Genomic DNA, 116,904 nt, shown 5'->3' with positions numbered 1-116,904 from the left:
AAAATGTAGTATTAAATATAAAAATAAATATAGTTTTTTTTTATAGTGTTTATCTTACTATTTAAAATATAATTTTATATAATATCAGACAGAGCGTAAATTAGAGTTTTTATTTTTGGAAGCTCCAAGAGAAAGCTCCATTATTGTAATTCAAAAGTGTAAAACTCATCACATGTGTGAGAAGAATCAAAAATTAACAACTCAAAGCGCGTCGAGCCAACGAAACCCCCACAAAACATAAAAATTAAAACGAAACCAAAAACCAATAAATAAATAAGTAAAATAATATTCCGCAGATTAAGATATTTTTCCAAGGTAAAATCCGAATATTCGATAAATACACCCCACCTTTTCTCACGTCCACCCCTCTCTCCCCTCTACCTAACCCCCCGCATGATCGCATCTCGCTCGTGGGTCGCGGCTCGCACCACGCACCAGCGTGGTAATAACAAAATGAGGAGTCGATGTATCTCACGTTTCTATTTGGTGGGATATTATTAAAAAAAAGATTAATTTCGGACAAATCCCTACAAACATAATGAATAACGAATACATTCCTACAGAGTTCAACTTTTATAAATTATTTTTACAGAAAGTTCTAATATTTTCAAATATATCTTTTTAATTTGTTACCATTAAAAAACTATTTATATTTTCAATTTTGTCTTTACAAATATATCCCTCTAAAAATTATAATAATATAATATAAGGTGAATAAAAATGTCAAAAACTAATTCGGATAAAATATTTAACCTATAGTTAACTAAAATTTTCTAACGAATTCTAATGTAAGGGACATATTTAAAATATCAAAATTTTTATATAAACAATATATAGAAGTTGAATTGTGTAGAAATATATTTGTTATTTACTGTGTGTAGTGTCCCGTATGAAATTAATCCTAAAAAGATAGATTTTTTATTTTTACAAATTTTTTAATGTAAAAAAAAGGAGTCGAAAGCGATGGACAAAGTTGGTGTCACGATTTAGGCGGCGACTACAATTCTCCTCACATCTCTTTCGATCCATTTGCTTCTCCTTAAAGCTCTTTCTAGGGCTTTAAAACCTAAATTTACCTCGATTTTCAGCTATTTTTCGAGGAATTTAGCTTCATTTTTGGTGTAATCTTCGAGGAATCTCGCAAAACCCCATCTGGGTTTTGATCTACAACGTCTAAATCGGTGGAAAAGAGTCGCCCTTATCGGATTGGGAGCTCTAAATCGAGAATCTCCACTCGGGTATTGTTTGATTCCCCTTTTTACTGCATAAAGTTGTCTCCTTTACTATTATTATTATTATTATATCTTGCTTACAGTAGGGTTCTTTTCTAGGGTTTGTGTCTGTGAATTCTAAGTTGGATTCAGGATATATATATATTTGATACAAGATTTTTAGGTGTTATTTGTCATAATTTGCAGTTTTAGATAGTTCTTGGGTTCTTCATCCTTGTTGCTGTTGTTGAGAAATGGGGCAGTGTTGTGGTAGAGCTTCTAAGGATTCAGATCTAGGAGGAGGGGCCAATGGCTACTATCAAAGGTCAGTACCCCCCCCTCAACAACACCCCAAGCCCTACCCCCCCTCCCCCTCCTACCAACACCCTCAGCGCCCCCGCGGAGACCCGCTACGCGCCCCTTCCCCTAAAAAACTTCCCTCCGACCCCCGCCCCGCCGCCCGCCGGCCCCCATCCCGACCCCACCAAAACCTGTCCACGCCCCCGACACCATCCTCGGAAAGCCTTACGAGGATGTTCGCCACTTCTACACCCTCGGAAAAGAGCTCGGCCGCGGCCAATTCGGCGTGACCTATCTGTGCACCGAGAATTCCACCGGCCAGCAGTACGCGTGCAAGTCGATCTCGAAACGCAAGCTCGTGAACAAGACTGATCGCGACGATATCCGGCGCGAGATCCAGATCATGCAGCACCTGACCGGCCAGCCGAATATCGTCGAATTCAAAGGGGCGTATGAGGATAAGAGTTCGGTGCACCTCGTCATGGAGTTGTGCGCGGGAGGGGAGTTGTTCGATAGGATTATTGCAAAGGGGCATTACTCGGAGCGGGCGGCCGCGGCCATTTGTAGGGCGATTGTGAAGGTGGTGAATATCTGCCATTTCATGGGGGTGATGCATCGCGATCTTAAGCCGGAGAATTTCTTGCTCGCAACCAAGAATGAAGGAGCTATGCTCAAGGCCACTGATTTTGGGTTATCCGTTTTCATCGAGGAAGGTGATAATTCTCTCCTTGTTTATGCATAGATGTACTCAATTTAGTAATGATTTCAGAAACATATTTCTTTCTTTATATAGTAATCTCTATGGATTGTTTGATATTATGATGCATTATAGGAGTTCAGCTAGGATACTATTAATAATACATACTATCCAATTTTTTCACCCTTGGATCATTAGTATTACACTAACCACCCACTCAACTCTAGGCATCCAATGGTCACAAAGTGGATAGTATCATACTATTAATATTTAATAGTATTCCAGCACAACTCTGCATTAAAGTATGTAGATTAGTAGATGAGTAATACTTCATGTACCGTAGAAGGTTTCTTAGAATACTGCCGATGAGTCAATGTTCTAAATGCGGCAGCTAGTAATTGGTTTAATTAGTTGTATCTTAGACATGGCAAGATGTCAACTCTAAAAGGCTAAACCAATTAGTAACTTCCATTTGTATAATGTTGACTTGTTAGCAATATTTTGAGGGACCTGCTAGGGTATATGAAGCATAGCTGTTAGTTGGTATGCACACCTTCATAGCTGGTTTGCAAGAAGACAATCCTAACATTTTGTTGTATCTAGTTTATTAGGAATTAGGAAAGCATTTTCTCATCATGCAATATCACTTGTTTTTGTGGACCCTAATTTCACGTATGTAGGGAGCACTCTATTTAGTATTTTTAAGCCTGATAGCTTTATTCTCAGCAATCTGTTTTGTATTACTCCAGGAAAAGTGTACAGGGATATAGTTGGAAGCGCTTATTATGTTGCTCCTGAAGTACTACGGCGTAGTTATGGTAAAGAAATTGACGTGTGGAGTGCCGGTGTGATCTTATACATTCTTCTAAGTGGTGTTCCTCCATTCTGGGCTGGTATGGATAACTCTTATTTCATTCATATCCCAAGGACTTGCTTTGCTTTCCTGTTTTTGTCTTCAATATATACACGCGTACATATAAAATAATTTAGGGGGAATTAAAAATTAATTTCTAGAGGTTTGATCTTACTAGCATCTTCAACATTGATTTTGGCAATTTAGTCCTTGAGATTTGTTCAAGGTGGCAATTAAGTCCTTCTTGTCGATTGTGTAATTTTTTTTAAAAAAAATGAAAATCTTACATAACATAAAACAATAAACAGACTATCTCATACAAGGATATAAAATATTAAAGTTTAGTTCAGTCAAAATGATTTTTAATCTGACAAAACAATTATCTTGAGTATTGTCAATCATGAAACTGTGATGTAAGTACAAACAAAGTTTCTTCTGCATGCACAAGTGAGAAAATTGAATTGGATCAAAGTAAGGAAGAATGATTACAACCCAAATTAGACCAAAACAGCCGCCCCATACTCGTGCTACTATCCCTCCTGGACGTGTATCGGGCGATTATCCAAAAATGTGTTTCTACAAATGCGGCAGCTAAAATGAAGTATCTGTGGTATTAAAATTTCATTGTCTTTGTTAAAATAGTAAAATCTGAAATAAATGCTGTTCCAGTGAAATCCAAAATTCTAATTACCCAAAGGTCTGTCTTTTTTGTTTGCTTGTTTGTTTATGGATTGCGTTTGTTTGTAGAAACGGAGAGAGGAATATTCGATGCTGTCTTGCAAGGAGATATCGACTTTGAGAGTGAACCATGGCCATCTATATCATATGGTGCTAAAGATTTAGTCAGAAAGATGCTGATACAGGATCCAAAGAAGAGAATCACTGCAGCCCAAGTTCTTGGTTCGTATCTCAACAAATTTCTGACTGATCTTTACCTCTATACACCATTTAATGCTTGTGGCTTCTGCATCGAACTAAGAATTAAATTTTCATCTATTTCTTGCTTTATTCAGAACATCCATGGCTAAGAGAAGGTGGAGAGGCTTCTGATAAGCCAATTGACAGTGCGGTTCTCTCGAGGATGAAGCAATTCAGAGCGATGAACAAGCTAAAGAAGATGGCTCTCAAGGTTGGCTTTTCAGAAAAGCACCGTATTGGGTATCAGTAAATTTATTTCTTTGCTGAGATTTCTGAACATTTTGGTTTCCAGGTTATTGCTGAAAATCTAAACGAGGAAGAAATCAAAGGGCTGAAACAAATGTTCATCAATATAGACACGGATAATAGTGGAACAATCACGTATGAAGAACTAAAAACGGGCTTAGCCCGGCTTGGTTCGAAGCTCTCGGAAGCTGAAGTGAAGCAGCTGATGGATGCTGTAAGTTGAACAATTAAATAATTCACTTTTGAGCAAGTGGCACTTTTTGGCATTTTTTTTCAGTTTGGTCTCCAGCTTTTCTATTATTAGAATTGGGTCCCTAACCTCTGCACTACTATCATCACTCAGTACCCTTTATTTTGGATTCGTTTATCAAACTGGGAAAAAGTATCATCTAACTGCCATGTAAGCAACTTTGTGGCTACTCATGAAGCAATTAAATGGGCATTTTCCATCCGATATAACTGGGTAACTGAAAATGGTGACATGTCAAATGAAGCAAAGGTCAGGGATCCATAGAATCAATTGAAAGGTTGGGGATGCTGTTGCAAGCTCGCTTAATTACTTTCAAAGTTTACTTTGTATGCTCATCTTCTTCATCATGACTCTGTTCATTGCAGGCTGATGTGGATGGAAATGGAAGCATCGACTACATCGAGTTCATCACAGCCACCATGCACCGGCATAAGCTAGAGAGAGATGAGCACTTGTACAAGGCTTTCCAATACTTTGATAAAGATAACAGCGGGTATGAGCTTTTAGTCGGGGGAAAAGGAAAAAAAAAAAAGAAAAAAGATGTGTACTTTAATCAGCCATTACAATCATAGCATGGTTAAGCATATTAAGAGGAATTAACATCTTAATTTCTTGGATTTTACAGTTTTATCACTAGAGATGAATTGGAATCAGCCCTAACGGAACATGGAATGGGTGATGCAGCAACCATCAAGGATATAATATCAGAAGTTGATGCAGATAATGTAAGTAGTTACTCTATTTTCAAGTAAAAGAATATTAATCTCATGTCCTTCACTATGAAATTTTGCTTAAATTCAGGATGGAAGGATAAATTACGAGGAATTCTGCGCGATGATGAAGGGTGGAGTTCAGCAGCCAGCTAAACTGATGTAGCTTTCCTGTCCTAAGCACTTCTGGCTAATCCTAAGATGAAATGCTGAAGCCATTAAGAGAGGAATTCAACAATTCTCGAGGCCTCGGGAGTTATGAAATGGATAGCACAAGTGTTAGATTGTATTTAATTTGTATTATTGTTATTTTTCCTATTCGGTTGGAGTCACAAGTATAACTTGAATTATGTATGATTCTACTAGGATTGGGGTATTTAGTTTGCTTCTGCTCAGAACACCAGGAAGTGGAGATTGTCCTTTTAAAGTTGTTATTTTTCATTTTTGTATGTTTCATCCAGTTACTGAAGAGTGCTCTGTACCTGGACTTCATTTTGCATGGAGAATATAAATAAGCTGTGAGGTTGGAATGTGGTACAATGGAAAGTAGTAGAATTCTATTTTATAAAAATTGCATGTTAATGACTGTCCTTAGAGCAAGTGACAAAGAGTTTAGTGGTTGGTACCTGAGATTTCAAGTTCGAATCCTAGTTAATTCATATTTCTAGCTAAGTTTATTTCTAAATGAAGTAAACGAAGCGGATAACGTGCTACTTATCTCTCAAAAAGAAAAAAAAAAAAATTGCATGTTTAGAACGCCTGTATGTATAGAATTAAGTATTCTTCTTTAGATCATATGATAATACAAAAATTCGGCAAAATCAACAAAGTAGTTTGAAACATCAACACAGTGCTGCAACTTTTTTTTTCTTCTTATTTTGCAGCTTTTTACAGGAGCAAGATGACAGTAGTAGTATTACTAGATCAAGTTTTTCGCAGCACCCTAAATATACACCTCAAGCGCAAAACAAAAAAAGGAAAAGGAAAAGAGAAATTTCTTTCCATTATTGTGCTAATATTATCATAAGCATAAGAAGGCAACACTATGAGAGATTAAAGTGTTCATGAAATTCTACTTCTGGGACTTGATCAGATTCCTTACAACATAGTGGAGAATACCACCATGGTCATAATAAGCCAGCTCCACCTGTAACAATACCAATTATAAAGTCATCACATGTAAAGAAAAAAAGTTTCAAGTATTAGATCATGCAAATATCCGACACATCGGACATTTCAGAAACATTAAACACTAAAAAGCTGCAATTTTAGCATTCTCATGACTAAATAAAAGGAAAACATTCAGTGGCTCATGCAATCTCAAATAGTAAAAAGGTTTCGCAAAAGCATGGTAGCTACAATGAGAAAGAGCTATTTATTGGATAGTTGGCAGGTCGATTTAGGAAAACACAATAATATATAGTGAGAAAACATAAATAGTAGGCAAACAGATCATGGTTGTGTATAGTTATTACTCTGCCGCTCTTCTAGTCATACATTTCTGAGAAACACCAATCCTTTTGAACAAAATCAACATTTTCATGAGTAACTCTCTTCTTCTTTTTTTTTTTTTTGAGATCGTATATTTGTAAAGGAGTGTTCTCATGCAACAGAAAAGAGTGGAAATTTACCTCTGTGTCAAAGCGAGCCGTGCATGTAAACGATTTTCCGGTATCTGTTGTCACTGTTATCTCCTGTCCCGGCCGTATCTCAGTAATGTTGGTCGGTAGGGGAATTGTGTAGCGCTCATTACCCGTCAGGCCTAGAGTCTCGGCATCCTCGCCTGGTTTGAAGCACAACGGTATAATCCCCATTCCAACTAAATTGCTGCGATGGATTCTCTCGAAACTCTTGGCTATCACTGCTTTGACTCCCTGTTATGGCAAAGAAATTCGACAAGCAATCCAGAAGAACTTAGATTTCCCGGTTGTGCAAAAACCAAAGGCAGTGTTGGAAATCGCGTGCGTACCCCTCAATACCTTGTTTACATCTATGCAAGAAAGTTTATCGCATAAACTCCTGGCAGGTGCATCAATGCAAGTATGTGATTTCAGGCGGTACGCATGCAGATAACAACTTTGTAGAGGTACATACGCTATGTCGCATATTTGTGTGGGTATAAATGCAAAAAAATCTCATAGCGATCGTAGAGAGGAAACATACCAACAACCTTGGACCCTTGGCTGCCCAATCCCTAGAGCTTCCACTTCCGTATTCTTCGCCAGCCAAAACTATGGTATCATGGCCAGCAGCCTTGTACCTCTGAGAACCAAAAAATGTAACTCGACTTAAAAAACATACAACATGAATATCATTCAAGAATATGGTGTTTTGATAGTTAGTAAATCCTAACTAGTACAAAATTATTCCTTATAATCCGAATTTACCAATCAGTCTAGGAATTAATTATACAGCAAATTTTTTTAAAAAAAATTCAAAAAACATTATATGGCAATCTTAATTAGTTTTACTGATAGTTAGCAAGAAAGAGAGTACAAAACAAAGAAATTCTTTGTGAAAAGAAGTAAAAGGATCAGAAATTCAAAAACTCACCATTGCAGCATCGAAAACATAGAGCTTCTCTCCACTTGGAATGTGAATCGTCTTCGGCCCAACTTCGCCATTCAAGAGCTTATTCACAATTCGAATATTGGCAAAGGTTCCCCTCATCATTACTTCGTCATTTCCACGACGGCTACCATAAGAGTTGAAGTCCTTTCGGGACACTCCGCGCTCAAGTAAATACTTAGCAGCCGGGCTGTCCTTGTGAATGCTCCCGGCAGGCGAAATGTGGTCCGTAGTGATGCTATCGCCTAGTTTTAGCAAGCAATATGCGTTCCGTACGCTCTGAGGCCCAGGTGGAGTCATGGTCATGTCCTTGAAGTATGGGGGGTCATGAATGTAGGTGGATTTCGGATCCCACGGATAAAGGCTTGTGGCTGGAACAGAAAGCTGGTTCCACATAGAGTTGCCCTTTGCGATTGCCTCATAAGTGTTTTTGAACATATCGGGAAGCACATTGGATTGCATAATCTGAGTAGTAACAAATTTGCAGTTTAGAAATTGTTGTAAAAGTTCAAGGGTAAAAAAAAAGGAAAGCTGAAGCTTAGAAATAAGATCTTTTGGTTGCATCATTCTTTGAAAGGTACTGAGAGAATGTGAGAGTATTACAGTGTCGTCTTTAACATAGCCAAATCTCTTCCGACATATCTTTTATGATCTTCTTCTTAGATTTCTTGATATTTTCTAGTGTTCCTGGAACCTTATAATGATAAATTTCTTACGACTAGGAGCTCACCTCCGTGATTTCTTCATTAGATGGCCATATGTCCTTGAAGTAGACACTCTTCCCATCCTTCCCTGTTCCGATTGGTTCCTTCTCAAAATCAATGTCAACCTGTAAAATGGTTAATCGACAAAGTTAATATGCAAAACATGGCATTTATTTTACAAGTTATGTGCGCAATCAGAAGAGATTCTTGTTATACATCGAGTATTTCAGACAATTACCATTCATCAGAAAACTAGTCCAGACAATTAGAAAGCAACAGGTTCAATAAGGTTTAGACTGATTCCAGTTAATCTTATCTTGCTTCGGCCAAAGATTCTAATTGTAAGATGAAAGACAATCAAGAATATTGTTGCTTACAGTGCCAGCAAGAGCATATGCGACAACCAGTGGAGGAGAACCAAGATAATTAGCTCGAGTCAAGGGATGGACTCGCCCCTCGAAATTCCGATTTCCCGAAAGCACAGCAGCAACAACAAGGTCTATACACACACCCCAATCAAAAAAAAATAAAAATAAAAAAAAGAACCAACCCTAAACCTCATGATGCCACATATACAGCACAGAATAAATAAATAAATAGCTGAAACAAAAATTAATTTACATATTAGTACTTTTGGAGTATAATTTTTCATGTACTACTCAAAAACTTAATTCCTTAAATATGTATCTTGTACTTTAAAAAAAGTGATCAGTAGCCCAGCATATCAGATGACTCCCCACATTACGATATGAAAAATTTTGTAAGCATTTGTAGTAGGATCGACACGAAAAATTCAGATTTTATAGGGGAACATATGTGTAGATTCCAACTGGAAAAACAGCACAGTTATGCATGCAGAAGTTTTGAACAAACAGAAGAGAACAATAGATCCAAGTGAAATACAGAAGTACCATTTTCGGTAATTGCTGCAGCAACGGATTCGTCAAGCTCCCCAGAGTTTCCAATACAAGTAGTGCATCCATATCCAACAGTCTGAAAACCTTGTTTGTTTAAGTACTCCTGCAAGCCACTGGGATATAAACAATACAAATCAGAGAATTATTTCTATGAACTAAGTAATATGATAAACAAGAACGCTTATGAGACGGCAACAAAAATAACGAGCAACAAATTATCATGTTAATGCTCTAGAAGTCGAATTACCTCTTGAGTAGGTATTTTGTGACAACTCCAGATCCTGGTGCAAGACTTGTTTTAATCCATGACTTAACCTGCAAAAATTAACTGTCTTAGCTTTTACAGAATTACCTCTCTTTAGAAAACAATTCACAATACAGAACCAATTTTCTTCTCATGAATTGAATGATTCGTCAACCAATGATAAGGCTAGTGCTGTAAAAGGCGACTCTTTTGAAGGATATATTTGAGAATTCAGATTTTATAAGGTATATGTAAGTAGATGATTCAACAAGGCATATATGTAAAAGCCGCTAATAGATGTTTGAAATGTAACTGATACTAACCTCTAGACCTAACTCACAAGCCTTCTTTGCAACAAGGCCGGCGCCGAGCATGACACTAGGGTTCGAAGTGTTGGTGCAACTTGTTATAGCAGCTATGACAACACTGCCATGTCTGAGCTCTGCAGGTTGTCCATGGAAAGAGAACTTCACAACTTTGTCCTGTGATTCCTTCGGTACACCGAAACCCTGCAACAATCAATTCATATACATAGTTAATATCTAAAGAAGTGAATCAAAAGTAATATACCTTGGGCTTCAACACTTGTATGCTAAAGGATCCAACTTCAAAGAAGAACAAATAGCATTTTAATTAAACTCCTATGACTTCTTGCTGCAGCAGGAGCATTGGCTTCAAATTGACACTTCTGATTCTAGAGTCCAAAATAGCTACCACCCTCAGCAAGAGCTTTAGGCGATGTGTTAGTCATCAACACCTGGTTTTTGGAAGCTTTTGGTTTCTGAAGTGGATAAGAGCTCAGATTGACCGACCAATATCAGTATGATTTCACATGAAGACTTGCGAATAGCATTGAAATAAACCAACCAAGAATAGAAGCGATAAAAATTAAAAAAAGAAAAGGAAACTTCTGCCATATCTGATGATTCACTAATCTCTCCCTACTATGTTAATGTCGAAAGATAACACATCATACATACAGCACTCCATGTCTCTCACCTTGAAACCGATTTTGTTATTAAGACAAGAATGCCAATCTGCTTTCATATCTTTCAAAGGAACTCGGTCATGAGGTCTGCCGTATAGGAAAAAGGAGAAGAAAGTTAGACAACACGAGAGGACTAAAGGCATTGAAAGAAGACGAACACAAAAAAATCACCTCTTTGGACCAGAAACACATGGTTCGACATCTGACAGATCCAACTCTAAGTATGATGAGTACACTCTCTCTACTTGCGGCTGAAGTTAATTATGAAAAAAATGTCTTAAGATAATTCGTCAACCATACATCTTAAGACAACTGAAATAATAGAACTACCTCATTGTAATCAACAAACATTTTATTTGCTCGCAAATATGCCTCTATCATTGCCACCTGTTAAATAGAATAAAGCCATTAATTATATCAGGTTTGCAAAAGTTGTGATTCATTAATTCATAATAATGAAGAAGATAGTGGTATTTCATCAGCGCTGGCGGAGCTGGCTCTCACTTAAAATAGATAGGAAACTTTCTTCACGTTCTTCGCCTTTTCTTTAACAACGTTATCATTGTAAGTTTGCAACACATAAAGAGTCAAACGCAAGCACAGCTTAAAAAGAAATTGAAGGTGCTTTCAAACTATCAAAACTAGCCAGAAAGCAGAAAGATAGGACAATCCGAACCATAATTTTTTGTAATACATATGTACTACAAGGAGCATTTAGATACTCACAGTATCGTCACTTCTTCCTGTAAGTTTTAAGTATTCGAGAGTCATGTGATCCACAGGAAAGAAACCCATTGTTGCTCCGTATTCAGGTGACATATTAGCAATCGTTGCCCTGTCAGCTACCGAGAGCTCACCCATACCCTCACCTGCATACAAAAAGGATTTCCAACTAAAGAAACAGTGTTTAAGCAGCTTTAAAAGCGGGGCTTTTCGCAAAAAACGTCTTGATTTCATTGCAATTTTGTAATTTTGTATCAACTTTTTCATTTTAGTAGTGTTGGACTAAATTCTCCTTTATGGACTGAAACATAATTGCGGGAATTCTGGTGCATGCAAAATTGGTTTAGTCAGAATTGCAACAATGAACAGGATGGTTAAAGTTGCGAATTCTAGGGGGGGGAAAAGTCGATCAACTGTGCAAAATGAAATTAAAAGTTCCGCATGTACTAACATACCATAGAACTCGACAAACTTGCCAACAACCCCATGCTTCCTCAACATTTGCGTCACGGTCAATACTAGGTCAGTGGCGGTGACACCGTCACGCAATTTTCCTCTCAACTTAAAGCCAACAACACCAGGCAATACCATGCTCATTGGCTACTCATCAAGGCAAATAATGTATTAGCCACAAATAAACTCGTATATGATACAAAGAATGCTTTTACCATAATAACTACCGAAGGAAACAAAGAAAAAACAGCACAAAAAACTAAAAGTGAATGAACAGTTCCTAGAAATACAGAATCAGCTTAAATCGTGTATGACATCTTTCGAAGCAGAAACAAGTTACGCAGTATTCAATTCCTGAAGGAATAAGAAATAGAAAAAGAAATTACAACAGAAAATTTCGTAATATTACCTGACCAAGCATTGTTGCCTCTGCTTCAATACCTCCAACTCCCCAGCCCGAGACCCCCATTCCATCAATCATAGTAGTGTGAGAATCAGTTCCTACCAAACTATCCGGATATAGGACGCCATCACTGTTGAAAACAACTCTAGCAAGATACTCCAGATTTACCTGAAATTATGCCAATTTATGTCCTCATTATGTTAGAGAGAAATAATGAATTACCATCGTATAAATTTTCAGAACTTACAGTTGATTAAGCTAAAAGAAAGGACCTCCAGGAAAACAATGAAACATGGAAAGAAAAGCAGGGCCTGTTTAAAACAGTAGATTTATCTAAAACTATGATTACGATTTTGTTCTGCAGTGGAAGGGCAGTTTGAATCCTAAAAGTTTAAAGTGCTCAGAGTTACAAGATGAGAAAAGAATCCTGATTTTCTTTAGCAAATTCACCCAACAAAAGAAGGTAGACTAACTAGCAAAATTTTCAGAAAGCAGTCACTTTTACCTGATGAACAATACCGGAACCTGGCGGAACAATAAGCATATTATGAAAAGCAGTGGATCCCCATCTAAGGAAAGCGAAGCGCTCTCTGTTTCTGTGGAACTCCAGTTCCATATTCGCCTGAATTGCATTTTCTGATCTTGCCACGTCGACTTGCACTGAGTGATCAATCACGAGATCTACCGGAACCTGCATACGAGAAAGAACATTACTTCAGGCTAAGCAGGCGACAGAATCAAGTGTAAATTTTACGATAAGAAAGAAGAGAGCTTAAAAGCATTAAAAACATACGGAGTGAAAAACGAAAAAAAAATTTAATGGAAACATCGATGTGAGCACACACCAATGGATTGATCTTATTAGGATCGCTATCCAATTTGGCCATAGCATCACGCATGCTAGCGAGGTCGACAATAGCTGGAACACCAGTGAAATCCTATGAACAAGAGAAACAGTTAAATAAGTTACTAGTACCTTTAACTATGAAAAAGTCTAGAATGAAAAAGGATATCACCTGCAGAAGAACACGAGCCGGCTTAAATGGTATTTCAACTGATTGTGGGGAGGTGTTCTCCCAATCGATAATTTTTTCGACATCATTTTTGTTAATCTGGAAGCCGTCGCAGTTGCGGATTGCCGACTCAAGAAGAATCCGGATTGAATACGGTAATTTATCTGTGATATACACAAGAACGAAGCATCCATCATGTCAACAACAGAACTTGTTCTTATTACTTCCTGATATGAAACAAGAGATAAAGTTCACTTTAAAAGCATTGAAAACCCTCCAAACTCCACATGGATTTTATCATTGATTCATATTGGAACACCAAATGCAAAAATTACTTATAAAACTAGCCCCTAAAAACAAAAGTACATAACATGAGGATGCGCTTTGATACAACCAATACCAAGATGGTCAAAAAAACTACAAGAAGCGTCGCATTAGGCGAACGACTCTAATCAATGGAACTCTTTATAAACAAATTGTTATAGCATCTATCAAATTAGGAGAGAATATGCATTACCTATTCTTGGATCATTAAGAGCAGGTAAACTGTAATACTTCCCATATTCCCCTCCTCCGGGCTTCGGCAGGCTCGTCAAAATGTGCTCGAAACAATTCCCAGCAGCTGCCCCACAAGGAAGCAGCAGATCAATAGTCACAAACTAATCAGAATCACTCTATAATTACTCCAAATCATTCATCATAAAAATTTAGCATTACCAACATAATTAGACTTTTAGTTAACGAGTATTGTTAAATATAAATATCACCATTCTCTACCGGTTTAAGCTTTTAGAGTATAACGATTGTTTATGTATAAGGACTAAAGTAACACACATTGTTTAAGTTTTGTTTAAGATCGTATCAGCGTAGGAGATTCTGAATTGAATTTACCCATAGTTGAGAACTCCCTCTCCGACGGCTCAATTGCGACACCGGAGCTCACTATCTGATCCCGGAGACTACCCAGAGACCTCCAATCGGATCTCGACGGCCGAAAAGGCGACGACCCAACGACCGGTCGAGGGAAAGTGCAACGAGGCCGCGAGAAGAAGCCGATCGATCTCGACGCACAACGTGAAAAAGCCGGAGCTTTTGAGAGAGGAGAAGAGATCCCAGAAGCCAATTTCCTAAAAGCAGCAGCTTTGCTCATGTACATCACAGCACAAGATAGATAGATAGAGAGGAGAGAGAGAGAGAGAGAGGAGAGGAGAGTTGGGGTTTTGAAGAGTTCGTTTTTTTTTTTTTTTTTTTTTTTTTAATGCAGTCTCTGGAGAGGGAGAGGAGTTAATTACGTGCGTGTTTTGGAGGGTACGAGAAAGGGCGCCAAAGCAGAAGGAAACACGTGTGTCTGGAAGTTTCAAGAAGAGAGGTGGCGTGGATCAGCTGTTGCTTCTTCAACAGTAAACATGGGTTTTTTTATTTTTTTTCTGCTTTGTCTTTTGTAGTTCTTTTTTGCAACACTAGATAGTAGTGCAACTCAAGCAGATGATAGAGATTGAAGTTTGAGACGATGCACTTGATGTTATATAGATGCGCTAAGTACTATCGATGATAATTTTACAAGAAATTTCGACGTTTTAGGCATGTCTCATTATGGCGAGCGCACTATAAAATTTAGGACACGTTTGTTTACGAGGAGCTGTAAGTCATTGAGAATTTGCACGAGTTTACACGATTATATATGGCACCAGATGAAAAGTCACAAGCTCTCGCCAATCATCCCTTGGCACTCTGCCTCACAATCCCTAAACACAAGAACCAAAACTCAGAACAGCTGCCAAAAACTCGGGAAGAATTTCTATGATGCTTTAAATTTTTTGGCTTCAATGCATTCACAAATAAAGCATGTCCGAACCCCACAGGGAAGTTCTCAGTCCCACTATTGTGTATTGTACCTTTGTCAGAAATGTCAGAAACCATTGTTTTGTCACGGGGAGCCACGTACTCCAACAGACCAACACTTCAACTTTAGTGTTTTTAAGATTATTGTACTTACGTTCAGCCGAGAGAGCTGGGTGACGATGTACATATTGTCCGAAAAAGGTGAAGGGGAAGGGATGGTGGACAAAGTAGAAGGGATGGTCTATCTGAATTGGCCGCATGTTGGTAGATCATTTGGAAGGCGAGGAACAACCTTATCTTTCGTGACATCCAGTTTGACCCCATATTAGCGATGCGTAGGCTCAAGTTTTTGATTGATTCTTGGAAAGACAACCTATGATTTTTTTTTTCTCTCTATTTGGGGCCATGGTTGCCTCACCTCTGTAGTCTAATTCACTTATTCAATGAATGAAGCAAGTAGCGTGCTACCGATTCTCAAAAAAAAAAGATTATTGAACTTACAACATATGATAGTTGATTTAGTTACCAATGCCATCTTAAGATTAATACAGGCCAAAACCTCAACTATCGCAGACAAAGTTTGATAAAACTTTCCAACAACTCCCACGGCCAAAAATTTGTACTCTATTCAGATTATGTGCTGGCAGGTAAGTTGTGGTACACTTGGTAATTGGACTTAACACCTACACAGCTAACACATCATTACTCGTAGAAAGGTGGAATCCAAAAAAATCACTCTTTGCCACAGTTGACAACACCACTAAACACCACCTCCCCAAAAAGGCTTTAAAATCAATACTTTTTAATAGTTTGATATATATCGTTTACAAGTTTAATGATGTAAACGTATTCAAATCTAATGAAATTTTAATAAAAAATTTTTTGTACTATTTACTGAAAGATCAATATCTATTATTGAAAATTTTAGTGCTATATCACTATGTTTTGTGATTTTTTATTTTCAGCTGTTGATTTTGGACACTTTCGATCGCTATATAAATAATATCAAAAAATTAAAAAAATTATTTTTTAGATACTTCAAATACGCTAGATCAAGTCTAACGGAGTCTATTATCAATTCGAAAGTTCCATCATCAAAAACAGCTTAGAAGCACGAAGACCTTCATGATCTTTTTTTTTTTTTTGAGAAAGAGATTAGGTAGCACGCTACCCGCTTCGTTTACTTTATTTAGAAATAAAGTTATGAATCAATCAGAATTTCAAACTTGCAACCTCAGGTACCAACCACCGAATCCTTTACCTACGGTCGGTGACCTTCGTGATCCTAATTACACACGGGACCTACTCTTCCATAATCCATATTCCACAACACAAACTCTTCCAACACCACAAAACCACATCCTCAGTCCCAACGGTCAAAATCCGCCCCCTTATCCCCAACCCAATCCAAATCCTCCCTCCCAAATTCCCCCCCTCTCCCCCCCTCCCTTCTCCCTCCACCTCTCGTTCCCTCCACCCAATCATCTCAATCCCTCAATCTCCAGAAGCCCTAACTCTTCTCTTCTCTTCTCTTCTCCATTGAAGAGGCAAAAGAGAGAGTAAAAAACAGAGAGAGAGAGAGAGAGAGAGTGAATCACTTACTCACCCACACCATGTCCTCCTCTTCCTCCTCTGCTGGCGCTGCCGCCGCCGCAGCGATGTTGGCGTCCTCGGCGGACTCGCTGTCGTCGCGGTCGCTGCTCCTCCCCTCCCGCCTGCCGTTTCAGCAGCAGCAGCAGCAGCAGCAGCATTCCCCGGGCCTCCTCGTCCGGCGCGGCGCGGGGTCGGCGGCGGTGCGGTGCGGGCTCCGGGAGCTCCGGGAGCGCATCGACTCGGTGAAGAACACGCAGAAGATAACGGAGGCGATGAAGCTGGTGGCGGCGGCGAAGGTGCGGCGGGCGCAGGAGGCGGTGGTGAGCGGGCGGCCCTTCTCGGAGACGCTGGTGGAGGTGCTGTACAACATCAACGAGCAGCTGCAGAGCGAGGACGTGGACGTGCCGCTGACGCGCGTGCGGCCGGTGCGGAAGGTGGCGCTGGTGGTGGTGACGGGGGACCGGGGGCTGTGCGGGGGGTTCAACAACTACATCATCAAGAAGGCGGAGTCGCGCATGGGGGAGCTGTCGGCGCTGGGCATCGCGTACACGCTGATCTCGGTGGGGAAGAAGGGCAACTCCTACTTCCAGCGGCGGCCCTACATCCCCGTGGACCGGTTCCTGGAGGTGGGCAGCCTGCCGACGGCGCGGGACGACGTGTTCGCGCTGTTCGTGAGCGAGGAGGTGGACAAGGTGGAGCTGCTGTACACCAAGTTCGTGTCGCTGGTGAAGGCGGACCCGGTGATCCACACGCTGCTGCCGCTGTCGCCCAAGGGGGAGATCTGCGACATCAACGGGGTGTGCGTCGACGCGGCCGAGGACGAGCTCTTCCGCCTCACCACCAGGGAGGGCAGGCTCACGGTCGAGCGCGAGACGGTGCGGACGCCCACGCCCGCCTTCTCGCCCATCCTGCAGTTCGAGCAGGACCCCGTGCAGATCCTCGACGCCCTGCTGCCGCTCTACCTCAACAGCCAGATCCTGCGCGCCCTGCAGGAGTCGCTCGCCAGCGAGCTCGCCGCGCGCATGAGCGCCATGAGCAACGCCAGCGACAACGCCGTCGAGCTCCGCCGCAGCCTCTCCATCGTCTACAACCGCGAGCGCCAGGCCAAGATCACCGGCGAGATCCTCGAGATCGTCGCCGGCGCCAACGCCCTCACCTAAAATCAATCAATACCTCTTCTCTTTTCCTTCCTTGCTGCCGCCGCTACCGCCGCTGCGGCGCCATTTTCAACTTCTCTTCTTCTTGTAAGTGCTACTTATTTAATTTCCAAAATTTTCTCCCCAAGAAAAGGAAAAAAAATATGATATGCTCTATGTATGCTGTTGTAAGGATGGTTATAATTGTATTACTGATCTATGGTCATGAGAAAGCCAAATGTGGATTCTGAAACGGAATATGTATGTATTATTAAGCCTTTTTCTTTATTGTCCAACTATTATTTTTAGCAGCACTTTTTTTCCCTGTAATTTTACTGAAAAAAATAATGACTATAGAACCAGCATGAACAGAACAAAAGGCGATTGAATAAAATAAAATGTTCATGCATCCACGTGCGTTTTCAAAATGCAACCACTCCGAATGATATAGAGCCGAAAAATGTCCACAAATGCTTTGGATCTTCGAATCTTCAACCTCCAATAGAAGCATCTGAGGACTGAGAAAAGCATTACTTTGATGGACTTTTGGCTGCGCTCAATGGAATAGTCATTGAACTACATCAGACCAACTGATATAAAGAACTAGGTTAAGAACAACTCCGCTTATCCTGAAAAAAAAATCAGGCACTCGGGATTAAAACTTCAACGCAAATGAAACCAAAGTGATGCCAAACACAGCACTTAGATATAATTTCGTGCAGTGCTGATTATAATGAAGTTAATAAAAATGACATTCTATGATTGCCTCTATTGCAATTCCCAGTTCGCGGAAGAACATTCAACCTACTCGACAGCTGCAGACAAATAACACAAATACGATCATACAGATGATGCTACAACAACCCAAAGGAAAGTTATAATACCATAGCATTGTAAACGAATAATAGTACATCGGATAAATAATACTCGATGTATGTGTTACAACATAAATAAATCCAGAACGAGCAAGAAGATGTACCCTTGCGGATAACATGGGCAACCAAAACAAAAGGTTGTACGCAACCTGACGACTCAGCAACCTGAAATTAAATACCAAAGATAAGAATATATACTCCGCAACCGCCAAAGCCGGGGGAAAAAAAAAAAAAAAACAGCATTGAGTTAGCTGCCGAATTAGTAGTAAGCTTCATGTTTGTGTGCGGATGGTTGACGGCTTGACACATTAAAAACGCACTCAAATTCACAGTATGCTTTGTGTTCCTATGTGGACAGATATTTAAATCTTATGCGCCTTATCAAACCGACTTCGACAAAATTATCAAAGGTAATTCTAATCCACCTTCATCTTAGGTAGTATTTTATTTTTTTCACTTAAACAATCAAGAGAAACAGAAAGAAAGCGTAGCATCTCAATCATCCAGATAAGTATTGTAAATGAACGAGACAAAATATATAAATCAACCCAACTTTTATAACCAGGAGAAAACATGCTAGGAATCAAGTGAAAAAGAACTTCCAAAGAACTTCCACTTATATAATGTCCTCTGGATGCGGTAAAATTTTGTATGCAGAAATTCTAGAGCAATAAATGATGAACATACCTAGCTGCTAGAAATTTAAGGAGCTTTCTTTGCTGGATTATAAACACTGTACTCACCAAAATCCCGTCGCCCACTGCAAAAACGTGCGGACATGATTAAATAATTTGTTCAGCGATTTGGTAAGATAACAACAAGATAAGGTAAAAGAAAAAGACCATCATTTTGTCCGAAAAAACTTGAAAAATCATTCGAAACTCCAAAACAAGAGACGGGACAGTTCACCTGTGCTTTATATTCCAACCAGATGGTAAGAACCGAGGATGAATGGCTTCGACAAAGACTTGTCGCCATCTCTGGCAAAATTCGCGAATACCCTCTTCTCCGTAATTGTTAAGTAAATGTTCTACAACTTGCTTCCCATGCGGCCCGTGACCTAACAGTGATAGCTTCTTGTCACTTTCAGAGGTAATCCCATCCCCATTGCCATAGTCTAAAGTGCAATTGTTTCCCTTCTCAGGAGGTTGTCTTCTATCAACATCTTCATTAGTGGTAGATAAATCCCCCTGACCACCATCACTAACATCAAATTTACCAGTTATTAGTTCTTGGTTTGTGGAATGATCCATCTCTGAATCTTTCTTTGCAGCCTCTACAGCAGTGCATGTGCTACCTTTGCTTATGGTACGCTTTTCAGGGTTTAGAAAAGACAACCCTTTTTTCTTTTCAAACCTCCTCCTCTCATGGGGACTCATACCAACAAATAATGCCATTTCCAGATCTTCTGGAGTCACTTCCCTTCCTCCATAGTATGCCTTTACAATCTGCAAGGGAGTGAAATATGACGCACTAAAAAACAGAAACAATTTCAGCAAAGCTCCTCAAAGTGCATATATAAAAAGGCAACCAGAACATTTCTCGGTTTATATAGCATGAAATTCAACACGAAAATGATCACAAATGACAATTCTAGAATTTGCTTTTCAGAAAGGATTTGTTTCAAGAGAACATTTGATTGGTCACTTCCACGAAAAACTTCAAAGGACAAAATGTATATAAGAGTAGAAAGATCACCTGCATAAGCTCCGCCTGTCTCTCTAAAGGCATACTGGACCCATGGCGTAAAAGAGCCATAGCAGCAGTCCTCAACTGCAAAGGAGACACACCGGTATCATCATCCTTCCCGTCAATACTCGATGAAACTGTTATAATAGGTTTATCCCCTGAACCAACTATCCTTTGCACAAACAGAGGGATCCCAAATTCTCCTGCAATCTGCTTCTTATACTTCTCAGCAGCAGCATGAGCTGCTTCATGGCAATCCACACACAACAGGACAATATCATGCGAGCGGTGGCTTTTCAAGTGCTCTGGGAAATGCATTCTATAGCATGATGGTATTATTCTGTAACGTATATAGTGACTCTTTTCCCCACATCCAACGCATATGTTTTTCTTACTGTGAATGTAGAAGTCATTGTCTTCATCCTCTGGTCGCCCCTTCGGTTCAAAAAGCAGCATGATTGCCGGAGGGTCCTCTTCTACCATCTTTGCCAAATTGCGTTGAAGATACCTGCATTACAATATCAAGCAATATATACGACGTAACATTTACTTTCAAAAGTGGATTTATTACAAATTGTGTCCTTTTAAGTTTGATCCTGATTTCAATTGCATCTGCACAGTATTAATTAAAGCAATTTAGTCCCTGAAGTTGTCCTGAATGACAATTTAAGTCCTTCCCTCAGTCCAATATGTCTATAAGCCACCATGCAAGTTGTTGAGATTGGCCTTGCCCTGACAGTGAATGGCATTGACGTGGTCTTTTTTTTCAAAGGTAGAACAATGGCAGGAGCGAAATTGTTATATGGAAACATACGTCAAGGACTTAATTGTCAAAATGAAAACTCAGAGGATGTATTCAAAGTTGGGATCAAACTTCAAGGACCAGTTTTTCATTAACCATTTCTAATAATAAAACTCATATGGTTCAAGGAAACTAACCATTCTAGTTTTCTTCGATCACAATAGCAAAGCAATCTCCCATCAGTAGCGTAGATCCTGCAGTTATGGTAAACTGGGGATTTGCAAGAGAACTTTTGAATGAAGAGTTCACGGGAGGCCTTCTTATTATTTGTTGGCGTCAACTTTTCCCCACCATGCTTCAAGGAAAACATACTGGTTTTCTTCAAATTGAATTCGGATACTAGTGCATAGTTATAAACTGATAGAGGACAACATCCGGTTTGGCCTAGATTCTTGTCTAGCAAAAGCTTAAAAACATTATCTATGTTGGTGGTCGAATCCTGAAGTAAACAGCATAGTTCTTCAACGTGAGTAACCACAACAGGAGATGGTGATGGTTGGGAAGGATATGCTGAACCATTACTAAGGTCAGCTTCTACTATGACATTATATACTTCTGTTGAGCTTTTTGGAATTGTTACAGCGAGAGCAGCTATAGCTTGATCCGAGAGGACAAATCGTAAGCTTTCATCATGAACTCGAGCCTGGAAGAGAGGCACAATGAGGTTATGAGATACTTGCATGGAAGCACACTTCATTTAACAGGCAGATACATAAAACAAATAGTAAATTGTCAGAAATATTAAAAGTTCATAAAAACTGACCATTAAGTCCCTCCATGCACATAATTTCCAAATAAGATCCTACAAAGGATAAAATGTTTAGAAATAATATCCGGATATAAAAAAAGAATAATAAGGTAAAACAGCAAAATACTGCTTCTAAGATATACCTTTGATTCACCCAGTTTCAAGGATTCAAACCCTTGAACATTCATATAGCGTGAAAAAATAGATGCTGCAGCAGAAGCTCCCGGAGTAGATTCATTGTCTTTCACATAAAGTTGCATGCAAACCATATTTGCACGACGACTGGCCTCGAAGAAAAAATTGAATTTGTCATCGGGACAATCTGAAGTATCTGATTAGATTGTAATATTAATTAAAAAACTTCAACTAAGGAGAAACACCGCGCCAATAATTGTGTTTTAACATTAGACGGACATTAGACTCTGCATCTTTCCCAACTCGAGGTTTCTCAAAGCAATTGATTAAGCAATAAAATAGTAAGAAACTTGAAGATGAAAATTTGTTTTGTTTAACATATATGCCATTCAAAACTTCCAACTTTTTACTGCTATCAATATCCATATACGCCATTAAGATAAATTTCCAAACAAAGATTAATTTTTAAATAGTAGAATATAGTCAAGTACCTAAGTTAATTTTAGATCCTTCCAGCCCAGCCCCTACATTTTTCTCTCACAATGCCATGGATGTTCATACAATTGTTAAGATGATTGAGATGACTTCTGTATTATTTGTAGCTTTGTTTATTTTTCGGTTTTTCGGGGTGTGTGTGTTGGTCACCATGGGGGGATTGTTTGTTTGGTTTGTAATTATGATGGAGAAAAGACAAACAATCAACAGGATCATACCACAAATTCTCTTATGGAGTTCAGAGGCCAAACAGTCAGAGATATATAACAAATAGTGAGCATCACTACGAGCATATTCAATCATCTCTGTCGATAGTGGGCGTACTCTCCAATCCTCCCGCTGGAATTTCAAGTGAAAATTGATATTGCTGTTCAAATTCCCAGCTAAAAACTATAGTACCCAAAAAAAAAAAAAAAAAGCATGCCTTGAAAGGAATTATGAGGTTGTATGAACCTGGAAAGTTTTGTCGGTAGAAACTCCACAATATGTTTCAAGCAAATATGCTAATGATTTGTACGGCTTCGATAGAATTTCACATGCCTGCAAACAAAGTAGAATTAAAATTTTAAAAGAGCACGTGTTACCAAATTAGAACTTAAATAATCATTGTAACCTCAGTTAAGTGAAACCAATAGAATGACAGCAATTTGCACCTCTTGCAGAGACAAGTACATAATAAATTGAATAAATAAGAATACTAATGAAAATAACAAAATATCTATTCAACATCATAAGGCACAGTATTGCTGAATTTATCTTCTGGTAGTACCATCTCAGCTTTTGATAAAACTTCAACTAAAATACTCATTGGTAAAACCTCATTACCTTCGCAGTATCAAACATATTTACAACATATATATGAAAGTCTCTCTGAAGCCAAAGAACATCATTATCAGCTCCATGAAATACCTGCATCACAAATTATGTAACAGAGATGAACATAAATGTCCAGCAAATTTAGAATATTGCATTTAAAAATTATTTAAAAAAACTGTTGCAATCACAATTTTTCATAAATCAATTGCAATTAAGAAAATAATTATTTGAAGTTGCCAAAGAGGATCCTGCTCAACATGAAGTCCCTCGTTCCACTGCTAATTTGCATAAATGGTAAATTAGCATAGCGGACACATCAAATAAATTGGCTACGCATAAGGCCTATTTGTTTTTGAACTTCATGAAGATGAGACGTATTTATTTCTAGAATACCACTCCACTTGGCTCAGGGGGATATAGCATTTCCCGAATTGCCCAATCGTTCTTGATCCATTATTAGATTAAAGCCAGTCATTTAAGCAATACTAACAAGTGAAAGATAGATAAATAATTTATGCATTTACAGATAAATGTACAAACATTCGTACAGAACTGTATAAACAACTATAATTTGTATTGCATCCACTTTTTAACTAAATGTATGCACTCACTGAAAGACCTAGAGAGTTATGACTACTCGCATATGTTTGCTTAAACAATCTAGCATGGTTGTATATGAGGTGATCCTCGAAAAATGGCAGCACATGCGCAAGAGCAATGACATATCTTGAGTCTTTATAAAGGGAAAACTTCAAAAACCCCCCCTGTGGTTTCGTAGTTTCTCACTTTGCCCCCCTGTGGTTTAAAATGTATCAATTTGCCCCCCTGTGGTTTCTTTTCTCTTTTTCTTATCAATTTCATTATTTTTTTTTCTTAAATCAGTGATAAAATTAAAATTAAAGGGTACTAAAGTGAATATTTGATAAATCTAGATAGGTATCTGAAGTTTTTTGTATATAATTTAATGAAATATTAACGAAAAAGCTACCGAAAAGATAAAAACGAAACCACAGGGGGGCAATTTGATACATTTTAAACCACAGGGGGGCAAAGTGAGAAACTACGAAACCACAGGGGGGTTTTTTGAAGTTTTCCCCTTTATAAACCCTTAATACTTAATAAGGTGCAAAACTTAGAAAATTACAAGGATATATATAAAACAATGGAAATTTAAGGAAAACAGTGAATGCCATTTATTGAGAAAGAACGCCTTTTTATGGAACTTGATGCCAGAAAATAAAAAGCTATTTACAGAAGCACCTCTACCATGAAAGATCACAAGAATAAAAACTATGGATTAAGGAAAGAAAGAAGGTTTAGAAGACCACCTTACAAATGGAACGATCAGCAAAAACAGGGCGTAAGATCCCCATCACGTCATGTAAAGCAATTGTATCTATCAAAAAGTCTTCCTTCTGAGTAGAAATCTTCAACAGAATGATCATAAATTAGATCTTCACATAAGAGAAATATAAATTAGAAACATATACTGAAAATGTTGGATTCACCTGCATTAAAGCAGTATAACCTAGGAAGGATCGAAGACTATGCTGTTCCGTATCAACAGCAAAGACTCGTTCTCCACTAAGCAATTTTGTGAGGGACTCTAACTGAGCTTCTGTGTCAATCCAACTATACGAAGTACTCATGTCTGAATATTTATTGTTTGAACAAAAGTTCGATATAAGCGGAGGATCATCCAGCAAAGAATTAATCTCTTCTTCATATGGATGCATCTTCAAAGAGACACCTGATGTTGAACATTGAGAGATCAGCATATGAGATGTATACAGAAATATCAGCGCATTAAAATATGACACATGAAATCGTCTCCAAACCTGACGGCTTAGATTATCTCAGCAAACTACTTCTAGCATCAGTACAATGCAAAATCCCTCATCTTTGAACTCCAATTCTACTTTCTCAGCTCTTAACATCTTATAAAATGCAATCATGCTTAGATGAATGAATGAAAAACATCACATCATACAAAATTAGGTTCTTATTTCAAATCAAAACTTTTGAAGTTCAGATTCTTATTTCAAATCATCAGAAAAAATAGATAGCAAAATCCAAAACTTCTAAAATTCATGTATATACTTCACAATGTGTCCTAGCTCAATAAGAGGGTAAAAATGTATAAATTTTGAAATGGGTTGATTACCTGAAAAAAAAAATCTCAAATTTTGATAAAAATCTATCTGAATTTCACAGTTTTCATTAAGTAGCAGAATAATTCTAGTAGATTACAGAATATTCTACATAAAAAAGTCAAAAGTACTGTCAAATTCTGATTAGAACATACTAAATCAAGCAAAATTTATAAGATTAGATACTAAGCAGCCGTTTCAGAATGCGACCATCCATTTTTACCCAATTAAGAGTTTGCATCATCACAAGTCTACGAAAAAGAAGAGTTTTTGGACCTTTCTCTTTGCCCTCGCACTTCAAATGCTTGAATGGGGAGTAAGAGTTATCGGCGAGGACGCGCTTGAACCGGTTCTGGGGCTTCTCCTCCGGCTCGAAGCAGCGGCGGCGCCGCCTCCCTCCGCCGCCGCACGCCACCCCGCGCCGCCGCCGCCGCCGCAGCCGCCGCTGCCGGAGGAGGAGGAGCGCCGCCGAGGCCACGAGGGAGATCGCCGCCGCGGCGACAATCGCGACGCGGATCGTCCTCTCGCGACTCGCCATTCCCACGAGCTTCTCTCTCTCTCTCTCTCTCTCTCTCGATCACTCTCGATGGAGCGTGAGTTGCTGTTTTCGTGCCCTTTTTGGTGGCCGCCGCGGCGCCGCCTCTGTAAGAAACTACTCTCTCACGTAGCTAATATAAGTGTTTTTTCTTTTTTTCTCATAAAACCGAAGTTTATCTAAACTTTGTTTGGAATTTTTAAAATGTTAAAATTTACCATCTAAGCAATAATTTTTAGTTTAATCCGCCACACATTTTTTATATTAGGAAAAATTAATTCTCGCTCCCGAATTAATTAAAACACGAGAATTCGTAAAACTTTTTCTTAGATAAATCATAAATTTCAAACTGCCATTTTATCACTGGCTCAAATAATACCAAAACTTAGAAATAATTGCTGAATTCGAATACAGAACAGTAAGATAGTAAATTGATAAATAATATCAATTAATATAACTTCATGAATGCCTGTATTGAATAAATTATCAGTCAATAGATTGATTTTACTTCCATATTACACTATGAAATTAGGAAAAATATAAAAAAAAAAAAAGTTCAAAACCTTCATCAAGAGAAAATTAGCACTTATTATTGCCTTGCTAACCCATAAGCAAGAGTTACAACAAATGTAAAAAAATGTAGGGGGGAGAACTCAACTCTCCCTCTCCCTCTCTCTCTCTCTCTCTCTCTCTATATATATATATATATATTTCCCTCTCTCAGTTTTTTTCCTTACATTGCTAGGGATCTTTTTTCTACCAGAAAATGGAAAAGGATCCCTTATGAAAGAAACCCAGTATATAAAATCCTCTTCTAATATCAGCTACATTACATACATTCACATAGGTACAATTTGACCGGCTTTTTGCGCTCCTTATCGTATGTATTTCGAAGGACTCTGCTGGTTAGAATGTGGCGCTCCACAAGGCGTTCTCGCCTTCGCCGCAACGCTGATGAACCTCTCTGATCCTTTCTGCCGATTTGCAGATGCCGCTGCAGCTCCAGTCAAATGAAGCCACGCAGATGTTGCCCGCCTGCGCTTTCCACTCGCAATCTGCGGAGAAATTATCGCCATAACATTTAGTTTTGCTCAACTTGAAAACTTTCGCCAGGTTTTAGTAGATTTTTTACGAGTAATTAAAGGCAATTTTAAAGATTAACATGGTTAAGAAAGATTTGCGAAGAGATAGATTCATACCGGGTGGAGTACCGCAACAAAGCCTGCGATCATCAATATGCTCCACGTCTAATCCGATAAACCAAGCTCCCAATGATACGTCCTCGTTAGCATACCTGTGAAGAATGTGCCTGAAACGAAGGAAATAATGAGTATTTCCGTAAGAAGTCTATCTGAAATTACTAAGAAAGTACTTGTCGATGTCAAATCGATACAAAAGAAAAAAAAAAAAAAAAGATCCATATTAAATGTTGGCTTACTTGTTGATGGATATGTATGCGGCCAAATCTTTTGAAACGGCATATATCTGACCAGTAGCATGGCGGAAGTACTTGTTTCCTTGTTCTCCGAATTTCCAATATTCGGGTTCATGATACCTCACCCCCCTGGATCAAATAAAACGGCGTCTGTTTAAAACCATAATTGTGAAGCTACTTTCTTTGGAACTTTAGTAACATCTATCGAGAAATGCTTACTTTTGAGCTAGGACTGGGCCGGATTTCATGCACCCAACATAAACACGAGGCTTTGAACGGTGCCGAGCCAAGGTAGTTCCAAGTGTAGCTGCAATTATTGGAAGCATAGGTTTTAGAATGGTATATATGTATACCAAAACATTAGAACGGTATATATGTATGTAGATGACTTTTCAGAGGTGTTCCGTACACGCCCTGATATGAAAATTTCTAATTTCTAAGCTCTGGAAGTTGAATATTCATAAATAGATTTAACAGGGATCAATTATACCTTTTGTATAAAGCATATCAGATATATAAGGATAAATTACTAGCCCTGCATGATCTAATACTTTGAAATGAAGAAAAATAAACTAAAAATCCTATAATTTCTTGCGGTGTTCATTCAACAATCACATCCTGCTTAATGCGATCCTTATTTTTATACTAGATTACTCGTAAGCAGTCGCAAAAACGAGCGACAAACTTAACCACATTACATGTCAGTTAAATAGAATTTGAAGTAAGGATAAGATGCCGCACCGATATTAACATGTACATCATCGTCGACTTTGATGTAGAACTCAGCGTCCCACATAGACACAGCAGTCGCAAAATATATTTTGGTCTTGGCTGATAATTCAAGATATCCTTCAACATGATCCTGAGAAATTCAATAAACACACTAAAGATTCTAAATTTCCTGAGTTACAGAAGCAAGCTTTTTTTCTCTTTTTTTCCCGTCAAAAGAAAAAAAAAAGATTTCCTTACAAGAGATTTTCTAAAAATATTCAGGTAAAAAGAACCCAAAAGAAGGTAAATTTACCAGCCTCATGAAATCCCCATGTTTCCTATCTTCTGCTTCGATAGCCTTGTCCAATATTCCTCCTGACGTAGCACTAAATGCAGAGACCAATTTAAACCGTGAAAAAATAAAATCCATAGTGTGCTAAAAAAAAAACAACGATAACAAAATAAAGGGAGAAAATACATGGTACGCTCGAATAGGTTCGTGCTGTGATACTTTTATGCACACCAATATTTGTACTTCATTATACCAGAGTCTATATGTTTCTCAATATCGGTTCATTATCTTATCACACCAATATTTGTAGTTTGTTATACCAAAGTCTATATGTTTCTCAATATCGGTTCACAAATGAAAATTATGAGTCAACCATGAATGCATACACACCTGTGACCGATGACAAATCGAATAATGATACCCTTCTCTTCCTCAAGCTTCTTTCGCTTTTCACCTATTTTGGTTTTACACATCAGAATGGTCAGAAATGCAAGAAAGCAGCGACAAAGAATGTAAATGCAGGAAGGGTTTCTGAACCTTGCGGCAGCCAAGTAGCACGAACTGAATCTCTTCTCTTGCGACTACTAAACGCTGTATTTATTCCTACAACCATGAAATATTTTTGCCTTCCATTTGATTCGGTGTCCTTCAGGTCATCTGATAAGGGAGAACCGCTGAGTATTGATTCCTGTGTGGCCCTTGCAGCTGCTAATTCCATTTCTAAGTTTGATATTGTTTTATCCAGTGACCTGCAATTGAAAAGGTTATGTCATGGGCTAGTTCGAAATGATATCTTCGATTTTGAGATATTCTTTCTTCCAGTGTTCTGAACATGATGAATCGACGGAACTAAGAAAAAAGAAGCAAAACTTACTGTATAGCATGATGAGTTCTTGAAACTTCACCTAGAACATCACTAGGCTCTTGCTTTTCTCTAATCTGATAAAGAAAGAGCAGACGAACAAACAGAAAATATGGTCCATGAGCAGCTAAATTCATGCGTAGAATCATTCGGGAAGCACAAAGTTACAAACTGCCAAATTGGCATTCAAGTTTCCATACATCCATAACTTACACTATTCACTGGTAGTAATAAGACAAATTACGACCCGACACACTCACACTTTTCAAATTGCAATCGCCGGGAACCACGTTCATCTTCTCCCCTTCGATCGCACTTCTCCTAATAACCTCTTTTGGTTCGGGCATTGTCCACATCCTGTTAATAGAATTTAGTGCTAATAAGATGTACACTTTCTTTTTTTTCACATCTCAATATGCAGTAAACAAAATTTACAGGGGGCTTCTGATGTGGAAAAGAGGACAAAATGCCTTATAATTGCACCCATTTAATGCAGCAGTGAAATTTTTTGCTGAATAAAAGAAGTAAAACTGCAATTTTTACATTGTTTCGTACAAATTTAACTGCAATGAATCTAACTAACCATGTTAATATATAAAGGAAGAAGGGGAAAAAAAAAAGAAAGTTGCTTCAAATCCAACAAGCATAAACTTGTTGTCTGATTTTCAACTCAACAAGTAAAAAGTTCCGATCTTTTGCCAAAAAGAAGAAAAAAAAAACAACAAAAGAATCTCTCATTTGGTTTTACCCCATGAATCAATCTACTATAAAGAGAATTGATTGATCCAAGCACTTTGAGAACTGAGACAGCAATTAAAAGTACTAATCCATCAAAGAACCTAATTAATTTTTGGTTATATAACATAAATTAACAACTCCTCTATACCCAGAAAAGGAAGTTGCAGAACAACAATCTCACCCCAAATTACACCAATTGACTCCATTAATCACAACCCGGATGCAAAAACTTGATTAAAAAAAAAAAAAATCAGAAACAAGTAAGAAACAACAGATCCAAAAGCACAAAATAGAGGATTGGGAAAAAGAGAGCATTAAACTCTATACCTATTGGTGAAGAGAAGCCCTAAACAAAAGCTCCCGAGGCAAAGCAAGAAGGCCCATTTCCGCGAAACCGCACCTCGGCACGGAATCTCTCCGCCGCCACCGCCGCCGCCGCCGACAAATCCCTTGCTTTTGAGACTCATCACCCACCAATCCTTTTACTCCTTATTCCTCCTCTATTCCGAAATCAACAGGGGAGAGCAACAGGAGCTCTATGATCCCCACTACCCATATAGAGTTTTTTTTTGCTAAAAAGAGATTAATCTCTAGTTCAAGTGGAGATCATGGTATATAGAGAGAAAGAGAAAGAGAGAGAGAGAGAGAGAGAGAGAGAGAGAGATCACAAAAATGGTGAGTAGTGAGAGAAACACTGCTTGATTCTGAGATTGGGGAGATGGGTCATCGTCTTCTTCTTCTTTCGCAGTTGCTTCACGAGCTCAAAAGATGCAAAAACGTCTCCTTTACACACTATCTCTCTCTCTCTTTTGCTCTCTCTATTTATACGAGTGAAAATGTATGGATACTCCCTCAACTATAGCAATTTTTGGAATTGGTGCTCCAACTTTTTAAATTAAATTTAAATTTTTTCATTAACTACGATTCAACAGTTAAGGAAATTTGCCGTTTTATTGGCGGAACGAGCATAAGCATGTATTAAAATTTATTTAGAATTTAAAAGTTATAATTACGGAAGTTACCTAAACTGATGGATCATTTTAAATTCACGATCCTATCTTTTAAAATTTTAATTTTACTAATCTAATTTTTTAAATATATTTAATTTGAGTCAATTAATAATACTTTAACTTTAAATTTTGAATATATCATTTATATTTACAAATTTAACTAGTATACTTTATACAATTTTTAAAACTAAAAAATTATTAAAGTAAACAATTAGCTTAAATTTTGAAATCAAGCTGTAGTTGTCGTTGATCGGTTACAATCAAATAAATTGAAATATTAGAGAGCAAAATTAAAATTTTGAAGGATCAAGCAGTGGATTCAAAATGATTTATAGTTCTGGAAAGTTTTGCGCGTTTTTATTTCAGTATTTTCACAAAAAAAATATAATGAAATGATCAAATTGCCCTTGTGTGTGGTTTTGTATAATAATTAAATGATGGACCAATAGGGAGTTGGTCAATTCAAAATTTTGATGGGGAATGAAATAAAAGAAGAAAGATGAAGAAGAAACCCATGTGGACTTGGGAGGTAATACAGCTTGGAAAAGAAAAGGACTTTCTAGATCTTGGCAATGGCAATTGCTACAGTAGTCATTGGCCTTGTGGCTCAATCATTCTCTCCATGATTGCCTAATTTTTATTTTAATATTTTGTTGTTGTAGTTTTATAAGATGTGCTTGTGTTGATGTTTATGTAAAGCTTTGTATGACCTAATATGGTCTTGATGTGATCTTAGAGCTGTTCAATTCATAAAAATTTTTCCAAACTATATATATATTATTATTTATTGTAGTAGTAGCAAATGCGCAAACCAATCACAAGCACATAGTCAAAACTATAAAGCGATATAAAATTCTAGATGTGGCGGGTTTAGGGGATGTGAGATGAGATTCTAAAGGTAGTGTAGCATTTTGCCCCATATAGCACTCGACTATCATACTTTCGGTTGATATTCAGTACTGATATCAACTGTAATGATTCAATCCGCTGCCAATAATAATTCGTTAAACCCAAACTACTAGTTCAAAATACTTATATTCAGTTATTATTATTATTATTATTAGGATGTGCAGTTTCTTATGTTCCTAATCAAGTTTTTTTCATCTGATATAAGATTATTGGGGTGTTACGAGAAACTCCGAACCTTTGCAAATTTTTTGACACTCTACTAGATATGACTACGGCTAAGCGAGAATTTTTCACTTGATATCAATGGTTTGGCTTGGAGTTGGATAGAATTAGTAGTTCTTCAAAGCAAAAGCTAGCTCTTGCCAAGCTTACCAAGGGAACCTCAAAGCACTCTAGCAAAAAGTACTTGTTAAGTGAAGCTTCCTCTTTAGACACCTCTTTCACAAGCAAAAATTGATGTTTAGAAGTTAGAATAATAGAAAATGTATGAACCTCACAAGAGAGGGATACCACTACTCCTAGAAATATTGCATGTTTCACATGTAGATGTATATTATTAGTCCACATGATATTTGATGTTGACAAGGAGAATAAAGGAGTACAAGAAGAGGGAAGGTCTCCTTGAATTGGGGGTGAATCATCAACTTTGTTTTGATACTTAAGAGAATATATTCTATTATTAAGCAAGTAAATCAATTTCATGGCTTAGGGCATGTTTGACTCCGATAAGTGAGATACGATAGTATAGTCTTACTTTCAATTACGATAAAAATTGCCAAATACTCGCTTGCCATAAATTCTGTTCAATACAGGTACAGCCAAAAAGAAAATTTGAAGCTGAGCAACTTTGGTAAGCCTTATTTTATGATCAGAAACGCATGCGAGATTTTGAACTCCCTACTTCTTAGATAGTAATCTTGGTAATTAACAATCACTAGACTAGGCGGTAACCCTAATAATTAACAATCACTAGACTATGTAGTTGTTGTTTTGTTGATGCAATAATTTCATCAAGGTAAAAGCTCATGAATTAATGACTCTAGGCTAATGGCTTATTACCTTAAACATAGCTTATCATTAAGGTTATTATATTGTTAGATCAGCTAATTCCAAAGACAAAGATGCAACATACACCTTTTTATGCTTCCTATTTAAAGTGGATCCTGTAAGGTTAATTTCTTAATGTACCTAATGTTTGGTACTACATGTACAAACTATTAAAAATGATAATAATAATAATAATGGTATAGTAATAAAATAATAATGCAAGTCCATATAGAGTAAGTCAAGGATGAAAAGCTGTTGCTTCACATGACATCATCTTAATATTAATATAGGATGGCCAACTAATTAGGGGTGTAAGTGGATCCCAACAAACCCACAAATTCACCTCTAGTCCAAGCTAAATTATTGGGTTTGGATCCCAAAATCAGATCCATAATTTGCTTCCTAAATTGCCTTATCTTTTGTATAATTCAGTACGTAGAAATTTCTTCTATGGCAAATATTTCAAATTATCTTTATATATATGCGTTAGCTATCTAGAACACAGCAAAATATTATTTTACTGTTAAGACAAGGATGTCGGATCGTTAGCTAGCGCTAATCATTAATCCCAAAAGCTCGAGCTGTTAGAAATACGCAAACAATTTACTTAAAGCGTATAGATATAGTGTCAACGAATCTCGATTGTGACTCGATCCAACCAGCCTCACGCCACTTCAAACATGACTCGGCCCACCCAGCCTCACGCTATTTCGAACATGACTCTCGCTACAGGGCAGAATATTGATCCATTTAAGTCAACAAAGGGCACTTAGGGTAATTTCACTAAGCAAAACCTCCTTCAAATGCAGTGTATTAAGTGGTAGATCCCAAGGATTGCCAGGTTCAGAAGTTTATTTAAATTAAGCATTAGATTTGGAGCTCTTCCTCTTCTTTTTTAAAAGGATTTTTTTGGTACCTGAATCTCATTGAGTAAAGTTAAGTTTGTTTGCAGCAGTATTCTTGGCTTGAAGACCACTCACTGCCCTTTTCCCCACACAGCAAGTTTCCCAAAGCTGATAGAGAGAGAGAGAGAGAGAGAGAGAGAGAGAGAGAGGTGATACATCTCTGCAGAATCCCACATGCATGGGGAGTGGCATCACATGGGTTGTGGGTATTTATACCCCTTCTCTCTCTTTTTCTCTCTCTCTCTCTCTCTCTCTCTCTCTCTATTGTGTTTTGTGGGCATCTTCTCTTTACTTCCTGCCGGCTTTGGTTGAGGTAGTGGGTGGATCAATCCATGCCATCTGTCTGTTGCTGCCTCCTCATAGAATAGCTGATCCTTTTGGGGCATATGGAAATTTTTTTTTTTTTTTAAAAAAGAGTAGATTTAAAAAATATACTTTACACCATAAATTGATAGACTAGCTGCTAGGTATCACCGACCGTCCTTAGAGCAAGTGGCAAAGGACTTGGTGGTTGGTACCCGAGGTTCCAAGTTCGAATCCTAGTTGATTCACATTTCCAGCTAAGTTTATTTCTAAATGAAATAAACGAAGCGGGTAGCGCGCTACCTATCTCTCTCAAAAAAAAAAAAAAAAAAAGCTGCTAGGTATCACTGCAAGCGTGACTAAATAGATGTGCATTAGTACGTGTCTGGTGTTACAGAGTATTACCAGATAATTTTTTATAAAATTGGTGCATTGGTTACAAATAATATAGCAAACTTTTAGAAAAAGTGCAGTATAGTGTAGATATATATTGGTACTCCACGATTTCATTTATATCACTTGATGCTTGACAGTACAGTTGTATTTCTCGTAAGGTTCAGTGTATCTGTACCGAAATTTGATCCAAGTACGTTTCTAGGTTGTTACTGTTGATAAAAATTCGATCCAAAAGCAATATTCTAATGAGATTGAATAATTCTACGTACCCCAAATTTTGTGACTCAAATTCTAAAATATTTGAATTATGGAATCCACACACTATATATAAAAAATCAACATATTATATTGCAAAAGTTCCATTCAAAATTTTTTATTCTGTTTGAAAAAAAAAAATATTTATAATTGTCATCACTATACAAGTAAGTAATACAAAGCTTTCGCCGGGCCCGCGAATACCATCTCAAATAAACATATTAGCCCCACAACAAAAACATGAAAAATAAATAAATAAATAAATTATTTAAAAAATAATTTGCTTCCAATTTGGCATCTGGAGATAAATTGCTAAAGTCTATAGAGAGTAATAATTTGTTAATTTTTATTGTTGAATATTTGATACTAACCATAATTTCAAAAAATCGAACTACTAGGAAAAAAAAAAAGATAATAAATTTGTTTAAAAACGTACAGACACAATGCATGTAGTGTTGATTGCGATTTGACCCGTCCCAATTTCTGTCATATATGGAGAATGCTATCCTACCTGATAACAATTATAACTATACATGACATATATATGCTCTTCAATTAGCTAGGTGTCATTAAAAAAAATCTTTTTGTTTCAAATTCAAAAATTATATGCCTCTAAAATTTATAAAAAAAAATGAAATTTTTTTATGGTAATGAAGTGAAAAAAATTTAAGACATATAAGTCAAAATTTTAATTGAAAACTTAATTAGATTTAATATAATTTTATTGTCATTAACTTTTCCTACTTTTTTAACTTCAGTTCCATTTGTTCAAATAAAAATAATAATAATTTTGCCAAGCCCACATGGTGCCATGTGATTGGATGAAGCACAAGACTGCCCAATAAAACAACAATTTGTTTCTCTCAAATAAATAAGGGGCAATTGCTTATATACCCCTGAAAAGTTTCCGACTTTTCGATTTACCCCTCTTAGAAGGCTAATATTGAAAATATCCCTTCTACGTTCCAATCTATTTTTAATATACTCTTAGAGTTAAAATTTATTAATGAACACTATTATTTCTGTAAAATTACTGTTTTGCCCTTTTAAATATACCCTTCTACCATCACTAACTTTTTTTATTTGCCCTTAAAGTCAGAATATTGTGACTTTTGGTCTTTTCCAATATACCCCTCTACCGTCACCAATATTTTTTATTTGCCCTTAAGTTAAGGGCAAAATTGGTATTTTATTTTTTTTAACTGTGGTAGATATTTAACTCACGTTTAACCCAAATTAACTTAACAGGAGATAACTGCGGGGATATTTTGCAATAACAGTGGAACATATGAGATATATTTTAGAAAGAAAAAAAAATAGGAATAAATCGGATATTTTCAAACGTATGAGGAGTATATAGACAATTATCCCAATAAATAAATAAAGTACAATTTGTGCTCACATTTTGTGTTAGAGTTCCAAATAAATAAAAAAGCGACGTCCTCATAAAATGACAGAGGTTTAGAATTAGCTCTGATATCATGTTATACAAAAGATGGATTTATAAACCTAAATATTATAGACTATTCGAGAAGTGGGAACCTTATACATTCTATATTGTTAAATGCACGTACGAAAATTTAAACCCCATGCCTCTTGAATTGGATAATAGTCTGTGTAACAACCAACTGCTCTAACTAGGGGTTCTTATTTTGATTGGAAAACTTTGTTAGTGGGGTTGCCATAGTTATTCCATGTACTTATTCTGGCATTGGATGTGGGATAAAAGAGGAATAAAGTAGTATGTGCTGAAACCAATTAATTGTACTAGATAGATGCTTTAGATTGCATTGGAATTAATTATCTTTTGTTGGTGGGTGATCTTTGCCGTAAATTAATGCTTTAGTACTAATTAATTTGGCATCTTGTTTGTTCACATTTTATTTCTTATCACTCTTCGAATCGAGTTACAGGCCATGTTTTGGTTTTTACCTCAGAGTTAAGGTAATAATGCCGGAGTTTATTTCTAATCTAATTTATATAAGGGTTACATGCATTCGTCTCACTGTAAATATAGTGAATTGCAAATATATACCTACAGGCAGCGTTTGGTTAAGGGATAGGAATAGGAATAGGCTCTTATCCGACTTTTATATCCAAACGCTAATTTTTTACCCGAGAATAGTAGCTCTCGGTTAACCCCACCAACACCTTCATTTTCTATATAAAATTATCTAAAATTGTTCTTATCTCCGGAAACAACTCAATTTTCATCCAAACACTATTTTTCTTATCCTCTCCCTGTAATATCTAGTTCTTACTTATACCTAAACGAAACGGTACCACAAAGTTTAATTTTCATATATTGTCCCTATAAAAATTCTAATATTTCAAATATGTCATTCAAGTTTGTTACCGTTATAGAACTGTTTATATTTTAAATAAAATATCAATTTTGCCATCACAAATATATTCCTTCAAAAACAACAACAGTGTAATATAAAAAAGACAAAAATATCAAGTTATCTCATAAATTAATCAGATTTTAACATTTAATCCATGGTTGACTAAAATTTTCTAATAGATTCCAACGGCAGGGATATATTTGAAAACATTAAAATTTTTATAGAGACAATATATAAAAATTGAACTTTGTAGGAATTTATTTATAATTTACTATATTTGCAGAGATTTGTATAAGATTAACCCGTTATATAATATATAAAGTACTGTGATTTTTTGAGAGCGAGGAATCTCCCTACTAAAGTTGAAAGATCAATCTCCATATAAGTACGAGCGATAGAGTGATGTCGAAATAGATACTGACATTGACAATGACAATTTTCTTGAATTCTACTAAATTTGAAAGATCAATCTCCTTATAATTATGAGTGATAATTTGAGTGATCACATCACTCTTGATGTTGAAACAAATACAGATACTGACACGGACACCGACAACTTTCTCGTATTCATGACTTTTATCTCCTCGGTAGAGGATTGAAATCTCAATTTCCTCTTTTCTCTATAGAAAATTAAAATGACTATATATTGAAGTTCTCGCATCAACTCCAGAAAAGATGCTTGTATATGAATTTTGATATAGTGCTTCTTCTATGAGTCCCTGCCAAACATTGCTATAAGCTAGTTTGGTGCTATTGTCTTAAAATTATAATAATAAGAATGAGAAACCAAGGAGTGGATTAAAATCAAGCTCCAGTGTTACCATCAAAAAGGAGAAATTCTCACATGCACTTCATAAGGCATTCAAGTGGACCCAAAATGTTGCATATGGTGTGACCTGCTATCTCTAGTCTCTAGTTGGATGAAATTGGAATCTGATTTCCTGAGGAAAAAGGTGATGAAATAAAGAAAAAAAAAAGAAGAGAGGTGGAATATGAATCCTACCAGATTACTTAGCCATCATTATCGTAATCAACAACTATAAAAGCTAAAAAAATTCAAGATTATTGCATGGATATATATATATATATATATATAGTCAGGCTACTATGCTATCGGTAGCACGGGCCTCCCGTGCTACCAAGTTGTTTTCGATGATGCGGCTTCCAAATCGACGATCGGCTCTGTTAGACTTTATATATATATATATATATATATATATATATAGTCCAGCTGCTATNCAGCTGCTATACTATCGATAGCACGGGGCCTCCCGTGCTACCAAGTTGTTTTCAATTATGCGGCTTCCAAATTTACGATCGGCTCCGTTAGACTTGATCTACACTATTAAAAGTATTTGAAAACTAAATTTTATAATTTTTCGACATCATTTGACTAGTAATCAAAAGATCTCAAAATTGATGATTTTAATGGCCGATGTGCCGTGTTTATGAATTTAACGGTGTAAAACAATCCAAATATATATGCGCTAAAGTGTTAGGTTACTATATTCTTATGAGCACGATCACTTCATACTCATAACTCGTTTTCGATGATAGAACTTTCGAATCAGCGATCTATACCGTTAAATATAATTTAAAGCATTTGAAATTTTTAAAAATTGAATTTCGTAATTTTTCAACATTATTTATCTTACAATGAAAAGATCTCAAAATTAATAACTTTTAACAGTCGGTATAAAATACTTGCTAATTTAATGGTGTAAAAGAATCGAAATTAGTTAAATTTTTTATAAAAGTTTTATTCACTATTTAGATTAATAACTCTGATCTTAAATTGAAATTTCCGCCCATCTATTTTTAACATGTCGTTCAATTTTGACTGTTCATTTTAATATTAGCTTAATGAACTTTACTATAATTTTAAAAAATTAAAAAATTTATTTTTATAAATTTCAAATGCTTTAAATCATATTTAACTGATGTTCATCATCAATTCGAAAGCTCTACCATTAAAAATAACTTATACGTATAAAAAACTCTATACTCATAAGAATACATTAAGCCTACTCTTTATTAGAAGTGAAATAAGGTTATTCCGTGCATAAAATAAAATGTGGACTAAGCTTCAATTCTCCATTTGTCGATTTGGGTTTTCATACTTTCTTATAAATAAGATACTGTACATTCATTAAGCATGTTTACAATTTCTTTTAAATTCCACATTTATCCTCCCAACTTAGCGCCCTTTAAAAAATAAAAAAAAAAAAAAAAAAAAAAAAAAAAAAAAAAAAAAAAATCTCTTTTATTGAAGATACAAATATCAGAACTCAGTCAATATTTCAATTAATAGTCCCTTGGGCTGAGTCAAACAAAAAAAAAAAAGAGCCAAAGATGATGCTAAAACTTTTTACTTCCTCTCACACAATTACTAAAACTAAATAAAAAAAAATAAAAAAATAAAAAATGGTGCAGGAACTTTCGAATTCCTCGCAGATCTCCCTAGGAGAACTTACTAGCACCAAAGATTTTTATAAAGCTAAAAGAGATTAAGAGCAAGTTTCAGAGACTACTTCTGTGCCATTATACGCTGTCGAAAGCTTCGCTGATCCTGAAGAGATTGGCAGGAGAGAATGTCGCGCAGAAGCGCGGAGCTTATGGACATGGGGGAATTTTCCTTTGTTAAACAATCCGAAGATAAGACCATCAAATCTTCTCCAACTTTGGCCTCGGGATAGTGGTGTAACAACTCCAAGGAGGCCATTTACAAAGATGTGTCCATTGGATAGGAGCCGAGGACCCGCAGAAGTGTAGCAAATTCCTGCACATTTACGGTAATTTCATATTTACATAAAATAAAGTTCCAACATTAGCATGCTAACTGTCATCCTCCGAAGAGCAGTTTGAAAAGGAAATATATAAATATATATGTTAAGAACGCATGCATATACTCGAAGAAAAGACTCTGATAACATGGATGTAAGCAGCGATTTCACAACGTTCACTGAAACAAATGTTTTCTGGTTAACAGTTGAACCTAAAAGAGTTTTAGTAGAATTTACAGTGTACAATTAAGAGGGGTTTGAGTGAAAATTACAATATATATATATATATATATATATATATATTTAAGAGGGTTCTTAACTTTTAAGTTGCGAAATATACAAAAATATCTTCTTCTAATGTAATCATTCTTGGGTAGCTAGGGATAAGTTCCCGTGGTTTAGTCATGAACTACCGCCTCAATAAGCAGTCACTGTATTAAGTTTTCAAGAAGATGGAAATTCAAGCAAATCAGATTGCATCCAATATTAACTCCAATTATTTCTAAGCCCGCAATAAATAACTAACCAACCACAAAGAATGGAACTCTGACCTGTAAATGGGCCAACGCATTTTGGGCACGAGGTTCGGCCATAGATGCTTCAAAATCAATGTAGAAAAGATAATCAAAGTACCTAAAGCCAAGAGCTATAAATCAGACTACAGAAGAATTTGTTCAACAAAGTTAGAGAATCAGTGTTGCTTTTCTTCTTAAGAGTTAAATAGGTATTTAGCAATCACAACAAATTCAATCAAGAAAATGTATAATTGCTTACTTGGCGGTCCCATGGTTTGAGTCATCGACCAGCCTCAAGGGGCCATTTCTTCGTGGCCTGCTTTCGATCTTAACTCCAAAATGGAAATATCACTAAATCAGTTAAGAAACTAACTTGAGAAAAGCTAAAAATAAGTAATATCAAGTTCGACGGTAACACACCTTTGTCAAATTAATACTCCTAAGAGCAAAGACCGCCAAGGCTTTGAAAAGCACGCCAGGACCCTCTTCAAGAGTGAAAACAATGCTTGTCTGGAATTATCAGTGCATACTTTGCCTTCACCTTTATCTATAGAGCAAAATTGTATTTTGAGGAAAACAGATGCAAATATTAATTAATACCTTGAAGGGCCTATCCATTCTCGGAAGTATAGGCTCCCTAGCCAGTATAAGGAAGCGTGTGATATTACTCGACATATCCTGCCATTATTGTTATGCAATTCATAAATCATTATAGTAGCATATGAGCTGAAGAGAAATGCATGTAAATTGAAAATGCAGAGTAACTGGAAAAGAAAACTTAGTAATTTAATCTAGAACCCCTTTGACCATATACAGGAAGAAGAACCAGGATCCATTTTCATGACTAAAACACTAGGACATATGCTAATGAAACAGAAATATAAAAGCAAAAAGATATGATTTATTGCCTGCATTTTATTTTCAAGTATGTTAAGCCCATATAGCTCTGCGGCTCTGGCACTTGCAATTGCTCCGGCGTCTCTCAGACCTTTTGAGGCTACCAACTAGAAAAGAATTCTCATAACATGTAGTGATCAATATTTATAGAAGGAAATCAAATAAACTTGTAGAGTTTTCATGAGCTACCTCAGCAGCACCTGCAGTATCATCGTAACTTTCTCTAATGACTCGTAACTTGGTTATTGCATTTTCACATTGAGCAAATGCCTGTAAATAAGAATGGATTTGACAAAGAAAGAATAATCGCATATAGCCCTTTATCCCTGCAAACTTATTAATTTTACATGTATATACCTGTAATATCAGAATTTTCAAATATGCTACCAATCAAAACACCCATCCACGATTATAATTTTCCAAGTATATAACCAACTTCCCCTAGTGTATCAAATGACTACCCAACGCGAGTGTTTTTGGTAAAGCGAAAAAAAAAGGGTGCACTTTCGAGGCATATGTATGAAATTTCTACTTTTACATAGTTATACATGTAATAAATGATTGAAGGGATAGACATGTAAAAGCCCCTTCTAATTGTAAACTAAATGAAGATAACCTGTGGATGGCTTAAGACGCGCACTAGCTGCTCTCTCCTCACACCTGGTAGGGCCATAAGGCAGAGGTCAACAGCCAATTGTACCTCGCCAACAATGTGTAATTTATGGCAGAGGAGCAAGTCGTAATTCCTATGTATGCTTCCAATTATTGAATTCTCTATCGGGAGAACAGCTTTATCAACAAGCCAAAGTTCAACAGCCTACAAAAATAGAAAATATACTTCAAAAGATGGCAGTATTTGTCAACTAATAAATAATTACTCTACAGTGGTCAGAATTTTAAACCTTGAATGCGACTTCAAACTGTTCACACGGAACCGCTACACATTGCGGGTAAGCTTTAAGAGCTGCGGCCTCACTAAATGCTCCTGGTGAACCCTGCAATTTAAGGATTAAACCAGAAAACAAAACAATGGTAATGAATGAATTGATGTAAATAGAAAAAACTACGACAATCTATAGACAGAATGAAAAAAAAAAAACTGCATCGAATACCTGATATGCTACTCGGACATCAGATCCATGGCTGGAAACTGAAAGATCAGTTAAAGATAGTGGCTCTGCGCATAAAGAAAGTTTCACTGTCGCAACTATGAAAGGACATATGGCTATCATTGATATCTATTCTCGTAAGTAGCAATACTTTCACCATAAATTTCATGGATTTGCTATACGGATCAATAGAAAATGTAATAGAATGCTTGCACACACAGACATATATTAAATATAATCGGAGAAAGGAGGGATGTTTCGTTTGCAATTGGATTGGAAATTTGGAATCTTACTTAGAATGACTAACTCCATTAGTTTGGTTGGTTCCCAACAAGAATAGGAGGTGAAAATGATTACCATTTCACCTTCGAATTAGACGACTCCAACTCCGAGAGTCAAAATGTCGCAATTCGCATTCCAAGCCCAAAACTTTCCCAACTAAATATATCTTTACTGAAGAATCAGTTACTAATTAGCATCCTAATATTCATAAATGGCGAATTGATCCGCATTCTACGATAAGCAAACAAGTAAATTATGCGACAAACAAATAGTAAATTTAAGCATAAAATCACATCCACAGAGATGCCTCCTCCAAAATGCGGTAAACGAGATAAACTTACGAAATTACAACCAAATTAAATTGGGCGGAGGGAAAAACAAAGGGACTAACTTGGTAACGAGCTCAAATCCCTGCTCCCAACCCTGGGCTTGTCCACGGCGTCGCCGCCCCCGAGCCTTCGCTCCACCTCCACGGACGAAGAGGGCAACAGGTTCTCGTCCCCCACCGACTCCACCCACACCCCCGAACCAAAACCCTCCGCTCCGCCGCCGCCGCCGCCACCACCCCTCCTCCCCGCCGCCACGCACCTCCAATTCGGCGCCGCGCTCCGCCGCCGCTCCAAATCGCCGCGACCCACATGGCGGATCCCCCCGACCCAGCTCGCCACGGCCTTAAGAGCCATGGCCTTGTTCCCCCTGCTCAAACGGAGCCCGATTCCTCCATTAGGGTTTCGAGGGGTGGGGGAAGGAGGAGGAGGAGGTAGGTGAGGCGGGGGAGATCGTCGGGAGCACGTAGGTTTCGAGTGGGGGAGGTGAAATCCGTGGAAAAGGAAGATATAAAAATGGCGGCTTTGGACTACTTCCTTGGTTGGTAAAAACGAACGGAAAAGAGGGGGAGAGATTTGGAGAAGAGAGAGAGAGAGAGAGAGAGAGAGAGAAGCGGAGGACCCGAGATAGGAACACCGGAGCGAACACCCACTTTAATTTCGACAAGTAACTATTACGTGAACCCGGTGCGCCACGTAATCTGTAGACCGTCCACTACCTGGTTAAGAACTCGGCACTCGATCCGTTCAAGTAGCAGGTCCCTGCTTGACCTGGTGAACCGAGTCCACGCGATAACTTCACGTCAATCAGTTCAACTACCCACCTGGTTTGGATCTTTGGATTCAGTAGTATATCTGCAGGGGAGTTTTTTATAAAACGACACTTGGGTGGGTGGTGACTTTTGATTCTTCCCAAATCTTAACATTTTTTTTTTTTTTTTGGCTAAATTACATAAAATTCCCTTGTAATAATCCGTTTTTTCACTTTTCTTTCCTGACATTTAAAAATCTACACTTTGCCTCCTTGTAAAATAAAAAATGTGCACTTCACCCCCTACCGTTAGGGTTCCGTTAAAAAATATATTTTTATGCCGAAAATACCCCTCCGCCATCTCCCTGTTGCTTCGACTCCCTCCGGCTCGCCACCTCGCCGCCGCCTCGCCGCCTCGCCGCCTAGCCGCCTCGCCGTCCTCCACTGCCTCACCCTCACCCACATCCTCTTTGCCGTCCTCCGCCGCCTCGTCTTCGCCTTTTTTGCCCTTCTCCTACTGTCGCCTACCTCGATTTTCTCCTACTGTCGCCGAAATCGAGGGCGACGAGGGTGCAGGAGGAGAAGATGAGCAGGTGGAGAAGGAAATGGAGAGAAATCGCGGCCGATTGAGGTCGAAATCGCGGCCGAACGAAGGGGCGGCTGAGGAAGATGGGGAAGAAGACGACAATGGCGAGGGGCAAAATGGTCATTTTACACACCGTAACCCCCCTGTGAACATTTTTCATTTTACAGGGGGGCAAAGTGTAGGTTTTTAAATGTCAGGGGGGGAAAGTGAAAAAGCGGGTTATTACAGGGGGGTTTTCTGTAATTTAGCCTTTTTTTTTTGTTTTCAACTTTTTAATATAGCAAATTATAAATATATTTCTTAATTTTGTAGGAATATATTTATAATTTGATATATTTATAGGGCGCTGTATGTAATTAATCCTTAACTTTTTTCCCACATTTGGGATATAGAATATATTCTTAGTTAGCAATTTTTTTTTTCTCCTAGGCTGGAATTGGACTCGAATTTCACCAATTTTTTTCCGGACCGGACCGTAATTATAAAGCCCTGCCCGAAACTGGGATGTGCTCAACGTTTATGTCTGATAACAAAGTAGCTAGTGGATCTTAAATGCAGGTCCATGGTTCATCAAGTTAAGGCTAAATTACACTTTTATTTGTTATAATTATGATCTGAATTTTATAAATTATTATAGTTAAGTTCTATAATTAGTTGACTAAAATTTGACGTGTTGCTGATATGAAATAATATGACATTTTAATTATTATCGTGTATCAATCACAACATTGCTATTCCATTTTCATATTAGCCACTCGTCAATATTTAATTAACTAAATTAGCTTGTAAAACTTAAGCGCAATAATTCAGAAGGTTCGAGTCAGAAATTGAAANTCAGATTTTAAGAAGTAGGTTTTAACTGCGTTTGATTTTGGATCTCGAAAATTAAAAAAATTGATTTCAAAATTCAGAACCATATTTCGAAAATGAGATTGCTAAACGCTCTATTGAAGATAAAATCAGTTTTTGTCCGAAAATTGCTGCTCAAAATGTAGGCCAAACACCCACTACGTACGGATAGGATGATCTTATACCAAAATTATTTTTACCAATTTTATGTTGCTTCCAAAATTTTTATAGGTGAGTGGTCTTTGTGCATATTTTTACCTACCATATTTTTTTACTTTTCCTCACTCTATTAAAATTGATAAATTTTCCGTACAGTAAGTAGAGTGGATAATTACTTAGATTAGGGTCAATAAGATTCCTATCCGCTTTCTCAAGCAATTGAATTAATTTGCACGTTTTATACATAAATATATATATATATATATATATATATATATATATATATATATATATATATATATATATATATATATATTGCTGGTGATAAGGCAGTTTAAAATGAGATGGGAGAGAATAGTACATGGGGGAAGATGTTTATATGCATAATTGACCAAAAAAACAGGTGCTAAAAGGAAAGTAACAAAGAGTAGTGAAATTAGATGTTCATATGCATACACCTATGTGAAATCTAACAAAATATGTATCCTCTTCTTAACAGGAAAGTAAACTAATTCTTACTATTATAAACTTATACAAAGCACAGGATATTTCCCTCTTTCATTCTTTTTACTACCTCATCAATAAAAATTGCCAAATCTCCAAACCAATCATACTACGACATCTGCAATTTACTCGAATGACGACAAAAAAAAAAGAAAAGAAAAGAAAAGAAAGAAGATTGAAGCGGTCGTTGATTAGAGAAAGCCACATTATATTGCAGATAAGATCCGAGAAACTGAAGCCACGTAAAAAAAACACTATCCATTTGTGAATCTTTACACAAGTTTGTGTAATTAGGGATTGGTTGCACCCTATAAGCTTCTTCTTCTATAATAGCGGTCATCAACATCATCAAATATTACCGACCGTTCCTAGAACAAGTGGCAAAGGACTTGGTGGCTGGTACCCGAGACCCAAATTCGAATCCTAGTTTATTCACATTTTCAGCTAAGTTTATTTCTAAATAAAATAAACGAAGCGGGTAGCGTGCTACCTATCTCTCTCAAAAAAAAAAAAAAAAAAACATCATCAAATATTACAGCAATTGAAACTTGTCATGTTAGTGCAATTGTAAAAAAAGTCATAAAAAGTTTTTTACTTTTATTAAAACTTCTAATTCATTTGATTTGAATTATCCGACAACTATTTTGATAAAAGATTTTCGGGAACGTCGTTTATTTTATCTTATTGAATTAAATTAGAATATTTCATACGATATATTTATGTGACTATTATGTAGTGAAAACAAGTAAGGTATTTTAATTCGTAACAAAAACCTTATCATAAAATTAAAATCTAATGAAATAAAATGTTAGATGATAGAACTAAAACTTTTAAAGATTAGATGCTTACTTTAAAATGAGTTAATAGTTCAAATAATTTTTTGCGCAAAAAGAGGCGGGTAAAAGTGTGGGTACGCGTTACATTACAGTGCAGAGTTATGCGGCCAAATAATATGTATGGGGCTGCGCTTTTTGCGGCACCTATATACTCGGCAGACCCCAAATCTTTCCCAATAATATCTTTCACTTCTACTTAAATTTTTTATTTGAAATTTTATTGATATTCACACTCTTCTTTTAGACATCCCGAGTCTATGACCCTCTTCCCAGAACTGAAAGCCAAAGAGTGATTGCACAAAGTCGGGGTGAGCCAATCAAACTCCGGGGGAGGTGGGCCCCACTGTCTTGTGGTGTGTCCCACCATGTTTCCATTCCTACTGCATGGACCCGGTCTGCCATGTCAGCCAAAATTTCACTATTAATTTCAAGGCCTTTGCACGCTCTCTGTATAGAATTAAATCACTCGATCATTAACTTTTATGTCTTATTTTAGTTACTAGATTTTAAAAAAATTTAATATTAATTATTTAGTAATTAAGTAGTTCGGATATTTTAAATCGCGTTCAAAGATGTCGATAGTTAGAAAGTAAAAAATTTGATTTTATTTTCTAGAAATACTCTAATTTAATCCTATAATATTATATATATATATATATATATATATATATATATATATATATATANTTAGCTTGCTAGAACTCCATTTCTTCGGGCTCAAGCCAAGTCAAAGGCGAACGAACCCGTCTTCGGCGACGACGACGACGACGAGGAGCGAGGGGGAGGAAGGACGAAGAAGAGTCGGCGTTCACCCCCCGCCCCTTGTATCCTCATCTCTCTCTCTCTCTCTCTCGATAGTCGACACGACGCTTGTGGGATTCATAGGGATGATGGAGTCGCGGGAGGTGCCGCGTCCCAAAGTTCCCTCCTTGGACCAAACCGATATCAACTGGGACAAGTATGTCATTATCTCCTTTCTAGGGCTTCTTCTCGTTTTCCTCCTCTTCCTTCAATTTCATACCTCTCCCCCTCTCTCTCTCTCTCTCTCTCTCTCTCTCTCTCTCTACGCGTCTCTTTCATCTGCGTGTGCGCAGTTCTTCTCTTCATCATTTCCTTCGATTCTCTTTCCACTTTCTCTAATCATCATCTATCCTCGTACTGAAAACTTTTTCTTTTCTTTTTTTTTCCCTCCCTCTTTTGTGTTTTTTTTTTAACTTTTTGCACAAATCCCCAGGAAGATGATGCAGGGCGAGAGTCCCAAGGGGATGGCGGGTGCGGGTGCGGGTGCGGGGGAGTTGAAGAAGGGGCCGTGGACGGCGGCGGAGGACGAGATCCTGACGGAGTACGTGCGGCGGCACGGGGAGGGCAACTGGAACGCGGTGCGGCGGAACACGGGCCTGCTGCGCTGCGGCAAGAGCTGCCGCCTCCGGTGGATGAACCACCTCCGCCCCGACCTCAAGAAGGGCTCCTTCACCCCCCAGGAGGAGCTCGTCATCGCGCGCCTCCACGCCCAGCTCGGCAACAAGTGGGCCCTCATGGCCTCCCAGGTACGTACCCGATACACACTACATTTTATCTTATCCGATCGAATCGGATCATACCAATCTGCATTGTGCCAAATAGTTTTACATTTCGACTTTACGCGCGCGTATTTTTGTGCATGCAGCTCCCCGGGAGGACGGACAACGAGATCAAGAATTACTGGAACACGCGGGTGAAGCGCCACCGCCGCGCCGGGCTGCCGCTGTACCCTCCGGACATGCAATCGTTCTTCTTCTCCAGCCCGCCGCCGTCCCCGACCACGCCCCTGCAGTTGGGGAGGCAGCGGCGCACCGTTCCGCCGTCGCCGCTGATGGTGGAGCGGCCGCTGCTCTTCGCATTCTCCACGTCCGCCCCCGCCTCGCCGATCCTCACCAACAATGGCAACGGCGTCCCGCTCCTCGTTCCTCCGCTCAGCCAGTTCGCGTTTCCCCTCTCGACCCCCGCCTCGCCGTCGACGTCCACGGCCCCGCTCTTGCCTCTTTTACCGCCGCCGCTCCTCGCGGGGAATCACGAGCTCCCTTCAAACCAACTGGTAGTTCCCGGGGAAGCACTCACCGCGGCGGCGGCGGCGACGGCGGATGCTTTCATGGTCGACGCGATGGTGGAGGAGCTACGCGGAGACGGAGAGCTACTCGTAGCGGAGGCATGCAATGTAGATCAATGTAGCTACATTTCGCCTCATCAGCACGGCCACGCCTTCGACGGCTCCGCTGGTGAGTTTTATCGAACACCTTTCGTGCATTTTTTTTTTTCCTTTTGAGAAATTGATTCTTATTATCATCTCTCATAATTGAATTATGTTAATTCTAATGATATTTTAGTCCTAACTTTGATTTAGCTCAGATTTGGTTTATAGTTTCAGATTTTTATTTAATGGTCAAAGTTTTATATTTTGACGTGTAAAGATAAATTTCAGGGACAATTTTTACACTAATACTGAAACTTCAGACTTAAGTTTTTAACCAAAATTTCTACGAATTTTGATTTATTTTCGGCAGGGATCAACATGAAGAGTGAACCACAATGCGCGACCGAGAGCATCGACGCGAACCAAATTCTCAACACGATCCCCACGCCCTCAACGGTGACGACCGACAACGAACTCGGGCTCGCAATGCAGCTGGAGCAGTGTCCCTTGATCACTGAGGAGGATTGGAACATAGGAGCTTGCCCCTGGAACAATATGCCCGGAATGTCCTGAGGAAACAATTTTTTTTTTTTCTTGTGTTTGTATGTGTATAGAGTGAGAGAACAATGGAGAACTTATTTGTGTGTCTTAGCATTTATGACATTAAATGTTTTAATTAGTTCTCTACAATTAATATTCTGTTTAATAACTAGTTAAGAAGTAGTTATTTTAACATCCAAAAAAAAAAAAAATTGTTTCCATTTATGGTTGTGTTAATTACACACATTGTTTCTGGTGTTAATAATGTGTGTAATTAACACACATTGTTTCTTGTTAACTACTTCTTAACTAGTTATTAACACAATTTTTTCTTGTGTTAATTACACACATTCTTTCTTGTGTAAAACAAATTTTTTTTTTTTGGATGTTAAAATTAATTTGTTTCCATTTATGGTTGTGTTAATTACACACATTGTTTCTTGTTGAAGCTATTATATATGTTCCACAAGTTGATACCCTTGTTTTTTAACTTTTATTTAGTAATTGTTTGGTGATCAGATTTGTTTTTTATCCACTAGAAGGAAAAATAAAATGTTAGAAGCTGTTTTTGTTGGATACAAAAAGGGTTTATTTAATATTTATTCCTACAATAGTTTAATGAACCAATAATATTCTTTAGTAGTAATTAACATGGTCAAAAGTTTTATAACTTAGTAGATCGCTTCTACTTTAGTTTAATGACTATTGTATTATTTCTATCAAAATGATTATAGTTAAGGACATGATTTGGATTATCTTATCCTTCTTAGTTAGAAGTGGTTCTTAATTATTATAATATAGAAGTGGTAATATCACATCAAATAATGTTATAAATATGGATGTATTTTTGCCTCCTAATTAATCATGGCAATCTATAAATATATACATAAATAAATGAGAAATATATGTCATTATATGTCCTGATGCTTTTCTATTCATATTGATACTATAATATGTGAGAAAGGATTATTAGATGAAAGATGAAATTAAAGTTTTTTTTTTTTTAATAAGAACCCTAGTTTTAAGAAAGCTTTATAACTTTCATTCCGGATACTAAGTAGAGAAATTACTTCAAATGTTGTGCAGAACTAGAGTATTCACTTCTTAAGAATTAATCAATGTTACGTATGTGACTATTTTACTTGTTTGTTAATAAAAGGCCAATTAATTTAGAAAGGCATAAAAAATTCACAGATCATGATAGCTAGGATCAGTTCCAACCACCATCTGAACCTATTATAGTCGAAACAGATTTGGCTTACATATTTTACAGCTCAACTAGAAATGTGAAGTAATCAGGATTCGAACTTTGGACGTGCATATTAAAATTACGAGTATATTATTTTTCATTATTAAGATTTTTCCTTTTTTTGCTCTCTCTTTGATTTACCAGTGAAAGAGTAAGGTGCACTTGGATTGCATGACCAAAGATCACCACCCCCATGCAGAATACGTGCTTTGCTTGCTTTCCCCCTTGTTTCCCGCCATATATTTGATGCACAAAAGCACTGCTTTTACACTTGCTTGCTCATGAAGAGTTGACACTGCATGCTTGGACTCTCTCTCTCTCTCTCTCTCTCTCTCTCTCTCTCTCTCTATATATATATATATCTTCAATAAAGAGAGTGAAGAAATGAACAAGATGGAAGAAATCTCTCATACAGTAGACAGCTGTTGCAGCTTCTCTGTAATAAATTATAAAGAAATTAATACTAGTTGTACACTCAAAAGTTTAGCACAAATTTTACACTGAATTCATCCAAATATTTAAACAATCCTTCAAAGGGCTTACATATCGTACCTACCGCAGTTGACTACGAGCTTGCTGATTAATACCGAGATCCCAAGTTCGAAATTTAGTTGCTTCACATTTTTAGCTTAATTAGTTCATTTCTAAAAAATAAACTACTTTTCTCTCAGAAAAAAAAAAAAAATGTTCTGATATTTTAGTATTACAGAAATAAGAGTGTCATAAGACTAGTGTGAAAAAATAAATCTTTCGTTAGAGAGGACATAAGATTTTCACCTATTTTTTGTGCATGCATAGAATATCCTTGAAGGTGGCTTTAACACTCACAATATAGCTTGTACAGTACAATTTAATTTATTAATAGATATTGATATACTTATTAAATTTATCCAAAATAGAACAGCTAGCTAAGAGTCCCAAAATGCTCTACTTAGGCATTGATATAATGGTACAAATCTTATTGAGAATTTTGATTAATTTATATACGCAGATTATAATGAAGCACAAATTTCATTGTTAGAATATTAGCGACTCATTGGAGGTCATTTTTGGAGACTCGGAACGATTTTCTTAATAAAACACTCAAATTGAGACACCTGTATAAGTAACTTCTATTTCAAATTTCTATACAAGTGGGAGAAATCATAAATCAGAAATTCTTAGTTATGTTTTTAAAAAAATTAAAAAAACTTTAAATACCACCCATACGATTTCGCACTTTTTTTATTTTAGAACCCTATGATTTAAAGTATATCAATTTAGTATTCTATGATTTTATTTTTCTCTTTTTATTATCCTATCCACTAATTTTTTTCGTTAAATCAGTAATAAAGTTAAAATTAAAAGGTACTAAAGTGAATATTTGATAAATCTAGGTGGGGTATCTAAAATTTTTTTATATATAATTTAATAAAATGTTAACGGATGAGCTGACGAAAAGAGAAAAATAAAATCGCAGGGTACTAAATTGATACACTTTAAACCATAGGGTACTAAAGTGAGAAAGTGCGAAGCCATAAGGGCGGTATTTGAAGTTTACCCAAAAAAAATTTAATACTGTATTAGTTGCTTATGATTTATCCACTTAGTGTAAATCATTTATGCTAAATTAATGGTGGATAGATTGAGTTAGTTTTTCTGTTTTGGTCAAAAGAAAAAGGGTTAAAAAAAAGAGTTGAATTTACCAAAGGTAAAGAGACTTTTCTGAAGAAAAGAGAACACAAAGGGGGGGGAGGGGGAAGTGAACAGAGAAAGTGGGAATAATGCCTCAATACTCGCATGGTAACTGTTATTGTACGCAACTCCACTAATACTAAGTGTCGATACCACCCTCTTTCAAAGTTTTCTGATCATATAATTCGTTCCCAAAATGATTTCTCAGAACGCCGCAGAGAAAAAAAAAAAAAAAAGAAAAAGAAAATTATTCAATCATAAAAACGACATTCTAATCCATTTCCATCCCATAATATCACATACCGAATCAGCAAAATTCAATGATTAATTAAAGCTCCAACAAGCCTAAAGAAGCAATCTGATTAACCACATATACTAAGCAAGGAATATTGATTCCTTGAAAAAGATTCTTTTGCTCATCCGACTAATCGAAGGAAATCGCAGAGTCTCAAAAGATTCAACAAAAGCAATCCTTTCAGAAAGAAGAAGAGCTGCTCTAATCTAATCTACTTAATCCATTTTATAACCAGAATACAAAGGTGGTATGGGCATTCGTACATTGGCCCCTACAAGAGGTATTTCAAGTTACAAAAAGCATAGACCTGCCATACTAATCTGATTTACAAAGGATCCCATCAAAAATACAAAACAGACCCAGTTCTTAACTCATTTGAGAATTCGCCTTTCGTGATCCAAACATGCGCTACCACCTACCAAAATCAGCTTATAAACAAACCACGATCGCCGATAGATCGAGTCCTTCCTCATATTCTCACAGCTACATATATTCAATTTGACATTCTGCAGATATATTCTGCAGATTACTCTTCCAGTCCTTTGATATACGAATTTGCCTGCACCGTCTTTCTCGCTCTACTGGGGTCTACTACGCATAAATAATTTGCACATTCTTCCTAACTTGCTAGTGAAAATATGTAATTGGTTCTATCTCCTTCGCTTTCTAGAACTCACAACTGCAAAGCTAAGTCCGGTTGCTGAGCATCTAAATGAATACCTGAAGATTGTCGTACTGGAGACCCTTGGATTGGGAAACTGATGTTCAAATCTGGGGGAAGTGTATCCTTATTTTTCTTCTCTTGAGAACAACCATTAGATCTTGGTATTTCCGTTGGAATTAGCTGAGGAAATATAACCAAACCCCTGTTATGAACATGAGGCTCTTCGCTGACCCCTTGGACTGGCTGCTTCATGAATTGAACCACATTTCTTGCAGCGGGATTACTATAGAAAGTGGGTCTGACTTGGCTATTGAGAAAACTTAGACTATCGGCGGATGGTCTAATCCCCGAGGGAGATACAGCAGACATCCACTGGTGATTCTCTCTAACAGTTGATCGAAGAGAGGAATTGAGTTTTTCTGAAGTATTGATGAAACTTTTTGAATTGCCTGGCTGGCTAAACTTCGGGCCCGAGAAACCCACTAATTTTGCAGGGCCCTTATCATGATGCTGTTGACTACTATGAGAAAGGAAATTACCTACTGCCATTCGTTGAGGATGCTTTGAAATGAATCCGAGATCATTACTTGGCTGGTTAGTGTCTGATTTTCTCGAGAACTTCCCACCACTCGATCCTCCAAGATTGATTCCAATATGACTACTCCTAGTGTGTGGTGATACTCCATCTGGTTGATTAATGTACAGCTTAGGCTGACCATTTGCCTTAAGGAATGGTACTGTATCAGAAACCCTAGAAGCAGCACCTTCCGGATGTTCAGGCCTTCGGAGAACTGTATCAACAGGACTACTCAAGGAAGATGTAAAGCACTCCTGTTCCTTCTTGGGTTGTAACATTATCCCATTGCTTCTTGTTTGGGGCTCAGCAATAACACTGAATAATCGCTGCTTCGGCTTTGCAGTATTCCCATCATTGTTTCTCTCCTCCTTAGAATTAGACACTCTGTTTGTGGTTTTACTGATCGCTCGACTCTTGGGCCCATTTATGTTTCTAGACAGACCACTAATAGCAACTGCTTTTGGTCTATTTTCGCTTTCTTTTGTCTTTTTAGCAACTTGGGAGTGATTTTCTAGAGAAATAATAGCAGTTGGGAGTGGCTCATATTCTCCAACCCATCCAGGCCCAAACTTTACCCCAGAAGGTAGTACTTTCTCAATACGCTCAGAGGCAATTTTCCAAGCAATGGGACCAAGAGTAGCAGCAAATCGAGCCAAACTCCTCGCATATGAGTACTCCAGGTGTAGTTCAACCTATGAGCATAAAATATTTGGAATGAGCACATTAAAATGAAAGATAATCATAAAAAACATTTGGAATGAGAATATTGAGGATTGGGTGATTCAGTATGGATAGCATACAGCAACCAGCTGCCTTGGCTCGCCAGCAAGAACATCGAAAATCGAGTCACGTTCAATCTTAGGCTGTTCATCTGAGGTATAATAAGTGGCTCGTCTATTTTCATCGACCACAAGAGGCAAACGCACCGGCTTGGAGGGAGAACTCCTGGCTGAGACAGATAAAAGATAAGGATGAGGTTCGATGTGTGTGTGTGTGTGTGTGATCATGCTTGCCAAATATTTTTAAATTGTTCTATAAAAAGATCAAGAGTTTTTGGCTCAAAAGTTCTCAATTAAGTATTCGAGTTATAAAATTACATCATAAACAATATACAATTTACTTAACACATGTTTGGTTTGGGCTTATGGAATAGCTTCTCTACTCCAGAACGCAGAAGCTCTAGGTATTGTTATTGTTTTTGGCCAACAACAAAAGAAGCTCCTATTTGAAGCATCTGCTTCTTCTGCAACAAGAAGTTGTTTGAGGAGATTTCAACTAGAAATTTGTTAGTGCTGTTGAATAGCTACACTCAAACAGCACTTCTATGAAGGCTCCAGTTCAATTAAACAGACCCTAAATGTTAAAAGAAAGGTCCAAATTTTGGTACCTGGAAGCTCATCAAACTTCTCTGACTTACTCTCACCCAGCGAAGAGCTATTATCTACAGACTTATCAACCACCATACTAGGCTCGACATCATTAGCTTGTGCCGTGCTTAACCCCGTATAGGCCTCCCCTACAGAGGCAAGGGTTGCAGCACTGGAGATGTCAGAAACATGCGGTTCTTGCTGGTTTCTGCAAAAGCCTTTCTCGACTTGTTGCTGCTTTTCTAAGGATTCAACTTTGACTCTCGCTTGGTCCTTCCATTCATTTTTCGTGCTTAAGTCATCATCTCTTAGTTTCTTTTCAATGCATAAGCCATCATCTCTTAGTTTCTTCCCGGTGCATAAGCCATCATCTCTTAGTTTCTTTCCAGTGCATAAGCCATTATCTCTTAGTTTCTTTCCAGTGCACAAGTTGTCATCTCTCAGTTCCTGAAACTTGTTTCTTGCCATGTCTTGTATGGAACGTGCCTATGTAGATAGTTATAAGCCAATTAAATTATGACAATAATCACAGAACATACTTTGTGAAAAAAGAATCTTTACTTACCTGTCTGAAGTATATGGTGTCTGGTGCATTATATTGCATCGCATTGTTGCAGATTAAGAAGACATCGTCCTGTATTTTCAATGAATAAGTAATGTTAAGTTACTCTGTAAGCGTATCATGTGCTCGGTGGCTTTTTTACCCTCAGAAACTGATGATTCGGGCAAGTAGAAGTATGAAATTGTTATTTGGAATAGAGGAAGAAAAGGATCTAATATGTGCTAAACTGATATTGGGAAGAACAAAAATGTAATTATGAGACTTCAAGTCAATTTTTAATATCATATGCCTTCTTACATGAAAAAAAAAAAAATACAACTGAAAAGAATAACTGGTATATTGCTATGCCTCCTGGATTGGTAGTCGACATCAATTCTTCTACAGCATACAAGTGCTTAAATCAAATAAAATTTTATCACGTCCTAAACAATTTTTCAAAGTTGGACTTCACATTTTATTTAGTTGCTTTTTTGGGGCAAAAGATCTAACACATTCATTATGAATAAATTCATTTGATTTCAAATAGAAATTAAGCCAATTGAAGATCAGCACTGTTCATTCTAATCTTTAAAAAATAACTACAAAAGATGAAATAATCTGATTTGAAATTTTCCCCCCGTAGAGATTAAGCAAAGAACAAAATGATTTGTTTGATCATTTAGGGAAAAAAAAAAAAAAAAAAGTGAAACCCTGAAACTCCCGAAGCTGCCAATAAATACTTTGTTCGATGAAGTACCAAAAGAGAAATAAGATTTAAAACCATGGTGCTTCATTTTTGAGAAATGTTTATGTTAGTGACAAACATGATGGCTAAGTGTATACTTTCTATAGCAATCATCCTTTGCATGAAGCCAAATTGCTTAGCATCAGATAGACCTAGTAATCACAAGTTAACTGGTACTTCCATGTGACCAACCTTCTAGCGCCTTCCTACTAGGATACCGTTGTTCCACGGAAAGGCCGCAAAGAAGGTAGGGAGGTTCTGCTTGAGGTACAATCAGACTCTCAGATTATGTCAAATATGGTAGAAAATGAGATCAGGTTACAATAGAAAGGAAAGTACAATAAAGAACCCAAAATCAAAAGGAAAAGTGTAGAGAGCATGGGAAAAATATGCTGCAGGACATGTAATATTATAGAGATCAAAATAATTTATTGCATGAAAGATTCTAGACCCAGCATAATGAAATCCAGATTACTAAAAAGAGTGCAACTTCTTTCTCCTGTTGAAAAGTACATAGTTGCTCTATATTTACTTACATGGTCGATTTAGACCAGATTGAAATTAGCTGACAAAAAAAAAAGGAAAGATTAAAATGCAACAATATGACGGTCATAGCCTTTTCTAAGTATCCTAGAATAATCCCGACAGAGTCCTTCTCATTTTGACAGCAATCTAATTAAATATATTACATATATAGGAAAATTGAAATCATAAAACTATGTTCTCAGACAAGACGGAGGATAAAAAATAGAAAAACAAAAAACAACACCATTATACAATAATGGTAATATTGGAGTATGAATGGTATTATCGTGTCAATAATTCAAGCACCTCAAAAGACCAACTTAACCTAATCATATCCGTAGATCGAGAATATCTATTCAGAGAGAAAGAAACAATTCACTTTGCCTTCCAGATGACTATTGTGTGAACTAACAATATAACCAAGAAACCAAAGAAGTACAAACTAGGTGAAGCAACCCACCTGCGCTGAGAAATTAGCGTTTGCACAAGTCCGGAAGATGCATTTTTGGTTGATTATCTATTCTAATAGCTAGTACCAAGCCATTATCAAAGCTACGTTTTCTCCTAGAGGTAAATACGAAAGTATATATATCATCATCTATATGCTAAATTTGCCGACACCACAATCAGAACAATATGCCTACCTCGAATTGCTCAAAGGAACGGTACAAATTCCTCGCTAGCTTCTTCCTTATAGTACCGAAGTCCATTGGATGGTCGATCACATCATGGTAGTCAGGAAGCTGCAGCGAGAACACCGCATTAATCAATAACAAAAAAATATCCTCGTCTTAACAACTACTAATAATTGTGAAACATAAACACATAATACTCACCTCTTCTGGATCCACCGGCTCGGCAAACACCCCGTAAGTGTCTTTCCTGCAGCAACATGCATCAAACCCAACCAAAAAAATATTCAACAAAGAATTCATCAGCTGAAAATGAGGGAAATCAAATGAGGAAGAGAATAAATGCCCCACTTTTGAAGCTTATCGAGAATCGCCTCCAGCGTCTTCCTCTCTGGTAAAGGATTTCCAGAACCTAATCAAAGAATCAGCTCTTCGTAACACCCAAAAGCTTCTTCTTTTTTTTTTCTCAACCAGTAAAATGACTACTAAAAGCTACACAAAAACTAACCTGAAATGGAACCGTTTGATCTCCGAACAACATTGCTCTTCTTCTCTATCTACACGAATAGGAATCATAAACTCAAGAAATTATCAACCAAATTAGGAATTTTATGTATGTTGAGCTAAATAAAGTAACTTATTGTTTACAAAAAAAAAAAGATGCTTTTGTTGCTTAGTTAGAGAGTAACATGGCGTTTGTGATCCCCCACAAGGAGGGTGTGAGGGGGACCAACTCCAACCCTCGAGAGAGAGAGAGAGAGAGAGAGAGAGGGAGAGGGAGAGAGAGAGTGGTGTTATATATACCTCGCGGTGACGAGATCGCTCCGAGCCGATCCGATCGTGACACCTGTCGATCCTTCTCTTCTTCAGCGGCTTGATCTCTTCCTCCTCCTCCTCCTCCTCCTCCTCGCACTTGCCCTCTTCTTCTTCGTCATCGTCCTCATCCTCCACATACGAAGACGAAGACGCCGAGGGCGGCGACGAGGACGACGACTCCGAAACCCGCCTCTCCGCCGCCCTCCTAGGCCGCGACGACCTCGGCGGCGCCGGCGAAGGCGGCGCCGGCGGCGGTGGCGGCGACGCCGCCTCCCTCTTCGCCGGCGAGAAGTGAGGTAGCTTCAGAACGAGCTTAAGCTTCCTCCTCCTCCTCCCCTGCTCCCCACGTCCCCTCTCCTCCTCCACCTCCTCCTTCTCCTTCTCCCCCTCCTCCTCCGATGAGGAGGAGAAGCCGTAGTGGTCGTTTAGCAGCAGCCTCCGCCGCCTAGGCCGGAGGTTCCGGCGACTCTCCGGTGGCGGCGCCGCCGATCGCTGCTGGGGAGGTCGTCCGCGCCGCCTCGCCGCCGCCGCCATCATCGCGAGCTCCTCCTCCTCCTCCTCCTCCTCCTCCTCTCCGTCTCCGTCACCGTCTCCGTCTCCGTCTCCTCCACCTCCCCTCTTTTCTGTTTTAATTTATTTTCCTTCACCAACCCTCGCAGCCACTGCTCTTACTTTTTCTCTCTCTCTCTCTAATCTTTCGCTTTCTCTTTCTCTCTCTTCGTTTATTTCTTCTTCTCTCTCTCTCTCTCTCTTTCTTTTTTTCTTTTTTTTTTCTCTCTCTTCGCTATCTCTTCCGTCTTTAGCGGGTCCTTTCGCTCGCTCCTTCTTTTTAATCTTTTTCCCTTCTCCAGAAACCATGATTTTTTTTTTTATTTTCTTTTTCTTTTCCTTTTGTTTCTGAGTAAAATAAAAAATATATGAACGGTCCCCCTATTGTCCTAATATTGTACCCTACTCCTCAAACTCTTTCGCTAAATATTTTTTGTGCCAAAAATTTTTACTATTTTACTTTAAAACAAAAAAATTACTATGCATGAGTGAACATTTTACAAGGAATATTTCTAAACTAACATCTTATTATTATCTTTTTTTTATATAAACTTCGCTGAATATTATATATATAGTATGGACTCTACTTTTGATCACGAGAAAACTAAAATAATATACTTGATAAAATTAATTATTCAAAAATTTCATCAAATTTTATAGCTCTAATAGTTTTTAATTTAATAAAGTGTCTGATAGTTCCTAATATGTTAATTCCAGTAAAATTATTAAATTAATTGATCAAATTATTTAAGCCGAAATGAATAAAAATTAAAATAACAAAAAAAAATAGTTGAAGGGCTTGCTTCGAAATTACTTGTAGTTGAGGAGTCTCCATACATTTTCACCAAAGAAAAAATGAGTTCGTGAAAGGAGAAAATGCCAATTTTGACTTGGTGGGTTTTGATTTGCTAACTTTTTTGAAAATTAAACCATCCCAAACTCTATGGCTAGTAGTGGATTTGGACTCTGCCCGCTTTGCAGAACGTAAATGACGAAAAACTTAATTGTTAATATTTAAAATTTTAAGTTAAAATTTTAGACACTTTATACTTTCAATTAAATTAATCTAAAATATTAAAAAAAGCAAAGGATTTGGATTCAGATGCAAGATGATTGAGTTTTCTTTTCGTGTTTATTTAAATAAAAAAAGAGAGAGAAAAAAATGATGTCAGAATCAAATCCTTCTGTTTCGATTGATCGTTCATTTGAAGTCTCAACGTCGATCATGTGATGAATTGAATCCCCCCCTCTTTTACCCTTTGAGAATGTCTCTTATGTGTGATGTCAAAGATAATGAAAATTGTTTGCTCATCACGTACAAGTGGGAGATGTTGATTTTTTTAATTAGATTTATGGTCGTCCATGATGGGTAAATTCGTGGTGATGTTCTTGATTAGTTGAAAAACAATCCTACACTAGGTACAGTTACACACCACAACTAAAGAGAGAAATAGGTGAATTGATAAACGCTTCTCACTCTCACTCTCACTCTCACTCACAAAAAGCTCTCCCAGTCACTCTCTCGGAGAAAGAAACATTCCAAAAGAATTACTCTCTATTCTCGAACTCAAACGTAAATTTTTTACCCGAAAATAATAATACTCGGGTATCTGAAATAACCTGGTATAACTATTCCCACCAGCACCTCTATTTTCTATACATAACTGTCCACTACTTTTCTTATTTCATATTATTTATCCAAACGCTATTTTTCTTATCCCCGAAAACAACCCAATTTTCATCCAAACGCTATTTTTTTTATCCCCATACTTGTATCTATTCCTGTAATAACTAGTTCTTCCTTATACCTGAACCAAACACTACCTTGGCTTTTAGGTTGTGAAAATTAGTATAATTTTATCTTGTGATCTTGCATTTGATTCGTTAGAGCAAGTGGTTTGATTTGATCCTATTTTTATCACGATCTATAAATCAAAATTGAGGTATTTTAAAGACTAAATTCTACTTTGATGTGAGCAACATAATTTATCGGATCTCCTCCATGTACTTTTGCATGGATTAACACGCTCATCAGGATTTAATAGTACTCCAAAACATAGCTCAAAGGATAATAATAGTTATCTGGGTTAATTACAACGTTAAATCATCTAACAATGATTTACAATTTTGTAACATGCATTTAAGGAAATAATATGTACTAATTTCTATGAGAGATTGGAACAAAAGCTAATATGATTAACCTCTATAGTTCAGTTGCGCTAGTGTTGACTATGAAGCCTAGTTATTAAACTGGCCAATAGGGCATTGCCATGTCATGCAAAATAATTAAGGGATCACAAATGGGAGTTTGTCAACTAATTAGGTAGTTTAGTTGCACAAGTAGCAAGAAGTTTATATATTTAAAAAATTATTAATATGTATATATGTATGTATAATTCAAAGTTGTATGTAAATCGATCGACACATAACTAGTAAGAGTTGAATCAGGTCGTGACCAACTATTCTAAGTATTAATGTAAGACTCGAAAACCGACTGTCTCTAAAACAAATAGCAAAGGACTTGATGGTTGGTACCCGAGACCCAAGTTCGAATCCTAGTTGATTCACATTTTCAGCGAAGTTTATTTCTAAATGAAATAAACGAGCGAGTAGGGTGCTACCTATCTCTCCAAAAAAAAATAATTGTAAAACTCGCAAAAAAAAAAGGAAAAATCAATTATAATGTAAATCTATCAACACATAAATAGTAAGAGTTGAACCAAGCTATGAAAGATGAAGAAAAAAATTTCAACCAACTGTTCTAAGTATTAATATAAGACTCAGAAAAGAGGAGGGAGAGTTCAATTACAATGTTAAATTAAGTATGAAGAAGTTCCCCATAGAGATGAATGGCCCCTTTAATGTTGGTCCAAGTACAAAAGAGTGTTGTGGCTCTCTCTCACTCTATGGATTGATCTGTGGGGGACTAATTATAGACCATCCATGCCACCTAATCCATTCATTATGTAGTTATGGCTTGGCCCCACCCACTTTCATAATTAAAAAAGCCCAATTCAAGGGCTCCACCAATTAATGCTCATGTTTCCTATTACCTTTCTCTTAAAGCAGCTATATATAGGAAAAATTCTAAAATACAACGGGTATATTGGTGACGTGTCGTAACAAATCAATCAAATATCTCTTTTTAGGAGTATATGTCTCATCATGATTGTAAAAAAAATATTTTTATTGTACTTTTGTTTGAAAAATAGGAATGTTATTGGCTTGTTATTTGATGACGTGGTGTAAGTATGATAGTGTAGAATTCCTCTATATATAGAGCTAGACTGGTATACTATCGGCAGCACGGAAGCCTCCGTGCTACCAAGTTGTTTTTAATGATGCCGCTTCCAAATCGACAATCGGCTCCGTTAGACTTGATCTACACTATTAAAAGTATTTGGAAACTAAATTTCATAATTTTTCGGTATCATTTACCTATCAAACGAGTAGTCTAAAAATGAACGGCTGAAAATAAAAATTTCATAAAAAATAATGATAGAAGATTTGAATTTAAGATTAGAAATACTGCTCTTACTCCAAATAGTAAAAATAATTTTTTATAAAAATTTTATTTGATTTGGATTGTTTTACGCCGTTAAATTTACAAATGCATCACATCTACCATTAAAATTGTCAATTTTTAGACCTTTTGATCACTAGTTAAATGATGTCGAAAAATTATAAAATTTAGTTTTAAAATATTTTTAATAGTGTAGATCAAGTTTAACGAAGCTGATCGTCGATTGGAAGCCGCATCATTGAAAACAACTTGGTAGCACGAAGGTCTCCGTGCTACCGATAGTACACCAGCCTAGCTCATATATATATATATATATATATATATATATATATATATATAGAGTTGGACTGGGCTACTATTAGTAGCAAAATTCTATTGTTGCTACCAGTTTTTTAGCCATTGGATCAACTCTTTTCATCATTTCTAACCATTGGATTAAAAACTATAACCCAGTGGGGACCACTCAACCCTAGGGGGACCACTCAACTCTAACCGACTAATATCATCCTGACCCTACAATTTTTCATCCAAGGATTAAAAACTTGATAGCAAAAAGAGCGTTTTATTATTAATAGTATTCCAGCCTAATTCTATATATATATATATATATAATCTAATACGAGTGAGGGCTACTAGCTATCGGACAGCACGGAGCCTTCCGTGCCTTCCAGCTGTTTTTGATGTTGCGACTTTCGAATCGTCGATGGCTCCGTTAAACTTGATCTAGAGTATTTGAAGTACCTAGAAAAATAAATTTTATGATTTTACAATATCGCTTGCCTAGTGAAGAGAGGGGCTTAAAATCAACGCCTGAAAATAAAAATCTACAAATATAATAAATATGACATTAAAATTTTAAATCAATGATATTGATCTTGTTTTTATATAGTATAAAGAATTTTCTATCAAAATTTCATGTGATTTGGATATTTCTACAACGTTAAACTTGCAAACGGCTCACCACAGCCGTTAAAATTATTGATTTTGAGCCCCTTCGATCACGAGGCAAATGATATCGAAAAATCACAAAATTTATTTTCTAGGTACTTCAAATACTCTAGATCAAGTCTAAGAGAGTCGATCGTCGATTTTCGAAAGTCCCAACATCGAAAACGATTTGGAAGCACGGAGCGCTCCGTGCTTCCAGAAGCATACCTGCAGCCACACTATATATATATATATATATATATAGAGAGAGAGAGAGAGAGAGTTGGTCAAAAGCTTAATTACTTTATATTTTTAACTTAATTTATTTAAAAAAAATGAATGAAGCGGATACCTTATTATTTGTTTCTCAAAAAGAAAAACTATATATATAATGCTTCTTATTTGTCTTTGTTTTGTTTTTCCTTCTCGTTTTTACAACTATTTCTAAAGATACAATTTTTCACAAACTAAGATATTCTTACGCATAAATCATAGTAAATATAAAAGATTGTGCAATAAGCCCACGCGAGTATCAATTATCAAACTACTATTCCACTTGGATCAGGAAAATATAATTTTTTGTAAAATTTAATGTAAAACATATATAAATATTTTAAAAAGCAACGAAAGGAGCAGAATCTGAACAACAAACTACCCAACCATATGGCCCAAAAGAGTATTGGCCCTTTCATGGGCCCAAACCCAATATATGTTTCCTTTTTTAAAAAAAATTTCCCCCCCTTAATATAAGTGAATTTGTGAGGCCAATTCAAAAAAGGTGGTCTAAGTTCATAATTACTAGATTTATTGTAGATGTAGGCACATTACATGCAAAATTAGTACTTATTACACAAACCTTAGAAAATTGGATGTTCAATACTTATAGTTATTACTATGGCTTGCTGTTGGTGCGCGGACGGAAACGTGTTGTCGATATCTCATGTAAAGATATTATTCTTTCGGTGACCTCCGCCGCCACCGCCAAAGCCTCCTCCACCACCGGCACCGCCTCTGCAACCGACAACTCCTCTTGTGCCACTGCCAACTCCGACTCCCCCTCCAAATCCTTTTCCTTCACAACTTCCTCTCAGGTATAAAACAACCGTTATAATCTAAAAAGCTTAAATTGTTAGACAATAATGTTCATATATTTCATATTTAACACTCTCCCTCACGTCTAGATTCGAGACCTTTTGCAATGCCCATGATGAAAATTGAATTAAATGGGAGAAATTAATAATGCTAAAAATCTGGCGTGACTGGAATTCAAAATCTCCTGCTTTGATACTATTTGAAAAACAACTGTCGTACTCTAAAAACTTAAACTGTTAGAGAACACTAGTGTTCACCTGAAACCGCCGCTACCACCTAACTCTCCACCGTAACCACTTCCTCCACCAACGCCGCCCCCTCCCCCAAACTGTCGGCCGCCGTCGAAGTGCGCGAGCGCCACCACCGCCGCGAAGAGAGCGGCAGCGCTGATAACAAGGAGAAGGAGCTTAGAGAAGCGCTTCATGGAGAAGTGGATTTGTTGTGATGCTACTTGCGTTTAGCGAGGTGTACTGTAGACGTGGTTTATATATATAGAGGAGAATTGCATGTATATATTTTATAACGCATTAAATGGCGGGAGTTACAGGGCGGTTTCGAGTAGTTGAGGATACGGCGGGGAAGGGATAGCTAGTGATGGATTTGAAAAAAAAAAAAACATTTATTTAGTGAATTTAAATTTTTCTCAATCAAAGTATTGAATTTTAATTTTTACTTCAACCAAATCATATTATTTAAATTTTAATTATCTTATTATAATATATTATATATATATATATATATATTAATATATATTATTATATATATAGTAGAGTTGGAATGCTATCGTAGCAAACGAGCTCACTGACTAACATTTGTATTCGATAATGAAACCTTTAAATCGACGGATCGACAATGTTGAAATATGATTTATATCCTTGAAATATTTAGAAACCAAATTTATGGTCTATAAACTCAATTCTCAAGCCTCAGTTTCACAACTCAAATTTCTTACAATCAATGCATGGAGGTAAAAAAAAAAACAGGATTTTTTGATTTCGAACATCTTAACATACTGACTAGTTTAATAATTAACCACAGCTAAATAGCCAAATACTGCAGAGGTAGAAAAAATAAAAAGCCAAAAAAAAGGTTGCGAATTTCGGTATAATCTGAATTATACGAAGAGGTGGCTCGAGCCGAGCCTCTCTGATCTCTCTGCTGCGATTTTCGTCACCCCCTCGTGACGAGCGTCAGCGATCGTCAGCGACCGGAGACGGTGTGCAGGCGATCAGAACGGCCTGGTACGGCGGCCCGAGGCGCGACCGCAGAGGAGAGCATTCCGCGGGATCGGGTACTCGTCGCGCCACGACGTCGACGGGGTGTAGACGCGGAGATAGAACTGCTGGCCCAAGTACTGACGCACCCAGTTCTCCGACCGGACGTTCCACATCCCCACATTGTCCAGCGGCATGTAGATCGCACTCCACGATTTCGGGTACACCTGAAGCAAACACAACAGCAAATGTCTCCAATGTAACATTTTTCGCGGTACTTTCGGATTGAACGAGAGACGAGCAGCGCAACATGTTTTGACATATTTATCTAGGAAAGTAAACAAGCCGAGCTTGAGCTAACTCATCTAACAACAAGTCGAATTCGTGGCGCTCACATTTGATCATGAACAACTAACTACACATTCGAGCTTTATCGAGCTATCGATACCTGGACGGTGCACCGAGCAACAGCATCTCTTAAATTGTAGCTTTTCCTACTTGCCGACGACCATTGCCCGCCGTCCATCCTGCGCATTTACGCACAATTTTTACTCTTTTTTTTCCCCGCAGAAAAAAGAAGGAAAAGGAGGACTAAATTAGTTTGGTTTTTTGAATTTGAAGTAGCATTCATACCCAACAACCCAGAATGAGTATCCATCAATGTGCCAAGATTGAACAGAGTCCTCGTAGTTCTCGAAAACGATCTCCACGTAATCTCGGTAATTCGCGCCCATGACCGATGATTGAAGGTAACCGCCGCCGAAGGTGGGGCTATCGGGGATGCTTCCTACGGAGAAAACGCCGGGGATCTTGTAGTAGTCGGCGAGCTTTAGAGGAGTGTCGGCGGGGATGAACGACACGCTGTTGACGGCGTATCTCTGCTTGCCGTTGATAACTGGCGCGGAGTTTGCGAGTCGTATGGTTCGAGTCGTGTTGACGAGCCCGTAGTGGTATGATCCCTGCGGGTTCGGTCTCGGTCCACTAGCTGTAAGGTTCCATCTGTTTTTTAAGATTTAGAACAATCAGAAATTTACAACCAACAATGTTGTAAGTTGAAAATTCGACGAGAACATAGTCGAATGTAGGTCTTACAAAGGCAAATTTGAGAATAAAGGATTATTAACGCGTCAGTAATCACAGAACAGTTAAGTATAACGAAAGAAATGACAAGTTAGTAAAAGTGCATATGCATGCTAAACCATATACAGTTCGGGGATTTGAGGCTTTCGTACCGAATAGATCTGGCCTGATTAAGCGACCAATCGATCTGAATAGTGGGTCCGCCGGGGAGAGGTCCGGGGGCCTTCCCCGCGGAGTTGGCATAGTGAAGGACCGCGGTGGTGGTGAGGATAGTGCTAGTGAATCGGGTCGAAACCACAATGCTGTAGTCAAAAGCAGGTTGATCAGCAGTGACAAGCACAGAGTAAGATTGCCCCAGATGCACATCAAGTGAGGAGAAGCTGTTTTGTAAGGTGTGGGATCCTTCAACTTCGACGAGCTTCATCAAGTGCCCTTGAAACCTTATGTTCAACGATGTCGATAGCCCGACGTTCGTTATCCGGAACCGGTACGTTTTACCTGTCAAAATCGGTCAGATTATATTCATATTACTTCGTATTTGATTGATTCGATGAAGGAAATGTAGGAACCTTGCTCAACGGTAAATGTGTTTCCGTTCCATGCACGGCCATTGATTAGGAGACTATCGGGGAACGGGAGATTTCGCCCGCTGTCGAGTATGTATTTCAGATCCTGTATACGCAAGATATACATTATATCGTACCGGTCTATGTCAGGGGAATAAAACCTCTAAAGTTAAGCTCATATACAATGAATCTGGTCATTTTAAGTCTCTGCATGCATGGTACGTGCATGGCTGAGCTAAAGTTGTGAACACGTACGGTGTGGTTGGCCTTGAACCAATCGCCGATGAGGAGGGTGTAGTCGGCGGCGGGCGGGGGGAAGGGGACGGGGATGAGGGGGCGGCTGAGGACGCGGATGCCGCCGAAGCCCCCCGCGGCCTTCTGCGTGCCGACCGAGGGGAAGTAGAAGAAGCTGCCGATCTGGTCCTTCATCTGCAGCACGTAAGTGAAGTTCCTCCCCGGCGGGATCGGGCACGTCGTCCCGTACACGCCGTCCTCGAACGAGTTCCGCCGCTGCTGTATCCCGTTCCTGCAAAATGCGTCGCAGATCGCGAATTTTCCATCAAAAATCTAACAAATATGTTGTTTTACGATGTGAAAATTATTATGTTTCCGTAAATAGGTAACAAAGACAAAAGGTAATAATGAGCTTAATTCTAAAGAAATAGTTCAGGTTTTGTAGATGCTGCATAGTAAAGGTGATTAGCTACAATGTAATTAACATCAATTCATTAATTACATGTTTTGTTTTGGTTCCTCATAATCCGCTATAAATATATATATATACACCATTCCTACACAAAACTAGCTAATTATTATAAATTACAATAATCTACAAACATAAGATCTACAAAAGCCGCTACTCTTTAGAGATTTAGTAGTTTAATTAGTTCTTTATTTGTTAGAGATTTAGTAGTTTAATTAATTATAAATAGCACCGTAGTGTACAAATTCCTACATAAAAAGAGGCCCAAACAAGATTGTTTTTATTTGATTGGGCCCAAATTGGTGGGCTAATATCCATTGATCCACCCCATAAAAAGGATCACACGGCTTATATTGAATGAGCTCTTTAAAGCTTTAAATTTCGCGCTTACTGTATTGGAAAAGGAGAAATAGTCGATGCCCGAGTACAAAATTTTATTAGGTAAAATATTCACGAAGAATAAAATCCATTTGTTGCTTTGCTTCACCCCAAAGGAAAGATTATGCCAAATAATAAAATACTCCCTATTTAGATTGAAAACATTAAAAGAAAAAAAAAAAAAGAGGCAACTTTAAGATTTGTGCCCTCTGCATGATGGACGGCAGATGACAATCTCATTCGGTTGAACTAAAATTAGCTTCACCCAAAAATCATTATATTTAAATTTTAAAATCTCTAAAATTGAAAACTTTGGATTTTTATAAACCAAATTAAGCAATAATTTGTACCAAATATTTTTTTTTTTTTTTGGTTGGTCAATAGAGAATCTCTCCAATACCCATTCCACATTTTTTTAAAAAAAAAGCAACAAAATTTTGATAAGATTCCTCTGCCAAACTTTTTTGAATTCCTCCAGTATTATTATTCGATTAAATTAATTTAGCGTAAACCTCAAAAATTATTCCTATAGTTTTATATTCTTTCACTTTAGTATCATATGATTTAAAGTGTATTATTTTAATACCCTGTGATTTTAATTTTTTTTTTTGTTGGCTCTTCCATTAATATTTCGTTAATTTATATACAAAAAACTTCAGATATCCTACATATATTTATCGAATATATATTTTAGCACTTTTTAGTTTTAACTTTACCAATGTTTTAACGAAAAAAATTAATAAAAAATATAATAAAAAACGGAAAATAAAATTATTGAATACTAAAGTAAAAAATTAGGGAACCACGGGATGTTATTTGAAGTTTTTATATTAATTTAATTTACGAGATCTACCCAGAGTTAAGGACCAGAGAATCAACGGTTCACGATCGATCAATCAAGCCTTTTTTTCTTTTTTTTTAAGGGAAAAAAAAAGCAGCAAAAAAGGACAAGTAATGATCTCGAATCTCGATATTGCCCCTCTGTTCAAAAAGGAAAGCGTACACCGCTGCGCCAGCGCAGAGAAACAGCGTCATCTTTTCCCTCCAATAAAATCGCATCCCGACACCCCAAAAAAATCACTCCCTAAACCTGGTCTACCACGTCATCCGTCAACCAGAGTCACTCACATACTGTAACAAGGTACTCCGCACAAATTATTAAATTGTAATTTACAAAAAAAATTAAATCAAATATAATTCGATTTAATATATCTACATTATCTCAATTGAACACTTATAAGATGTCTCAGCTATAATATAAAAAAAAAGTACGCATGTGTGATTTAAAGATATAATAAAAAATATATATATTATATATATAGAAATTAAAATATTGGTCTATGGATGATGTGGTAGACTAAAACCAGGGCATCTACGACAACTTATATAAGGAATTAATTAGTTAATTTATTAATAGAGTTTTAATAATTAGTTAAGTTAATTAATTCGCCATTAAATTCTCCAACTGATCACGGGGGAAGTACTAGAGTTATTACTACGTACCGACACAATTTTAAATCTCGTTACCTAAACAAGATCTGATCTAGATCGCTTTCAACCGAATGTCAGTTTAAGGAAATTAATTAAATAGTATAAATAAATAAATAAAGAAACAAATAAATGAGAAAAAATAAAATAAAATAAAATGTATGGAGACTCCTCAATTCAATTATATTTGGATATCCCGTAGTTCAAAAAGTTAAACTTAATTATCATGTGATTTTATTTTTATTTTATAAAATAAACTTTATTTATACATTTCAAAAAAAAAAGATCTTCCACCTCAATTAATGTGACGAGTAAAAAATGAATAGATGTACACTCAACTTTGGAATGTATTAGTTGCATTGCTCTGAGACATAATAATGCGTTTTTGTATTTTTGTTTTAGAGATTGGGGCGACAATGGAGAAGAGCAGGAGAGATCGCGTACCAGGAGATGAGGAAGGGGTCGGAGAGAGAGTTGAAGACGTTGATGATGACGTTGTCGTTCGTCACCGCCTCGATCTGGGGGCCGGGGAATTGCCCGTTTATCAATATTCCCTGCATGTGTTGCGAACTAACTAGAATGAGATTCATACAGAATATATAATAAAAAGCATATGTATGTATGTATAGACATACAGATGTACGTATAGAAGTATGTTTTTTTTTAAAAAAATTTCTTTTGGTTGATGATGATGATCAATGACGATGATGAGGACGATGAGGAATGTATGCCTGTTGCTTGACGCCGAGGGGCCAGATGTCGGCGTAGGTGACGTTCCAGGTGAAGAAGCGGTAGGGGTCGTCGCAGTTGCAGGTGTTGGAAGATGCGAGCAATGCGAGAGACACGAGAAAGAGGAGGAGATGATGCTGATGATCTTCATGTTGATGTTGATGATGATGACGATGATGATGATGATGAAGACGACGACGAGGAGAGATCGAGATCGAGAGCCTGGATATTGTTCTCTTTCCCATTGTTCTAGAAGCTAGCCCCTTACTATCTTTCTCCCTAGATCTTCTTCTTTGGTGTGTGTGTGTAGAGAGAGAGAGAGAGAGAGAGAGAGAGAGAGGGGGGGGTTTAGGAAAGGAAAAGAGGGAGAGTAGAGAGAGAGAGAGAGAGAGAGAGAGAGAGAGAGAGGGGATGTGTTGTGGTGGTCAATGTGGAGTGTTGTTGTAGTAGTGGCCCAATACAGGGTTTGAGTGTGAATTTGGGGGGATAAAAAAAGAAAATTGAGTGGGGGAAGCCCAATCAATCGAATTATAATTTCTTTCTAGAATTTAATTTCTTAAAATTCTAATATTAAAAAAAATCAATGAATTATTAGATTGGAAACAAAATTAACGCGCGGAAGTGGACTGAAACTTTTCAATAAGACGTCGTTAAGAGCTTCCTACTAAAGTTACTCCTTTTGTAAGAGAGAGATGGGGGGGAGGTGGGGAGTAGGCCTGGTGAATAAATAAACATCGAGACAGTCTAAGGTTTCGTTTGGGATTACGAAAAGATTGTGTTATGTACGGTAGAAAAGTATGATGAAAAAATATCCTATTTATTTTCATACGTAATATTGCGTTTCAAATATCGCGAGAAGTGTCCCACCGAAAAATGCAGAAGCATAACTCTACATGTTTTTACCCAACTCTATTTTATTTTATAGCGTCAGATGGAGCTTAATACCAAGCTAAGCCTAGTTCACTATTTATTATATAATTTGGTATAAATTTTTAAAATAAATGGCCGATGAATGAGACAGTACTCTTACCATGTGGACTGTCCCCATAAATTTTTTTTTGTCTGTGGTTGGCTAATTTTTGTTGAGTTGAGCGGTTTATTTTGTATCAGATTTAGGTTCTGTTCAAATATTTTTACATTTTTAACTTCAATTTAAACATTTAAAAATAAATAACATGTTTGATTGTGAGGTTATATGTAGCACTGTTTATGAGTTTGACAGCTTCATATAGTACTAATTTTAGATTTTTTTTTTAATTAAGCAATTTTTGTAGAATGTTGAATCTTGTTATATATATATATATATATATATATATATATATATATATTGAGTGAGAAGTACTGTCTAATTAGTATTATAATAAAAAAGTAGTACTATATTAATATACTTTTAACAATATTTTTATGCATTACAATTACAAAATATTTAATATTGTTATTCCAAATTTTTTTTTTTAATTTAATTTAATATATTTATAAAGTATAATATTTTACCATTCTATATAGCGACAAATTTATATAATAAAATAAAAATAAAACTATGGTATAGTAGTGGCTTATTGCAAGGCTCGTGATCATAGCGCATTATTATTCCGTACTAGAATAAGTACGCTCTTCTTAAGAATAAACCCCTATATAATTACTATTCTTTTCTATTATTCGACACGTACTAGTTAATATATATATATATGTACGGAAATAAATAAATTTTTATCAATTTGATTTACCATGTGTTACTCTTAATTATTGAAATAAACAATCTACGCGCTTAAGTAGAATTATACAAAGAAGTAAAAAATTTTCTCGATTTGAAATTTCTTCCAAAATAATTAAAAAAATAAAAATTCTTTGTTTAAGCGTGTTTTTCAGAATAGAGAAGCTATTTTTGAAGTTTTAAGTTAAATAAGCAGTAAATTTTAGTTAGTGAAACGTTGCATATGTAACTCACGATCATTTTAACGCAAAGCATATTACTAATAAATAATTAAAAATGGATCTTATTTAATTTCGACATGGCTTAAATATTGGAACGAAATGCCAAATATTTTAAATTATATCATGTGATGGTCCCCTTAAAGAAAATAGCCTAGATTGGAATGTAGCAATCTCTCTTGTTGATGCATGTTGATCATTTATCCTAGTACAATATGGTTGGGATATTTATTTATATAATTTTTTAATGTGATTTTTGAAAAAAATACAAGGAACATAAAGAAATTAAAGCTTGATGAAAATATTGTATATATATATATATTATATATTATTATATTAAATATTAATATATATATATATTATTATATATATATATATTATATAGGGAAAACTTCAAAAACCCCCTGTGGTTTTCACACTTTTTCATTTAATACCCTGTGGTTAAAGTGTATCAAGTATACCCTGTGGTTTCTCACTTATCACTTTAGTACCCTGTGATTAAAGTGTATCAAGTTAGTACCATGTGGTTTTGCACTTATCACTTTAGTACCCTGTGATTCACACTTTATCACTTTAGTTACCTTATGGTTTAAAAAACCACAGGGTACTAACTGATACAAAATTAAAACACAGAATACTAAAGTGATAAGTGCAAAAACCACAGGGTACTAACTTGATACACTTTAAACCACAGGGTACTAAAGTGATAAAGTGAGAAACCACAGGGTACTAACTTGATACATTTTAAACCACAGGGTATTAAAGTGAAAAAAATTGAAACCACAAGGGGGGTTTTTGAAGTTTTTCCATATATATATATATATATATATATATATATTAACCATGATATGAAACGAAAATTGATGGAAATATTTATTCGTAAAAATGGTAATTTTCACAAAGAAATTAGGAAGTTTGCAGATTATATTATACCAAAATTAATGGATAGAAATTGCATAATAACAAAATAATAATAATTATTATTATATATTAAGATGGAAAAATAGAACAAGACATGTGAAGGGATATGAATTAAATAATTTGCATGGGATTAATGAAAGCAACATGCAAATTAAGTTCACATGCGAAGAACAAAGCCGCAAAACAATGACACTACTGGGGCCAATCACTTGTCGGTGCATTAATTTATTCAATATATGTGTAATATTATATAATATTATATTTATATTTATTCTCTCTCATGAATTATAAGTGGTGGTACGATTATTTAATAAAGGGTCTTTTTAACCTTCTATGTGTATTCACTTTTTTAGAATTTCACCCCGTTTGGTTCGAAAATAACCAACATAGTGGGTAAATTTTTTTTTTTTTTATTTCTAGAATCTTATTAAATGGATATAGTCACAGATTAAATAAAATCATGTTTGATTTGTAATCTTGATCCTAATATTTTTAGAAATAATTAAAATTGTGTTTGCTTAATTTTAAGGAATGATAGAGAATAGTGAAAAAAAGTAATGATTGAATTTAATATAAAATATGATTTAATATAAATAATTTATTATAACTATATTTTATTTTTTCTCAAATTTTGCTCAATCTTATACTTAATAAAAATATTTTATTATAATATTTAATTATAAATAATATGTATTAATATAGTATAATTAATAATTTTTATAACAAAAATAATTTACAACAATATGTAATTTATCATATCTCCATACTCAATTCATAACCTTAATAAAGTTCGAAACAGCACCATTCTACCAAATGGTGGAATAATTTTTTCAAGCTATTTCAGAATAATCGAAAATAGCAAGATTTGATAGAGATAAGATATCTCGGTCAAAAATATCTCGATATAATTTTAGTTATCCTTGCTTTATTCCCGAATCAAACTGAACCTTAATTATCAGATAAAGCAAAAATTAGATAGATATTATAAACTCTTACATATATGTGTTACTCTATGTAAAATTTTTTTTTTGAGTTTTTTTCTTTTACTAATAAATAATCAGATCGACAATATATCTAATATGACTATTTCTGAAAACACCACCAACTCGCCAAACAAGCCCTTGAAAAGTTTTGGATTTCTATATATCTTGTTGATTATTCAAAATTATAAAAATGCCTTTGCAAACTTAATTTTCATTTTATGTAATTTTGCTTAGGTTAGGGTATGTAAATATATAAAACATCCAAATTATACATTAACTATAATCCAATAATGTATTGGATTTGGATTTGGTACAAAATGGATGAGGCACTAAAAAGCTCATAATATATAGGATGTTAAGTTGTGGATCTTGGGACCATGCACTTATTTATAAGTGGAAAACAACCAAGAGATCTAGAGACATAAATCCAGTTAAAAAGATCATCAACCTCACACACTTAATTAGAAAAAATAAAAGAACACATGATGATGGAGTGGGAGAGAATATATGTAAGGTGAGGTTGCCACACTGAATCCTGTTTCTCAAGTGGTGGCTCCAATCCATTTTGGTGTTTTACATTTCAAATTTTCAAGCGATTGATGTTATTAACTCGATTTTGATATTGACATATAAATTTATTAAATCTACTTGTTATGATCAGATTTGATGAATCTTATATGTCCTAACAAGCATTGTTACGCTAAAATCACTTTTCGTACGTTCATGCTGAAAATAAAATTGAGTTTTCCGGATTCTAACGGTGCATAAGTAATATTAGTTAAGTAATCATAGCATCAACTACAACTAATTAAACTAGCATTACTATATATGTTAGTTTCTAAATTGACTATGAAAAACACAGTAACATTCTAGTAATTCGAAAAGGAAGTGTATATATTGAATGGATAAAAAAACAAACAAACAATAATTCTATATATTTTAATTTTAATTTTTTTTTTTTTTGTTAAACCAACAGTTTACACTTGTGTTCGATAATTAGTTTAAGCCAATATACGCTACTTATATATATTTTAAAATTAAATGAGTCGAACTTGAGTATGAGTTTGAGCTTGAGCTCAAGCGCGTTTGCATTCGCACTAACAAATAGAAGTGGCCAAAAAGAGACCCAACAAATTAAAGCCTCGGTCCCATCTGATTTAAAACAGTAGAGATTTGATAGATTTCGTAGCTAGATTACAAAAAACAAGTCAACTTTTAAGTTTTCGACATTGTATCTTTGGTACAACTTTTTGCATATTAGCTGTACATTGCACCCCATTCAAAGGCACCGACGGACTCTTGTAATTGGTATTGAGATCTATCTGAATGAAAAAAATATATAGCAATATGTTTTTGCGTTCTTCGGTGGGACTGCAGAAAATATGTTATAACCGACTCTCGTAATATGTGAAACGCAATATTACGTACGGAAACAAATATGATATTTTTCTATCGTAATTTTTCACTGCACGTAACGTAATTTTCTCGCAATTCCAAACGAAGCCTAAGTATGCACTCTTATATTATGAGTATATTTTAGATTTTTAATTATTTTTTCCTTTTTTTTTTCTTTTTTTACTAATCTAATGAGTTTTGTGAATTCTAAAATGATTTGGAATATATATATATATATAATATATATATATATATATATATATATATATCATCAAAAACAACTTACAAGTACGGAGGTTCCGATACTTTCGAAAGTATAGTAGACGCACTAAATATATATATAATAAGCACCAAAGACTTGTGACTTTTAAAAGTATAGGAGCTCAATTATATATATATATATATATATATATATATATATATATATATATATATATATAAATTGAGCTCCTATTACTTTTAAAAGTACCAAGTCATTGCTGTTTGTAAGTTTTATTTCAGCCCTTGATTAAGGATGTGCGGTTAGGATGATGTGGGGCTCCAGGGTTGAGTGGGTGTTGGTTGAATAATATAATCTAACGGGTAAAAATGATCAAGTAAAGATCTAACAATAAAAAATTTACAAAGCACCAAATGCTTGGTACTTTTACAAGCATCATAACCGGACTCATATATATATATATATATATGGAACTAATTGTATTACTAAAAGTGGAGAGGATCGTAAGGTAATTTTCTAACTATAAATATTTATTTTTAATGTTTGGCAAGTAGTACATTAAATTCAGTTGTAACTCAACATTTTAAGAGCACAGCAATTGACTTCGCTTTGGCCAGTGGTGAAGTCAATTATGAAAGAAAAAATATAAAAATTAAAAGATCAGTAAAAAAAAGTGAAAGAATTTTTTTTTTTTTTGAGATATAGGTAGCACGTTACCAGCTTCGTTTATTTTATTTGAAAATAAATTTAACCGGAAATGTAAAACAACTAGAATTCGAACTCGGGATCTCAGGTATCAACCATCAAATCCTTTGCCATTTGCTTTAGAAACAGTCAGTGTGAAAGAATTCTAGTTATGAAACAATTGGCTTTCCATCAAATAAACAATTGCAAACAAATAAATTTTTTAAACGACACAATTTTTTTAAACAAAGAAGCCACGAGTCCTATTTGGTGACAAAAGGAGCAAAAATCAAACTCCAAATATCAAGGACAAGGATGTAGGTATCAACAATTGGCCACCGACCATCCCTAGAGTAAGTGACAAAGGCTTGGTGGTTGATACCCGAAACCCAAGTTCGAATCCTATTTGATTTACATTTTCAGCTTCGTTTATTTTTAAATGAAATAAACAAAGCGGATAGCGTACTAGCTATCTCTCTCTCTCTCAAAAAAAAAAAAAAAAAAAAGGGCTAAGCCAATACAGATTGAGAAGCACACTATTTATCCAAAAAGATAAATACATATATATAAAGTATATAGGAATAATTTTATACAGCTTTATCGACCGTTCCTAGTGCAAGTGGCAAAGAGTTTGATGTTTGGTATCCGAAATTCCAAGTTTGAATCCTAGTTGATTCACATTTTCAGTTAAATTTATTTCTAAATAAAATAAACGAAGCAGATAGCATGCTACATATCTCTCTCAAAAAATATATATATACAACTTTCTTCATCTAAACATGCTTAGCGTAAGTGCGAAGTACAATATCACAAGGGTCGAGCATTAACTTACGGCTTGTTTCAGCACGTGGTGAAAGGCTTGGTGGTTGCTACCTGCGGCTTTAAGTTCGAATTCTAATTGATTCACATTTTTAGCTAAATTTAGCATGTTATCCATCTCTAAAAAAATACTAAATTATAGAAAACCTTTCTATCAAAATCCGATATTTCACTTACCCTCCTTGTTATTTAAAAATCTACACTTTGCCCTCCTAAAAAATAAAAAATATTAACTTTGGACGTCGCTGTCAGTGTTCTATTAGGGTTCCGTCTATATCCCATTATTATATTTTTTTTATACTGAAAATACCCTTCTACAAATAAAGGAGGGTTGGGAGAGGAGAGGAAGAGGGAGAGAGCATTTTGGTCATTTTATCAATACTATTAACACTGTACCTTATGTGAACATTTTTTATTTTTTAGGGAGATAAAATGTAGGTTTTTAAATGACAGAAAGGAAAAATAAAAAATTAAATTTTGATAGAAAAATTTTCTATAATTTAGCAAAAATAAAAAACTTACGGCTTCTTTCACAAATCGAGCTTCCACAGCTGCAATTGCAGTAGATGAACAAAACTATTTAGGTATCGTTTGGTTCGGGGATAAGCAAAAAGTGGGTATTCCAGAAATAGGTATAAATTGAGGTACAAACGGGGATTAGATCAATTTTACGTTTGGATGAAAATTAGGTTATTTCTGGGAATAAGAAAAATAACGTTTGGTTAGGTAAGATGGAATAAGAATTAAAGTGGATAGTTATAAATAAAAATTAATAATATTATCTCTTTCTTTATATTAGAATTAGATTTTTTATATTTTATATTTATATTTTAAAATTTAAAATTTTAACTTTTAAATTTCAAAAATTTGAAATTAAAATTTAAAATTTAAAATCTGAAATTTTATATTCAAAATTTTAAATTTTAAACTTTAAATTTAAGATCAAATTTAAATTTAAAAAATATAAAATATCAAATTTTAAATTTCAAAATTAAAATATCAAAATTAAAATTTATAATTTATAATTTATAATTTAAAATTATAAACTTTAATTTTGAGATTATAAATTATAAATTTTAAAAATTTAAAATTTTAATTTTTAAATTTTTAAAATAAGAATAGGGGTGGGAACAATTAATAAAAATAATTTATTATAATAAATTTATAGATTTTTTTAAAAATTCTACTTAAACTTAAATTTAATAAAAAGAATTTATTATAATACTTAAATATAATTTATTATAAATTTTATTATAATATTTAAATATAAATAATATGTATTAATATAGTACAATTAATAATTTTATAATAAAAATAATGTATTATAATATATAAAATATTATATTTATATAATTTAGTTTTAATTCATTTTATAATTTTAATTAAGTTTGAAATTAAGCATTGGAATAGCACTATTCCACCAAAATGGTGGAATAGTAAAAAGCTTGCTATTCCGGGATAACCGGGAATAGCAAGCTTTGACCGGGATAAAATATCCCGGTAAAAAATGATCCCGTTTGGCGGAATAGCGGGGATAACTTTTGTTATCCCCGCTTATCCCCCGAACCAAACGGGGCCTTAGGGTTTAGAGTTTAGAATTTAAGATTTAAAATTTGGGTATATGTTGTACTGTTTTTAGCTGTTTGTATTTTATCTGAGGAGAGAGAGAGAACCTTATATATGTTCGCTAGAGAGAGAGAGAGAGAGAGAGAGATTGAACTCATGTCATCATAGCTGGATCCCATAGGGCATCATCAGTCACGGGGGATGGGGAGCTGCAGAAGTGTCCTAATGTTGCCTACCAACAACCACCAATCTCTTTATATGAACTGAACTGCACACTGCAGAAGAAAATTCCAAAGCAAAAAACAAATTCCCCAACCCCAAATCCCCAAAAAAAAAATAATAATAAAAATAAAGAAAACACAAGAAGCATCCCTTGCCGACACTTTTCAAATGCCCTTATTTTTCTCTCTCTCTCTCTCTCTCTCTCTCTCATAATAAAGCAGGTGCTGCTCCTGCTGTGTTGCACATGGGGGATGCGAATTTAAATCCTCTCAACTTGTTGGGGGCATTTCTCATTAGTCCTATATCTATACCAAGCATTTATTATGTCTCTATACTATAGTGCGCGAAAATTTAAGACCTGCTTGATCCCACCGGAGCTTCTCCTTGAGTATTATTTCAGTAAAATTTTCGAAAAAATATTAATAACTTTATACGTTTTATTATTCTAAATTTATAGAGTTAATATTATTATAAGTTATCCCCTGTGCGGTGGTTGTAAAATTGCGGCTTTTGTGGTGGTGTGGGCTGTGAAAAAAAAAACATTTTCAACTTATGGGCCTAATGGGCTGTAAGAGTTAGTAACGGCCCATTAGATTTCAATAAGTTGATCAAATAAATCTATAGGAAAAATAAATACAATGCAAATTTTATGTGTATCATCTTAGGTTAATTTTAATCTAATTAATGCTAATAAGTCGACGGTTTAGGCCGTTTAATAAATGATAATTACTTGAGATGAATATAGAAAGATGACTTGTTTTAACTAAAACAATCAAAATCAGGTGAATTTTAATAAAGAATATTTTCAATTATCCACATTAGGATTAAGCACTGTGATTCTAACATTATGCCTCAGCTCTATATATATTTTCATTGGGGAAAAAATGAATACAATGGAAAAGGAATGAAGGAAGATACACATTTTGAGCCTTTTTACAAGATTGGTGAAGAGAAAAAAACCAAAATTACATTTGCCTCTTCCCTTATGAACCCCCATTACTATTATTATTATTATTATTATTATTATTGTGATTGATAAAATATGAAACCCCACTACATCCCCATCCTCTAGCTGCTTTTTTTTTAATTTTTTAATTTTTAATTTTTTTGGTTAGGTCAAAAAAGTTGAAAGTGGTCATAGCAAACCCACCAAGATGCTCAACAAAATGGGGATCATGTGGAGGCTTATTCCCCTTCCTTTTCTTAGTCTCAATATAGTGATGGATTCCTCAGCTTTGCTAACTGTTGTGGTATTCACACCACTCCCTTTTGTAAAATTGCTCATCAGCTCACTGCATGAGTAAAGTTTATTAAGGGGGAAAATAAAAGACAGAAATGAAAAAAGAGAAAATTTAGAATAACATTGAAAATTTAGAATAGATTCGTGAAAACAATGTCACACAGGGAAGGTACTAACAAACCTACACAGTATTTTTATAATTAGTTTGTGAAACAACCGTTGCAATTTAAAAACTTAAACTAATAGAGAACGGTCATGTCTGGACTCGAAACTTTAGGGGCGACAATGCAAGACTTATGGTGTGAACTTAAATTAAATGAAAAAAAATTAAAAATGCTAACCTCCTGCTCTGATACTACATGAAACAATCGTTGTACTTTAAAAGATTAAACTATTGAGGGAAAACTTCAAAAACCCCCCCTGTGGTTTCGTGCATTCTCACTTTGCTACCCTGTGATTTAAAACGTATCAATTTGCCCTCCTGTGGTTTCGTTTTTATCTTTTTGTTATCAATTTTATTATTTTTTTTTTTTAAAATCAGTGACAAAGTTAAAATTAAATGATACTAAAGTGACTATTCGATAAATATAGATGGTTATCTGAAGTTTTTTGTATATAATTTAACGAAATATTAACGAAAAAGCTTCCGAAAAGATAAAAATGAAACCACAGGGGGATAAATTGATACGTTTTAAACCACAGGGTAGCAAAGTGAGAATGCACGAAACCACAGGGGGGGTTTTTGAAGTTTTCCCAACTATTAAAGAATGGTGTTTATATATCTTTATATTTACCACATCAAACTTTCTTCGAGTTATGTGTATGTAGTGGTCTTAAGAATTATAAAGTTAAGAAATTCAATTTGTCCTAAGTTTCAAACTGAACAATTCAAATATACAAATAAATCAGCTTGACAAATAGTTTTGCTCTAGCATATATACCAACTTACATTATATAGCTTTCATAAATTTATGTTCTATTCTACCACAAAGTCAATCTGGCAAGGATTTCTACAATCTTGCTAGTGAGTAGGAGAGCTACCACATTGGACAAGTCAGGAGATACTAGAAACTCTCCTGCTTGGTAAACCATATAATTAATATCATGATCGGCTAACCATGCCTGAAGATGAGACTGGATCAATAGCGCATGTATTATGACTAATGAACAACTAAGAAGTTCGGTAGATCAGGAGAATGTGTAAGCTTCTAGCTAGAAGACCTAACCTGACCTGTTCGGCAAACTAATTGTTTAGTAAATTCAAAATTAGATCAACCCAAAGAATTCAGTGATCTGACGTTCCCGAATAAACTATCTATAAATTGAATCAACCTCTTTTAGGCCATGTTACTCTTTTCACCTCCATATAATTACCATAATGTAAGCAGCAAGCAGAGGCAGACAAAAATGTAAGATGAAGACGAAAGAGGCGACTTCAGTAGGTAAAGAATAAGGACAGAAAAGGAAAGAGGATTGTTACCTTCCTGGAAAGATGCAGTTCCCATGACCTGCAACGCAAAAGCCAATGCATTTGTTAGACAGGAATCTAGCAGGTAACAAGCCAACACTATAACACACACACACACACAAAAACTATTAAGAAAAAAGTCGAAATACAAATTGAATTTAACATAGGTTTTAAGGTCCATCCATAAAGGCTAACTAAATTACCTGTGCTGAAACTTAAATGAAATGGTCTGTCAAACAAGTAGATCAAAATATTTAAACACAGTTACTAATTATATCAGCCATATTTGCATTACCTTCTGATGTGGGACTAATTTGGTCTCAGAGGCTCCTATAACTGCAACCGTGAAGCCCTATAGGTGCGCTCGCAATAACCACCTCTCCTCTTAGTACACATTTCTATGAGCTGTTGTCGCCATCCTTATGCAGGTAATATCATAATACTCCTGGAGTGGCTGTATACCATATCCATATGCATAGCCTAAGTAATTTAACAGTGTTGGCAACCTGACAAGAGATATCTTTCAGTCGCTAAAAATGCTTCACTCCAATTTGCTACTACTAATGCTATACTCTGCTAACATATCCAAGCACGTTCCTATCATATTCGGATGAGGTTTGAGAAGTGCCAAACCTCACCTGCCTTATATCAATTTGGTATACAGTCCATGTACTTCAAAATGGTAAATAAGTTATAACAACTGGATATAAGTTTGATGGTTGTAGGCGGGCTATGCAGGTTTTAGACAGAGGCAGGGACGGCGGGGTGACCGGGTGGAGACACGATGGAATCTCGCAAACACGGTGGGAAATCTCCAACGAGGTTTGAAACGATACGGGCTTAATGTTCCGAGGGGTGCCATGATTAAGTGCGGGACCCATTTTCCTTCACAGGAAGGCTATGGTGCAAGCGTGGCTGCTCCGCCCCGAATCCGCCCCCGTCCTACACCAAATTCTATCATGCCATTTCACCCACCACAATGGAGCCATTGATGTGACACCGGGGGACAAAAGGAGAGAGGAAAGAGAAAAGAACACAATTTTGGGTCTAAAGCAAGGAAAAGTCCAACACATAACCTCAATCAAACATCCATGTCCTGAGCACTCAAAGCAGTCCCTCATGAACCTTTCCCAGGCTAACAAACAAATTTTACTACCAGGATCCAGCTCACCCTACTCTATTCCCATTTCCCTCCCTCCCTCCCTTCTCAAACTCACATGTACATCTCTTTCCCCCAAAATGTACCAATCAACTCCCCACTCACCACCCACACCAAAGACAATAAGCCTAATTCAACCCCTTTTCCCCCCATTCCACCATCAAAAGATAGCAACCTCACTCCTAACAACTACCTATAATCCAAATTGTGTAAAAAGAATGTTCACCTACAGCCATTTTTGTTTCTGAGTTGAGTGATTCATCACTAGTTCTAATCCATTTTCAGCAAACGTAACTTCAACAATTTTGCAGCTGGTTTTGATAATACAGTCGATTCGAATTTAAACTAATATTTCAATCAACTAACTAGAACAACTCAAGATCAGAACAGATTAGAAGTCGAGATTGCATGATGCGCCGATAAGAAAACTCACTAGGGTCTGAGGTGGTGAGCATGGCGGCGCCCTGGAAGTAGCAATCCCCGGTGGCCTTCCCGTGCATCTGGTAGTAACTGTCGAAGGCGTAGGAGGCGTGGCTGCGCACGTCGTTGGGATCGTAGCAGCTCTCGCCGGGCTGAATTTCCGAGCAATTGCTGCGCCCGGGGCCGCACGCCCAGTCGAGCGCGGCCTGCAGCGCCTTCTCGTCGGCGCCCTCCGCCGCCACGCAGTAGGTGCGCTCCGTCGTGTCGTTGGCCAAGAACCCCCCGGCCCCGTCCACGTGCAGCAGGTACACGGGCGTGCCGTTGCCGTAGAAGAGGCCCCAATTGGCCTCCGACGCCGGGCCCGGGCGCAGGTCCTCGTCGAACAGTTCGTAGATGAAGACCCCGGGGGTGTACTCCGGGCGCAGCGGCGTGCCCGAGCGCGCGAGCACGTGCTTGATGAGGTTGGAGTTGTAGGAGTCCGCGTTGTCCCGGGTGGCGAAGGGCTCGGTTCGGGGGTCGCCGTAGGAGGGCCAGCCGGTCTCGGTGACGAGGATCTGGACGTCGGAGAAGTTGAGGTCGCGCATGGCGAAGTAGAGGGCGTCGACCATGGCGTCGTAGACGTTGGTGTAGTGGAGGAGGGTGTTGGGGTCGACCTCCTCGCGGGCCGGGGGGAGGGGGCGGAAGAGGGCGTTGTCGAGGGGGATGGCGCCGCGGCTCTCCGTCAGGGCGTAGTAGGGGTAGAGGTCGACCATGAGCGGCGACGAGGTGTTCGAGAGAAAGCCGAGGAGGGGGAGGACGAGGGAGGGGACGAGGGAGCGGTTGAAGGAGGCCTGGGAGGGGGGGAAGGGGTCGAGGACGAGGGCGGAGAAGGGGAGCGGGGCGGAGAGCTTGATGGGGCGGGAGAGGTTGAGGGAGGAGAGCGCGGCGGAGAGGGCGGAGAGCGCGGGGGGGAGGAGGGGGAGGAGGGAGGGGGCGGAGATGGGGAGGTCGTCGCCGAGGGCGAGGTGGGAGACGAGGGTGGCGGGGAGGAAGGGCAGCACCCGGAGCTGCAGCCACGACAGCGCCGACGCCGGGGACGCGGCCAGGGCCAGCAGGTGCGAGTTCGGCACGCCCACCACCACGCGCACCCCCGTCCCCGCCAGCGCCGACAGCAGCCCCGCGTCCGCGTCGTACAGCCGGACGTGCGTTATCCGCTCCCGCACCAGGAACGCCGCCAGGTCCCGCGCCGACAGCACGCCCGACGCCGCCGTCCCGATGCTCACCCCCACGAACGCCGCAGAATCCGAATCCGAATCCGACGTCGATCCTCCTCCTGCTGCTAATGCTGTTGTTAATTAATAATGCATGAATGAATGATGTGGTGATCGCATGGAAATTAATTAATGGGGGTGAGAATTAAGTGTATTATTATGTACTCACCGGAGGGTGGAGGAAAGAGGAGGAGGAGGAGAAGGAGAAGAGGGAGGGTGGGATGGTAATGGCCCATGGAGGGAAAGAGGGGGGGGGGGTTTCTTTGGTGTTTGGTGTTCGTCGTGTTGGTTTTACTCAGCTCCGCGCTTTTGTTATTATTCTTATCATTATGCTTTGGGGAGAGCTTTTTAGTACTTGGGTGTTGTGACTTGTGAGTTCCACTGTGGAAGTTGAGCGATTTTTTTCATTCTTCTGCTACTACTCCGTTCTTTCTATGGTAAATTATTATAGACGCATGTACACGTTCTTCGTTTTGGAAAAAAATAATAATAACAAGTTAACAACATGTTGGTATGTTTGACCCTTTCACTTCAAGCTATTTTAGTATCAATTCTAGCTTAAGCTGCTAGGGTGGTAATAAGTGAATTGAAAGACCAGGTACAAAATACGATTCGGCTTAATTTATTGAATGAGAAAAGGGGATATACTAGCAAAAGCAAGAGAAAGCATACTAATGATGAGCAAATTAATAGTAATTATTGTTATTATTATTATTATTATTATTATAAGAATAATCAGGATAATGTTTTTGAGGAAACGGACCAAGGGAAAGTTGCCTAATGCTTGTTTTATAATTACACAGTTTATCAAGTGCAGGTGCAGGGGAAGATTCTGCTGTGAAATGACCAAAATGCCCGTGAGGATGAGCGCGTGGAGGTTCGCGCGTAGCGATCAGTCGTCGCAGCGTGAATGCGTGGCCTCCGGTTTACAAAGTTGACATTTTTGGCCACTGTGGCGGAAAGAAGTGCTCTCCGCTCAAGCATGTGGGTGATATATCGCTAGCGTTGGTGTGACATGTGAGGCCCAGTAGTGTGTCAGCATTGCAGGCGATGGATGTATGCTAGGGCTCGAAGAAATTGGCTGGGTCGGAGGCCGAGCTGTGAGTTCTGTCCAAATTACAGGGACGTCTGCTTCCGACATGCATTACACCATTTTTTTTTATTTCCAGTCTGTCATATCTCTTATTTTGAGGAAAAAAAAAGTCTAACAAAAATACTTTTTTAAAAAAACTACGATGAAATAAGTAAACCACAGATGAACTTTTTGATTGATTGGAGGTACCACATCAGCAATATAAGCATTGTATTCTAGAATTTTTCGAGTTTGCGAGGGCTGCTCAGTTCGACCATCCACTCTCTCTGTTCCAAACACGCAGCTGCGCAAAACAAACTCAAGAGTCCGAAATATGCAAATTGACGGAGCAACACAATTTCTCAAAACAAGCTCGAGCAGCCTGTTTAAGCCACAAGCAGTATTCTAGAATACAAACACAAAATATGGTACATGAGAAAGACGATAGCGTTGAGTCGAATATACCTTTACATTCAAATATAATATAGAAAGGGAAAGCATTTGTGGAAATAAAGATGAAAAGAGGAGCTAATGTTTGTCAAAATGAGACAGCTAATGTTTGTCGAATATACCTTTACATTCAAAGTTTTGGGATTAAAGAGAGTTTAAGTTGATCATCATTCATCAATAAGAACACAGTTTTCCACAATCTACTACCCATCCAGAGAAGATGCATGCAATGATATAAACAAAATGTGGATGCCTCCACGTTTCTTTTCTAGATAATCGCTGAAAATTTCTAACTTCCTCCAGCAGAACATCTTAACCTTAAACTCTGGAAAAACAAAAACAAAAAAAAGCATCAAATTTTGCAAAAATGAATAAAATGAAAAGGGTAATTACAATCGTGCAGATACTTACTTCCGCGAAGAGGGAAGAGAGATAGCTAATAAGTAAATTTCCATCAAAACAACAAGATACATGTAGTTGTTGCCTCGCTCCATGGGTTTTGGATGAATTCCAATTCTCAAAATTCATAAAATTGAAGATATTCCTTTGTTGCATTTAACTGTAGGTATATCTCAAAACTTTGTCAAAATTTCTGCGCCAGTCCTTGTGATAAGTATGGTATGCTCAAATTGTGCAGCTCTACCCCCATCAGCTGTCACAGTTGTCCAGCCATCCTCCCATGTCACACATTCAATGCTCCCCATCGTNTGTTGTGACTTGTGAGTTCCACTGTGGAAGTTGCGCGATTTTTTTCATTCTTCTGCTACTACTCCGTTCTTTCTATGGTAAATTATTATAGACATGTACACGTTCTTCGTTTTGGAAAAAAATAATAATAACAAGTTAACAACATGTTGGTATGTTTGACCCTTTCACTTCAAGCTATTTTAGTATCAATTCTAGCTTAGCTGCTAGGGTGGTAATAAGTGAATTGAAAGACCAGGTACAAAATACGATTCGGCTTAATTTATTGAATGAGAAAAGGGGATATACTAGCAAAAGCAAGAGAAAGCATACTAATGATGAGCAAATTTATAGTAATTATTATTATTATTATTATTATTATTATTATAAGAATAATCATGATAATGTTTTTGAGGAAACGGACCAAGGGAAAGTTGCCTAATGCTTGTTTTATAATTACATAGTTTATCAAGTGCAGGTGCAGGGGAAGATTCTGCTGTGAAATGACCAAAATGCCCGTGAGGACGAGCGCGTGGAGGTTCGCGCGTAGCGATCAGTCGTCGCAGCGTGAATGCGTGGCCTCCGGTTTACAAAGTTGACATTTTTGGCCACTGTGGCGGAAAGAAGTGCTCTCCGCTCAAGCATGTGGGTGATATATCGCTAGCGTTGGTGTGACATTTGAGGCCCAGTAGTGTGTCAGCATTGCAGGCGATGGATGTATGCTTGGGCTCGAAGAAATTGGCTGGGTCGGAGGCCGAGCTGTGAGCTCTGACAGAACTTTGCACACCGCAAATTACAGGGACGTCTGCTTCCGACATGCATTACACCATTTTTTTTTTATTTACAGTCTGTCATATCTCTTATTTTGAGGAAAAAAAATGTCTAACAAAAATACTTTTTTAAAAAAACTATGATGAAATAGGTAAACCACAGGCGAACTTTTTGATTGATTGAGATACCACATCAGCAATACAAACATTGTATTCCTGCTCAGTTCGACCATCCACTCTCTCTGTTCCAAACACGCAGCTGCGCAAAACAAACTCAAGAGTCCGAAATATGCAAATTGACGGAGCAACACAATTTCTCAAACCAAGCTCGAGCAGCCTGTTTAAGCCACAAACAGTATTCTAGATTACAAACACAAAATATGGTACATGAGAAAGACGATAGCGTTGAGTCGAATATACCTTTACATTCAAATATAATATAGAAAGGGAAAGCATTTGTGGAAATAAAGATGAAATAGGAGCTAATGTTTGTCAAAATGAGACAGCTAATGTTTGTCGAATATACCTTTACATTCAAAGTTTTGGGATTAAAGAGAGTTTAAGTTGATCATCATTCATCAATAAGAACACAGTTTTTCACAATCTACTACCCATCCAGAGAAGATACATGTAATAATACAAACAAAATGTGGATGCCTCCACGTTTCTTTTCTAGATAATGGCCGAAAATTTCTAACTTCCTCCAGCAGAACATCTAACCTTAAACTCTGGAAAAACAAAAACAAAAAAAAGCATCAAATTTTGCAAAAATGAATAAAATGAAAAGGGTGATTACAATCGTGCAGATACTTACTTCCGCGAAGAGGAAAGAGAAATAGCTACATAAGTAAATTTCCATCAAAACAACAAGATACATGTAGTTGTTGCCTCGCTCCATGGGTTTTGGATGAATTCCAATTCTCAAAATTCATAAAATTGAAGATATTCCTTTGTTGCATTTAACTGTAGGTATATCTCAAAACTTTGTCAAAATTTCTGCGCCAGTCCTTGTGATAAGTATGGTATGCTCAAATTGTGCAGCTCTACCCCCATCAGCTGTCACAGTTGTCCAGCCATCCTCCCATGTCACACATTCAATGCTCCCCATCGTAAGAATAGGTTCTGCATAATTTTATCCGCTTGAACAATCATTAAATGCAATCTATTGGAATAAATATAGATATATAATCAATTTAATTTCAGTCAGACACTTAAGAAAACGAAACTACTCCATCTGAGAGGTGACGTTACAAAAGATCAAATATTCGGCACACAGGATATAATATAAAGTGCCTACCGATGGTAAATGTTTGGCCTTCAACCATTCGGCCAGATTTATCATTACCTATGAAACAAGCAACCAATTAGAATGGAAATTCAATTGTAGACTAAATACTATAACGTAAAATATAAACTTTTCCAACTTAAAAGAACAGGGAACAATTAAGTCATAGTAACTTTGACATCTAACACTAGAAAATAAAGATCATGGATATCACATAAAGGCCCAACAAGGAATGGTAAAAGTTCCAGCTGCACAGTGAGCTCAGAGAAGTATATGACCTTCTTATGAATCTGATAGACTGAATCAGCTATATCCGTAGAATTGCTAGAACCATAAAAAAAAGAAAAAGAAAAAGAATACCCACTGCATATTTCATAAGAATAGAGCATTTATTATCTCAAATGTATGGATTTGATCCCAAAAGAGATTCTCAAGAGGTGTTTACTTTGAACCCATCTAATCAGGTGATAGTATGAACAAAGATTCAACATTTCCATCTGGATCAATCAATAATTTATGGCCTATCCTTTGTTACTGTTTATAACAGTGAATTGCTTTATTCTCTAAGCATAATTTGCGAATGCAAAGAAAAGAAAAGAAAAAATAAACTCATTATCTTACCATAGGAAATTGGACAGCTCTCATTATTGGCTGTAACTAATTCAACTCTGCACTCATATTACAAGCATTCACATTTCTATAAGAACTACCGGGGAATTATGAAAGAGGAATACTCACGGTGATGTAATATAAGAGGCTCAGAGTGAAAAACAGTCCCAATACCATGCCCGACAAAACGTTCCACCACTCCATAGCCAAATTTTTCAGCATGCTCACTAGGATAATTTTTTAAGAAAAGATTAGGAAACAAATGTATCTCGTAAAATTTCCAACTCTTTTTCGTACTGTGAAATAGATGGTTAGATGGTGACATTTAGTGCAACAAGACTACAGCTCCCTAATCACTAGTTATCCTAAATAAAGATCATTATAGATCATAGCTAACATGATCGCAGGTATAAGATTACCTAATTCTCTTCCCAATCTTTTTAAAGGTAGCTCCATCCTTGCAGACAGAGATGGCCCTTTCCAAGCATTCTTCAGTTACCTGATCAAGGACATGATAACATAGAGAAACTTACTGTTTTGTCTCATGTTATATATAGAATTTTCTATCCAGGCTAGATTTTTACATAAAGCTGCTGTCAGAAGAAATGTTAAAATGTGATGTTAAGGTACAAAACGTTTAAGAAACCACTACATTTCCACATCTCCTGAAACAACAATATAAGAGGTCACTCTTTTCAGATGCATGCGACAAACATCTGTGACATTTAACAAAAGACAACCTACTAGCAATTGTCACAGGATCTAAAATGGATTTGGCGGAAGCAAATTTAATTTAGGCAGGCATCGCAAATAGAATACGAAATTGTTCTATACATCAGTTGTAAATCAGTGACACTGAACAAGTAATAGATTAAGTTACCTTCACAAGCCGTTTTACTGGTTCGTTGACATCGCCACAGAGAAAAGTCTTTGAAGTGTCCCCATGATAGCCCTGGAGACAAATCAAGAGCAATTTATTTCAGAATGTGATCAGTTAAAAAAAGCTGCATGACAAATGACATTTACTATGTCTAAGAAATAATTAAACTTAGAAAAAAATAGGGGATATAATGATGCTTTTAGGGAAAAAGTAAGGAAAAATTAAACAACATACATTCAAGAAAACAGTCACATCAATATTTACTATGTCTCCATTCTGCAGGGGAGGGAGATAAGTTAGTCCAAGACAATTTGACATCATTACATTAAACAAAAAGCGCGTGTAGAACGCAGAAGAAAAATGGCTTCTTACAAAACCTGCAGCTGGCGAGAATCAGGTACTCCATGACAAACACACTCATTAACTGATGTACATACACTTTTTGGAAATCCGCCATATCCAAGAGGAGAAGGATAAGCACCGGCCTCAGTGATCATATTGTGCACTGCTTTATCAATTTCATTTGTTGTGATGGATGGCTGATACAAATAGGCATCAGAGAATACACAAAACAACGTGAAAATTGCATGAAGAGAAGATAAACAAGACGGGCTTATCACAAAAGAATAGTTTGAATAATAAGCGCAATCCTGCTTATTTTAATAAGTAATAATAACTAGAGAACATTTTGTATAGAGCACAGAGTAATACATCCAGTTGGATGACCATCCAGTAGGGATGTAATAGAAAACAGATTCAACTTATCCTCACAGTCACACAAGAATGGAAAAGAGAACCATAAATCACGGCTGAGATAAGTGTTAAAACTGTTTAACAATAAACTAAGCTAGTAGTCACAAAAACAGAGTCTGAAATAGCAAGTTAAATTCTCACCCTAACTAATGTTCCTGCAAAGTCCAAAACGCGAGCAGCAAGCTCACAGGCAGCTCTCATGCCAGCAATTCCTTCAGCATCATGTATCTGATGCTCTCCAAAGAGTTCTGGCATCTCGTTTGAACCCACATATGACGGCCTTGGAATGTGTTCTGGCACAACAAGTGGTCCAGAAACCTTTCCACGCCTCAAAGGTGGCCTCTTCCTTATTTTAACTGAATTTTGAAGCTCCCGTAACCTTTGATTGCATAACAAAATTAGCTAGCAGCATCAAGTTGCAGCAACATCAATATCACAGCAAATATCCAATAGACCTATTATTGTCCCCAACAGCAGGACCTCAGAACAAAAGAGTAAGCAAACGCCCACCGAAACTGAAACTGTGCCACAAATGCATACCTCCGTACACGCATGGCTTCTTCCAATGCCGATAGTTTACTTGATAAAATGACACATCGCTTTTGTACGATTGCTTTCCCTAAATGCAAAAATAAATTAAATTAACATAGGGGTAGCAGATACTCTGCTCCTAAAAATAAGTCACGGAATAATACCACCATTGGAATCACCAAAGAACACGATCAAGACCATTCGACATAAAATTGCATAAATGGCTTAATCAACGCACTGCAAATATAATATTGTATCACAATATCCAAAACTTTCATATACACTGCACTTTATTAGATGACCTTGAACAAATTCTAAAAATTTGAAGTTAACTCATAGTTAACACAGGGTAAAATGCTTATTTTATGATAAATTTTTTTCTTTCTACTCGCCGATTCCTAAAATTTCAAACAATTCACCATAAAAATATTCTCCCTATCCCCAAACATATGACAAATCAACCACTTTGGCCAACAATTACACGTTTCAATCCTACTTCAAAAAGGAACGAGATAATTACTTAGTAAAATCACCAAAGAGGCAAAAACCAACATGTTCCCATCCACAACACCCCACGTCCACAGTAAAAGTAGAACCAAAAGCTAGGGTTTGAACTGAGGCGCCATTACCTTCGCTAGTGGAGAGCGAGCTCTTGAGGGGTCGCCCAACGAGGAAATGCTCCTCATGAGAGGCTCCGAGGAAGGAGGAGGGAGAGCGAGGTGATAGCGAGCTCAATCCGATCATGGGGACGAAGATGTGGCAATTTTCGCTTTTTTTTCCCTCTTTTTCCCTCCTTTTTTGCTTAATTTTTGGTGTCCTTCGCTAGGGTTTTAGAGAGGGGAGAGAGAGGAGATGAGCACGTGCAACGGACGTGAGATTTTTTTTTAAAAAAAAAGAAGAAATTTTGGAGAAATTATTGTATTTACGAAAACTCAAAACCAACGACATTTAATTAATTAAAAATCTAAATAAAAAATTTGTACCTAATTTACACAGTATATAAATAATTTACGAATAAAATAGTCGCTAAATTCGACGGTAGTAAAAAAATCTCTTGTTTTTTTACATTGAAAAAAAAAATTATCATAAATAATAATATTTAATATTTTCTCGATATTTATAAACTGGGCCCCGTTAGGGTCCAATTACATCAAGCCCAAGTTTGGCCCAAAACAAGTTTATGGGCTTTATTGTTGTGCAAGTGAGTTATGGCCTAATTCAGAGTATCATTGCGCCGTAACTCGACTCCCATTTTATATTGCTCCTAATTTTAATTTCTAAATTAGCATTTAAAATATTATTAATTTATTTTAATGATGTAGAAATATCTAAATCACGTAAAATTTTGATAGAAAATTTTGTATACTATATAAAACAAGATCAATATTTTTGATCTAAAATTTTAATGTCGTATCATCAGATTTTATAAGATTTTTATTTTCAACCGTTAATTTTAAGCTCTTTCAATCACTAGGTAAATGATATCTAAAAATCGCATACGTACTTCAAATACTCTAGATCAAGTTTAATAGAGCTGATCATCGATTCGAAAGTCCCAATATCAAAAACGATTCGAAAATAGAAACGACTCCGTACTTTCAGAAACATATCAGTCTCACACACACACACACACTCTCTCTCTCTCTCTATATATATATATATTCTAATCAATTATGAAATTTCCTTTTCATTTATTGCATGTGTTTAGGACATTCTAGTTAAGCATAATAATAGATCGAATTTGGCTCAATCCCACATCCCCATCCAACCCCACCTTTTGACAAGATGTGTTTACAGCAGATTCCTCTTGTGAATGACACTGAGGGCATATTTTTGTTTGGGCGGACGTGGGGTGGAAGTGGAGGGAAGGAAAGTCGTTTTCGTACTAAACGATCATTTTCGTTGTTTGATTCGCCGTAAAAAAGTTACGGTTGAAATTCAAGTTAATCTCAAACGGCGCAATTGACTTCACTCCATCGTGGGCCGAAGTCAATTATGGTGAAGAGAGATTAAAAAAAAAAAAATAATATAATAGATAAAACTAGTTATATTTAAATATATTTAATTATGTTGCTAATTATTTTTTTATTCAGTTAATATATTAAATATGATAAAAATTAATTAATTAAGTATTAATATTTTTTTTATTTTATAATTTTATTATTGTATTACTATAATTTATGTATAAACAAATAATTTAGTTGTTTTAAATTAAATTTTAATTATATAAAAAATATAATTATAATATTTTTATTTATTAAAATATTTATTATTTATATATAAATTATAATTTTATATTACACACTTCATACCAAACAAATAATAGAACTGATGGAATTTCACTTCCATAACTATGAAACAAATAATGGAAAAGAAGTAGTTTTCATCGAACTCCAGTTCAACTCAAAATCCACTTTAATCCAAAATCTAGTTTCGGTGAAACAAACATCCCCGCTGGACATCTGACTCGCAAGTCGAAAAGCACGTTAGAATAGCATGGAAAAGACAAACGAAGAATGCTAACTCTCAAATGGAAAAGTTAGTAGCTTGTTGGTAAGTGATCAGGAGGATAAGAAATAACTTAGTTTTCAAAAATAATTATAGACCCATTAATAGCAATACCAACTTAATCTATCATGTTCCGAATTCTGATCTAATTCGGACTCGCCAATAGCTTCGCTGTATATATAGAAAGTCTTGTGTACATGAAGCGATAGTAGTATCTGAAAAATATATAAGAATAGATATAACAAGTAACAGAGCAGTAGAGAGCTACTAAAATAGAAATATAGTTTACTGTGTATACATAATATCCAAGATGTACAAAAATATGATTCATAAGTACAACACTGCTTCTCACACAACTCTGAATTGCAAAACAAATTAATACATTTTTATATACATAACTATGGACCAAAAAACTATCTCCAAAAAGATATTTCTTTAGCTCGACTATCGGGGTAGATAAAGATCTAGCTCGTGACTCTCATATCTCAATCAGTAGCTGTAGCAGGAATAGAGGGCTCTATAAGAAAAATAATAACAATGGGTGTGAGAACTTGGGATGGTGCAAAGCTTGACAAGACAATGTATCGATTTACTAGACACTAGAAAGGGCAATCAATAATTTGGCTACTTCCTATTTTTGTCGATATATTTTTTCGTCTCGTTCTCTTTGTGCGTTGTGTTGCTTCACTTCTTTTTCTTCTCCGTTCATTTTTTTTTTCTTTTTTCATATGGGGCCTCATTACTCCGTTAATATAACTTAGTTTATATTTATAATAAATGAAACAGGTACCATGCGCTTCTTCTGTCTTCAAAAACTAGTTGCCCCACTAATGTAATCTTTTTACTTTTTTCATTCTTAATGATTATTTGGAATCGAGGACGATACAAAAATTATATTATAGGTGAATTATTGTGATTTTTGTAACATAATATTATATCATAATCGAATAAGTACGATCTACATAACAAATTTTTTTACTGTAAATAAAAGAATATTCCATTTGAAATTAGAATATTCATCCTATTTCATTTTGGCATGTATATATATTTATTCTCATGGTTTCTTTTCCTTTCCCGGTAATTTTTTCAGGCCAATCAATTTTATTCCCTCAATTTATGGTCCATGTATTGCAAAATGTAAAAAATATTCCAAATTTACAATAACATATTAATATTCCCTTTTTTTTTTATCCTAATTTGAATGGCTCAAAATCACTATCATCAACAAAAGTCAATTTCCCTACACCACCCAATTATTGGGCGAATCCCATACACAATTTGAGAGAATCTTCCTAATAAATATTCTCATATTTAATACTCCAATTTGGTAACATGTGTATTATTATTATTGTTATTATTTTTAATTTTTTCTACACACCTAAATAGCTAACGCCCATGAACGTAACCCATGACCTCACCACACTACTTTTCGTATGGGAGTCACATTTGAGAGTCCCATTTTGATGTCTCAAAAATACTAATTAAAATTCTAAAAAAAAATTAATCCACAAAAGTTTAATTTCATTTTACTTTACAGCAAAAGTAATAATTTTTTTTTATCAACTATTATTTTATAAATAATGATTGTGGCTGCAGCTAGAGTCAAAAAGGAGGTGAATTAAGATATGTATGCTTTTTACTTTTCAATCACATTTTTTTATAATTGGATGTTTGATAGTTAAAATTAGCCTCAAATTTTTGAAAAAACAATATGCAAAAAATAAAATTTTTAATGCAAAAGAAGATGTAATTGCAAAGAATAGTCACGGAAGAATAAAAGCTTTATTTGGAGCTTCAGTTAGAAAATAATATTATGGTCAAACAAGTATGCAGAATAAAAAATAGTTTATTTTTATAAGTGCTAACACGTTAAACAGATCGCTCTGATTTAATTCTATCAGTAGGAGTAGCATATGAGTCGGACTGTATTTCATATAATACTTTATAAAATAGTAAACTAAGTTTACTAAACACAAAAACACCATCCATAAATATTTGAAATTGAATTTTAAATTTAATTATTAGTTGTAATCAATAAAAAATTAGTAGATAGTATTGAAATAACATAACAATATTCTCTCTTAAATAGAAAAGGTATGGAATGATATAGAATATTTAATATAAAAAAGGTTATTAGTTAGAAAAAAAATTCAAAGCTTTGTTCTATTACATTATTTCTTTTTGCATAAGAAAAAAAAAAGGATGTATCTACATATCCAAATTCAAAATACGTACTTTAGATATAACATAGATATAGATTACATAGCATAAATAAGATAAAAATTTAAATATGTATTTGAAATTAAATTCAAATTTGATTGTTTGCTGCAATTAATAAAATATTAATGTAACAACTGAATATTAGTAGATGATATCGAGATAATTTAAAATATTCATTTAAAGAGAAAATATATGAAATAATATAGAAATATTTAATAAAAAAGGTGATCCATTACAAAAGAAATATTTAAAACTTATTCCTTTATGTTATTTTTTTACTTCTAATAAATTAAAAATTTAAAGTATATTGTTTAAACTAAAAACGTCAAAATTTAATTTATATTTACTTTAAAATTTAAAATTTAATTTTGATTCACCGTAATTAAATATTTGTTAATTCAAATTTGATATCCAAAATTTATAAATTTAAATTTGTTGAAATTTAATTTTGATCTACTGTAATTACAATTTTTTATTTGTTAATTCAAATTTATGTCCAAAATTAAATTCAATTCATGATTTAAACTCAAATTTTAATTTTAATATAAAATCTATGAACAAAAATACTATTTTTTAATAGATTGATCGTAACCCTCGTTTTTAGTTGAAATATTTTATAACAAATTAATCATAATCGTAGAATTTGATATATTGATTGATAAGAATGATATTTTCTAATAGATTGACTATAACCATTCCTTTTTATTTAAAATATTTTTTAATAAATTAATCATAACCGTTGGTAATGAAATATTTTTTTATTCATTATATATAATATAATACTATATAGGTGGCGCGATTATTAGGAGATAAGGTATGCGTATAAAATATGAAATTTGATAAATGACAGATACTTAATTTGTCGGTTATTGAATTAGATCCGATGACAAAAAATTAATATATTTTGTGATAAAAGTTGAATTAATAGCTGTGATTTAAATAGCTGTGATTTATATCTATAAAAGTTGAATTAATAATATATATATTTAAAATTTTTTATCTTTAAAAACTCGCTCTTTTATATATAAGTAGTATAGATATAGGTAATATAATACAGTATATATATATATATATAAAATTAAATAATTATATAATTTAAAATTTAGATTTAAATATGCTGCCCCACCACTCCCACGCGACTCCGTCTCTTGGCGCCTCGACGTTTGACGGAAGCGCTTCGCGCGGGAGCTCCACACAACCCCACTTGGGTCTACAGCCAATAGAAAGCCGACACGTGTCGCAACCGGCTGCTATGCCGAATCCCGTCCAGGTTCATTGTACCGAAACGCGGTCCCTCTTTCTCGGTTATTATTAATCCCCCCCTCTCCATCCCCTCTCTCCTGAGGGAGACACAGCGTAATCGAGTAGAGTAATAGCTCAATAATTTTTTTTTTTTTCGTTCTATTTTTTGTTTTTGGAATTAGTAATCGAAATAAAATTTTGCCTCTATGGCTTCGGCGACCGCATCGATCTCTGCGACTTCGATCGTTCCTCGCGATCTCAAGGGTACGACGTTGCTTTCCCCTCTCTCGTTGTTGTGATTTGCGTGCGTTTGTTCGATACTAGGGCTTCGATCTCACCGGATTAGGGTTTTGTGTTGTGCCAGCGGTCCAGATCGCGGCGGTGAGGCATCTGGAGCCGTCGATCTCGACGTCGACGGCGAGCAACGCCCCCTCGAGGCGGCGGTGGGCGGCGGCGCGGCCGCTCCGGGCGGTGGAGCCCGGGAGGAGGGGCGAGGCGGTGGCAGCGCCCGCCGCGGCGGCGGCGGCGGGGGCGGTGGTGGAGGGGGAGAAGAGGAGGGAGGAGGTGGATGAGGTTGTGGATTATGAGAAGTTAGCGGCGGAGTTGGAGAACGCGTCGCCGCTCGAGATTATTGATAAGGCGCTCGAGAGGTTCGGCAACGACATCGCCATTGCGTTCAGGTTAATAGCTTTCCTTATAATCTGTCTTTTTTTTTTAAAAAAAATCATTATCATCACTATTGGACCCACTACTGTATTTTACGTTGCGTAAAATGTATTTATAGCCCCTGTGAATGCTCTATTTACTATAGCATCCGACCAAAAAAAAAAAAATCTAATTTTTTATGTAAAATCACCATGGCTTGATCGCTTTACTGCGCACAGGTTAAAAGGTCATTTGTTGTAAAATCAGATTTTTTTTTTTTTTTTTAAAGTAGGGTGTTTTTGAAAGTTTGGAGCTTAGAAGTGTTTAAGAAATACACTTTTATGTAGATTCGAATTTACAGGTATACTGTCATCATTATTGTTTCTCGCAAAGATATGACATTGAGTAGTGACTAGCGAGTAATTCAATTAGTTGGGAAGCTTGATTTTCTATTTTAATATAATTTCTCAAAGAGTTATTTCTGTAAAATGTGAAACTTTGGGAAATATATGAAATTTGAAGATTTGCATACCTGCATAAATCTTTTCAATGGGTCTAGATAACCATATAAAGGGACTTATTTTCCGAACTATTGAAGTACTCAAGAGTGAGATGTTAGGCCTTCGAAGAAGAAACAGAGTTACTTTTGGAAAAAGAAAAAGGAAATCTAGCATCTTTGGCTGTGAAGCTAAAAAAAAGAGCTGATTTGCGTAAAAGAAAATTCTTTGAAAATGAGCTGGTAAGATATATATGTTGTTGTGTCTTTGTTGCGTTAAGAAAAGAAGTGATTTGGCATGACGTGAACACAATTTTTGTTTCACAAAGAACTGGTTAGCCTCATTGGTGGGAGAGGACTATTCGCATGCTTTCACATCTATTGAACTTTCATATTTTGATTCATTACGCCCGTGTAAAGTGACCTAATCTGTTCCAATCTTAGGTATTTGTTTTACAATTGACATACTCTTCTAGTGGTCCAATACGAGTTTGTTAGTTCTATTGCCAATAGATAAGAAAGCATAAGTACTTTTCCAATGTTGACTAATTACAAAAGTGATCTCACAAGTTAAATCCTAAATTTGACTGTGTACTTTCTGATAGCTCCCTGTGGCTTTTATTTTCATTTTTAATATTATCTGGACTTCCTATCTTTCTATAATCTCAACTATAGCCAAGAAGAGTGAAAATGGAAATTTTCTATCGTCATAGGATTGACTACTGGTCAAAGTGGTATCTTTAGGAGGCCTGTTTGCAAAGTTGAACTTTCCATGAACTGTTTTACTTTGTCAGGGTAGAATGCAGAATACTCAACAAGTATCTTTGACCAATATAACGTAAAATTTTCTAGTAATCTCACTTTTAATGTGTATTCCTCATTTATAATCCTGCATGTCTATTACTTTCTTGTTCCACCAGTAGCAATAATCGTGTTTGCTGGTTTTTTCTGTTGATTTAATGTTGATAAATAGAGATAAGAGAATCAATGCCAAAATCTGAATGCCCACACAGACTTACGTGCCGATTTCATTTCCTATGTCTTTCAGTGGGGCAGAGGATGTTGCATTGATTGAATACGCCCACCTGACGGGCCGGCCCTTCAGAGTGTTCAGCCTTGACACAGGGCGGCTCAATCCTGAGACCTACAGGTTCTTTGATGAGGTAGAGAAGCATTATGGCATCCGCATCGAGTACATGTTCCCTGATGCAGTGGAAGTTCAGGCCCTTGTTAGGAGCAAAGGTTTGTTTTCCTTCTATGAGGATGGGCACCAAGAGTGCTGCAGAGTTAGGAAGGTTAGGCCTTTACGAAGGGCGCTAAGTGGCCTTAAGGCTTGGATCACTGGGCAGAGGAAGGATCAGTCCCCTGGCACCAGAGCTCATATCCCTGTTGTCCAGGTATAAATTACCTGTTAATTGCCACTAATTTCTTTAGATTGAAGAGTTTTAGAAGTCCTTTAAAGAGAGTAGGACATATACTAGCTTACCTTTGTACATCAAAATTTTATAAAGGGCATACTTCTGTATTTTCTGGAAAGACGACTTTATCTTAGGAAGTAGAAGTTAAGTGTTTGATAACTAATGTAATCTGAGTAATTACTGTGGTGAGAAGCTAAATGAGCTTTCGGGGGCCAAATCAGAAGTGCTAATTTGGAGCTATTGCTCCACTGCAACAGGAAGCTTTTGGGGATAACTTTTAGGGAATGTTGTTTGTGTTCCTTCTGAACTTCTCTACTTGGACATCATTTTGGTAGAAGCTCCAGCCATGTTCAACTAGCCGTATAGTGCCTGTTTGGCTCGATGCTTGGCATGGAAAATAGTATGGAGCTTCTGACTGTAGGCGGAAGCTGAAATGGGTATATGTCCCTAAAAAGTACAGTGCTTCTTTAAACAGCTGAACTTGACATATCCTGAGCTGCATAAGAAAAGTGTATGAAGTGATAGTCAACCATCTGATTTATATAGGCCGATGTTCTAATGTTACTTCATATATCATGCAGGTGGATCCTTCTTTTGAAGGAATGGATGGCGGTATTGGGAGCTTGGTTAAGTGGAACCCTGTTGCCAATGTAGAAGGCAAGGATATCTGGAACTTTCTCAGGACTATGGAAGTTCCTGTCAACTCTTTACATTCACAAGTATGTCCAAGTATCATTTCAAACATGTATTTAACAATAATTCTTATTTTTGTCTATAATATAAAATGCTCATTCGATTATTTAATCATTTATTAGGGTTACGTGTCAATCGGCTGCGAACCATGCACACGACCTGTCCTGCCAGGGCAGCATGAGAGGGAAGGAAGGTGGTGGTGGGAGGATGCCAAGGCCAAAGAATGCGGGCTTCACAAGGGCAACATTGCGCAAGAAGCAGATATGTTGGGGACTAATGCTAACGGGGCCACAGCCATTAGCTCCGTGAACGGAACACCTGACATCTTTGAAACCGAAGCCATTATTAACCTAAGTAGGCCCGGGATTGAGAACTTGCTGAGGCTGGAAAGTAGGGCGGACCCGTGGATTGTTGTTCTGTATGCACCTTGGTGCCAGTTCTGCCAGGTATGAATAGCACGTCTTTTTACTCTTTTTTGCGTATCTTTCAGAATTAAATGTTATTTGTAATTTCAAACTATTGGCAGATTATGCATTGGTCCTTAACTTTTTACAGTCAAATAGGTTAATTTGTGTCCTCAACTAATTTTTGCAATGTCATCTCTAAAATTATTTTTCAATCCGAATCGCCCGGTGCCTGCAGTGGTTTGTGCTCACCATCTTATCTATCAGTTACTAGGATAATCAAATTAGGGTGGAGGAGGACTAAATAGTAATTTAACATGATTTCCCTTAATGCTAGTGAATTTTCTTTCTAGGATTGGAGTAAATGCCCCAACTTACTGAAAACTGTCTTCTATCATTCCAGGGAATGGAAGCTTCATACATGGAATTAGCCGAGAAGCTATCTGGTTCTGGCGTGAAGGTCGGGAAATTCCAGGCTGACGGTGAGCAGAAGCCATTTGCGCAGGAAGAGCTTCAGCTCGGGAGTTTCCCCACCATCCTCTTCTTCCCCACGCACTCGTCGAGGCCCATCAAGTACCCTTCGGAGAGGAGGGATGTGGATTCACTGCTTGCATTTGTGAATGCCCTCAGGTGATATGTAGATAGCTTGGACAAAAAGCAGCTTCTGCTTCCTGAATGCAACTAGTATGTAGATTGTAGGTGAATGTATCCCAATTTTGGAAGCCGAAGGTTGATCGAATCATATTAGGAGTTGAAGATTGGTAGGGTTTTATGGGTTTGATGTGGATCATGTGTTGTGTGTTTACAGGGTGTCTGTCTTAGTTCTTACGGTGGTTAGTTTTAGTAATAGCCTAATCGGAGGAGGTTGTTATATGTGAATCTGGAGGTGGTGTGATCTTTCCCGAGATCTCTCCTAGTCTACTTGGTGAGGAAATTATATGAATAAAAAATAAATCCTTAATTATTTCCATGCCTTCATTCTTTGTCATCTTGTTGTCCTCTTGATTTGCTACTTTATTTGTTGTTCTTTAACTTGAAATGTGGTGCTTTAATAATCTTTTCTTCTGTGGAAGCTGCGTGTAAGGGAGCCCCAACCTGGGAAGTTTAGAGTATGTATACCACATGTTGTGTGTGTGTTTTAAATGGGTTCCAAGGTGGTGTACACAACAACTAAATAAAAGAGCAAAATGGCCAATTTGGTCCGATTAAATAACCTGGGCTTTACACCCCGTTATTATGGACCAAAGTTGCGTATAGAACTAGAAGGTATGTCTATTTTGTTCACACAGACACAAATAATAGGAGGATGGTTTGAATGAATCATCAAAAATTATTGATAGAAGTCCCTCAATCGAATCATCGAAGACACCAACACAAGATACGCCAAAATACCCAAAATATATGATGGCTACGAGCTCCTGCTGCAAATGGATGCCACTCGCGTCGAACGTATGGAGACTGAATTTTGGATGCATTCGCGTCGAACGTGTGGAGGCTGTGAACGTGTGGAGAGTGGAGACAGAATTTAGGGATTTTTTTTTTTTTTTGAGAGATATGTAGTATGCTATCAGCTTCGTTTATTTTATTTAGAAATAAACTTAGCTAGAAATGTGAATCAATTTGAATTCGAACTTGGAACCTTAGGTACTAACCACCAAATCTTTTCCCACATGCACTAGAGACGGTCAGTTAGAATTTTTTTTTATTTTTGTTTTTTAACTTGTTAGTGATTGCTGAGAATAATGTGAACGGGAAGATCAAAATGTGGCTTATCTCCCTTCACTGCACCCCAGAAGACAAGTGTTCTCAGTAAAGAGCAAAAGAACCATAAAATTTTTGATGTTTGTATAAAAAAAAGCTTGTTAGTTAAAAAAAAAACAGAACACATTCTTGTTGCATCAGCTATTCAGTTATTATTATTATTATCTTTAACAGTAATTAATTATATGAAAATCAAGAGACTAATAATGCTACACTTCAATTTTTTTTTTTTAATAAAATTTTGAAAAACCGATTTGTATGGCTGTTGTATTTGCCTGACCAGTGAGCAGTGACCACCCGTATATCTTTCCTAAAACTATTTTGCACAAATAAAATTCTATTTCAATTCGAAAATTTAATAAGAAACTACGAGAAAAATAATTACCACGTTTCCGAAATGCGGAGTAGATAAGCTGCCACGTGGCACCCTCCATGCCATCGACGCCGATAAAACATCTCCCGTGGGCCCCATCGTCGTCTTCATCCGCTGCCATTCCCCTCTTCCACTTCCTCTTCCCCACTCTCTCTCCTCACCACCAAAACCCTAACCACCCGCAAAGCGGGAACACAAACCCTAATGGCTCTCCTCCCTCAACTTCTCCGCTCCCCCAACCCCTCTCCCCCCTCCCTCCCCTTCCTCAACGCCAAGTCCCCGTCTCCCCACTCCGGGATCTCGCCTCGGCCGGGGCCGCCGCGAACCCTCCCCCTCCTCCTCCTCCGCCGCCGACGACCTCGTGGAGCTCCCACTCTTCCCCCTCCCCCTCGTCCTCTTCCCCGGCGCCATCCTCCCTCTCCAGATCTTCGAGTTCCGCTACCGGATCATGATGCACACCCTCCTCCACACCGACCTCCGGTTCGGCGTTGTCTTCTCCGAACCCGGCGGCGGCGCGGGCGCCGGGGCCGTCGCCGAGGTCGGCTGCGTCGGCGAGGTCGTCAAGCACGAGCGCCTCGTCGACGACCGGTTCTTCCTCATCTGCAAGGGCCAGGAGCGGTTCCGCGTCTCACGCGTCGTCCGCACCAAGCCCTACCTCGTCGCCGCCGTCACCTGGCTCGAGGACCGGCCCCCGCCGCCCGATCCCTCGGCGGCGGCTCCGCAGCGCACCGACGACCTCGAGGCTCTCGCCGCCGAAGTCGAGGGCTACATGCGCGACGTGATCCGGATCTCGAACCGGCTCAACGGGAAGCCGGAGAAGGAGGAGGAGGCGGCGTCGATGGACCTCCGCCGCAACCTCTTCCCCACGCCCTTCTCCTTCTTCGTCGCCAGCACCTTCGAGGGCGCGCCCCGCGAGCAGCAGGCGCTCCTCGAGCTCGAGGACACGGCCGCAAGGCTCCGGCGGGAGCGTGACACGCTCCGCAACACGCTCAACTACCTCACCGCCGCCTCCGCTGTCAAGGACGCGTTCCCCTCGTCGTCGTCATCCTCCTCGTGACACCCGATCCCACAGAGACAAATCAACAAACAGGTTGTAGGCCTTTTCCCTATTCCCCTTCTACTTAAATTTTCCACTCTACTTTGGTACCGTGTAGAGTATAGTGTATATTATTATTATTATTATTATTATTATTATTATTATTGTGAAATTGTATAATAAATCTTTGAGCGATATCAAGTAGGGAAAGATTGGCATACTAATCTATGCTAATTTTGTCAATGTCCCAAATTTTAATACTTGTTACATTTTTAGACTTAAAAGAATTTGCCAAAGATATGTGTGGCGCAATTGATTGAAGCTCTGGTGATAGATGAATTTACCAGGAAGTGAACCCTAGAGTGACATATAGGGTTAGGAACTTAGAATACTTTTATTTTGAAAGCATATTTGTATACAAAATTAGATAAGAGAAATTTCCATCTTATGCATATTGTTTTGTTTGAACGGATTTTAAGTCGTGATGATCCCAGCGGGCGCCTTAGGATGTTGCTCGTAGACTTCTACAACATGTAACATGTTGAGTCTTATGTGGGTCATGTAAACACCAAGGCATAGAGACCTACCACAGAGGAATTAGCACAAAGAAAATGACGACCTAAGACAAACTCAGTATTTTCTCATAGATGTTGTGCTTTAACCTGAGCGACGGCATGAAGTGTAGGCAAGCAACCCTGTGAGTAGGGAGTTCGCAAGCCAAGATTAGAGAGGGTGTAGAGCAAGATATCCAGTCCGTAATCTTCTTTAAGTTTTTAGTTTGAATAATGAAATAGGCAAGCGACCCTGTGAGTAGGGAATTCGCAGGCCAAGATTAGAGAGGGTGTAGAGCAAGATATCCAGTCCGTAATCTTCTTTTAAGTTTTTAGTTTGAATAATGAAATAGGCGATAATATCTAACTAAACTGGTAGTTCCTGTTCAAGATCACATTCTTGTGGAGCCTATTTGGCTAAAAAGACAATTCTTTTTCGTGTTAGCTTCAATGTACCTTTTCTCTGTTATGGGTAGAAGAGTGATTGACCGGATATTGGATATGAACCATCTGAATTGTTTACAAGGCGGTTAAAGCTTTGTTTGAGAAAAACTTATCTGATCCAACTGTACTATGTTATCCTTTTAAAAGGACTTGGCAAACACCTGAGATGAACAACTTGATTTTTTGAGAGGGTCATGCTCTCGTTCGGTACCTCAGAAGAACTAAGTGCTTTACTACATTTCATGTTTGATCATTTTGTGTTGTTCTAGCTAAACAGGATTTTTTATGACAGTGATCTGCGCCGAGATGCATTTGTAAGAAATCTAAAGATTTGTAAAGTCTTATTTAGTTCTACCTTTCAAAATGTCACACGCATAGTATGGTGTGAAGAAGAGGAAAAAGATACCTTGATGTGAAACGGCAAATACCCGAGGTTTATATGACGGGGAAAGAAGAACATTAGCAGTGTATCCAGGAACATTACCTTATACACCAAGAGACAACCGAAACAGAGTAAAAGGATGAGATCTGCAGTGTTATTGTTCAAGGTCTTTTGTTTTTCCATCACTCAATAGTTTATCAGATGCCTTACTTAAACCTTAGCTTTCTAGAGCAAGACCTGGGAGTCTGAATCATCATAGTCGTGTTCTTGATAGAGGCAACAGAGGCGGCGTCTTTATATGATTGTACACCCAGTCTAGATGTTACAGATACTCCAGATGTAGAGACAGATCCAGAGCCATTTGATCGAGATCGAGTAGCTATAGCAGATCCATCGGAAACCCATTCCAGGTGCACCCTAGCATTCTAGGCTTAAAGCTCAATCCGGCCTTATTTTTTCATACATAAAGTATTCTTTCCGGGACGAGCGGGCAAATCATGTAGCTCTTAAGAGCTCCTTACCGCAGTCTTCATAAATATGAAATATCCCAAAACTTCAGAAGCATGGTGAAGTTACTTACCAGTATGCATTCGATCTGTAGACTGAATTTCTAGTCCCAAATTCTCTTCAGTGAATTCTTAGAAATTGTGCAAAGGGAACTAAGAGCTTCAGCATTATACAGTATTGGCATGTTTCATACTTTTCTTTGGGAATAGAGTAGGCAAAAGTTCTTGACCAGAAGGTTTCTATGAGGGTTTGGAACAAGCAAGTAGTAGCTAGAGAACTTGAATGGGCTCGCATTATGTACATATCGAACATTTTGTAAGCTTTAAGGGGGTCTCCAAAATCGTGTTACAACTTGCAATCTCGTCGCTAATGCTTTCTTGTTTTCTACTTATACCAATGAGAACACTGAGCCAGAGAGCATTACATTTAGGCTCTGAAATTTATGTTTGTTGCGCTATGTGGTTGGTATTTTGTTGCTGAATGGTGAATGATGAAGCAGACCATTTGAGTGGTGATGCCACAATTAAGCTCAAAAAAGAAGAGGCAATGATTTACCATTTGACCCGTAGTAAAGAGCGGTTGTTTCCACAAACAAAGAAGATGTTTCTACTTAAGTGCTTGATTAGTTAACAAGCTAGAGGCAGCCCTTTATGCTTCTCACTGTTGCAGCAAACTTGAAATTTTGCAAGCTTTGCTAATGAAACAATACACCCTCTTGGTTGAGAAGCTGAAGCAAATGCAACAACTCTTCATTAGATAGTTTTGAAGGTCGCTTCTCGCCAAATCCCCCAGCATTTAATATCCCAACAATCTTCTTCTTAAACAAGCTTACTTCACTAGCATCTTCCCCCACTTTTTCTTCGATCTTACTCCTGGCATAACCGTCATCATCGTCTTCACCATCATCGTCCAAATCATCACATCCACCATTAACTCTTCGATTGTCTTCTTGCCTTTCTGAATGAGATCTTCGAAAGAGCTCTATGATCTTCTTCTTCTGCTTGAAGATCGCGCCGAGAGTCTTATTCTTCTTACTGAAACAAGTCCTTGTGAAAGCCAACCACTCATCGAGATCGACTGCAGGGACTTCGGCTTTAGGCCGGATTTTGACAAGCGAAGAGTCCACTTTGGGGCAAGGAATAAAGTCCTTCTTGCTCACATCCATCAGTAGCTCCACATTCGCCACCAACCTAACATTCGCGGCCAATCGATTGTATTCTGAATCACCTGGGACGGACACAAGGCGCCGCGCAAATTCCTTTTGCAGAAGAAGCGTGGCGCTCCGAAAGTGGCACGGCCCGAATAAAAGCTTCCCAATTAGAGGAGAAGAGATTCCGTACGGAATATTCGCCACACATAGATCGAATTCTGGGAATTCAGTCTTCATCGCATCGCCCGATATCACCTAAAAACACAATCAAGTGCTTATTTAGCGTGACTTCTGCTTCTATCACGACTACTTGTAGTAGAGCTTTGGTGACATAAAAATCTAAAAATTATGCTGCTAGGGAAAGCTGAGATGAGTATGTCTCGACAATAAGAACACCAATGTGGAGCTTTTGCTGCAGAAATTTGCAATAAAAGTTTTGATGAAAAATTAATACTATTCAAATAGCCTTTGACAAGGCTAGACAAATTCGGAGAAAATTCCACGGAAACCCCCGTCAACTCCATAGAGATAACAGTGATTTTATTGAAGATAACAACTTAACCACCCATCTTGCAGTTTATGAATGGTCCACCATCCAATTTAAATAGGACATTTTGTAGAATTAACAGTGGATTTATTGAAGTTAACAACTAACCCGCCCATCTTGCAGTTTATGAATGTTGGACCACGGCTAACATCAAAACGAGCTATACATGCATTTTTCTTCATTGGGGAATTAACACAAACAGGTAGCGGGGGTGGTGGAAGAAGTTCGTAATACGTACGGTGAGTCGGTCGAGGAGGCCGAGGCGGGAGACGCGGTCGCGGAGCGCGTCGACCATGCGGGGGTCGACCTCGACGGCGACGACGCGGCGCGCGAGGGCGAGGAGGCGCACGGTGAGGTTGCCGGTGCCGGGGCCGACCTCGAGCACGGTGTCCCCGGGGCCGACCCCGGCGCGGCGCGCCACGGCGTCGAGCGCGCGCGGGCTCGCGAGCAGGTGCTGCCCCCGCGCCCTGTGGAGCGTGAAGGGGCGCTCCCACCGCTCCCGCTCCGGCGAGTCCGCGGCGGCGGAGGAGGAGGTGCGGCGTTGGATGAGGGGTTGGGAGAGGGTTTTGGGTTTTGGTTTTGCTCTGGAGGAGAGGAGGAGGATGTGGTGAACTCCTTGCATCGTGGAGCTGCTTCGTTGCGCGATCATGACGACGACGATAGAGCTCCAAGGTGATTGATTCTTTGTCCCCAACTATTTTATTGTAGAGACCCCTTAAACTATAGACGATTTTGAAATTACTCCTCAGAAGTTTTTTTTTTTTTTTTTTAAAGAAAATAAAAATTTATTTCTAAACACCACTTTAATTTTTGACTCTTCTGATCCTGAGTTATCTTTATAAGCTTCAAAAATTATGACTCCTTAGCTGCAACTAGCCTACACAATTTTATTAGCTAGATTAGTATCGAAAATTTCAATTTAATTGATGAAAATAACATAAATTTAAGCAAATAAAAAATTAAGCTCTTTTGACACTCTTGTTGATAGTGTAATGTTTTGGTAGTGCTTTTCTTCTAAGAACGTTTCATAGAGTTTCTTCCTTTTTGTCACTATATAAGTTTCCATTTTTACACCATGCACTGTGTATCTTAAGTTACCTATTATTATTACTATTATTATTACACTATACCCGCGCGATGCGGCGGGCAGGTATTATCAGAGTATTAGATTTTTAATCCAATCCAACTCATCTTAAACAGCAACTATCAAATAATTCCAAAAAATACTGTAAAATAGGTTAAGAAAATAGAAAATAAGAAGAAAGAGAAAAAAAAAACAAAAGATAGAGAAACTCTCACTTAATATTGGTCTCTAAGAGGGCGAGGCTTGCCATTGCTTTTACTGCCGCCTCGATCTCCACTGTCATTGCCCACGCTTTCTTCCGCAGCCGTCTTAGTCTCCACTGCCATCACATTCACCGTCTCCGCCACCGCTATGACCTGAAGCATCACCCACGCCTCAGGCTAAATGAGAAGAGGATAATACATCAAAATTAGGAATTTTAAAAAAAAAAAAGTAAATAGATCCCACATCTCTTCCTAAATGAAAGAGGTTGTAATTTATTATAAGAAACAAAATAGGCTTTCATTTTCATGACATGCGTAAGAGAGAATGAGGCTTTTGCATGAGTTTTTATGGTTTACGATTATATTAGGGTTAAAATGGGTGGATACATTAATTAGACGTTATATGCGGAGGGAAGGCAAAGGGTTAGGCCTTTTTGATGGGTTTCTAAATTTACGGTTTAGATAGGGTTAAATTAGCCGTTATATGTGGAGGGAAGGCGAAGGGTTGATTTCATAAGATAAAAGTCCAAGAGTAAGGAATTTGATATTTAATGTCACTATTGCTTAGTGGTTCAATGAATCTACATCATCCATATTAAACGGAATGAATTTATTAGTAATAAACTCAAGTAGCAGGTAAATAGAGAGAGTTAATTATTTTGTTAATTTGATATTTAGATAGAGAAGTGGTTTCATTTATTTATTTATTTATGAGGATGAAGGGATGAAGGGTGACTTGCCACGTGGCAAGAAATATTGTGCTTTCATTTAGACTAGTGTAGTGACCCGCGCGATGCAGCGGAAAAAAAATATTTTAATAAAAATTTACAAATTAAATAAATAAATATAAATGTAAAGAAGAAAAAATATATAACCATATTTGATTAGACTTAATAATATGAAAAATACATTAAAAAATATTTAAAATGGAATCACAACTCAATGAAAAATAATGAAAGAAACTGACAAAAAAGAAAGTAAAAATTATATGAGAAGAAAAATTGTTACATAGATATTATAAAAAAAAATGTTTGAAATCTTGCAAGGGAAAGGTAACAAATATAAATATATATATTCATCTTCATTAAATTATCTTAAATATACGCATCGAGTCCAGAATAACCAAAAAAATATAAAACTCACATAATAAAAAATCATAAAAACTCTAAATTATGCAAAATTTGAAATTTACATAGTACTCACATATTATTCCCTTCGCAAATTAGTTTTTATGATTTTTTATTATGTGAGTTTTATATTTTTTTGGTTATTCTGGACTCGATGCNAAAAAATCATAAAAACTCTAAATTATGCAAAATTTGAAATTTACATAGTACTCACATATTATTCCCTTCGCAAATTAGTTTTTATATATAGAACATAGAATTTGGAGCAATCATCTATTGACTTAAAATAAATACCAGAGCAAACAAAAAAAGAATAAACTAAAATATTATAAAATAAAATCTAAAAAGTAATAAATAAAGGCCAAATAGGAATCAGGATTGGGATCGTCGGGGAAGGAGTGGTAGCGATCGAAGGAGGGGCTTCAGATGTTGATCGAAGAGGGTCTTCTTGCGGGGGGAGTGAAAGGCGAAGGAGTCCGCAGTGGAGCGAAGGCGGGCGACGTAGGTGCTGCTTAGATGGGGTGAGGGAGAGAAAAGATATGCCTATGCGATTTTCTAAAGGGAAAACTTCAAAAACCCCCCCCTGTGGTTTCGTGCATTCTCACTTTGCTACCCTGTGGTTTAAAACGTATCAATTTACCCCCCTGTGGTTTCATTTTTATCTTTTCGGAAGCTTTTTCGTTAATATTTCNTGCTAATTGATAATTTAGAAGTTTTCCCTTTTCTAAATGATCATTTACCATTTGATTTATCTTACTATTTCTTTTTTTTTCCTCAACTATTTCTCTTCCCATCAATTTCTTTTATTCATTTGTTATTAATTCTCCATATTAATCACCCAAATTAAAGTTCAAAATTTAATTTTAGATAACGGATGACCTTCTAAATTATCAATTAGCAATATGATTTATGAATGTGTAACTTACTTAATTAATGTTTTTTCTTTTTTAGCAATGTTTAATTAGCAATTGTTCTCATTTATATCTAAAAATAAAAGTAAGAGATATGATAAGAGAAGGCGTAGGAAGAAGAAACATTTCACATTAATTAAAAAATAATGAGCCTCACTACTCACAAATTAAGATAACTTTTAAATATAACGTAAGAGAGATGAAAAGAGAAACCGTAGGAAGAGGAAGAGACATTGTGGATTCATTATGTTTTAGAGAATTGATTTGGCTCAAAGTTGGTTTTTATTTTCTATCTATTAATCTAAGAATGAAGGGTTTCATGCCACGTGGCAAGAAATATTGTGGATTCATTATGTTTAATAGATTTATAGATGTTAAATAGGTTGGAAGGTCAAATTACTTGATGGGCCCGGCCCAGTTTCTAGGTGACCCATCAATTTATATTGCTTTATGGCAGTGGTAGTGTGGGCCCTCTTTCCTGTGGGAGATTTAGGAGTTTTAATGTTCACAACCCACGGACCCACAGGCCACAGTGGTAGGCCACATTTGGGCCCAGCATGAGGCCTGGGCTGGGCTCGCACCGGAACGCGATTGGTTCGGGTGCCCGACGCGGCCCATCCTAAGCCAATGCCATTCCTACTGCTTCTTAAATAAAGAATATATTCGAGTCATTTGTTTTTTTTCTTTTTTTAACATTTAGCTTCCTCTATTTTTTTTTTTAATAAATGATCATAGTAAATTTATATTTACAAAACTGGTCCTCTCCCTTTCACGCAACTGCCACGCTGGACACGAAAGGGCCACGCTAGTGGGCGTTTTTAAGTTGCCGTGTCTAAATACAGTGATCCTATCGCCGTGTTTATACACGGTAATTCAGTAAAACATGCCCAACGCGAACATGACTCTCGCGTGACAGGAAGACGATCGATCGTTTATGAAAATATAAATTTATTAGGACTATTTAAAAAAAAATTGAAGGGGCTAATGCAAATAATCCCCACAAAATATAAAGAGAACTCGGATTTAGATGGTTATTATATTAAATTTTAATGCTAATATTGATGATGAGCAGGATTATCACTTTGTCCTTTACAATTTATAGTAGAGTACTCAATGAATATTCTGCCTATGAACCCGAAAAATAGAAAAAAAGAAAAACTATAATGTTGCTGTGTTGGGTGGTTAATATCAAAGTCCAAATTGAAAGCAATGGATAGGGACACTTCAGAAGCAGCAAAAACATATAATTAAGAGGAAAAAAATAAAATAACAATAAAATAAAACAAGATAAAGAGAAGGAAAAGAATAAAACAAATTAAGAACCAACCAACATTCTCCTGTTACATTTACTCCTTCATTTGTCGCATCCCTTATACAGCTATAGTTGCATGTAAAATATTGGCACGCGTAAGAGGCCATTAACAAAGTGTTTAAAAGCTAAAGAACAAATGTCCACGTTCTCTGTACAACCTACCGCCGCCACGTTTGTGGATGTCCTTAGCTTAGGATAGGTTTATTTATATAATCCGGATCAAAACACTCCAATAATTTATTCACATGTATATATATATATAGATCATGGAATAATAGCTAGGAAAGATCATCCATGTTCCTCACCTGTAGTACATTAATTACATTCTAAATTAACATTCCATATATATATAGGGCACATTTTAGATACACGGAGAGATCTTTTAGAGTCACAACTAGAGCTAGGGAGAAATGTGTTATAATACTTTTTCTAAAAGGAATGTGTGCACAGAAATTTTATTTTATGTAGAGGGCGCGAAAACATAATATAATGAGTCGAGCTAGAATACTTTTTAGTTCGAGCTCAATTCTGTATATATTATAAGAAATTGTAGATTGAGTGATACGCATTTATATCATCGACCGTTAAATTTTGTAATATGTTTATTTCAAATATTAAGTGCGGTGCATGACGCGTGGAAAGGGATGCAGTAGTACATATATAGAAGGTGAAAGCAATAACTTGTCCAAGCGTATGAGGTGGTGGAAGTGGTCCCGTTGCTCGAACCAACTTGGCGGGTGAGGGTGTTGAATATAAGTACAGGCTCCGTGACAAACCGACCAAACACTCGAGGACAAAAAAAGAAAAAAACATACATACATACATACTATATATATAGAGAGAGAGAGAGAGAGAGAGAGAGTTTGCCTGCTATATTATCGGTAACACGGAAGTCTGTATGCTGCCAATTTATTTTCAATGATGCGACTTCCAAATCGACGATCGGCTTCGTTAGACTTGATCTACACTATTAAGAGTATTTGGAAACTAAATTTCATAATTTTTCGACATCATTTGGCTACTGATCAAAAGGTCTTAAAATTGACAGTTTTAATGGTAGATGTGATGCGTTTGTGAATTTAACGGTGTAAAACAATCCAAATCTAATGAAATTTTTATAAAAAATTCTTTTCACTATTTAGAGTAAAATCAGCACCTTTGATCTTAAATTCAAGTCTTTTATCATCATTTTTTAGAAAATTTTTATTTTCAGCAGTTCATTTTTAGACTACTCGTTTGATAGGTAAATGATGCCAAAAATTTATGAAATTTAGTTTCCAAATATATTCAATAATGTAGATCAAATCTAACAGAGCTGATCATCGATTTGTAAGCCGCATCATTGAAAATAACTTGGTAGCGCGAAAGCCTCCGTACTACCGATAGTATACCAGCCTAGCTCTAGTATATATGTATGTATGTATGTATATCTTACATGATTTTATTATTATTATTATTATTATTGGTGTGGGTGTGTGAGAGTGGCGGATTAGGGCACATGATCCTTTGAATAGTTACATATATAGATATAGTTGATGAACATAAATATGTAGGAGAATAATTAATGACCCAATCAATTAAGAAGCATAATGGTTACCCGTTCATTATTTTCCAATAGGATTATTCTGTATGGGGCTGTTTGGTTGTTATGTTTTTAAGGAAAAGTATATATGGAAACATTTTTTTTTAGATAACAACTTTTGTTAAAAATTTTTGTTGAAGTTAATTTTTTGTTCGTTTTGTTCCAAAAAATTAGTTTTTCTTAAAACTTTTTTAAAAAATTTTATGAAAAACTATTGTTTTCATTTTTTGAATTTTTTTATGGGAAAAAAAAAGTTTTGCATGAAATCTGAAAATTTTTTTTCACAAAATTAGTTTTTCTTGACACTAAACGGATAAAAAATTGAAAAAAAAAAGATTTTCCATAAAAAGTTGTTTTCATAATTTTTTTTTGTCATACTTTTCCAAGGAGCCAAATTGGCCCTATATGATTATTTTGAGACCCTATACGGGCCAAATTTGCAGTGTTTTTTTTTTTCAAAAAAAAAATTCACTCGCAATACAAATGTTTTATTTTGCAAAACAATCCTTGTCATCTAAAATTTTAAGCTACATGAAAATTACGCTTCTAATTTGTATATTTAATATTTTCTTCATATTTGGGCTCAAACTATTTTTTATCGACCAAAATCGTTTTTGGTCGATCAAGATATTGAGTTGAATTAAAAAGAAGGAAACAAAATAATTGTAAGGAGTCGACAGAACTAAAATTCAAGACCTTCTACTTTCATATTATTTTAAATCATGCGAATCAAATATTATTTTTTTTAAAAAAAACTTAAGCTACGAAAGAATAATACTTTAGCTTATAAACTCAATAATAAATAATTCTTTTTTTTAATAATATTATAAAAATAAGCTAGTAAGGACATAAACCTTATATATAGCCTTATATATATATATGCCGTCCACAATGTAGGGTTTGAAGCAAGTGCAAATAATATATTTTATCTAGCTCCCTCTAGCTTGTTCTTTCGAACCGCGTGCATTCATCAAACATCAAATTTTTGTTGGTTTAAAGAGATCAGCATCTTGACCTATGTCGAGAAGTTAGGTTGGCCGAATTACGTTCGAAGTGACAGGAGGTCAGATTGGATCAAGGCATATTCGAAACAGAAAGAAGATGGCTGAACCGAATTCTGTGTCTGTAAGTCTTGAATGAATTTATTGCATTTTTTTCTAACAGTTTGAATTTTTAAAACTAATGGCTCGGGTCCACGATCCTACAATTGTCTTTTGCGCTTATCAATGAAGATTGTCTTCATCAGATTTCATTATCAGCGATAATTACATGATAAGAAAAATATACTTTCGTACAGAAGTGCACTAATTTTATAAAATACGCCACCTATCCGATCAAATCAAATTATTAAATGACAACTTTTATTAAAAAAAAATAAATCTATCTAGCTACTAAATAGATCGAAATGAACCCCTTTTTTTTCCAAAAAAAAAAAAACATTATCCCAATAAAATAGAGGAGGGAATAACTGTAGAATATAATAAAATAGAGTGGGCATATGGGAGTGAGATCATCGTCGTTGCCTTGTGTTTCGTGGGAATATATACTGTGCTCAGCTTTTGCTGGGGATTTTTTTTTTTTTTTTAATTAATCTGGATGGATTCTTCGCTGTCACTTTAAGACATTCTCCTCTCTTCCCTAAGCACTTGTGTGTTTCACATGCATCGTATATCGTGTGATCTTAAATTAATTAATATCCTTTATTTTTATTTTATTTTATTTTTCTCCCTTTTATTTCCATTAAACTATCTAGCTAGTTTTACTGTACTGTACTAAGGGCCAGTTTGATCGATCGAATAAAACTGAAGAAAAAATAGAACACGTTATAAAGATGATTTTTGATATTTACTGTGCGCTCTAGATTAATAGTTAGTAAGGTGAAATTGCATATTAAATATCATCGTAGTATAATTTATGTGGTTGGTATACATTTATAAAAGGGTTAATTACATATAGTTTTTTATAAACATATCGAATAGTAAATATATTCTTATAAAGCTTAATTTTTTATTTTTATTTCTGTCCAGTGATATATATGATTTGTTATCATTAGAATATAGTTTATTTTTAACAGCATGTAAGTGAAATAATATTTTAATCTTTACAATTTTTACACAGATAAAAATAAAAAA

The 116,904-nt window shown here is 36.7% G+C and overlaps 14 protein-coding genes across 24 annotated transcripts; 5 read left to right on the top strand and 9 right to left on the bottom strand.

The window, feature by feature from the left end:
* LOC109715317 (calcium-dependent protein kinase 2-like) lies at positions 1,396-5,725 on the top strand. Its single transcript, XM_020240260.1, is given in 9 exon segments — positions 1,396-1,603; positions 1,606-2,224; positions 2,958-3,101; positions 3,809-3,961; positions 4,075-4,190; positions 4,272-4,439; positions 4,841-4,968; positions 5,101-5,200; positions 5,277-5,725. Coding segments are annotated over 9 exon segments (1,641 nt in total). The 5' UTR covers positions 1,396-1,465; the 3' UTR covers positions 5,352-5,725.
* LOC109715792 (putative aconitate hydratase, cytoplasmic) lies at positions 5,954-14,431 on the bottom strand. 2 transcript variants are annotated; one of them, XM_020240965.1, is made up of 20 exons: positions 14,090-14,431; positions 13,716-13,820; positions 13,202-13,362; positions 13,031-13,123; positions 12,691-12,876; positions 12,192-12,353; positions 11,785-11,929; positions 11,333-11,475; positions 10,937-10,993; positions 10,778-10,857; positions 10,618-10,693; positions 9,942-10,127; positions 9,622-9,689; positions 9,369-9,487; positions 8,835-8,956; positions 8,484-8,582; positions 7,739-8,218; positions 7,349-7,447; positions 6,817-7,059; positions 5,954-6,332 (listed from the first exon to the last, which is right to left on the bottom strand). In XM_020240965.1, the coding sequence occupies exons 1-20, from the start codon at positions 14,352-14,354 to the stop codon at positions 6,258-6,260; spliced, it is 2,964 nt and encodes a 987-aa protein (XP_020096554.1). In that variant the 5' UTR covers positions 14,355-14,431; the 3' UTR covers positions 5,954-6,257. The 2 variants fall into 2 exon arrangements, with proteins under 2 accessions (XP_020096554.1, XP_020096555.1); XM_020240966.1 differs by lacking the exons at positions 10,618-10,693; positions 10,778-10,857; positions 10,937-10,993.
* LOC109715104 (ATP synthase gamma chain 1, chloroplastic) lies at positions 16,465-17,934 on the top strand. Its single transcript, XM_020239916.1, has one exon. The coding sequence runs from the start codon at positions 16,654-16,656 to the stop codon at positions 17,791-17,793; it is 1,140 nt and encodes a 379-aa protein (XP_020095505.1). The 5' UTR covers positions 16,465-16,653; the 3' UTR covers positions 17,794-17,934.
* LOC109715103 (protein RRP6-like 3) lies at positions 17,949-26,156 on the bottom strand. Of its 5 annotated transcripts, none has more exons than XR_002217510.1 (14): positions 25,756-26,154; positions 24,838-25,079; positions 24,658-24,756; positions 23,339-23,422; positions 22,967-23,053; positions 22,732-22,852; positions 22,027-22,214; positions 21,899-21,937; positions 21,273-21,778; positions 20,343-20,841; positions 19,554-20,092; positions 19,332-19,404; positions 18,749-18,809; positions 17,949-18,398 (listed from the first exon to the last, which is right to left on the bottom strand). XR_002217510.1 is itself a non-coding variant. In XM_020239913.1 (13 exons), the coding sequence occupies exons 1-12, from the start codon at positions 26,015-26,017 to the stop codon at positions 19,347-19,349; spliced, it is 2,724 nt and encodes a 907-aa protein (XP_020095502.1). In that variant the 5' UTR covers positions 26,018-26,154; the 3' UTR covers positions 17,949-18,398; positions 19,332-19,346. The 5 variants fall into 5 exon arrangements, 3 of the variants coding, with proteins under 3 accessions (XP_020095502.1, XP_020095501.1, XP_020095503.1); XR_002217509.1 differs by lacking the exon at positions 17,949-18,398 and adding an exon at positions 18,405-18,584; XM_020239913.1 differs by lacking the exon at positions 18,749-18,809.
* LOC109715834 (probable beta-1,3-galactosyltransferase 2) lies at positions 26,579-30,861 on the bottom strand. Its single transcript, XM_020241029.1, has 11 exons — positions 30,380-30,861; positions 29,575-29,671; positions 29,327-29,391; positions 28,990-29,201; positions 28,843-28,906; positions 28,474-28,546; positions 28,191-28,311; positions 27,669-27,756; positions 27,453-27,578; positions 27,214-27,323; positions 26,579-27,069 (listed from the first exon to the last, which is right to left on the bottom strand). The coding sequence occupies exons 1-11, from the start codon at positions 30,517-30,519 to the stop codon at positions 26,921-26,923; spliced, it is 1,245 nt and encodes a 414-aa protein (XP_020096618.1). The 5' UTR covers positions 30,520-30,861; the 3' UTR covers positions 26,579-26,920.
* LOC109715791 (arogenate dehydratase/prephenate dehydratase 6, chloroplastic-like) lies at positions 39,466-43,742 on the bottom strand. Of its 2 annotated transcripts, XM_020240964.1 has the most exons (11): positions 43,200-43,740; positions 42,530-42,594; positions 42,320-42,412; positions 42,034-42,234; positions 41,607-41,687; positions 41,429-41,524; positions 41,121-41,198; positions 40,941-41,030; positions 40,780-40,847; positions 40,557-40,638; positions 39,466-40,001 (listed from the first exon to the last, which is right to left on the bottom strand). In XM_020240964.1, the coding sequence occupies exons 1-11, from the start codon at positions 43,489-43,491 to the stop codon at positions 39,945-39,947; spliced, it is 1,203 nt and encodes a 400-aa protein (XP_020096553.1). In that variant the 5' UTR covers positions 43,492-43,740; the 3' UTR covers positions 39,466-39,944. The 2 variants fall into 2 exon arrangements, 1 of the variants encoding a protein (XP_020096553.1); XR_002217756.1 differs by lacking the exon at positions 39,466-40,001 and having other exon boundaries at positions 40,564-40,638; positions 40,941-41,005; positions 43,200-43,742.
* LOC109715569 (transcription factor MYB26-like) lies at positions 47,841-49,567 on the top strand. Of its 2 annotated transcripts, XM_020240661.1 has the most exons (4): positions 47,841-47,974; positions 48,054-48,366; positions 48,486-49,074; positions 49,360-49,567. In XM_020240661.1, exons 2-4 carry the CDS (start codon positions 48,058-48,060, stop codon positions 49,560-49,562), a joined length of 1,101 nt encoding a protein of 366 aa, XP_020096250.1. In that variant the 5' UTR covers positions 47,841-47,974; positions 48,054-48,057; the 3' UTR covers positions 49,563-49,567. The 2 variants fall into 2 exon arrangements, with proteins under 2 accessions (XP_020096250.1, XP_020096249.1); XM_020240660.1 differs by having other exon boundaries at positions 47,841-48,366.
* On the bottom strand, positions 52,795-59,454 carry LOC109715208 (bromodomain-containing protein DDB_G0270170). Its single transcript, XM_020240109.1, has 9 exons — positions 58,603-59,454; positions 58,307-58,355; positions 58,150-58,210; positions 58,003-58,048; positions 57,811-57,909; positions 55,921-55,989; positions 55,376-55,841; positions 54,789-54,937; positions 52,795-54,680 (listed from the first exon to the last, which is right to left on the bottom strand). Exons 1-9 carry the CDS (start codon positions 59,149-59,151, stop codon positions 53,421-53,423), a joined length of 2,748 nt encoding a protein of 915 aa, XP_020095698.1. The 5' UTR covers positions 59,152-59,454; the 3' UTR covers positions 52,795-53,420.
* LOC109714915 (L-ascorbate oxidase homolog) lies at positions 65,587-71,328 on the bottom strand. Its single transcript, XM_020239660.1, has 8 exons — positions 70,866-71,328; positions 70,579-70,688; positions 67,821-68,091; positions 67,569-67,671; positions 67,152-67,497; positions 66,553-66,918; positions 66,368-66,446; positions 65,587-66,146 (listed from the first exon to the last, which is right to left on the bottom strand). The coding sequence occupies exons 1-8, from the start codon at positions 71,106-71,108 to the stop codon at positions 65,934-65,936; spliced, it is 1,731 nt and encodes a 576-aa protein (XP_020095249.1). The 5' UTR covers positions 71,109-71,328; the 3' UTR covers positions 65,587-65,933.
* On the bottom strand, positions 80,430-85,781 carry LOC109715452 (glucan endo-1,3-beta-glucosidase 1-like). Of its 2 annotated transcripts, XR_002217600.1 has the most exons (5): positions 85,312-85,781; positions 83,906-85,216; positions 82,609-82,819; positions 82,326-82,353; positions 80,783-80,897 (listed from the first exon to the last, which is right to left on the bottom strand). XR_002217600.1 is itself a non-coding variant. In XM_020240450.1 (4 exons), exons 1-4 carry the CDS (start codon positions 85,376-85,378, stop codon positions 80,741-80,743), a joined length of 1,563 nt encoding a protein of 520 aa, XP_020096039.1. In that variant the 5' UTR covers positions 85,379-85,757; the 3' UTR covers positions 80,430-80,740. The 2 variants fall into 2 exon arrangements, 1 of the variants encoding a protein (XP_020096039.1); XM_020240450.1 differs by lacking the exon at positions 82,609-82,819 and having other exon boundaries at positions 80,430-80,897; positions 85,312-85,757.
* LOC109715453 (methionine aminopeptidase 1B, chloroplastic-like) lies at positions 86,600-93,064 on the bottom strand. Of its 3 annotated transcripts, XM_020240452.1 has the most exons (12): positions 92,806-93,064; positions 92,186-92,264; positions 91,787-92,024; positions 91,270-91,431; positions 91,127-91,168; positions 90,893-90,964; positions 90,432-90,511; positions 90,142-90,239; positions 89,416-89,463; positions 89,166-89,240; positions 87,076-87,307; positions 86,600-86,989 (listed from the first exon to the last, which is right to left on the bottom strand). In XM_020240452.1, exons 1-11 carry the CDS (start codon positions 92,918-92,920, stop codon positions 87,237-87,239), a joined length of 1,080 nt encoding a protein of 359 aa, XP_020096041.1. In that variant the 5' UTR covers positions 92,921-93,064; the 3' UTR covers positions 86,600-86,989; positions 87,076-87,236. The 3 variants fall into 3 exon arrangements, with proteins under 3 accessions (XP_020096041.1, XP_020096040.1, XP_020096042.1); XM_020240451.1 differs by lacking the exons at positions 86,600-86,989; positions 87,076-87,307 and adding an exon at positions 88,459-88,846 and having other exon boundaries at positions 88,933-89,240; positions 92,806-93,063; XM_020240453.1 differs by lacking the exons at positions 86,600-86,989; positions 87,076-87,307; positions 89,416-89,463 and adding an exon at positions 88,459-88,846 and having other exon boundaries at positions 88,933-89,240.
* On the top strand, positions 98,232-102,778 carry LOC109715451 (probable 5'-adenylylsulfate reductase 1, chloroplastic). Its single transcript, XM_020240449.1, has 6 exons — positions 98,232-98,410; positions 98,511-98,826; positions 100,336-100,684; positions 101,287-101,424; positions 101,521-101,844; positions 102,206-102,778. The coding sequence occupies exons 1-6, from the start codon at positions 98,353-98,355 to the stop codon at positions 102,434-102,436; spliced, it is 1,416 nt and encodes a 471-aa protein (XP_020096038.1). The 5' UTR covers positions 98,232-98,352; the 3' UTR covers positions 102,437-102,778.
* LOC109714828 (lon protease 2-like) lies at positions 104,142-106,156 on the top strand (the record flags this gene model as incomplete). Its single annotated transcript, XM_020239536.1, has 1 exon — positions 104,142-106,156. A coding segment is annotated over one exon (852 nt), but the record flags the coding sequence as incomplete, so codon positions are not given.
* Positions 107,380-109,613, bottom strand: LOC109715316 (ribosomal RNA small subunit methyltransferase, mitochondrial). Its single transcript, XM_020240259.1, has 2 exons — positions 108,792-109,613; positions 107,380-108,261 (listed from the first exon to the last, which is right to left on the bottom strand). Exons 1-2 carry the CDS (start codon positions 109,200-109,202, stop codon positions 107,551-107,553), a joined length of 1,122 nt encoding a protein of 373 aa, XP_020095848.1. The 5' UTR covers positions 109,203-109,613; the 3' UTR covers positions 107,380-107,550.

The sequence above is a fragment of the Ananas comosus genome, linkage group 9 (assembly GCF_001540865.1).
Source record: "Ananas comosus cultivar F153 linkage group 9, ASM154086v1, whole genome shotgun sequence".
Classification (NCBI taxonomy): Eukaryota; Viridiplantae; Streptophyta; class Magnoliopsida; order Poales; family Bromeliaceae; genus Ananas; species Ananas comosus.
The sequence above is the reverse complement of the archived record's forward strand: the minus strand, read 5'-3'. Positions and strand labels throughout refer to the sequence as shown.

Bases quoted from the DNA above. Each gene is read 5' to 3' on its own strand.
- LOC109715792 (XM_020240965.1), bottom strand. From the start codon at position 14,354: ATGTACATGAGCAAAGCTGCTGCTTTTAGGAAATTGGCTTCTGGGATC. The intron at 10,994-11,332 runs GTGAGTATCTAA...TCTATTTAACAG, and splicing joins CAGGAAGAAGTGACGATACT to GTGGCAATGATAGAGGCATA. The intron at 9,690-9,941 runs GTTAGTATCAGT...TAATTTTTGCAG, and splicing joins CTTGTGAGTTAGGTCTAGAG to GTTAAGTCATGGATTAAAAC.
- LOC109715104 (XM_020239916.1), top strand. From the start codon at position 16,654: ATGTCCTCCTCTTCCTCCTCTGCTGGCGCTGCCGCCGCCGCAGCGATG.
- LOC109715103 (XM_020239913.1), bottom strand. From the start codon at position 26,017: ATGGCGAGTCGCGAGAGGACGATCCGCGTCGCGATTGTCGCCGCGGCG. The intron at 22,853-22,966 runs GTTCATACAACC...TTGAAATTCCAG, and splicing joins CTACCGACAAAACTTTCCAG to CGGGAGGATTGGAGAGTACG. The intron at 22,215-22,731 runs GTATGATCCTGT...CAATCTAATCAG, and splicing joins ACTCCATAAGAGAATTTGTG to ATACTTCAGATTGTCCCGAT.
- LOC109715834 (XM_020241029.1), bottom strand. From the start codon at position 30,519: ATGAGTCTCAAAAGCAAGGGATTTGTCGGCGGCGGCGGCGGTGGCGGC. The intron at 28,547-28,842 runs GTGTGTATGCAT...CTCTGCATTTAG, and splicing joins CGATTTGTCATCGGTCACAG to TGCTACGTCAGGAGGAATAT. The intron at 27,757-28,190 runs GTGCGGCATCTT...CAATAATTGCAG, and splicing joins TGATGTACATGTTAATATCG to CTACACTTGGAACTACCTTG.
- LOC109715791 (XM_020240964.1), bottom strand. From the start codon at position 43,491: ATGGCTCTTAAGGCCGTGGCGAGCTGGGTCGGGGGGATCCGCCATGTG. The intron at 41,688-42,033 runs GTTATCTTCATT...TCTTATTTACAG, and splicing joins GCGTCTTAAGCCATCCACAG to GCATTTGCTCAATGTGAAAA. The intron at 41,031-41,120 runs GTATTAATTAAT...TGATAATTCCAG, and splicing joins GAATGGATAGGCCCTTCAAG to ACAAGCATTGTTTTCACTCT.
- LOC109715569 (XM_020240661.1), top strand. From the start codon at position 48,058: ATGATGCAGGGCGAGAGTCCCAAGGGGATGGCGGGTGCGGGTGCGGGT. The intron at 48,367-48,485 runs GTACGTACCCGA...TTGTGCATGCAG, and splicing joins GGGCCCTCATGGCCTCCCAG to CTCCCCGGGAGGACGGACAA. The intron at 49,075-49,359 runs GTGAGTTTTATC...TATTTTCGGCAG, and splicing joins CGCCTTCGACGGCTCCGCTG to GGATCAACATGAAGAGTGAA.
- LOC109715208 (XM_020240109.1), bottom strand. From the start codon at position 59,151: ATGATGGCGGCGGCGGCGAGGCGGCGCGGACGACCTCCCCAGCAGCGA. The intron at 58,356-58,602 runs GTATATATAACA...CTATTCGTGTAG, and splicing joins AGCGATCTCGTCACCGCGAG to ATAGAGAAGAAGAGCAATGT. The intron at 58,211-58,306 runs GTTAGTTTTTGT...TTCTTTGATTAG, and splicing joins ATCAAACGGTTCCATTTCAG to GTTCTGGAAATCCTTTACCA.
- LOC109714915 (XM_020239660.1), bottom strand. From the start codon at position 71,108: ATGGGAAAGAGAACAATATCCAGGCTCTCGATCTCGATCTCTCCTCGT. The intron at 67,498-67,568 runs GTTCCTACATTT...CGATTTTGACAG, and splicing joins CACATTTACCGTTGAGCAAG to GTAAAACGTACCGGTTCCGG. The intron at 66,147-66,367 runs GTATCGATAGCT...TGTTTGCTTCAG, and splicing joins TTGCTCGGTGCACCGTCCAG to GTGTACCCGAAATCGTGGAG.
- LOC109715452 (XM_020240450.1), bottom strand. From the start codon at position 85,378: ATGGGCCATTACCATCCCACCCTCCCTCTTCTCCTTCTCCTCCTCCTC. The intron at 85,217-85,311 runs GTGAGTACATAA...AATTAACAACAG, and splicing joins CCTCTTTCCTCCACCCTCCG to CATTAGCAGCAGGAGGAGGA. The intron at 82,354-83,905 runs GTGAGTTTTCTT...TTTGCGTTGCAG, and splicing joins GCTCACCACCTCAGACCCTA to GTCATGGGAACTGCATCTTT.
- LOC109715453 (XM_020240452.1), bottom strand. From the start codon at position 92,920: ATGATCGGATTGAGCTCGCTATCACCTCGCTCTCCCTCCTCCTTCCTC. The intron at 92,265-92,805 runs GTAATGGCGCCT...TTTTGCATTTAG, and splicing joins CTCGCTCTCCACTAGCGAAG to GGAAAGCAATCGTACAAAAG. The intron at 92,025-92,185 runs GTATGCATTTGT...ATGCAATCAAAG, and splicing joins GAAGCCATGCGTGTACGGAG to GTTACGGGAGCTTCAAAATT.
- LOC109715451 (XM_020240449.1), top strand. From the start codon at position 98,353: ATGGCTTCGGCGACCGCATCGATCTCTGCGACTTCGATCGTTCCTCGC. The intron at 98,411-98,510 runs GTACGACGTTGC...GTGTTGTGCCAG, and splicing joins CGTTCCTCGCGATCTCAAGG to CGGTCCAGATCGCGGCGGTG. The intron at 98,827-100,335 runs GTTAATAGCTTT...TATGTCTTTCAG, and splicing joins GACATCGCCATTGCGTTCAG to TGGGGCAGAGGATGTTGCAT.
- LOC109715316 (XM_020240259.1), bottom strand. From the start codon at position 109,202: ATGATCGCGCAACGAAGCAGCTCCACGATGCAAGGAGTTCACCACATC. The intron at 108,262-108,791 runs GTACGTATTACG...TTGTGTTTTTAG, and splicing joins GCCTCCTCGACCGACTCACC to GTGATATCGGGCGATGCGAT.